The sequence below is a fragment of the Eretmochelys imbricata genome, chromosome 7, assembly GCF_965152235.1.
Source record: "Eretmochelys imbricata isolate rEreImb1 chromosome 7, rEreImb1.hap1, whole genome shotgun sequence".
NCBI classification, from domain to species: domain Eukaryota; kingdom Metazoa; phylum Chordata; order Testudines; family Cheloniidae; genus Eretmochelys; species Eretmochelys imbricata.
The window spans coordinates 9,607,586-9,749,801 of record NC_135578.1 but is presented as its reverse complement, the minus strand read 5'-3'; the positions used below and the strand labels follow the sequence as shown (position 1 = coordinate 9,749,801).

The window sequence follows — 142,216 nt, the reverse complement described above, 5'->3', positions numbered from 1 at the left end:
AGATGTCCTACTGGGGAGTAAATTTTCAGTGTGGAGAACAGGACACAGAGGTCTGCATCTGTCAAACCCTTATTCACATTAGTTGTCCTTTCCTTATTCGTGCAAATAGTTTCATTGATTTCAATGCACATATGTGAAAGGGTAAGGAAGGCTACTCATGACCCTGACACTGCAATGTGATGCATAGAGGAGGACCTTTCACAGTTGGCCTCAGTCAGATTCATCAGGAGCAAAGAGGTCTGTCCATGTGCATCACCTAGCAAGATCAGGGTTTATTTGACTAAGGCTTTGTAGAATTGGACCCATATTTCCTATTACCTTTCAAAGCCAGCTTTTCTTCATATCGGAATCCATAGGGGTAGTGGAGAAATGGCAAGAACAGGACCAGGAGACTCACAACCACAACAATGACTAGATGGGACAGGTCTCCCAACACTTCTTTTGGCTGTTACATGGGTTCACCACATGGAAAAGGTTGAGAACCACTGCAGCAATCGATGATGATCTTTTAAATAGTACAGAAGTGTCTCCTCACCTAATGGTTATGGGGGCATGCTATTTGGTTTCTTGTTTTATAATGCAGATGGATATTTTTGTGCCCTACAGCATGAACTAAGACACCCTGGAAAATGTTCTTCATCCTTATGTTACCTTAATGACCGAAAGGACTAACAGCTCATGTCTTCCCTCATAAAACGGTTAATTGCAAAATACAGCATACTGCATTTTCATGACACAGAGGAACTATTTAGCACATTGAGATCAGACAGCAGAGCAAGTGGGCTAGAATAATTTTCCCCCTGAAATATTCCAGAAATTAGCTTTTCTATTTAGAGATCCATCTTATTCCCACACATACCTGACTTTCACAAGTCAGACAAAATCCATTCATCAGATTCAGACTTAGACAGACAGTGTTCAGACAGGTTAAGCACAGGTACTCAAAGCAATTCTGAGCTGCATTTTTGGTTTACCTCAGAGAAAGGCCTACTCACTCAAGTGGGAGGCATTTGGGCTGCATCATTGGTCCATGCTGTCAGAATCAGCTGTGCTGCCAAAGTGAATGTCAGCTCTGCAATGTGTGAAACCTCAACTCTTTAAGACAAGGAATAAAATATCACCATTTTGTAAATGGGAACATCTCCCTGATACTCTGCCTTTCTTCAGCAACTTTATTTTTAATCCACAAAACACTGACAGATTGGGTGGAGAAGAGAGCCAATCACAACGAGCCACTTGTTCCCCTCCTACAGAAAAGGATAACGTCCACTGCAAACTTTCCGAGAGTCTCCTCATGAAGATTCCTCTGCATCCTCCTCTCCCCCACTCCACCCGAGAGAAAATGGCCTTGCACTTCACAGAAGGCTCATAGGGCACAACATGAATGAGGCTGTAATCACTTTAAAGGCAGAGATTGCCATTCACTGTATGTTTTTACAGGTCCTAGAACAGTGTGGTCTCTCACTGCTGCTGCAATATAAACGTTAAACAATAAAATAAATAATAACGATAATGGAAATCCAGGCTTTGCACTGCAACTAAATTCTGTGACCACAGGCCTGGTGTCTGCTTCTCCATGGCAATCTGAATCCCTCAAGATGTGCAGGAGAGGAACCCAGGACCAGTGTCCTCAACCCAAGAAGATGGCCAGGTATAAAGAGGAGAGCAGGCTGCATTAGCCCCCTTCATTATCCTCCAGCTTCTGAGAGCTCCGGGGCTGATTTTTACCTTTTGACACTATCTCAGGTCAACCAGGATGACCAATGTCTTTGAAACTGTAAATTGGTGGTGTGACTCTGATTAGGATCCTCAGGCACTGCTGTAATATAGATAAATTACTATTAATTATTATTATATCATTCCTGTGTTGTTGTTTTTAAATAAGATTTCTACTGAGAAACTGCACACTCTTTTAGCATACAGCATATAAATTGTACAGCCTAACAAGTACAGGCAAAAAATAACGAACCCCATATTGACCTGGATTTTCTAAATATTGTGTGTGAGTAAGAAACATTGGCATCTGATCTGTGTTCCATGGCCTATATAAAATGAGTTGTGGACCGAGGCCAACTCCTAATGGGCATGTGCCTACATCATAAGCACCATCAATATAACATGCAATCCGAGCAATGATGCCAAGGATTGAGTGTACACAGAGCCCTTCCTGGCCCTTATGGTAGCTCCTCTATGCCCTGGGTCAAGGCATAATGTAAAGAGCAATGCCTGTGGTGCATCAGCTCCCTTAATAAAGGGCTTTCTTCTCCAGAAACATCAGTTGGTGTCTGATATCCACTTTAAAATGAGGGTGGTAATAATTCCGAAATCTAGGGATCAAATTCTGCCTCCCCTCTAAAGTCAATGGGATAGATTGGGGGGAAATGGGGATATAATTTAGGATGTATGCATCAGAATTCATCTCAATCTCAAAATGCTTGAGCATCCATTATTATCCCAATTTTACAGATGGGGAAACTGAGGCACAGATGTCATTGTGATTTGCACAGGCACCAGGCCTGGGAATAGAACCCTTTTCTTTTGACTTCCAGTCCAGTTCACTACCCAGTGGATCATGCTGCCTCCTTATAGGACTGAAAGGAGAAAAAAAAAAAGATGTTCACAGACATTGTAGGGAAGGCATGCCAGAACAGAATGTGGTAAATGACAAAATAATATTGAAAAACTATGCTTCTGTCTTAGACAATCTTGTAACTGAAACATAGTTATGTTCATTCCCAGACAGCATTATACTAAAACGAACATGGCACAAAAGGAAAAAGAATCATATGAGTGCACAAGGAAATGATCATCAGTGTCATTAAACTGTATACACAATGTATATTGCCAGCTTTGCCATGTTTTTCTATGAAATAAAAATAACAGCAAAGAAGAGAGAAGATTTTATGAGATCAACTGTATAAAAAGCATGAATGGCTTCCATTAGCACAGCACAGTTGAGAAAGGGCAAGATTTAAGTCTAATATAAATATGATAAAATTATACAACTGAAGTGACATGTCCTGTTTAGAAAAGACAGAGCACAGAGAAAGGCGTAAGAAGACAGCTGAGAATTTAGTTTTATAGTGTTAAAATATATGTTTCATCTGGCACAGTATTTACAACTCCCTGGCTTAAATGTACTGCTAATGCTTCTATTTTATACTGTATCTGCTGTAGCTATGTAATAAGTGCCCAGCTAAGTTACAGGAACATCCTTTGTTCATCTTTATTCCAGTAAATGGGTATCATCTATCTCCCCAAAGTTTTAGTATTCCTTATCAGTTAATAAAGTAATTATACACACACACACACACTCTAAATATTATAGCTGGCTGGAGAATGACAATTACAGGTTTTGAAATTTGTTTTATTTCTGCACTAGAATGGAAACAAAACCTTTCCAATGTTTTCACAAAATGCACTTGCATCAAAATATCTGTTTTTCAGATTTAAAATGTCAGGTTTTCTCTTCTGGTCTCCCCCTCTCTGGAAGTGACTGGACAGTCCACCCTGAACCTCAGGAACTTTCTTGTCAAAAACTTCGTCAAAATCAACATGCCTCTGCAAAATATTTCACCTTTGCCAAAACACCACATTTCGACAAAAAAAAAAAAATAGTTAAATAAGTTTTGGCCAGTTCTACTAAATATACACACACACAAACACATTTAGATAGATCGATCGATAGGAGTGTTTACATGTGCAAATGTATGTAATATCATATGTAAATCAATTGTTATTATCCAGTAACAAAAATGGCAAGTGATCTTTAATTTTCCAGGAATTCTCTTGGTGGTATAATACCCACCCTTTTCTGCTATACTGGAGGCAAATGTGTAATGCTATATGCTGGAGAAGAATTTGCAAAGCCACGTCTTATTCTGTCGATATGTACTATTCACTAACCCTTGTAGTTTTCAATTTCTTCTCTCACTATCTCTCACTATCTTATTTTATGACCTGCTCAATCATTTCCTAGTTTACATCTAGCTACGGTTTTTAAAACAAGTTTTCTAAATATTTCATTTCGGTAGAGCTTAAAATCAGGGACACGCATCAAGATTAATCTTTTCAAAAATATAATAAACAACAATTAATCCATTTCCAAACCCTCATTTTTAATACAAAATTCAGAGTTTTGTATAGTTTATAACCCATAATACCCATAAAGTCATTATATGAGAGAGAAAACTGGAAATATCCAGTTGGAAAGCAGAAGGTATATTTTTAGCTACATCAAGCCAATTGTATGCAGCTCTGCACACTTGTGTAATTCCAACATCAAAAATAATCCATAATATTCCAGAGGAATAAATCCAATTCTTAGTTATATACATTTTCCTACAAGTCAATCAAAACTCATTCCAAAAATGTCTCAGTCTCTTTGAGAGCTAGAGTTGGAACAAAAGACTGATTCCTTTAAAATGCCTTCAGAGCTTCCAGAGATGTTAAATCTAATTGCCCATAGCATAGCACCGATCCACAAAGGTTTAAGTCATGGAAAATGTATTTTACCTTTATAAAAGTTTTCCTACACAAAGTTTATCATGGCACAGTAAAGTCAAATACAACTTGCTCCTTACATATTCCAGGTGGAAAGAAATTAACCTTTGATGCTTCACCTTGATTGCCTAGTCGGGCCAGAAAAATGTATTTTCTTACTAAAGAGCTAAATATTTTTCCTTTTGAGTAAGAAATGACTGGAGGCCAAGGCACATATAAAAATTATGCACGAGGAAACTGTGGAAATCAGGCAGAGCCAAGATCAGGGTCATTTGATAACCTTAAGAAGCTGCTTTATTATTATTAATTATTGGTATTGCAGTGGTATCTGGAGGCTCCAACTGAGATCAGGGCCCTATTGTGCTAGGCAGCGTACATACACCTAGGAAGAGACTATCCCGGCCCTGAAGAACTTACCATCTAAATAGACAAAGGGTGTATTATTATTCTCAGATTACAGATGAAAGTCTGAGACTAAGGCCTTGTCTACACTATGGGGGTAAATTGACCAAAGTTACGCAACTCCAGCTGTGTTATTCAAGTAGCTGGAGTCGATATAGCTTAGGTTGACTTACTGCGGTGTCTGCACCATGTTGGGTGTCTCTCCCGTTGACTTACCTTATGCTTCTTGTTCCGGTGGAGTCGATCTGCGGTCAATTTAGACCCGCTAAATCAACCCCGGGTGCATCGATCACCGCAGCTTCAATCCCCGATAAGTGTAGACATGCCCAGAGAGATTCAGAACTCCACTCTAAGGTACTTGCCCAAAATCAGAAAGGAATCTGGGATAAGCCAGGAACTGAGCCCCAAGCTGCTGAGTCCCAGCCCAGGGCCTTAATTGCAAGACATGGCAGAATTCCAGATGGACATGTCTATAGAAAGGAGAGAGAAGGAACAGGAGGAGACACAAATCATTTTAAAACATTCTTGCAATCATTCAAAAGGTATCTCGGTTCTAATTCTTTTTGATATATGATAAGTTTTTAGACCTTGCCCCTTGCATTCTGCAGATCTGAGCCATTTGCTTCTTAGGGCAGGGTTAGATACACAGGCGTTATTCAATGTGGACTTCAGTTAAGTCTGGAGTCAAGCCCCAGCAGCTGAGGGTAGGCTAAGAAACAGGGACCCCTCTCATCGTGGTTCTAACACCAAATCCATCTGCAGCCTTAATAAGAGATCGCTACATAGCTGAGAACAATGTTTATGGCTCTCCATGCTCCAGTACACCTCAGATTGATGTTAAGTTTATTTTTTAAGTTGAACTAGATTGCCCTGCGTCTGTATCTTGTGCCCTCCTCACTAATTACCTTGTGAAAAGCCAGGTGATTCAGCCAAAAACTTTAAGACTTAACTTGCATTTGGAAAACAATTAATAGACCAATATGACCTTGGAATTCTTCCCCTCCCACCACACCAAACCTGTTCTAGTTCCATTAAGCATCAAAAGATCATACTCTCCCCCCCTTATGGAACCAGAGAGTTTCCCTCCTATAAAGCAGAGTTTAAAGGCCAGCTGCACTCCTGTGGCTGCTGTTACAATCTGCAGCCTCACTTGCCAGACCCCAGGATCTATATAGGCTCACAAAGACTATAAAACATTTGGTGCAGAGAGGGGGGGAAGGGGAAAGAAATGCCTGAGAGCTCTGCTTTATAGGACATTTTATACTTATTTGCACCCATGCCAAATGATTGGCAACCTCTTTCAAGGGGCACCAGAATGTTACCCTGAATATACCCTGGAAGTCAAAGCCAGCTATCACCTTCTCCGATGTCAGCTCTCTACGAGACAGGACCAAAACAGAGCTGCCCTGTCCCTATGACTTGGTTAATTCTGGGTTACGTGCACACAACTTCGGCAGGTTGAAGCTCAGTTAAAGTTTTAGTCTCTCTGGCAGTCTAAGAAACAGGGACTCCAGGATCCTCATCCTGGCTCCGACGTCAAATCCATCTGCGGCCTAGGACGAGTCACTTAACAGCCCTGCCTCAGTTTCCCTTTCTGGCAAATAGCACTAATACCTACCTTGCAAAACTGTCCTGAGGATTCATTGAAGGAACATTGTCAACTTAATAGACAACCACACTTCTCTCTGAAATATTCATCTCTCCTGTTGTTGCAACCCTAACAGCTACGGGGACTGTGACTTGAAAGCAGCTAGCAGGAATTAAAAATGGCTGGCGTTTTAGTTTGTTTGCTCTGTGCTTTGGGCAGTACTTTGTGAAGAGTCAGCATTCTTGTTTTGATTCTGGTTATTGGCACTTTCTATATCTCGCAGTGGTGTGATGACATTGCCTTTATACACGGCTCTGGAGGGAGCTCGTGTGCAAGCTCTTCCCCAGGCCTAGCATAAGTTGCAGAACAGCTGCTGTTTCTCACTGTGTGTCTAGAACAGAGTCTTTTCCTGGGACCCCTATGCAGAGCCGGAGAACAAGAGAAGCCAGGTAAGAGGAAGCACAGATGATGGCTGGGGGAAAACTCATCTTTGCTCCCCAGACAAGCAGAGGGCTGATGAAAAACTCAGACCAGGGGACCAAGGAGCAATCGTCCTGCCTCTCCAGACCTCTGCACAGTGGTAGGTAACATCAGCAGCCTGGGGCGTGGCCACCAAGGGTGGCCCTGTCTTTACATGCTAAGCTGGCTGGAAGGAGTGAGTTTTAAAGAGATTTAAAGGAGGTGAGTGAGATTGCTTGTGAAGAGGGGTGAGGGAGGCAGTTTTAGGCACTGATGGCAGCATGATAAAAAGGCTGGTGTCATAACTGGGAGAAGAAGACTAGAGGAGTGACATTCACAGCACGTAAGAAAGAGACGGTAACAAGCCGAGATCCAGTCGGAGGCTGAGCTGTGTAGAAAGGTGAGGGCAAGTAGCTTGAATGTGGAAGAAACAAGAGGCTGAAGGTTTGAGTGGTCGCCTTTGCTGTGATCACAGCTATTGCTAAGGGTCTAAAAACAAACGTACCCTGTCCTGACATGAAAAAGGAACATTTTAACTCAGCACCTCTTTGGCCGTCATCCTTCTTTTTTTCACGTGTGTGTGTGTGTGTGTGTGTGTGTGTGTTTTATTTGCAGTTTTCCTCTCTCTGTGGGTTGTTCTTGGCAACACACGTTCAAGCAGTTTGTGCTTTTGTGACAGCCGTACTTTGTATTGCAATGAGACAGGCTGAGTTGCTGATGTTACCGAGAGTTGAGACAAAGAATATTTGAAACAAAAGAAAAATTATTTATATTACAGGAGCACCCACGCTTTGCTAGGTACCATACAGACATCTAGAAAGACATAGGCCCTATCCGGAGGATCTTAAAACATAGAAAGACAAAAAAAAAAGATGATATGGCAGGGAAAGAGATGCAAGATTCAAGTGCAGTGGTCAAGGTGATGATGGGCACATGAGCTGTTAGTTCCATATTTTGGGTTGTTTGGTATTTGTTTGTATTAAAGTTCATTTAATTCTTCCTAAATGCCCTTCACCCTAGTCACTTAGTTCTTTTTTTTGTAGTTTTTTTTTTAAATTTACAGTGTAAACACTCATTTTTTGAAAGTGATGCTAATGAAAGCAGAAAATTAAGAACTCAAAGCTTAATAGTAACTGTGGCTCTGACCATCAGATCTGGGCAAGATCTGCTCAGCACAGGATTGGACAGGGAGGAAAGATGGGCAAAGGTGACTGATTTTAAGAGCAGAAGGAATCATCATGATGGTCTAGTCTGACCTACATTACACAGGCCATAGAATATCACTCAGTGTTTCTTGCATCAAGCCCAAAGACTCGGGATTCAGCTAGAGTATGTCTTTTAGAAAGACATCCAATTCTGATTTAAACACAGCGGGCCAGATCCTCACTGGGGGCAATTGGCACAACGTCACTGAAATCAGTGGAGCTCTGCTGATTTACATCAATTGAGGACTGGCCCCTTGCGCTTACCTAAGTGCTGGGAAAGCTGGGGACTGCTTTGGCTCCAGCCGCAAGTTAGAACAACCTCCGGACTCCTTTAATATATGCCACCTTGTGAAAGCCCCTTTTGCGTAAGGCACTGTGCCGGGGTGAGAGAAGCATTGACCAATAAGTACATCCCCTTGCTCCTACCCAAAAGATAGATTTGATAAGAGTCACAGGGTCCCAGTTCTATAATTTAGGTCTGTGAAGTTTCAAGGCAGGCAGAGTTACCAGTGCAGGTTGAAGAGAGCTTACTTCCCCCAGTCCAAGTTCTGTCTTCCTTCACTCCTTCCCGTGCAACATCTCTCACTTCTTCCTGTGCAACCTCTTTGCTGCTAATGGAGTAGCACAGGCAGAAGTGAGAGCAGAATTTGCCCCAGTAGCGTGATCTGAGATTGTTAGTGGACTGAATTTTGTCAAAATGACTTTGTTCGACCCACTATTTTGAACCTTCCTATGTACAACAGTTAAGACTCAGATTTGTCAAAACAGGATAGGTGCTGCCAGAGGATTAGTAATTCATTTTTTGTCCCTGTACAAAGCCATTTTAAGGAAAGAAACAACATGTCAGAGCTATGCTAACAACTGACTGTACCAACAAGGAGGGATTTGACGTATTTTTCTATGCTGCAGTGACTGTTATAATAAAAGACAGCAGTGCATTAGTGAAAGATTTATGCTAGTATTTCAACAATGGAAAACATGAGGGTGACTATGTTCTCATTCTCCCTGAGATAGGCAGCCAGGGCACGTCATGTAACAATATTGCCAGGAATGAAGTTACAGCTGAAGAAATGCTGATTTGCTCATGCAGTAAGACAGTTCCAGGAAGCAGGACAAACCCTCGCTTTATTTGTGGTCTCAAATGGAGAATTTCATAAGGGAACCGCCCATCCTCGCCTGTCTAGGAAAAACTACTTTCCTGATCCCAGAACATGATGAGAAAAGGTGACGCACCAACCTGCCTAGAGTCACCCACCCTGCCTTGGAGGGCCCAAGTTCTTTCATGGTCCCTTCCTAAATGTAGCGTCCTTGGTGGCATCATAATTGAAGCCATCTGTACCAGGAAGACAAGCTGATTGAATTTACTAATGATACATTCTCTAGAAAACTTTGGTTGCTGAACCCAGCGTTTTGTGCCCACAATTAAATTACAAACAAAAAGGGCATTTGGTAACATTTGACATCGTGATGTCCAAGTAACTGGTTTACAGGAAAATCAGCAATAAAGGCCCACTCTGTCCGAAGCCAAAGGGAGATTTGACTACCGACAGAGATAAGAACAGGACTGGGTCCCTATCAGGGGTATTGGAGCTATGCAAGATTACTATTAATGTTTTCGCAAAAAGAAAAGGAGTACTTGTGGCACCTTAGAGACTAACCAATTTATTTGAGCATGAGCTTTCGTGAGCTACAGCTCACTTCATCAGATGCATACCGTGGAAACTGCAGCAGACTTTATATATACACAGAGAATATGAAACAATACCTCCTCCCACCCCACTGTCCTGCTGGTAATAGCTTATCTAAAGTAATCTTCAGGTTAGGCCATTTCCAGCACAAATCCAGGTTTTCTCACCCTCCACCCCCCCACACAAATTCACTCTCCTGCTGGTGATAGCCCATCCAAAGTGACAACTCTTTACACAATGTGCATGATAATGAAGTTAGGCCATTTCCTGCACAAATCCAGGTTCTCTCACTCCCTCACCCCCCTCCAAAAACCCACCCCCATACACACACAAACTCACTCTCCTGCTGGTAATAGCTCATCCAAACTGACCACTCTCCAAGTTTAAATCCAAGTTAAACCAGAACATCGGGGGGGGGGGTAGGAAAAAACGAATACAGACTAACACGGCTGTTACTCTGAAACCTATTAATGTTTTGATACACATTTGTATTTAAAAACTCACCCACAGTCAGATATAACCAAAATGAGAGAAAATTATGAGAACAGCCATGTCATCCCAAAGCAGAGAAGGGGCTCGCTCCTTTCCCACCCACCATGTACAGATTGCCCAGACTGCATGGAAAAGTGGGGGTAAAGGCACCATCCTCCCCGTTCCTTGGTGCTCCAGAGAGCCTTATCTAGGGCTGGGGACCTATGCACAGGAAGGAAGACGGGTGCATGGTCTCCATTTCTAACAAGCACTTTGAGGCAGGGGCCATGTCTTCCTCAGTATTTGCAGAGCACCTAGCTCAATCAAGATTGTGGTCTCCAGTCACCATATAAAAGATTAAATAATAATAATTCCTCCATGATCCTTCCCAAAAAAACAGTGGGTTGTTTACGAGGGCTATACTGACTGTTCACTTCCACAGGGAGACGCTTGGCACAGGCAGAAACCCCTAATCTCCTTTACAAGGAGGCTTGGGGGGCAGCTGCTGGCAGGGGAAGTCCTGTGAACTGTGAGGTATCTGCAAAGGCAGGCAGCATAGAGTCCCAGGGTCTCCAAGCCACAACTTGGTGCCTTCATGAATCTCCCAAGCTTTCTGCATAAATCTTGGGGCACACGTGTGTTTCAGGTGCAAAGCCCTCTACTCCGTTTCATGTTGAACAGTAGTAGGGCAGGCTCCATGAGTTTCAGTCATCTGCTCACGTTTATGCACGTACAGGAAGGGTCCAGCGAAGAGCAGTTAATGCAGATAAAAATACAAGGGGAGCTAACCAATCCTGGGGGCTGTATGTTGTTGTTGGTGTTGCCATCATATGATATCAAATTTCTGAAAGGCTCATAGCCAACCACACAGCAAAGTGAGTGTGTGTGTGTGTGTGTGTGTGTGTGTTTGTGTACACGCTTAGAGCCCAATCCTCCATGGAGGTCAATGTTCATTTCAGGTGTATCAAAGATGGAGTAGTAGTCTCCCAGGTTGCTCCCAGGGGTGTAATGAATGGGGAAGAGGAAAGAAAAAGGGCAGAGAATTACAAGGTGAGTTAAACCTTGTATCCCTCTTGGAGATAAATCTGAACTCAACCCATTAAGTTCAACAGGACAACTGTTGTGAGTAAGAAAAACAGGGTTTGGCTGCTTATTTGTCTCACTTACTACTGACAGCTCTCTGATCTATAGAAAGGGCATTCTAGCAGTAGGGATGAGTAGAGATAGCTCCTATAAAAAGCCCCTGATAAAAAGAAAAGAGCACATATTTATGAACAAGCCAAGTGCTTCAGTGAACATTTTCCCCCTCTACAGAAGTCTGATCCAAAGCCTATTGACGTCTATGGGTTTTGAATAGGGTCCACATAGAACAGGAGTATATAAACAGTAGGATCTGGCAGTTGTAATCATTTAATGGAACGGACTACATATGTCCATGGACTTAAAAATAAAGCTTTGAGGGGCTAGTTGGTTTTTTTTAAACTTCCCTACTTGCAGGGGGGACCATAAAACCATTCTAGCATGAGTCAGAGAACCAGACTTGGCAAAGTTAAGCCTGCCACTTTAAAAACAGAACACTAATTAAATAAACTAGCAACAGGGAGAATAAAATAGCTTTCCCCCCAGCCCTCCCCCCCCCAGTAACTAATCTAGCCTGAAGTGAATTAAAAAATATTTTACGTGGATCCCATTCATATACAAAATAAAGAAAAAAACATGCTTGCAAAAATTCACTTGGCAAAAGTCTAACTCAAACTGCCCTGGCATAAAAGTGCAGTATTATTTTTTTAAATCCAGTCTAGATAGAAGGAGGATTTAGCTCTAAGTGATTGCATCTCTGAGGAAAGGTCAAATGAATAGACTTTGTAGAGCTGTTCTCTGCAGAGCTCATGCTGATTTGTGGCCACTCTGCTCATCCATTGCAGTGCTGGCAAGTCTCATGATTGTGGTATTTGGTGTTTTTCTAAAGCCTCAGCTCGTGGAGTCATGTTATTACATGAGAATGTTAGCTTTCATATTTTTTTAAAGAATATATATTTCCAGCCCTCAAGGTTGAAGAGAAAAGCTTAAAAATGTAAACCCTAAAGGCTCCAAACCCAGAACTCCAAATTTACTATTATTTAAAATCTCAGGATTTTTAAATTAATCCCAGGATTTCTGGAGGGGCTTGACTCATGATTTGAGAATGCACGGAGTTGGCTGTACTGGTAACAAGCTTATGAAGTGTGTGCCACGTTTCCTTCTAATGGATAGTCAAAAATAGAAGGTAACAGCTTGCTACTACTGTCACCTAATGGAATTGCGCCTTTAGCCTGGGCTTTTGAACTAAAGGTCCTGTGTACAAATGTTAATGTGAGGGTTATTGCAGATCTACCGGCTACATTCCTGCTCCCTCCTACGACATTCCTCTGTGTTTCCAGGGATGAAGTGCCTGTAGAGCAAAACTCTGCAATGCACAGGGGGTGTGAAGGTCCACATCTAGGCTCTACTTGGGTCTGTCCTCCTCTGCACATTTGAGAGCAAGCATCCCAGAAAAATAAGACCAGTTTTGAAGTCACAACAACATGCAAAAATGCTCCCGTTTTCAGCACTTCAAATTGTTTTATGGACATTTGGCAATTTTCTTAGAGATTAGCCACCAATTTGTATCATATCCATTGCTTACAAGCAGCAGAATCCTAAGAAATATTAGGAACAGCGAGACACTACAAAGATTCGTGGGACAAAAGCACCAATAATTTGACAGAAAACAATCTATTTATCAAATACAACTAACTCCCCAGTAAAGCACCCTACACTTCTGGTATTAGTCAGGAGTAGATGTGAAGCTTGATGCAGGGATCACTGGGTGCGGTTTTGCAGCCTGTGTTATGCAGGAGGTCAGACTAGATGAACAAAGTGGTCCGTTCCTATAAAAATATTTCAGCCAAAATTATGCAGAAACTCTGCTCAATTTACCTAAGGGTCATCCCATTAACTTCAATAGGACTCCACTTATGTGAATAAAACAAGCAGGACTTGCTCCAGAATTTCTATCATCCCAGATAAGCGACAATGGATACAAAGCGCACAGCCTGAAGTTATTCATTCCCAAGATTTATTTTTATTGACCGCTATTTACCGAAGTATCTGCAGCTGAACATTTGGGACTGTCTCTATGGCCAGCTTAACCTACACAACGCTTCCCCAAGCATGAACCCAAGAGCAGGCATGATGCGCTCCCCATTTTTACACGCTGCAGCCTGTGCACTGTATGTTATTGTTATGGGAGGACTGTGCACTCCCCATGCATCTAAAGCTTCCAGTAACTTCAGCGGGAGATGCAAGCGTACAGTGAATGCAAGCACAGGGCTAATATGGGGTGGAGCACATTCTGTCCAATATTATAGGGTCTTTATGCACATACATAAATCCCATTAATGCTCATTAGCATTCCAGGCACACATTGTAAGGGAAATAATTGACTGCGGTGCAAGAGAGTTCATAGTGAGTGAGAAATATGTGACTCCTACTTATGAAGTGTGTCTCTATATTCCATGGACTACATTTGGTTTTCAGTTACAGCTGGGCAAGACCATTGGCTCAGTGGCTCATGCAGTCTATATGTCTGGAACTTATATGGCCCCATCAACAAAACATTCTGAGCCCCTCACACACATTGTTGAATTTACTCTCCCAACGCCCTCATGAAGAAGGGCAGTATTATTATACAGAGGGGGACTGAAGCACAGAGAAATCAAGTGACTTACCCAGGAAGGCTGTGGCAAACCCACATCTCCTGATTCCCAGCCCAGTGCCTTAACCATGGGCTCATCCTTCCTACCTCCTGTAACAGAAGGTATCATGTGTTTCTAAATTTCTCATTTAAATTACATTTAATAAGGAGGGTATATGAGATTTTATTTACAGAAGTTTCCTGCTCAAGGTAATAGGAGAAAATAAAAATCTATTGACTGTGGGTAGAGAACAATACACAGATATTGTTTATTGTCACTGTGTAACTACAGATAAAAAATCATTGACTATCACTATTGTTTATGGTTATCATCTGCAGTAGTTAAAGGGACAACTCCTACCTTTTTTCCTCACACACAACTCCCATTGATTTCAGTGGGTAAAATACCATCATAATGTTGTCTCTCTATACAATAATCTTAGTAAATGATAATTTCTTGACAACCATATACCTGAAGAATTCTCACTAAATCACAGAAGCATAGGGCTGGAAGGGATCTCAATAGGTCATCTAGTCCAGTCCCCTGCACTGAGGCAGGACTAAATATTATCTAGACCATCCCTCAAAGGTGTTTGTCTAACTTGTTCTTAAAAACTTCCAAATGACAGAAATTCCACAAACTCATCGGCAGCGAGTAAATCGCCGGCTGGGGGAGGCTAGTCACCAGCCCTGCCCCTTCTGCCTGAGGCCCTGCCCTTTCCACCACCACCCCGGCCAGAGCCCAGAGCGCCCCCCCCAACCCAGTCCCACCCCAGGCTAGTCCCCCAGCCCCAAAGGAGTGCCAGGAGGTCGCACAGCCCCAGAGCGCTGGGAAGGTGGGTGGTGCATGGCCCCAGCCCCCCCCAGCCCTGGAGCTCTGGGAAGGCGGCCCCCAGCCCCAGAGGGCGGGAGAGACACAGCCCCAGCTTTCCCAGCCGGAGCACTGGGGGCTGGAGGACTGGAGCCAGATGCAGGAAGGGGTGGTAAGCAGGGGGCGGGGCCACACCTGGCTGTTTGGGGAGGCGCAGCCTCCTCCAGCCTATGCGACCCGCCACCCGGGCACAAATTTCCTAGGTAATTTGCTCCAGTGCTTAACTACCCTTACAATTGGGAAGTTTTTCCTAGCGTCTAACCTAAATCTCCCTTGCTGCAATTTAAGCCCATTGCTTCTTGTCCTGTCTTCCACGGCTAAGGAGAACAATTTATTACACTCCTCTTTTTAACCACTTTTTACATTCTTGAAGACTATCATGTCCCCACTCAGTCTTCTCCAGATTAAACAAACCCAATTTTTTAAAATCTTTCCTCAGAGGTCATGTTTTCCAGACCTTTAATCATATTTTTTGCTCTTCCCTGGACTTTCTCCAACTTGTCCACGTCTTTCCTGAAGTGTGGTGCCCAGAACGGGACACAATACTCCTGCTGAGGCCTTCTCAGTAAGGCTGCGAGTCTGTCAAAGAGATCACAGAAGTCACGGATACCGTGACTTTCCAGGACCTCCATGACTTCCACAGCTACAGACGCTGCCTCCCGTGACATCCACAGCTGCTGGGGTGGCCCTGGGTCAGCTACTGCTGGACCAGCCTCAGGGCCAGCCGCACCAGCTACTGGTCGGGTGGCCCCGTCTGGCTGGTCCAGGGGGCTGCCAGAGAAGCAGTGGTCTCGAGGGTGGCCCTGGAGCGACGGTCTGAGAGCAGCAGCGGTCCCGGGAGCTGCCCAAGAGGCCGTCAGAGCAGCGGCCCCCGGGAGCCTTTGAGCGGGAGGAGGCTGGGGCAGTCAGCTCCTGCCTCTGGAGCAGGGGCCGGCCGTCAGCCCCGAGGGCCCTCCAGAGCAGTGGCACCCTGGAACGCCCGGAGCAGCTAAGATTTAGTCAGGGATATTTATAGTAAAAGTCATGGGCAGGTCATGGGCCATAAATTTTTGTTTATTGCCCATAACCTATCCGTGACTTTTACTGAAAATACCCATGACTAAATCTTAGCCTTACTTATTAGTGCCGAGCGGAGTGGAATAATTACTTCTCATGTCTTGCTTACTCCTGCTAATATATCCCAAAACAACGTTCACTTTTTTTGCAACAGCATTACATTGTCGATTCATATTTAATTTGTGACCCACTATAATATCCATATCCCTTTTTTTCAGTACTCCTTCTTAGGTAGTTACTTCCCATTTTGTATTTGTACAGTTGATTATTCCATCCTAAGTGTAATACATGGCATTTATCCCTATTGGATTTCATCCTATTTATTTCAGACCTTTTCTCTAGTTTGTCAAGATTGTTTTGAATTCTAATTCTGTCCTCCAAAGTGCTTGCAACCCCTCCCAGCTTAGTATTGTCCATAAATTTTGTCTGTATTCTCTATGCCATTATCCAAATCATTTATGAAATATCTAACAGAACAGACCCAGAACAGATCTCTGTGGGACCTCCACCCAATATGCTTGAGTGTGAACCATTCAAAACTACCCTCTGAGTACAGTTTTCCAACCAGTTGTGCACCCGTCTTATAGTACTATAGGTTCATCTAGGCTATATTTCCCTAGTTTGTTTATGAGAAGGTCATGTGAGACCATATCAAAAGCCTGACTAAAGTTGAGCTATATCACTCTACTGCTTTCTCCCTATCCACAACGGTTGTTACCCTATCAAAGAAGGTTGGTTTGACATGATTTGATTTGACAAATCCATGTGACTTGTTACTATATTAGCTAAATGCTTACAAATTGATTGTTGATTCATTATCTTAATGCACGTTAAGCTGATTGTCCCCCTCCTCTCACCCCCCCCTTCCGGTTGTCCTTATTCCTCTTTTTATAGATAGGTACTATATTTGCCCTTTTCCAGTCCTATAGGATTTCTCCTGCCCTCCACGAGTTTTCAAAGATAATTGCTAGTGGCTCAGAGATTCCCTTCAGACAGATCCTTAAGTATTCCAGGATGTATTTCGGAAGCCCCTGCCAACTTGAAGACATCTAACTTGTCTAATTTCAGAGTAGCAGCCATGTTAGTCTGTATTCGTAAAAAGAAAAGGAGTACTTGTGGCACCTTAGAGACTAACAAATTTATTTGAGCATCCGATGAAGTGAGCTGTAGCTCACGAAAGCTTATGCTCAAATAAATTTGTTAGTCTCTAAGATGCCACAAGTACTCCTTTTCTTTTTGCTAACTTGTCTAAGTAATTCTTAACTTACCCTTTCGCTATTTTAGCCTCACGTCCTGCCCCATTTACATTCTGTTAGTTTTCTGATCACTGCTAACCTTTTTGGGGAAAACTGAAACAAAAAGGGTATTTAACACTTTGGCCATTGCTGCATTTTCTGTTATTGTCTTTCCCTTCTCATTGAGTAACAGGCCTACCATGCCCCCAGTCTTCCTTTTGCTTCTAATGTATTTGTAAAATGTCGTCTTGTTGTTCTTTCTGTCCCTAACTATTTGGGACATTTTGGGCTTTGGCCTTTCTAATTTTGTCCCTACACGCTTGTGTTGCTTTTTTTATATCCATCCCTCATAATTTTAACTAGTTTTCACTTTTTACAAGGCTCTTTTTGGAGTTTCAGGTCACTGAAGATCTCCTGGTGAAGCCAGGGTGGTCTTTTACTGTACTTCCGATCTTTCCTGTGCATTGGGATAGTCTGATCTTGTGCCCTTAATAATGTCTCTTTAAAAACTGCCAGCTCTCCTTAACTTTTTTCCCTTAGACTTGCTTCCCATGGCCTCTTACCTACGGATTCTCTGAATTTGCTAAAGTCTGCCTTCTTGAAGTCCATTTTCTTTCTGCAAAAGTGTATGTCCCCAGTGGAGTAATATTTTTTGAAAGAAATGAACTGTAAATACCTTCCCTCCATCTATATTTCTACACTTGTTAGCTTTTCCTCCCAGCTCTCCTCTGCCTTTCAATATGCTAAAATTGAGCCTGGAGAAGAACAGGACATATGTATTATGAAGAGTTTCTGCCTATAGGCTTAGCATGGGACTTGAGCACATGCATAAACTTAAGCACATGCCTAATTGCTTTGCTGAACTGGGAGTTAATTTTTTTTATTCCACAGAGGGTGTAAAATCTATTCAAATGAATTCTTATAGTTGCCCTGTGAGTCTGTTTTGTACCAACATAACCAATTGCCCATTGTAAGAAGACTGTAACAAACTCACAATACCTCCTATTCCTCATAGTACATGCAAGTAAGAGAAACTTAAGCTGTATTTGAATCAGCATTTCTTTCTGTGCTTACTAGTTGTAACACTCAGACTAATGCCATTGACTGAGCTGTATACACTGACATATAACATGCTTTTCTATATAATTAATGGAACTTTGATTCAGGAATAAAAATAATGCAGCAACAATTCTCTTGGATCTCAGACTCCCATCAGGACCTATAGCCCTGTCTTTCTTTTTCTCTAACATTGGTCATTCTTTTCCAAAGTAATATCCATTTGACTATCAAAACTAAATGGTTTATTTTTCAAATGGTAAATTTTTTCAAAAATGTATTGCTGTACAAAATATGTCCATCCTCATTAGATCCATTTTCTCAATTAAATTCAAGTTTCTGTGTCCAAAAGGCATAAATCTGGGTATTGATTTGGTCATAAAATAATGAAACTCCCAGAAGCCTTCTAAACCCATTTTACTTGGATGAGCATATAGGCTTTTAAAATATCAAGTTATTCCAGTATTTAATACACATAACTGCTTTCAGAGGTCTAAGGCAATAAGGCATATCTCCCCACTCCATTTGAAGTACCACAGCTACAAGCAATGGCCCCCTACTATTTTTAAAGCTTTGGACCATATTTTATTCAGTGTGAGCATGATATTTTTTTAACATGAACTTTATACCCTGGAGCCAAAAATCAATAACCTATCGAATCAAAGGTCTGTAAAGCAACAACAGGCTCCTGGTGTTGTGCACCCATAAAATGCATTTCAGTCTAAATCTACACTTCCAAAATAGTCTAGTTCTGAATTTATTGCCCTGTTCCGACAAGATTACTGGATAATCAATGTGTACTGCCAAAAAACAAACTTTTTTAGGGAAAATATTGTCTTCCCTTCTTATCAAAGCAAAGAACCAAAATCAATCATGCTACGTTTTTTATTCCGGGCCCAATTCTACAGTCCTTATTCACACTGAGTATGACATGACTATGCAAGTAGTCCCATTAATTTCAGTGGGGCTGCTCATACAGGGTGAAATAGATCCTTGTGCAGAGAGCAAGCCCTAGTCCTGTGTACCACTTACATCTCACTTAGGCTCCATTTTTGAAGGTTTAAATTGGATTTATCTGGTAAATGTACATAGGATTTAGCAGTACATAGGTCTCATACTGGCGATTTGCACAGGAGTGAATTTCAACCATTGTAAAGATGGTGGAATCAGACCCAGGATAAATATCACAATTTTACTTGATTTTACTTTGAAATCCCATCTTCATTCCAGTCACAGCTTGACAAAAAATAATCACACACAGTTAAATACAGTATTTTATGAACATTCAGAAATGTTCTTTTCTAGCGTGAAGTGAAATATACATGAAAACCTATTTTGCTAAATCAGCATATATGCTGTGTAAACATTTTTTTCTTCAGTCTACAGAGTTTAACAAACAAACCTGCCTTGAATAGTGCATCATTTACTCTTTTGATAACTGGGAACAGCACTCTAAATTTGGTGCTTTTGCAACGTATTTGATGCTCCAATTTCCTTCAAATAGCTACTATGTGCTATTTCCTCACCTGCCTTTAACAATAGAGGGCTTGATTTACCATTGCTTCACAGTGGTGTAGCTCCAAGAGTTACCCTGATGTAAAACTGGATTAACAGCCCCTCTACTTGTACAGGTAAGTGCAAAAATAGCTTTTGAAGGAACTTGAAGTATCACTATCACGTTTCAGTGGAGTTACACCAACATGGAGTTACAGTGGGGCATTGTAGTGGTGAATTGAGCCCAGAATATTTATATTAAGATTACTAATGAGCATAGAGAAACATAGGGACTTTCATTTATGGGAGAGTCATATCAACTCTTTAAACTATGATCTCAGAACCATCTGGTAGAGAGTATACAGTACATATAGTAAGCCAAATTCTGCAGTCCATTAAACTGACAAATACAAAGTGAGACCAAAGACTTCAACCAAAGCTATGCTTATTTTTGTTTGATGTATCTTTCACCTTTCAATTCCCTCCCATAAATATAGCCAGGGTCTTGTCTTTTTCAGACAGCAGACACATTCCCCCTCTGTACTAACCATCACAGACTCTAGGAGACAGACCACCTTTTCTTGTTTGATCTGTCATGTGTTTCCCAAGAACATAGTTCTTTGAATATGTTGATACCCAAGCACCATCACTATTGTATGTTCATGATCCTGGTCTCCAAACTGAATAGTTTCAGTGACTCTTATTAACTTAAAATAATTCTTCAGACCCAGAGATAATGACAGGATTAACAGCACCTGAAATGTGCTTCTTCCAGAATTAAATCCACCACTGTAGCTTTGCAAGGCAATGCCCATCTTTGAAAGCTTGAACAGCTGCAGAATGGGAATGCAGCCTTTTCTTACTTCTTTTGTGACATCTCTTGTTTTGGCTGGTGCTTTTTTGTTATCAGAGAGATGGTCAACCAAATGTGCCGGAAAGTCCATTTCTAGCAGAGTGGACCAGAGTTTTGCATGACAAACTGTAACATTTGATTTTTGTGCTGCACCACCTGTCCTGTAGTTTCCTTGGTCTCAAATCAGAATCCTGATTATGAATGTTTTAAGCTTGACACTATCATTTATCAAGCGTCTTGTGGTTAAAAGGATGCAAGCGGCACATAACAGAAAAGGAGACACTGATGCAGAAGCATCCACAGAAAGCATTGCTCGAGCTGTCTACAGACTCCAAGATTAAGTGTGAAATTTGACAGGAAGAATATGTATTAAAAATATGTGTTGACAGAATGATTTAACTAATATTTTAAAGGCAAAACATCAACTGCATTTCCATATCATTTATAATCTTGGTGAACAGGGTACTACAGAGCAGGCTATCCCCTTCTGTCATCATCTCCTTAGTCTCTACTTCATTTTACAGCTCAAGTATGCTTTAGTAAAACAAAGCTTGAGCTTTAGGACCAGATTCTCAGCCGGTGTAAATCAACATAGCAGTATTGATGCCACTGGGGCCCAGATATCAATGAAGCTGCGCTGATGTACAACAGCAGAAGCTCTTAACCATAATTGTTATGCAAGTTCCTGTAGATACAGACAAAAGTCGTCTCAGGAAACAAATATCAGTGACACAAACATTGAAAAAAAAAAACCCTCAGCACTCCATCTATGAGAAGAATCTACTATATGGATTCCACTGTGGTGTTTCCATTATCCCATAAGGGTGAAAGTATCTAGGTAAAATGGCTGGCCACCCTTCCTGCTAGAAGAGTCTGTAAGGTGATCATTTTTCAGATGATGCTCAGTTCTCATTTTCTTTTTCCTCCATCTCAGATTCCACAGTCTCTTCACTCTCCCAAAGCCAAGTCTGCAGCTGGTGTAAATTGGCAAAGATTTATTGAAGCCTGTGGAGCGACACTAATTTACACCAGCTGTAGATTTGACCCCCCAGTGTCTGAATGAGGCAAGTATCTCGATGAAAGCAAACTAACTGCAGTTCAACACAGAATCATTGGCACTGAAGCCTGTTGGCAGGATTGCATTCTCACCATCTACTGAAGATGCATGCCCACAGTCTCAGGGTCCCATTGGATCCATTACTGCTCCTCCACTCTCAGATGACACAGTGTCCCTTCATATTTCTGGCCACACGCATTTTCGGTTACAGTACTCTAAGACCATCTTCTTCGGGCTAGCCTTGAAATCCACCTTGAAATTCCAGCTGGAGCACAACACTACTAATCTGAGTTCAAGATTCTGCACCGGCTTCCAGGTACAATTCAAGGTAACTCATGCTCTGGGAAGGAATGATCTGAGAGATCATCTGTGATCTGCTGGGACACTTAAGATTGGCTGAGATGTTGTGTGTCCTGGGGCTGATCTTCCCAGGTTGATGGGAGAGCTTTCACGTTGGAGAGCTCACCCTTTGGAGGTCCAACTAGGCCAAAGAAAAGTAGTAAACAACACGGTCTGGCTCTTTTTTTTTTTTTTTTTTTTTTTTAAAGTTTAGCTTAGCATTTAGTTCACTGGTTTTGTTTATGTGTATGTTTGTTTCTGGTTATGGTCCAAGTCATGTTTTCTTCCTAACAGCTCAGTAGCCTGCCCTTCAGAGTAATCTTGCCACCGGTAGCAGTTTTAGTTTCATTGATGCATCCTGTTGCAAGTGGCTATGTACTGATGTGTTTTACCTTTTGTTACTGAAACACATAATGGTCAGGATTGAAGGCACTATATTGAATACAATAAATAGGCAACTACACCGGGAATAGGTGAGGGATATGAAGATGTGAATCATCTCTGAAAGGTGGTACATCTAAGAATGTCACAGTGTTAGACCATCCCTATTGCTAAGAGTTGAAACATCAGTTGTAGAGATGATTGTAGTAGAAGGTACGTGGAATAATAACCAGAATAGTAGTGGCCACCCCAGTTTAGAGGTGAATGCTAGGAAGGTCTCTAGGTGAAATATATCTGGAGGTTGCTACAGAGCTGAAATTGTTCAATCCATATAAAAATGTCAGCGCTTATTTTTGTGAATGGAATGATACTTGTGCTGCATGCTCAATATTAGCCTTTCATATTAGCAACTTCATAGCAACTCTGTTTCTTAAAATAGGGAGTTACAGTGCAAGCTTTTATCTTATATAATCCTTTAGAAAAGAAAGCTCCGACGCCTTTGGGGGGTTTAAAACATCAAACTTTCAGCCACAGACCTGTCTTATCAAAGGAACTAGCAGCTCTATCTAGGGTTTATGGTCATTAGAGGAATTCCAAATTGCCTGTTTTTATAGACTACCTACATAACAACCTCCTACTGTATTTAAATGTTTGTAATTTTCTACCCCGATGCGATCTTCATATCTAAATGCACACAGAGTATTTTACATTTATCAGTTTAATCCCATAGTTATGTCTTTCTTTAAATGCCTGTTGCTCAACAATGTATTAATAGTGAATTGTTTTTTGGAAAGAAGATATTTAAACGTAGTCAGTTTATGATGATTCCCTATATTTTTTTAGCCAGGAAAGACATCGTTAATGGCACAAAAGGCTATATTTATAAAACCTGTTTACCTATTTAACCTCATATATATCATTATTATGGGAGAACTAAAGCAATTGCATGTCTTCTTTTTACCAATGTTTGATTTTTAGGCAATAAAAAATACCGCTCTCTATTTATTATTGGTAGTTAAACAGTGCTGGCATATAAAAAATGGTAAATGCACTCCCCACCCCCAACCCCATAGAATACTGTAAGTCTTTGAAGTATAATCCACTAACACAAGGAGGTGTGCTGGTATTGGCAAGGTGTTTCTATTAGCTGACAAACGAAGTGAAGAGTTATAACCGGGTTGCAGCAGGTACTAGAGCATCAGAGTCTAACCCTCCCACTGCAGTCCTCTTAATCTTGAGTTACAATTTGGTCTACGGCTGGGACTTACTCAAGAAAAATACTAAAGCCCAAGCTTAACTTTAAGCATGTGAATGCTTCCACTGAATTAAGTTAAGCTTGTTCTTAAGTGCTTTTCTGGATGAAGGCTTTGGTCCCACTGCGTTTGGGGAGCAGGGAAGTACTTAATGTGGGTGCTGGTGACAGACTCTGGTCACAGAAAGAAAGAGAAAGATGAAGGTTGATGGAGAATCATTAGACAATGCAGGATTTTAAAATGACGGACATAGTGTCAAGATGTCTGGCATGGCTCATGCCTGCGAGTGCCAACCTCAGGGCAGACTGTTAAGAAACAGGGCACAACCCCCAAATTGTCTGTGTATTCTATAATTAGATTTCACCAACCAAGTATCAAATGTGAACTCCTCAAGCACTATACCAGCCTTAACATGGAGTCACAGGCAGTCCCCTTGGACAATCTATCTCACCACCTAGGCAAGTTTGCCTTTGTGATAGATGGTCCCTTATACCAAAAATCACAACAATATTCAGGTTATTCCCAGTCCCAAAGAACCAGTCACTTACCCCAGGTCCAATACACCCTGATCTCTCACCAGACAACACTTGTAGTAAATCCTATAATAAATTAACTAAAGGTTTATGAACAAGCAAAAAGAATGAGTTATTTACAAGGTTAAAGGAGGTAAACATACACACACATGAGTTACGGTCTTAGGCTTCCAAAAGTAATAGAAGCTGCTAACGTGCAAGCTCTATGTGTCCTTTAGAGCTAACCCAAGCTAAACAGCCAGGGATGCCTTGTGTATGCTTAGAAGTCTTGTCCTATTTCTGAAGTCCAAGCAGCACAGAGATAATACTTCTTCTTGACATGGATTTTTATTCCCTTCCCCCAGAGCTCAAGCTGATGGGATGAATGTTTGTGCACCTCTCATCTTCATGGGTGTGGGGAGATCAATCAACAAGTATGTTGGCCACTGATGTTCCACATTGGCTTGTCTGGTATCTCTGGGCCTTCTTTTGATGGAGAGGAGTTGACACCTTTTGTGGTCAACTAGCATTTCACACTTGATAATGCTTCTCTCCTGACTGTGGGTGTTTACAGTTTTAGAGCAAACACTTTCATAGTTACAGAGCAAACACTTAAATATTGCCTTATAACTTGGGATACAGATATCATAAGTGAGATTAATGCAGGAAGCAACTCACAAGCATTTCATAAAGTCTAAACCCATTTTTATAAATCTAATACCTATTTTAACCATACTAACAGACAGGTGAGCCAGACTGGTTTCCAGCTCTGCAAATTTGTCAGTGTCCAGTGAGGCCTAGGCATGAGCTGGCACCTGATCTGCCAGCATCACAAATACTATCAGGTAAATAAGAACGGTGGCTCCAAATTGTATGTTTTTTATTTAAGTGTCCCTCTTTGCTTTAATTACCCATTCCCATATACATATGAACAGGAGGGGAAAACAAGTGCATAGCTTTTGAAAGGCCACTGGTCTGTCCATAATCGCCAGGAGACTGGCTGGCCACTCTGATGAGCAGGAGAAAGACATGGGCAGGTCTTCCTAAGTAGCTTAGATCACATAGGTGGGCTGACCCTGGACTTTTTCCACATCCAAAACTCCCATCGATACCAGTGAAAGTTTTGTGCATACAAAGGGTACAGGACAGAGCCCAGAGAAAGCCTTTTGAACCTCAAGCTCCACAGGGACTTCCCTCATTGCTGTCCTTGGCTTCCCCAGTAATGTACCTCCATAAGCAATGCTGCCACTGTCTGTCCCCCTCCTGCTTAGCTCACATCCATTCCCCTCCATTGTATGGGCAAGCTGCAAAGGAGGAGTTAGCGGTGTTCAAAGTGGAAGCTACTTACAATGCAAATACCACACAAGGTTAGGTGGAGCAACCAAATTGCTCCTACAGTATTAGGTGGATCCTGTGGCTACTCCTCTGGTAAAACCTCTTTGCTATGCAGAGCTCAATTCCAATGTAATGGCCATGGGTGACTGCAAGGCCCAGGCACTTTCTCTCTTCACAGCCCTATCTGTGTACAATTAGACTCTTCCTTGTCCCCACTGTGCTGTGCAAAAGGACATGAGTATACATGGCCCTCTCTTTCCCAATGTATTGTCACTTAACAACAGAAAAACTTTAGGAAAGCACAAGCCCTCTTTTATTTACTTAACAAGCATAATTTCCAGAAACTAAATTATATTTGAGCAGTAATGTATACATAGGTCTGTGCAAGGCAGCTCAGCTCCCTGAAAAGTTGATATGTGCTGTCGATTTGCAGTGTATAATTACGAGAGAGGAAACGAAAGGGGGGCAGGCTGTCTCAGCTACCGCACAAGCCAATTTGACTATTGCAAAGCTAATTAAATATGTCTGCTGTGTATAAAATATATCATCTCCAGATCACAGCATACTGCTAAATTCTTCATCTTATTAAAAGCTTACATTAATGCTTTTCCGACATAAATTTTAATATTGGACAGGTACTATTTGAGGAGCCTGACAATAGGAATGACCTAGATTAGGCTGACAGTGCCAAAAGATGTATCACCTAAGGCCGTCTTAAAGAGAAGAAGGATGAGGAATACAGTCTCCATTATTGCTTAGCCCTGATGTGCTGGCATTATCTTCAAAAGCCCGATCTTGCTTTGCCTCCTTCTCTTTCGGTACAGTCGGTGGCTATACCAGGGAGAGGAATGATATTCCATGCTTGCCACATCTTATTCCCTGGATTATAACTCAACTGTAGAGGGATTTAATGGAGCAGTGGATGATGGTTTAAATCTGTTGACATGTCCTCCTGTAGTTTAAAAAATTACAGGAGAAGTTGGATAGTTCCATACTAATACATTTATGCACTGGGTGCAGCATGCTAAGAGAGGCTCAGAAACACAGTAATATGAATTCCATCTCCTTAAGAAAAAAAGAGAGACCTAGAGTCTGATTCTTAGTTATTCTTTCCATGTGCTTGGGTTTGGAATACACTGGGGAACAAAGGTGATTCCAATGTGACTTCAATCTGGCACCATTCCAGATCTTCGTTGTAAATTGGAGCAGCCTTGGGGGTGCTTTAACTTACACACTGCTTCCTGTGGGTCCAGAAAAACAGAGAATAGTGCATTGCATGTAGTCTTCTCCCTATGTGAGGAAGCAGTGCTGGCATAGAAACCTTGTACCAGCTGGAGTATAGGGATCTGCACAAAGTGTATTCTTAGGGGGGCGTTTCCTCACACTTTACATGGCCGGAGTGGTGTAAAGGGGCCTTAGTGTACCTGTACAGAGGTGATCAGAGCTCTCTTCACAATGTCCTTATTCCCAAAGAAACCAGCAAGTAGATTTAGAAAAGTCTTTCACTTTCACACCACTTCTAATGCAGAAAACAGGAAGATTACCAAACAGCAGCGCTATTTCTTACGTGCATTACTGAATATGCAAAATCAATCAATCAATCAATAAATAAATCAATAAATCAATAAAGTGAAAGTAGCTTTAAGGATCCAAAAACAAAAGAGAAATTCCAAACTAATAGAAACTCTTCCATTGACTTTCGCACAACACTTGCATTGACACTGTAAGCTTTCTTGGTATTAGACACTTGATTGACATTGTGATGGCTCATTCAAAGCATAGATGATGTCAGTGCAACTGCATTATGGTCTTCTCTTGACATTGTAACAGCTTCTTACGATTTTTTTTTTTAATTCTTCCCGTTGGCATCCCAAGGGCAATTGTATTGACAGAGTAATGCTCCTGTTACAATGTCAATGTATGAGATCGTTTCCTTTCAGGAGAGGTGATGGAAAAGGGTCTCATCACAAAGCAGCTCCTGGATAAAGAATTCAATATATGGTCAATGGAACCAGGAGATGGCGTTGTAAGGGTCACACATCCTGATATTCAGCCATGTCTGGGAATTCTCTACACCAAGAACAATTTGGGGCCTGATTTTCAGAGGCATTGAACACACCAGATTTAAGTGAAAGCCTGTGGAAGCTACCTCTGGAAATCCAGCACCTGTGAAAATTAGGCCATGTAAGCTCTCTGCTATTGGGATGATAAGGTCAAGAATCTTTTTAGAAGTCACATTTTTCTTTTGTAATTGGTGATGGTCTTTCCACTAAAAGGTCCCAATGTAGAACAGCTTTCATAGACCTCTTTCTTTTCACTTAAAAAGGCTACACAGGAAGCACTCTCGTAGCCAGGTTAATTCCCCTACAGCTGTTGTGTGTGGGGAAAAAAGAAAGGGAGAGTCACACAGATAACATTTTGTCTTCAGAATTTATTGACTAAGAAAGTGAGGAATACAAAAGAAGCCCATTCCAATGATATCCCAGAAAGGAAAATACTCCATTGGCACCCTCTTTTACTGTACCGCTGGGTGACAGCGAGGCAGGGAATGAAAAACCAAGACTTACCTGGGATGAAAGATAAATTATCCAGGCTCCCTGTAGCTCTAAACCGATAAAGTGAAAACAAGTGTCACCGTATGTCACCTAGTGATTGTATCTGGTAAAAAGAAAATTCAACATGAATTCAAAACACAGGAATGAAAAACCCACTGAGTGACAACGGAGGGGACTCTGGGCCCAGATTCAGCTGCTGTAAACAGCTGTAGATGTGCTGAATTCAATGCCCATTTTCACCAGTTAAGGATTTGGACTCAGGTCTTCTGACAATGTCTTTAAAATAATGGTGCAGTCCTAAAACTGAAGTTACGGGCTAGAGTCTCATTTGGGCTAAGTCTCTTTTACAACACTCTGTAAAGTGGATGGAAATTACATTTACACAAACTTCAAGGCCACTTTACAATGACAGAGTGGCACAAAGTGACCTTAGTGTAAATGAGAATGCGGCCTTGTATTTTTAGAAGGAAAAGCATTATTTACCAGGAAAATCGAGGACAAACTGTTCCCCACCAGCTGAAGTGACAAATACAGTTGGGGTACCCAGAAAAATATTTGAAGCTACCCCCAAACTAAAGGGAAAAAACAAAAACAAAGAGTAACAATAAATGATCAACATAATCTGGCTGGCGGACTGGAGCACAGAAATAAAAAATTCTGCCTCTTAAAATAGGAGCTTGAATTATCTAGATATGTACATAGAAACAAGTGACAACAGCTTTGAGATAACACTTCTCCTTTTCTGCATATTTCAATAAAGTCAAAGTTGAGTGGGAAAATATTACTGCCTTGAAAAATAAATATATTACGATATATCAGCTATAAGAGGAATATGCGCCACTGCATAAATATTTAAATACAAATTTACAAAGTGTATATTTTGAAGAAACCCAGGCCAGTAAATTTTGGATTATAAATGTATATTCAGAATTTCATGGGTTTTTTTAAAAAAAAACATGAATTCTGTTTCACTGAACAGAAATGGTAATAATTTGTTTGTGTTGTACTGATATTCATTTTGCATTCTGTACTCCATGCTAACATTTTCCCATTTCCTTTTAACCAGAAAAAAATGGAAAAATTCACCTTAAATATTTCCATTTAAATTCCTTCTATTAAATTATATACTTTTATAAGACCCACACGATGACCGAGATAGATTTCCTCTAAGGAATTTCCACCCTTTGAGAGATTGCCAGCAATTCAATACACATAAAACACAATAAAGTCACTAAAATTTGGTAATGGAAATTCGGAACTGATATACCAGAAATACTTTTTCCCCCTGCACCACTCAGATAGCCTATGGAATGCATTGCCACAATACATCATTGAAACCAGGCACTCAGCAGGTTTTAAAAAAAGAATTCAGCATTTATACATACAGCGAGGGTGACCAGATATCCTGTTTTTAAGGGGACAGTCCTGTTTTTTCTGGTCACCCTATGTAGATTCAGAGTTATAACAGTTACAACAGTAAGGATTAAAAAAAACACTCAAATGTTTTTGAAGGTGATATAACCCTCATGTCTCAGGGTGTGAGCCAGCCTGTAATTAGTGTGAGCTAGGAACAGACTTTTTCTTTGGACTTGTTATTCCCAATTATTATAACTGCCTACTGTAGGGTTTCTTGCCTCTTACTCAGAAGCACGTGGTACTGGCCATGGCTGTTGGACTAGATTGATTACTGGTGATTCCTACGTAAACTGTTAATATCTGAAATCCTAATTCTACATTCCTTAATCAGGCAGAACTGCCATTAGGCCTTGACTCTATAAAGCTTTGCTCATGAGCAAACAGGTTGAAAATATTAAAACAAGACAGTGAATAATAAATAAAAAATTGAAGTCAGCCTGGCAAGTGTCATGAAATTGAAAATGTAAGGTGTGCCAAGAGTGTTATGATTAAGCTTGGGAAGGAAATAGACTCTGGTCTCATAATTTATAAGAAACAAAACTGCTTAAGTGGGGCTAATAATAAAATGGTCAAGGAGAAAAATAAAACTGGTCTGCTATGTGTCGACCCCATCCTGCAAAATGTAAAAGGCACTTTTATTCAGTTTGTCCTTGCGCTTAATGCTAGCCAATAAGTGGTTCAAAGGGGGTGGTTTTTTTCCACTGCATGGAGGAAAGAAATTGAGGAGGCAGATGGGTGGGAGCATGAGATCAGATTTTGGTTTTATGTTCTTAACTGGAAAACTGACTTCCACACCATACAACACTCCACAGGTTTCAGTGGGGTAACAACGAGGTTGCAAAATTTCTTCTTTCCCATTCAGTTACTATGCTTGTTCATTAACATTTTTACGTAAAGTCCAATTTGCTGCCAATCACAGTGTGGGTTACCTTTTTAAATAAATAATGCATAATGTGTAAATAAAGGCCAAGGTAAAAATGCAAAAAATTTTAATGGGGTGTCTTGAAGAAAGGTACCAGTCATGCTTTCTGAATACTTTATTAACCTCATAGCGTTGTGGTTTTTTATTTTTTTTAAAGGCTCATAATGAACTACTAATATACCTCTAATAGTAGAAATAGCAGACTTCAGACGTGCTATTCTGATTACTGTTCTGTCTGAGTTAGAGCGCTTAAGCCCTGTGATAAATGCTTATGTGGGGCTTAAGTGATGCACAGGGTCTTGTGCAGGCCTTCTTCACTAGGTGAATTTCAATCTCTGGGTAAAAATGTGGATCCCAGTTTTTAAGGGTGGAATGTTGATCCTGAGAGAGCCAAATTCTGGTCCTATTGAAGTCAGTGGGATCTTGCCCAGCTTACAGGTAGATACTAATATTGCAGGCTAAGAACAGTAGTAATAGAAGGGTTTCATTTTGTTTTTTTACTAGGTTAATGCTCCGGGAAAGTTCTGCTTTACTCTTTCATCATATTTGGTCATCTTTGATATTTACTTAATTTTTTAAAAGGCTACTCATGGCAAAAGGTGGTCAAGTTATGCGGCTTTTAGAGTAGCAGCCGTGTTAGTCTGTATCCGCAAACAGAAAAGGAGGACTTGTGGCACCTTAGAGACTAACAAATTTATTTGAGCTTAAGCTTTCGTGAGCTACAGCTCACTTCATCGGATGCATGCAGTGGAAAATACAGTGGTGTAAGGTGAGCTATTACTAGCAGGAGAGTGGGGGGCGGGGGCGGGAACCTTTTGTAGTGATAATCAAGGTGGGCCATTTCCAGCAGTTGACAAGAACGTCTGAGGAACAGTAGGGGGGAAATAAACATGGGAAAATAGTTTTACTTTGTGTAATGACCCATCCACTCCCAGTCTTTATTCAAGCCTAAGTTAATGGTGTCCAGTTTGCAAATTAATTCCAATTCAGCAGTCTCTCGTTGGAGTCTGTTTTTGAAGTTTTTTTTGTTGAAGAATTGCCACTTTTAGGTCTGTAAATCGAGTGACCAAAGAGATGGAAGTGTTCTCCGACTGGTTTTTGAAGGTTATAATTTTTGGCGTCTGATTTGTGTCCATTTATTCTTTTACGTAGAGACTGTCCAGTTTGGCCAATGTACATGGCAGAGGGGCATTGCTGGCACATGATGGCATATATCACATTGGTAGATGTGCAGGTGAACGAGCCTCTGATAGTGTGGCTGATGTGATTAGGCCCTATGATGGTGTCCCCAGAATATATATGTGGACACAGTTGGCAACAGGCTTTGTTGCAAGGATAGGTTCCTTGCTTAGTGGTTTTGTTGTGTGGTTGCTGGTGAGTATTTGCTTCAGGTTGGGGGGCTGTCTGTAGGCAAGGACTGGCCTGTCTCCCAAGATTTGTGAGAGTGATGGTCGTCCTTCAGGATAGGTTGTAGATCCTTGATGATGCGTTGGAGAGGTTTTAGTTGGGGGCTTAAGGTGATGGCTAGTGACATTCTGTTATTTTCTTTGTTGGGCCTGTCCTGTAGTAGGTAACTTCTGGGAACTCTTCTGGCTCTGTCAATCTGTTTCTTCACTTCAGCAGGTGGGTACTGTAGTTGTAAGAATGCTTGATAGAGATCTTGTAGGTGTTTGCACCAGCAACCACACACCACACAACAAAAACACTAACCGAGGAACTTATCCTTGCAACAAAGCCCGTTGCCAACTGTGTCCACATATCTATTCAGGGGACACCATCATAGGGCCACTCCCTTTTCTGCCTTCCAGTCCAGAGCCCAGCCTTCCAATATGGAGGGTGATAGATCTCTGCAGCCACACCCACCTCCTTATACTACAGTAGCAACTGCCATATCCAGTACATAACCCTTAAAAAACACCTGAACTACAACCTAATGGAAGAGGTGCAATTGTATATGGGTCTCTGCTAGTGATGAAGCAGATGGATGTGAGTTGCCTGTGTTATTTTTTGTCTCAAGCTAGCAAGAGATAGGGTTTCAACAGGCCTGTTTGGGAGATTTTAATTTCTTTAGGTATAGTGAAAGCATAAAAGCAGAAGAACAATAAGAACGGCCACACTGGGCCAGACCAATGGTCCATCTAGCCCAGTATCCTGTCTTCTGACAGTGGTCAATGCCAGGTGCTTCAGAGGGAATTGTGACAAAGCTCTGTCCTTGTCTCCGTGGGTCCCGCATTTTCTGGCAGATTTCGCTAGTCTCAGAGGCTCACTGTGACACTCCACGTAACCCTTCTCTCTCTAGAGACAAGGGTCACAGTCTACTGAGCCATTTTCATCATAAGCCAGTGAGGGAGCTGAGGAGAAGCTATTCTCCCTTGTACAGTCTCTGTTGTCTCCCAGTCTCAGTGATTAATTGCGGAGGGGGGGCAAATGGGGAAGCCCAGGCCCACCTTCTACTCCGGGCTCCAGTCGAGGGACCCTAGTAGTATCAGCTATGGTAGCTGACCTTTTAGAAACATGACACATACAATTCCCTGGGCTACTTCCCCACAGCAGCCCCCACTTCCTCAAGCTCCACTTCACCCTTACCTCAGGGCCTCCTTCCTTGTGCCTGATATGGTGTGTACTGCTCAGTCTCCCCAACAGCACAACTTCCTCCCATAGCTCCTGACATCCCACCTGACTACCTAGAAGACTTTTAACTAGTTTCAGCCAGCCCCTGATTGGCTTCAGGTGTCTCAATCAACCTAGCATCCTCCCTGCCTTCTGGAAAGTTCTTAATTGGCCCCAGGTGTCTTAATTGACCTGAAGCAGCTGCCATTTAACTTATCCTGGTACCAGGGATTTGTTTAACCTGGAGCTAATATGTCTATCTCCCACTACTTTTCTATAGCCATCTGGCCTTGCTCCATCACAGAATGAACAGATAATCATCAAGTGATCCATCTCCTATCACCCATTCCCAGCTTCTGGCAATGAAAGGCTAGGGACACCCAAAACACAGAGGTGCCTCCCTGACCATCTTGGCTAATACCATTGATGGACCTATCCTCCATGAACTTATCTAATTCCTTCTTGAACCCCACTATAGATTTAGCCTTCACAACATCTCCTGCCAACAAGTTCCACAGGTTGACTGTGCATTGTGTGAAGTACTTCTTTTTGTTTACTTTAAACCTTCTGCCTATTAATTTCACCCTGATTCTTGTGTATGTGAAGGAGTAAATAACACTTCTTTAATTCACTTTCTCCACATCAGTTATGATTTTATAGACCTCTATCATATCTCCGTCTCCTCCAAGCTGCAAAGTCCCAGTTTTTTCACTTTCTCCTCATATGGAAGCTGTTCTGTATCCTTAATAATCTTTGTTGCCTCCAATTCTCATATCTTTTTTGAGATGAGAGTACCAGAAATGCATGCAGTATTCAAGGTAAGGGTGTACCATGGATTTAGTATAGTGGCATTATCATATTTTCTGTCTTATTTTCTATCCCCTTCCTAATGATTCCTAATGTTCTGTTAGTTTTTTGGCTGCTGCTGCATATTGAGTGGGTGTTTTCAGAGAACTATCCACAATGACTCCATGATCTCTTTATTGAGTAGCAACAGCAACTTAGATCTGTTCCATTGTTGTATGCAGTGTTGTTGTAGCTTTGTTGGTCAAGGATATTAGAGACACAATGTGGGTGACATAATAGCTTTTACTGGACGAAGCTTGTCTCTCTCACCAACTGAAGTTGATCCAGTAAAAGATATTACCTCACCCACCTTATCTCTCTAATATAGATCCCATCATTTTGTACAGTATGGGAACTTTGAACTAATTGTGGGAAGAGAGAAATGAGAAGGTAAATTTCATTTACTTTATCTCCCTTTTTACAGTAGCTAAGGTCTAAGGTAAAGGTTTGGTCTCTTTTTGGTCCATAAAATATGGATTGCTATTTTCAAACTACATCAACACCGCTAATAGCCATTCCCATTAGTCAGCCCTATAATAGCATTGTGATGCTATGATATATTGACATGATAAAACAATGTAGCGCAGAGGTTACTGATAGGGCAGCCTTTTTCATTGACAAATAAATGCAGACTTTTAAATGTACTCCTCTTGGCACCTTTCTGCCCGAGTGATAACATAGAAACTTACGGCTAAACTGTGGAGCCTTTACTCATCATAGAGAGCTCTAACTTATGTGAGTAGCCCCACTGAAGTTAATGTTTCTGCTTGCCAGCATGAGGAAGAGCCCTAGGACTCTGTCCAATAAAGGGTTAGTGCTGATTATTTTAGAACACATCAAAACCAGGGCTGTTCCACTGCTCGCAGGGACGGGATGCAGGGAGCCTGCACTGAAGATGCCGACATCTTCTTGTATAGTGCCCACATTGTGGACAGAGACTTCCAGGACAGGGGCAAATGGCAGGGCTGGTGGATCCAATCTCTCTCTCATACACTATGCTACTCAATAAAGAGATCATGGAGTCATTGTGGATAGTTCTCTGAAAACACCCACTCAATATGCAGCAACAGTCAAAAAAACTAACAGAACATTAGGAACCATTAGGAAGGGGATAGAAAATAAGACAGAAAATATGATAATGCCACTATACTAAATCCATGGTACACCCTTCCCTTGAATACTCTATACACTACGTATAGAGACGCTGCTGTGACAGCTGCTACAGCAATACCCACAAAGCAGCTCTCCTTTGCCATTCCCACTGTCCTCATCCACACGGATCACCTTGACTATTCTGTCTACCCAATGGGAAGAGGATTTGGCCCCTTAGAGCCGGTGTCTACTCCGCCTGTTGTGTTATGATTTAAAAACACCGTTGCACTTAGGTACCGAATAAATTATCCGTCTTCCTGATTCAAAACTATTAGTGCAATTCTGTTTCAAATGGCAGCATTCCATCTCCTTAGTCAGCTATCCACAAATTGATCTTTCCATGTTAAAAAAAAAAATACAAGTCCAAACACAAAAGAAAGGTAACGGGCAATTTATTGGGGCATTTTTAAACTTCAAATTGTCTACAATGTCTGTTTGATGGATCTCTCTCCATTCTGTAGTATACTTGCAGTGTGTTCTGTATAAATTGATGTTAAGCAAAGTTCAGACAGCACTGGATCTACAATAGAGCAGATACGCAACCCTCACAGGGGTCAGGGAGTCGTCCTTACAGCTCAGTTAGTAGAATACCTTTCAACAGCATTAAACTAGAAATTACCAGCTAAGGCTCTTCATATAGTTTCCAATTCAGACTAAAATACCCAGCCAGTGCTCTCTGCTCCAACAGCTAAAACACTCATCCATGCTCTGATTACCCCCTCCTGTTATTACTGAGACCTCTTGCTCTCCCAGATACCAGCTACACTGGTCCTTCCAGTCTATCCAAATTCACCCACTAAAATCATGTTCAATGCATGCCATTCAGATCAGTCACTTCCACTCCTTGAATCCCTCCAATGACTCCTTATCTATGGCTTCAAGTTTAAACTTCTTGTCCTCACTTTCAAGGCCCTCCTCAGCTCTGCTTCTGTTCACATTTCTGACCTAGAATCTTATCAAATTCATAGATTCCAAGGCCAGAAGAGATCATTATCATCAGTTTGACCTCCTGTTTAACATAGGCCATAGAACTTCCCCAATATAATTCCTAGAGCAGATCTTTTAGAAAAAACATCTAATCTTGATTTAAAAGTTGTCAGTGATGGAGAATCCACCAGGACACTTAGTAACTCATTCTAATGATTAATTACCCTCGCTGCTAAAAATTTATGATTTATTTCCCATCTGAATTTGTCTAGCTTCAACTTCCAGCCATTGGATCATGTTACACCTATCTCTGCTAGATTGAAGAGCTCATTATTAAATATTTGTTCCCCATGTAGATACTTAAAGACTGTAATCAAGTTACCACTTAACCTTCTCTTTGTTAAGCTAAATAGATTGAGCTCCTTGAGTCTATCACTATAAGGGATGTTTTCTAATCCTTTAATTATTCTTGTGATTACCACCCCATCCTGCTCCTCTCACTCCTAGCTCACTGCCTTTTTTCACACGCCTACCCCAGCCATGGAATAAATATCCACTCCATTCTTGTTTGCTTAACTTTCACCCTCTCTGCACTTATGTTCATCCTAAACAACCACTTCTGTTATGTCCACAAGAAATGAACAAAACACACACACATAGTTTGCCTTATCTCACCATTCGGGGTCAGCAGCTCTTGTTCTTCATCTCTAGGGGTTCTTGTCCAGGTTATCTTCCACGCTGACACCAACCTTCTTCATGTCCTTCTGCCACATCTCAAAACACCTATTTCCAGGTCTTCATGGTCTTTGTCCCATGACTATGAACTTCTGTACTCTCTGGCCAACATATCTCACATCTCATGGTCTCACTTGACCGAGCCATCTCAGTCAATACTCCACTAGCTTTTCCGTAATGGGAGCTCCCTGCATCATGGCTCATATTGTTTCATTGCAGAGACATTCCGCTCTTGTTTTACCCAACATCCATCTGAGCATTCTCATTCTGGCACGGTGAAGTAGTTAGTCAGTCTTCTTTCTTCTTCATTGGCTAGCATTCTGACCCATATGACGTCTGACCTAATTAGGAGCTTATATGCTTTGCTCTTAGTTAAATTGGCATATTCTTATCGTAGAGAATTCCCATCAACTCCCTCCTCTTACACCAAGTGCTGCTCATGTGGTTCCCAAGATCCACATCCCCATTATGGCTCAACACTGAACTGAGGTGTTTAAATTGTTGCACAACTTTTAACTCTAGGCCATCTAGTTTATTGGCTTCTTATTGTTCCTCTCCATGAATCATTAGATGTATTCCATTCATTCTCTGATTCATAAGCCATTTTCTTCCAATGCATCCTTCCATAGTTCTAGGTCTCTTTCCAGTTAGTATTTATCTTCACGGCATGACATGTCATCAGCAGAAAGCATGCCCCATGGAGCCTCTCCCCTAATCTCTGACATCAAGGTGTCCATTACTATCACAAATATGAATGAGCTTAAGACTGCTTCTCACTACTGTTGAAATACCCTTGGTCATATCCTTGATAGTCTGAACATGTTTCTTTGGCAGATTGTGCGACTGCAAGCACCACTTAATAACAGTTCTCCACAAACTCTGTCATAAGCCTTCTCTAAAGCCACAAACACTAAGTGCGATTTCTTGTGTTTCTCCTTATACTTCGCCTACAATATATGGGCTATAAACGCTGCATCCATTGTTGACTCTTCTAGCATAGACCTGAACTGGCTGTCACTTACGCTCCTCCCAAACACTTTTCTCACAATTCTTTCCAGTAATTTTATTGTGTGAATCATTAACTTGATGGGTCGGTAACTACTATATTTTTGCATACCCTCTATACATGTTAAACGCAAAGTTAACTGATAGATTTCCTGGTACATACTGTCTTATGCATTTAACTTATTAGACACAGATCCAGAAATCTCATCTGCTAGCACAGACCCCTGCATCTCTGTAGCACCCCAGGGTAAAATCATATAGAGGTGCAAAGGCTTAGACTAGTGCCTGCAATTCATTGTTACAGCATAGAAAAGGAGGCTGAAAATTTACCTCTCACTGCAGAATTTCTTCTAGACCACAGAAACTGCCTGTATTAGTGGATATGAGAAGCTATGGTCCTTAAAATGTAGCTGTTCAGTCTTCATGCAGTCAAACTCAGCATCCCAGATTTGGATGTGAGAACAGGTCCTTGTGACAGAAAGAGTGCTGTTCAGTGATCATACTTAGAAGATGAAGAAACCTCAGGTTCTATGACAAATAGGGGGCTATGTTAATCATTGTAGCCAGATCTCCCATTTCCCAGTGGGAAGTGGGGTTAGTTGTTTAAGAGGACGACAGAGGTCCTGTGTTGAAGGCTGAGAGATCATATGCTGGAAACTGGAGCTTCTTACCATCCTCAGGATCAGTCTGGCAGACACAGAGCTCCCTTCAGTGGAGAAACCAACCGCAGTAATTTAGCTTGTTGTGGGAAAGTGAACACATGTGCTATGTGCTAAGGCCTTTAGCAGGAAAGTTCACTGTGGATCTCTGCTCTGGAACACAAATCCATGAGCTGTTCCTTTGTCTGTAAGGGCACGAGTCATGAAAAGGAGCCCAAGGCCAAGCCAGAATTAGCCCACCAATCTGCAGATTGAGAGGCATGGGCATAACAGTGCAGAGAGCTAGTGAGCTTCACCACTGACAGAGGCAACACACTAGGAAAATGACTCACCTATATAACAGGCACATGTGAGCACTAAAAATGTCTGAGGTGCCTCTCCTGATGACTGTATACTATATTCAACTATCCAAGGAGTCACTCTAGATTGATGGATGATATGTACATAAGAAAGCAGGTGACACTTGGCAGCTTTAAATTGGATGCTGCAGCACAAGAAGATAGACAGTCCATGGGGAATGTTTGAATGGCTTATGATTACTACCATTTCCTTTTTCCAAGTCCTGACTCGGGAAAGCATCCCTATTCAGGAAGGGCATTTTCACCACATACTTAGGTTTAATCACCTGCTTAACTTTATTTGACTTAACCACTTGATTAAGTGCCTTTCTGAATTGGGATAGGCTTAATCAAACTTTCCTGAATCAGCAACTTACTTCATAGGTTTGGCCATCTCTATGGGCGATGCTGAGTTGTCAAGTACTAATGAACTGTGTTCTAAGTGGATTATTAAATTATTAAATTCATGAATGAGGAAAAAAGAATAGTTAAGAACTTAGTTAAAAACAAGATTTTAGCCTCAGTGATTAGGGAAATGACATGCAAATAAACTCATCCTGCCTGTTTGCCATTCTTTAGAAACTGATCGCAATCCCTAAATTAAACAGGTTTAAAACAGAGCCGTGAACTCAGTTTAATTAGTTTTAAAATATCGACATCACAGTAATAGCTGTCAGATGGAACTTCAGCACTCGATCAAATGTACACCTTCATCAGTGCCCAAAGTGAAGCTTTGCTGTTCACACTCAAAACTTCTTATCTCTTAATGGCCTGGCTGGAAATCAAGCCAATTTGGGATGGCAGATGGACTGACTGACCAACTGGTGTTTTAAGACTCTAATCCACATGTGCTAGACTTCACAGCACTCCTTGGTGAACTCCTCACCTTGTCCTGAAGCTTTCTATATGAGCTATCTTCTTACAAGCACAGGGAAGATGCAGGGAAGAGTTAAAAGTGAATCTCCTGCCTCTTTGAACTGTTTTCTCAGCACTGCGTGTACACAGATACACTTTTGATGTGTTAACTAGAAAATCTGACTGAAAAAGAACAAAGCAGCTGTCACTGAAAGGAAGACACTGACGAAGAACCACACAGCCTTTTATTGAGGAACTGTCAAGATTGATCCTACGGCACTCAGTTTGTCTGTTGTATTTATCAAAGACGTAGATCAGATGAAGGAAATTAAAAAAAATTCCATCCACTGGACATTTATTAATGGTCTCTGATAATGTATTTCATTTAAAACACTCGTGAAGAATATTTTTTATCAGTTATGGAACAGGAATACATACATGTGGGGATTTGTCATAAATCTTTAAAAAAAAAATAATTTGTCATTGTTGAGCAAACCCATTTAATTGCCTGCAAAGTATTAAGTTGCAGACTCAATCAGTTAAAAACTTTTCTGGTTGGAAAAGTTCAAAAATGGTTGCCATTTAAGGAAAAGCATAATGTTCAATAAACATTCGTATTATTTGTACTGAAGTAGAGACTAGTGATCCCAGCCAAGATCAAGGCACCATTGTTATAGGTGCTTTACATATGTATATTATGAAATCATCCTTGCCTGGAAGACTTATAATTTTAAAAGACAAGACAAACAATGGGTGGGATAATGGAAGTATAATTACCCCTTTTTTACAGGGGGTGAGGGGAAATCCAAGAGATTAACTGACTAACCCAAGGTCACACAAGAAGTCTGTGGCAGAGTTTAGAACTAAATCCAGACTTCAGCATCTCAGGCCAGATCCTTAATTACAAAATGATCAAGTAAACAAGCAGCCTGGCCTGACTGTTAACCAAACATGTCATACGACGGTGGGTGATAATGGGTTACATACTTGATATGACAGACCGTAATTGCCTTTAGAAAGACTTCATTTGACAACAGCTACTGTAGTGTGACATCGAAGATCCTGATCTTGCAATGAGCCCCACTGAGAGAACTAAGACCCCAGTTTCCCCAGTAATTAGCATAAAAAACTAACTGTGGTCACTATGTGGTATCTCATATTGACAATTTAGTGATGAAGACTCTATAGTTATGTCTGACACACAGCAAACAATATGAGCCTTTTCCATGTTACACAAACCTTTATTAAAAAAATAAGGCCAATGTTTCTTTAAAAGTAATCATAATACTTTACCTTTCCTCCAAAGATCTGAAAGCACTATGCAAATGTTGATTAAGAATCAAACATCTCCGGGAGGGCAGTTAAAGTTGTACTTACTATATTTTCTGGAGGAGTAACCTTAAGCATAGAAAAGGTAAACAATTTTTTAAAAGAATGTCCTCTTGCATCACACACAGTTGCACACCTACAATTCCTGTGGTTGTCCACACATACTAAAGTTTTGTGCACGCAAGTGGCCAGTTAGCAGCTAACTAGTCATTTTCAGCTGATTATACCCTATTTACACATTCATTAATGCCTGGTGTTACCAAAGGAGCACATGGTTGTGTGCAGAGGTGGGACTCCTTTGGAAACCAATTTGGTGGTGTGGTATGCCAAGTCATACAGTGAGTCAGTGACAAAGCCAGGAATAGAACCGGGGTATTGGCTCCCAGGTCTGTGCTCGAATGACTAGACATCCCATTTTTCTTTTTACTAAGCACCTCATGTATATAAAACACCAGATTGTTGTGGATGGACTATGCACAGCACCTGTCAGGCTTGTACAGCTATAGACATATTGTGCAGCCTTCAAATTCTTGTAGGCATTACTTCTTTAACAAGAAGGAAAGCATTCTTGTGGTGGGCTTTTTTTTTCTCATTATATCTTACAGTATAAACCTCCCAAGAGCAATTGACATCAAATAGAAAATACACAGAAATCCTTCTGCGTTTCCTAGGGCATGCAACTGAACACTGAGTAGCCAAAGAAATACACTACCAAAGAACTGGCACCAGTGGTTTTATGTTGGCAAACAAAATCCTTGCTAATAAGGTACTAGTTATCTGTGGGTCATTCATGTGCCAACTGACTATATTAAACCATTTGGCACTAACCTGCTGATTTTAGAAAAGTGATGCTTTCAGAAGTGGCAATCAGCATGGCAAAGTGAGAGATAAATACTTGGAAAGGAAATAAATATATGCCTGAGTTTATCAGTCACAGGTTAACTGAGGATGGATGCTACTTAAGTTCTAATACCACTCTCAGTGTTCTACAGTTTGAGGACCTACACCACCTTCAAAAGGTCAGCCAATCTCTGATGGATCACTGAAATTTGAAGTATTTATGTGGGGCCATTCTTTTAAGGTGCAAACACAAACTCTCACCATCTAACTTTGGTAACTTAAAGGAAAGTTTTTGTTTCTTCCAACCTAAAGAATGGAGATAATTCATTAAGGGCAAGATCCTGAAGTCCTTATTTAGTTTTTGCTCACTCCTTATTCAGCCAGAACTTCCCCTCAAGTCAATAGATGATTTGTCCGAATTACAAACATTAGCATAAGAACAGCTATACTGGGTCAGACCAAAGGTCCATCTAGCCCAGTATCCTGTCTTTCAAAAGTGACCAATGCCAGGTGCCCCAGAGGGAGTGAACAGAACAGATAATCATCCAGTGATCCATCCCGTGTTTCCCATTCCCAGGATTTGGCTGTAGAGACAGGATTTTGTTGATGTAAGATGATTTCAGTGAAGCTACCCTGAATTACATCCACTGAGGATCCAGCCCATAGATTTTACTTTTTCTGAAAAAAACACTGAAAGCTGTGACAGACATAGCCCAGTATCAAATCCCTGAGCTACAATACACAATAAAGATATGGCTTTAATAATTTTCAGTTATACTTCCTCTGCGAGCATGTTAGTGAATCTCCCCCAAAAGTAAATTATTGAGGCAAGATGATATAAAAATCTTTTGATGAGTGTCACTTTTCCATTTAAAGTTTTAGCAAGATCCTGTTGGATAAGATGCCCTTTTTTTCCGATGGCATATTTTGTTTCTATGCCTCTCTTTCAATCAGCAAGCTGTTTCTACTTTTTTAATATACTTTTCTAACAAAACAGAGCGGCCATTCAAATGGCTCTATTCACAGGAAGTGCTCACATTCAGAAATACTGATCTATATTTTATTTAATTTTAAGAATATTTTTTTTTCATTTTCGGAAGATGAAAGCTCGAGCCAAATAAGAAATGGCAGTCTTTTTTCAAGGCAAGTTTGGAGGAAGACTTACAGTGGGTTGCATTAGGAATCCTTTTCTTTCATGTAAATAAATAGATCATTTACAAGGGCTTTTTAAGTGAGAAAAAGCGTCCAGGACACCAAAACATTTTACCTCAGTTATATGGAAAAATGTAGCAAACTGAAAGGATAAATTCCAGAATATTTCTTTTTATATTGGTACTGATATACTGAAGCCAGATTTGCAAAAATAAAATAACTATGGAATAAAATTAAAAAACAGTTTAATTAGCCAGTCATATCCCCTTTGCTTTAATTTCAGGTATGTAAAATAACTAGTTTCATTTTCCAGCTACTCTGTCTTTCACTTTATTTAAAAACCTGCATTTGTGACTCTGTCCCCTTACTGCTGAAAGTAACATCACAAATTTAACTCTAATCTGAGCCAAATTCTGCCCTTTGAAGCCTTGTGTTCACTAGGGACATTCTGCAAAAAATTCCTCATTCATTCAGTGTTACAGATTGTTAACGCTGTTAAAAGTGCCATGTCAATTAGACCTGCTCTGGTAAGGGTGAGATGACATGATGCTTCAGATCCCAATTAAGGAAAGTGTCCCTGTGATAAATGAAGTGGTGGGATAGCTCCTTTTGATGGACACCCAGCTAGCCAGTTAGCTGCAAAATCCTTCTTGGTAGTTGTTCTCTGCTTGCTTTACACAGGTAAAGAAAAAAAAGTGGGCACCTGACCAAAAGAGCCAATGGGAAGGCTAGAACTTTTTAAAATGGGGAAAGAAACTTTCCCTTTGTTCTCTGGGCTGTAGGGACATAGAGCAGCAATGCTATAAGCAGAATGCTGTGTAAGGTATGAAAAAATATCTTCCTTACCTAGAAGAAATTATTTGGATAGGGAATGTTTAGTTAGATGCTGTCAGGTTTATTTCTTATTTTGGCTTGTGGATCTCTGTGCTAACCCCCGATGCTTTTGTTTGCTTGTAACCTTTAAGCTGAACCCCCAAGAAAGCTATTTTGGGTGCTTAATTTTTGTAATTGTTTCTTTTAAGATCTAGCAAAAATTCTAAGTTCCAGATATATTTTTTTCCTTTTTGTTTTTAATAAAATTTACCTTTTTTTAAGAACAGGATTGGATTTTTGGTGTCCTAAGAGGTTTGTGCATGTTGTTTGATTAGCTGGTAGCCACAGCTAATTTCCTTTGTTTTCTTTCTCAGTTCTTCCCCGAAGTGGGGTGAAAGGGCTTGAGGGTACCCCACAGGGAGGAATTCCCAAGTGTTCCTTCCTGGGTTCAAAGGAGGATTTTTGGATTTGGGTGGTGGCAGCATTTACCAAGCCAAGGTCAGAGAAAAACTGTAACCTTGGGAGTGTAATATAAGTCTGGAGTTGCAAGTATTAATTTTTAAAATTTTTGTGGGCCCCCACTTCCTGCACTTGAGGTGCCAGAGTAAGGATTCAGTCTTGACAGTCCCTGATCAGGACAGCACCTAAGAATGTGCTTAAACATGTGCTTAAGTTCCATTGAAATTAATGGAACTAAATGTCCTGCTGAATGACAGACTTAAGCACATTTTTAAATGATCTGGGCCTAAAACATTAGGAGGTAGCCAGTACCCATGTACTCCAACAACTTGGCAACACTCCCTGCTCAAAACAGTGGCACCTCCTAGACTATGTCATTGTGCGAACACAGAATCTAAGAGATGTCCAAATCACCGTGTCATGAGACGAGCCGACAGTTGCTGGACTCACCACCACCTGGTGAGGTCAGTCACATCCGTCAGGATTGCGCCGAAACATAGAAAACAATCCAAATCACACAGACAGCAGTACAACAGCCAAAGACTTTGATCCTCAGTGCACCAAGAGAACTGCCAAACACTCCTCAGTGAAAAACTGGAAATGACAACACATGTGTCAAAGAAGACTGGGAAGCCCTAAAACAGATCATCCATGAGGTTTGCAAGGAATCCATTAGCATTGCTACCCACCGGCATCAGGATAGGTTTTAACAACAACAACATTGAGATTACAGCTCTTTTGGACCAAAAGAGAAAAGCTTTCTGTGACTGGCAAGACCATCCATCATCCATTCAGAAGCAGAGCTCTTTCCATCAGCTCAAAGCTGAGGTTCAAAAGGAGGATCTGAGAAATCAAAAACAAACGGTGGGAGGACAAAGCAAAAGAAATCCAAACATGCGCTGACAGACATGATATGCAGAGCTTTTTTTGTGAGACAATGACCCTGTATGGACCAAGCTCAAGTGGCCTCACACCTCTGAGATCGAAGATGGTAGTCCCCTTCTTAAAGATAATGAATCCATCAAAGAGCACTGGAAGGAATATGATTGAAAGCTTCTAAATCGAGAATTGACTGACTGATGACACCATCAACTCCATCCCTCAGCACCCAATCTGGGAAACTCTTGCTAACCCACCAACACGTGAGGAGATCTGCAAAGCGATTAAACAAATGAAGAACAATAAAGCACCAGGTCCTGATGGCATACCAGCTGAAGTACTGAAAGTGGATGGAGAAAAACTGACTAGCAAGCTTCACTTGCCGCTCCTCAAAATCTGGCACACTGAAGAAGTCCCTGCTGACTTACGTAATGCTAACATTGTCACCATTTTCCAAAAGGGAGACTGGGCTGACTGTGGCAACTATCAAGGCATTGCTGGGAAGATTCTTGCTAGAATCTTACTGAATCTCCTGGTCCCTCTTGCAAAGGAAGCACTTCCAGAGCCCCAGTGTGGCTTCAGACCATCACGAGACACAACCAACATGATTTTCTCAGCCAGGCAGATCCAGGAAAAATGTCAAGAACACCATTAGGAGCTGTATATGGCCTTTATCTATCTGACCAAAGCCTTCAACTCTGTCAACTGTGAGGCTCTGTTTAAAATCATGTAAAAGTTTAGCTGCCAAAGCAAATTTATCACCACTGTAAGACTCTTTCATGACCAGATGACTGCCTCCATCCTGTGCAGTCACTCAAACTCGGAGGCCTTTGTCATCCAAACAGGTGTAAAACAAGGCTGTGTACTGGCACCCACCCTTTTCTCCATTTTCTTAGCAGCTATGAAAACACTAACCCAAGACCGTCTACCATAGGGCATTGGCATCCAATCTTGGATTGACGGCAACCTCTTCAACCTTTCTTATCTCCATGCCAGAACTAAAGTAATGTTGGCAACAATAACCAAACTCCAGTACACAGTGGATTGTGCTGTGGTGGCACACTCAAAGGAGGATCTACAAACAGGCCTTAATTGCTTCTTTGAAGCTTACAAAAGCCTAGGGCTAACTCTGAACATTGGCAAAACAAAAGTTCTCCACCAGCCAGTCCCCGGTCAATCATCAGACCCAGCAAGGAAGATCTACATCGACAAAGAAGAACTGGAAAATGTAGAATACTTTGCCTATCTTGGCAGTCATCTCTCACAGAGAGCAGACATAGACGTCGAGATTCAGCACAGAATTCGCTGTGCCAGCCTTGCCTTTGGCAGACTGTCTCACCGGGTGTTCAACAATCACATCATCAGAACACACACTAAACTTTTAGTTTATAAACCGGTGTTAACCACAACTCTCCTCAAGGCTGTGAGACTTGGGTGACCTACAGAAAACACCTGGAATGGCCGCACCAGTACTTTCTTCGGAAGATCCTCAACAAAGTGGGAGGATCATCGTATTAATGTCAGTGTCCACACGGAGGCTAACATCTTCAGTGTTGAGGCCCTGATTATCCAGCACCAGCTGAGGTGGAGGGGGCACTGTGCACGCATGCCTGATGTACGCTTACCAAAACAATGGCTGTATGACGCCCAACTCACCAAAGGAGAAAGGAAACAGGGAAGCCAAAAGAAACGCTTTAAAGACACCCTCACGGTAAACATCATGAGATGTGGCATCAACACCACACACTGGGAGACAGGGCCCAGGATAGGGATAACTGGCGAAGACTTGTCAGAGAGGGAACGTCGACTTTTGAGGAAAATTGCAGAAAAAGGCCAGAAAAGAAAGGAAAGACAATGGTGATGCAACAATCACAGCCCAACCCTGTCTTCCAACACCACCTGCATTGTCTGCCAACGAGCGTGTGGCTCAAGGATCGGACTCCTCAGTCACCAAAGGACCCATGAAAATTAAAACCTGTGAAAGAGATCATCCTCAGTCTCGACGGATTGCTGACAACAATTTTTCTGATCCCCATAGCTGCAAAATAGAACCTGTGTTGGCAACAGTGGGAAATTTTAGAAACAAATTCTCTAGTATAGACAAATCTTGATGTTTATGCTCAACACCTCAATGTGAAATTCGTGCAATAATATAATTTCACAGTCAATAATTTGCTCAGCTCTATTCACTAATTAAAGCTCTCGTTCTTTTTTTGCCTTTGAGGGATACTGCTTCTGCCAGTCTTTTGTCTAATTCTTTATAGTTATATTTTTTCTTTGTAGTTAAAAAGTGAAATATATTAGCAGCTCACAGCGAGTGATGTGAATCCATGAAAAGCCCTTAGTTGCCAGCATTCATTAGTGAATGCAGCAAAATATTCATTTATTTCCTGACATTAGCCAAGTGGAGCACTCTCTCATTTTTGGCTCATCTGAAAGTCTTGCTGTGGCTAGTTACAAATAGTTCACAAATACTGAAGTTGCCCAGGTCTTTTGCATATGGTTTACTAAAAGGCATTTTCCTTGGCTCTCTGGAAAAGCTTTATACAAATCTTTTTCCACTTCCTCCCTCCCCCCAGTCTTAGCAAAACTTTTCCCATCATGTTACCTCCACAGATAATCTCTTGTCTTTAGCTAGCAATTTAATTGTGGCAGATATTTGCAACACTTTACCTGAAAGATTGCCACTAAGGTAGTTGGACATCATGGTCCTGATTTCCATCCCTAGGAAAGTGGGGATTTGCATTACACTAATGAGGTGCCACAGAACTGTGTGATGTTCTGCATCCCAAATTTATACATAGAACTTAGTACAAACAACCACAAAACTTGGAGAATAATAGATGCCCATATAATGTGTTAACTCTCTCTATATCAGAATTACTTGATTTCCTCCAGGATTTATGGATTCTAAATATGGAACACAAATGAGTATTCAAGAATAAATAAAACTAGAACGAGGAAGTCCCTAGATGGGGTTCAAAGAAGACTGAAAAGAAAGATCAAGGTCCTGGAAAACCTCTTATGTGAAAAGACATTGATAAAAAATGTATGAAAAAAATATTGGAAACAATGAATGGTCTACAGAAGGTAGATTGAGAACTTCTGCTTTGTGTGTCTCAAAACACAAGACCAAAGGAGCAATCAGTGAAATTAAAATTTGGGTAATTCAGAACCAATGAAGATTAATACTTTTTCACACTTATGTGTAAGCTGTGGAATTTACAACTGCAGGAAGTTGTTGAGGCGAAGAACTTATGAAAATTCAAAAAAGGACTGAATATTTATATAGATCTCGGGAATATCCAGAGGTACCATAAGTAATAACAATACATTTTGGAAGGGATATTCAATAGCGCTGGTTGGGAATTTTTTTACAATAAGTTTTTCCGTCACAAATTGCTGATTCATCAAAACCAAAACTTGTTGTGGAAACTTTTGTCAGGAATATTTCTCAGGTTCAGGATGGAATGGCGTTTCAGAGCAAGACAGACCTACCCTAGAAGAGCCAATAACCCTGTGGTTAGGGCACTTACTTGGGATGTGGAAGACTCAGGTTTAAGCCTCTGCTCCAAATCATACAAATCATTTGCTTATACAGTCAGTCTCAATCTCAAAAACTGTTCCACTTTGTATTTATATTTAGAATAAACAGACTGCTCTCTTCTAGCCCCGGCTTACCAGGAATACTGTCCTCTACTGAACCCAATCAGCTCTGAAAGGACATCTGCAGTTCAGGTTCTCAGTTTCCTTTCAACCTGTTTCCCTCAAATGGTCTTCCCTTGAAGCAGCAGGAGTCTTCAGCCTTTATTTGGCTAAATATATAAATATTTAGGCACTTACAGATTTGAAATATATGTATTTGTTGGAACATTTACCACCTGCTATGTAAAGTTAATCCATGTATTACAGAAAACAACTTCTTTATCATGTTTAGTCTAATGCAAAATTAAACGCAACTCGATGCCTACAGGCGTTTAATGCTTATGAATCAGTATTAGCATAATTATACCTTTAAGGCGCAAAAAGTGGCATAGCGCCAGAGCCTTGCATTAGGGGCAGTGTGCAGAGGTGCAGGCAGCACTGTGCTCCCAAGGAACACAGCCATTAAACCACAGGCAGCAGACTAATGAAGGGGCTGTGAGCTTGTCTTCTTCATAGAGGCTCCTTGCAGAGTGGTTGTCCTCCCTGAGCAGAAGGACTCAGCCCATACAGGTGGGTGGCATGTGGTTCCTTGTGTACCCCTCTCCCTTGGACACACATCCAGGGTCCTGGGCGTGAACTGGCCTTACGTTTGGAGTTCATTATTTGCTCTGCTGGTGCAATGCACTCACAGGGCCTGATTCTTAGCTCCACTAGGGCACCTGTACACCCCTATTAAGGACCCAGAGCAGTGTAAAAGGGACATAGTATAAGTAGGAACCTGGCCTGCAGAGCCTGGGGTGGCCCTCTCCAATGTAGCCTTTCCTACACAAAGAATTGGTACTCTTAACATGGCAGGATGTTCTGCTGTATTTTGTGTCTTGTTTACTTCATGCAGCTTACACTGTGTAACAACCCCTTTGCTCTTGAAAAGAGGGGTTGCTTTGGGAAGCATTTGGGGCCTTCAATATGTACATTGAATCTATGTTCTCCTGGAGTGGTTGGAAACCAAGTACTTGGCAGAATGAGGTACTTGTGTGTTGCTTTTGTAAAGTTTCTCAGGTGGCAGTTTGATCAGGCATTGCACAAGGAGCAGTAGACAGGACCTGAATGAACAGCAATTCTTTGGGACAATACCTCACAGCAGATTAGCCACCGCTTATTGTTCTTACACATCAAATTGGGCTTGATCATTAAATACATGGCGTTTTTTCCCTGTAGGAAGACTTATAAAAAACAAACCAAAAAAGAGTATCCCCTTAAAAATAGCCGAGTTTACCTCAGACATTTTGGAAATGTCTAAACCGCCTGGTGTTATTTTCACTAAATGGATATTGACATTGTTAGTTCATTTACAAAGCCCAGGCACACTTCAGCATTTATGCTACAAACAGTAAATGGAGTTGTACACTGAGGTGACAATTCTTGATGCTGACAATAATATATGACATGACAAGCCTTGACTTAAACAATATAGCCAACACCTGGGGAACAGGTAGAGAAAGTCAGCTTTGATCCGACTGCAAGAATTCAATAACCCTTTTTGTTCTACAGACAAAATCAAATGCTTGAAGAACCTGAACAGAAGTATTCAGGGTTGGTAATAAATTCAAATATTTTGCTACAAGTCTTCTAGGAAAAGAGAAGCATGTATCTAACCTCTAAGGAAAAGAGAAGTAAGACGCTTGAGAAGAGCTGCGCTGCGCTGTGGAATATGGCTTCCCATTTGCACTGACACCTTTAATTATAACTTCTGATGTTTTGACATATAAATAGCTAAAATGTGCTTTTGTATTCTTGTTCGCTCGTAAGGTTGAAATGTCATCAAGTTTCATTGGGATTAAGATGGGGTCCAATTTGCTAAAAAATGCCTCATGCATAAGAAAGTTCTGTGCACTCTTTCACATGGGAGTCTCTCTGTCCAATTCATCATGTATTCATCTTTCACTTGGAAAGAATCTTGACACACTGCTCAGGTGAATTACTGAAATGCAGGGAGAGTAACATCAAAATATTCTGGATGCCAGGGCCCACGTGGATGTATTCGTACAAATATTGCTAAAGTAAAAGTGAAGATATTTGATCATATATTTTACTTTTTTGTCCCTTCTGGCTAGTCAGAAACCATGCAAAATCTGTCTGTTGGGGGGGGTTCTTTTAGAAAAGTCAGACCCTGATGTGATGGGTTGGATCACAGAAACCCTCTTGGGGCTGCCAACTGATGTGCCAAGACTACTTCTGCCCCTGCTTTCCCTGCCGGCTTGGGACTCCAGCACCCTGTCTTGCTGAGCCAGACACACCAGTCTGCTCCAACACAGACCCAGGGTCTGAACCACGTGACCCAAAGCTGCAGACTTAACTGAAAGCAACTTAAGAAGTGTTCCTGTCTTTAACACTCAGATACCCAACTCCCAATGGGGTCCAAACCCAAAATAAATCAGTTTTACCTTGTATAACGCTTATACAGTGTAAACTCAAATTGTTTACCCTCTATAACACTGACAGAGAGATATGCACAGCTACTCCCCCCCTCCCTCCAGGTATTGATACATCCTCTGGGTTAATTAATAAGTAAAAACTGATTTTATTAAATACGGAAAGTAGGATTTAAGTGGTTCCAAGCAGTAACAGACAGAACAAAGTGAATTACCAAGCAAAATAAAATAGAACATGCAAGTCTATGTCTAAGAAAACTGAATACAAATAAAAACCTCACCCCTAAGGAATTCCAGTTAGCTTCCTTTTACAGACTAGTCTCCTTCTAGTCTGGGTCCAGCAATCACTTACACCCCCTGTAGTTACTGTCCTTTGTTCCAGTTTCTTTCAGGTATCTTTGCGGATGGAGAGGCTCTCTCTTTAGCCAGCTGAAGACAAAATGGAGGGGTCTCCCAGGCGTTTAAATAGACTTTCTCTTGTGGGTGGATACCCCTCCCTCACCCTGTTTAGAAGTCCAGCTACAAGATGGAGTTTTGGAGTCACATGGGCAAGTCACATGTCTATGCATGACTCACAACTTACAGGTAGCAGCCATGGTTTACATGCTACCTTGAATGTCCTCATGCAGACTTCTTATGTGGATTGGAGCCTTCCAAGATCCATTGTGAGTAAAGTGCTTCTCGATTGGGCACTTAACTTGCAAATTCCTTTCTAAAGAAGCTGACCAAATGCTACTAACTATTTCAAAATCAAGCAAGTACACAGCCAATATTCATAACTTTAAATACAAAAATGATATATACATACAAATAGGATTAATAGATTCAGTAGATCATAACCTTTACAGAGACATGGCATATGTAGCATAAAACATATTCCGGTTATATCATATATACATTCATAAGCATATTTCCATAAATCCTTATGTGGGGCACCATCACACCTGAAACTTCTGAAAGAGCCTTTGCAAAATTATTATTTTTTATTTAATTTAATCTAATTTAAAATAAATTTAATTTAAAAATTTGCAAAAACTTCTCAGTTCATGAATCTTTGAAGTGAATTTGAGTTCAGTTTAAATGAAATTTGGACACACGTATGGATTTTCTTTGACACCATCTAAATTTCAGGTCCACCTGTTTTCAGTACAATATCAGGTGAAGTGCAGGTGATTTTACTTTGAGATTTCAGAAGCTCTGGGAGAGCAAACTCACATGCATTGAAGCCAAACAAAATGTTCATATGGAAACCTATGAAGCAAAGCAACAGTTTTACCATGGGTATTTTGAGTAATTCCATGATGTGAAAGAGCATCTCTTGTTGTCCTAAAACTGAGGCTCAGAGGGGTACGGAGCATGTGCCATGGAAATAAGTCATCTCAAACATAACACCGTAATTTAATGTGGCCATCTGAAAAGGCCGGTTCAACAGGCCCAGAAAGCATGCAGCTAGCCACAAGAAAAAGTCCAGGGCTCTGAACCCCCACCCCCAGAGCACCAGCTTGGGAAAGAGGATGCCCATCCAAGCAAATCTCTCTGACACTTTGTGACCCAAACAGTAGAGCAAACAAAAGTAGACTGATATCACGTGAAAAATAAATGTCAATGCTTCCGTTCTCCCAGTGTCTCACCAACAGTGGCATGGCTCAGCCAAGCCAGAAGTGCTGCTCCTCAGGCATCCATCCAGCAAGGGGAGTAGGGTGACTCCGCTGTTTTGCTGGAGAGGGGGAGAAAGGGCAATGGAGAGGGAAAGAGAAGGAAGATGACAAAAATAAAGAAGGAAGGCAGGGAAGGAGAGGAAGAGGTTTCTTGCCACCAATCCCTCCCCTCCATCCAACAGCAACTCCTACTTAGGCTTTGCCCCAGCAGGAAATCTATAGCCAAAACTAAAACAATCCCCCAACCAAGGTTTAATAAAACTGACTGTGTCAGAAAGCCAAAGCTGCCCTAGGGTAAAATTAGTGTCTTCATTTGGGCAATATCGCCCCCAGCTTTTGGGCAATATATCACAATCCCAGTCTGTATTTTTACCTTGAAGCCATATTTTTCTACTGCTGTCCTCTCCAAAATATACTGTTCCCTCCCATTGTGAGCATTAGGGGTGGATAAAGTTTGTAGAGTTTGAGATTTTGCAAGCCTCAAGCTCTTTTTGGAGTTAAAATTGTTAGGAACACTCATTTGACTTCATAAAATTCCTGTAGGTCCATTAATGATCATGCACTTAAATATGTACTTTTCAGGAAGTCCTATACATTAGCTAGCATCCATCATAGTTATGTGGACTACTGTCAACAGTGTATGCACTTATCACACAAATGAAGGTACCAATAATCTGAACCTAGTGTACTTATGTAAACAATATATGTTTCTTAATAACTACGATAAGAACTAAATCCTGGACCCACTGAAATCAATGGGAGTTTTGCTCTGAATTTCAAGTGGACAAGGCATTGGCCCTTAATCTATGTCTTTTGTTTCTGTATATAATAGTTGTGTTTTGGGATACAGTTTGTATAAAAACAAGTTTCTCATTTTGCTACCTCTCCTTTTCTAGATCTCTATGTAGTTCAAGATCCTTTTGGGGACCCTTACAGATATATGAATCATGTATTAATTTGGGCAGTTCACCTGTGGCACAAATAAAGAGTTTACATTAGGCTGACAGCTCTTATCTTGCTTAGGACGTACAGTTGCCTGGTTCCACATGTTTGCATGCGTTAGGATAATATCATAGAATCATAGAATCATAGAATATCAGGGTTGGAAGGGACCCCAGAAGGTCATCTAGTCCAACCCCCTGCTCGAAGCAGGACCAATTCCCAGTTAAATCATCCCAGCCAGGGCTTTGTCAAGCCTGACCTTAAAAACCTCTAAGGAAGGAGATTCTACCACCTCCCTAGGTAACGCATTCCAGTGTTTCACCACCCTCCTAGTGAAAAAGTTTTTCCTAATATCCAATCTAAACCTCCCCCACTGCAACTTGAGACCATTACTCCTCGTTCTGTCATCTGCTACCATTGAGAACAGTCTAGAGCCATCCTCTTTGGAACCCCCTTTCAGGTAGTTGAAAGCAGCTATCAAATCCCCCCTCATTCTTCTCTTCTGCAGACTAAATCATCCCAACTCGCTCAGCCTCTCCTCATAAGTCATGTGTTCTAGACCCCTAATCATTTTTGTTGCCCTTCGCTGGACTCTCTCCAATTTATCCACATCCTTCTTGTAGTGTGGGGCCCAAAACTGGACACAGTACTCCAGATGAGGCCTCACCAATGTCGAATAGAGGGGAATGATCACGTCCCTCGATCTGCTCGCTATGCCCCTACTTATACATCCCAAAATGCCATTGGCCTTCTTGGCAACAAGGGCACACTGTTGACTCATATCCAGCTTCTCATCCACTGTCACCCCTAGGTCCTTTTCCGCAGAACTGCTGCCTAGCCATTCGGCCCCTAGTCTGTAGCGGTGCATTGGATTCTTCCGTCCTAAGTGCAGGACCCTGCATTTATCCTTATTGAACCTCATCAGATTTCTTTTGGCCCAATCCTCCAATTTGTCTAGGTCCTTCTGTATCCTATCCCTCCCCTCCAGCGTATCTACCACTCCTCCCAGTTTAGTATCATCCGCAAATTTGCTGAGAGTGCAATCTACACCATCTTCCAGATCATTTATAAAGGTATTGAACAAAACCGGCCCCAGGACCAACCCCTGGGGCACTCCACTTGACACCGGCTGCCAACTAGACATGGTGCCATTGATCACTACCCGTTGAGCCCGACAATCTAGCCAGCTTTCTACCCACCTTATAGTGCATTCATCCAGCCCACACTTCCTTAACTTGCTGACAAGAATACTGTGGGAGACCGTGTCAAAAGCTTTGCAAAAGCTATCCTGCAGAGTACATTCTGTTTTCAAAGAGCATTCTGCAGAATACGGGCATCCAGTTACACATGTTCACATCCTATTTATATAACATTCAACTAGGAATATTTACAACTTTACTTTGGGGCTCTTCTCTAGAACAAGGCAACGCATTCCAAATAGAGCTGTGCAAACAGGTTCTTTGGTTTGCTGGCAGGTCCGAAGAATCAGGAAAATTTCATATGGTGTCAATCCAAACCAATTTTTTTTTAAATTTTTGTTTAACAAAAGATTGTCAGGTTTAAAAAAAAAAACCCATTCATTCCCACCACCACCACCAAAAAACCTTACAAACCCCCCAACCCAACCAAACAAAATGTTTCATTTTGATTTTGAGCATCTTTCTTTAACTTTTTAATATAAAAAAAATCAAATTGAAAGACATTTTGAAAAAAAAACTATTTGTCTTAATAAGTCAAAATGTTTCATTTCAAAAAGGTCAAAAAGGACCATTTCAACTTTCGTGATTTTTTTTCTACATGAACAATTCTGCAAAACAGATCTGATTTTCTAGAAAGTTTCAGTGTCACTGAATAGTCATTTTTTGCTGTAAAAGGTTCAGCTGAAAAATTTTGCCCACCTCTAATTATAAACCCAATCTGAAAAGAGGAACCTGTAAGGTACGTTTACACGGCAATTGGGCGCGTGCCTCCCAGCACACATAGACAGACTCATGCAAGCTGCACTCAAGCTAGCATGCGGAGAATAGCAGTGTGGACTTGTGGCATGACTGGCAGCTCAGGCTAGCCCCCAGAGCTCAGATCCAAGGGGCCAGGTGGGTTTGGAGTTGGGTGGCTAGCCCGACAAGCCTCCCCACCGCTATTTTTAGTGTGCTAGCTCAAGTCGCACTAGCTTGAATCTATCTATCTGGTCTGGGAAAAACATTCCCAGCTGCAATGGAGACATAACCTTATAGGTTTCCATTTTCTTGGGTGTAAGATTTGTGCCCAAGTATTCCCTATGTTTTTGTTCCTAAAGGACAGAGTGTGTCAGATCCCAGAAGTTTCTGTAAGGAAGGAAGGAAGCCACTGTTCATTTGTAAATGCAAGGGATAACTGATCCCATTTCTCAGAAACTTTGATAAGAGGTCTGCCATTACAACACACACCTATCTAATTTATCGGACATGCTGACGACCAAGATATAAAGGATGTCTAGATATACAGGAAGACTGCAATTTTTACACTGGAAATATTTGGGAGATAGATAGATAGATAGATAGATAGATAGATAGATAGATAGATAGATAGATAGATAGATAGATAGAGACAAAGTTTCTTCTCTGCTTTGATGGGTCCTGTGCTTATTGGCGGATTTTCTCGCCTCAGAGGTTCATGGCAGCCCTCAGTTTGGCCACTTTCGTGGCTCAAACCTGCCATTCACTCAGTTAGCCTCGTCACTGGCCAGCAGGGGGAAAAGAAGAAGAACAATCTTCACAGTCTCTGCTGATCCACCTAGTGGATTGGGGAACAGGCCAGAGACCTTCCCTTCTGGTGGAATCCACAGTCCAGTTCAACTCCTCTGGTATCAAGTAGGGAGTTGGGGGGATGGAGGGAACCCGGGCCCGACCTCTACTCCGGGTTCCAGCCCAGGGCCCTGTGGATTGCAGCTGTCTACAGTGGCTCCTGTAACAGCTGCTTTACAACTACAACTCCCTGGGCTACTTCCCCATGGCCTCCTCCCAACCCCTTCTTTATTCTCACCACAGGACCTTCCTCCTGATGTCTGATAATGCTTGTACTTCTCAGTCTTCCAGTAGTACTCCTCCTCACTCTCAGTTTCTTGCGCCTCTTGCTCCCAACTCCTCGCACGCACACCACAAACTGAAGTGAGCTCCATTTTTAAACCCAGGTGCCCTGATTAGCCTGCCTGAATTGATTCTAGCAGCTTCTTGATTGGCTGCAGGTGTTCTAATCAGTCTGTCTGCCTTAATTGTTTCCAGAAAGTCCCTGATTGATATGGAACCTTCCCTGTTACCTTACCCAAGGGAAAGGGACCTAGTTAACCTGGGGCTAATATATCTGCCTTCTATCACTCTCCTGTAGCCATCTGGCCCGACCCTGTCACAATATATAAATAAATAAAAATAAAACATTCAACTAGGTTTATATATATAAACCCAAATATTTCCAGCATAAAAATTGCATTGTCTGTCTATATATCTAGACAGTATACACACACACACAGTATACAGTGTGTCCATATACTAACATCTGCAGAAATATCTGCACAACCTCTTTCCTTCTTGTAACTCCATTAAGTTGTTCAATGACTCTATGGAAAGCTCCTTTTAGTTCCTACCTTCTGCTGAAGCAATGTGATCAATATGCTATTGAGAAAATAAGTCAGCTTCAATAACTGCATTTAAATATTTATCTGCTTGTATCAACATCTCATCTGTTATTGAAACAATTCAAAACTTCAGAGATTAACCATTCATTAACTAGGGATAAAAATTCAGTCAGAATCCATCATCCCTCTCTCCAGTTCTCCTCTTTTTATGGCTGTTGCCCTAGAAACAACTGTCAAATGGAACCTTTCAACATTTTTCATCAAAAACGTTTTTAAGAAGAAAAAAGCTTTTGTGAACAAATATTTTTGCAAACAAAAAGCATTTCGGCAGAAATTTCCAATTTTTTATCAAGAAAATTCTCCAGAAAAAAGTACTAAGACATACAATAGCCACCAATATGCAATCAAGAAACAAAAAAGATTGTAGGATGTTCAGTCTAATCCAAAGAAAAGTTTCTGGGTTTGACAACTGTTTTCAGCAACAAATTTCAATTTCCAATTTAAAAAAAAAAAGAATTCTTGCCAAAATGAACATTTTTCACAGAAATTTTAGTTTAAATGTTTGAACGGAAAAATACCAACCAGCTCTAATTTGGACTTTTAAAATGCTTAACACATGCCTGAACTGAATGACCATCTGATCATATTCCTGCAGCTAACTAGGATACTGACTGTTTGCAAATCCCATTTCTTGAATCATTTAAACGAATTTGGACCCAGTCCTGCGCACATTTATGCACAAGTTTAATGTTAAGCATGTGAGTAATCCCACTGAAGTACTCAAGCAACCAGCAGAGAGAGGAAGGCCGTCCAGGAGCATTATGGGGGTCAGGAAGGGAACTAGAAGGATGATGAAAATGGTGACAGCTGGGTGTCAGGTTGGTGGCAGTGCATAGGTGAATGGGCAAAGGGATTTGCTGGAAAGCTTTAGAGATAAGCAAGAAATCACCCGGTTAGGAGATATTTGCACTTAAAAAGTTTATACCCACAGGCACAAACACACCCCATTTACTTCTTGTAACAGAATCAGGTTCCTGACTGAATTCTTACCTGCGTTCCCAGGGGGAAAGTTTCTGAAAGAGAAAAGAAGGAAAATTAGCAAATGGTAACATCAGAAAGAATGACCTGCATTCAGACTGAACATCTCAAATGAAATCCACTGTTGTGCCAATATCAGGGTCTTGTGTTAAAGCTTTTACCTTCCAGACTTGGGGAAATGTGTGGAGTCTGTAGGCGTAATTAGGGCCTGGGGCTCATTTTAAAATTCCACTATGCTCAGCTATCCTGCTTGTGCCGTAGAGTAGCTTTGGATCTCCTCCAGTCACATGGCTATAAGCTTGGTGGTGATTAGTTTTACCCAGTGTCTGAAGATAAACAGGAAATTTAAGGCAGTCCCACACCTAAGTCAGCCATTACAAAGCACTCAGCCCGGTCGGGACAGCCGTGGTGCAGCACTGGGGCTCCAGACATAACTCACCCCCTCTAACAGACAAGTCAGCAGGCAAATGCTAAAGTAAGTGTAGGTACCATTTCTGAGTGATGGGATTGTGACATCAGAGTTTGATGAGTGACATGGTGGAAGGGGAAACTACCCAGGCAAATCATGCTAGTGTCTCGAGAGATTTATAATGAAATGGAGTAGTACCTGTCATATTGCGATTTACCAAAAGTATTTTTATAGTCAGGATTTTAATTGCAGTCCTTAATCATTAGAACAGTTCCAAATATTTAGTCTCTCTTACACATTAATGTATCATTTATGCCACAATATATATGTAAGGGCATGTCTGCATTTCTTTTGGAGCTAGAAATAGCCTGTTGGGTCAAAATCCAATTTTTTGTGTGTTTTATTAAAGTGGGAAAATACTGATTTAGAGTTTTAATAGCTCCTCAAAATGCTATTATAATCTGTCAAGCAAACAATACGTACTCTCAGAATTAATGAGCCTTCCTAGAGACACAGCCTACATATGGAGCCAGAACACTATGGGGCCGAAGAAAAGGCACAGCTATAGCACCTCAGACAGCATTTGCAGATGTAGGGCTGGATTGTGCCCTTAAGGCACATCCCCTCTGGTATGTGGGTACAGTGATGCACCACTTCAAAAGCTGGCATACTGTCTCCAAGGTGTCTGAGGGCATGTGTCTTACACCCGGGCACACGGAGTTGCAGTAGCCCTCTCCCTGGAAAAGGTCAACTCTTCTGGCTAATACTCAGGAATGGTGGAACACGAGATTTGCGCTTGCCTATGCACTAGCCCCAAGTGAGCTCTTTCCCACTCCAGCCCCAGGTTTTAAACCCACTTATTAGGCAGGAACCAGCAGTGAGAAACAGGTTGGCCAGGAGCATGACCATAGGGGTCAGGAAGGGCACTAGAAGGAAGATGGAACTGGTGACAGCAGGGGATCAGGCTGGCGGCAGTGGATGAGTGAGGAGAGGGGAAATTGGCTTATTAACTGAAGGTGAGGATGGAAGGCTTAAGGATGTTGGAGGAGGAGATTTGGTTTGTTGGAGGGAGGGAGGGAGATGGAGAGAAGCAGGAGATGGGGCTGGGCTGAGGGAATGAAAATTAAAGCTGACCGAAAAATAGTGGAAATTGTTCGTTAAAAATGTCATTGTGATTTCCACATTTGGAAAACTGTTGACCATCTCTGTTGAACCTCATTATGGTTCCCTGTGGAAGGGTATATACCCTCTTTCTGCGCTCAAGGGAGTTAAAACTCAGCACCAGAAAGAACGTATGATTGGATACTTATTTACTGTGTAAACTAGCCAAGATTAAAAGCTCCCCCATAATGTAGGGCAGTGGTGGTTTGGCAGCCTGCTCCCCCACAGCTTCTCCCTTTAATTTCCTAGCTCAGTAAAGGCCACATATGTAGAGCCAGCCTGTCTTTATGGGCATGGAAGGGTGGCTGGAGTGGTACTTCAGAGCATCAGGAGGCCCTTCCTTCCAAGAAGTGAGAGTTCACTGCAGCACCCCTAGCCTCTATCAGGCTGAAAACTGACTGCCTGGGCCGGGTCCCATGCGTTGATGTGGTAACATACTGCACTGGCCACCAGACTGTCCCCAATGGGGAGACTCCATTCTGCTCTTGGGGAGAACCGCACTGGCACCAGTCACTGTAGGTGTTTTGCTGGTGGTAGACTCAGGCAGAACAGCTCAGGGAAGGTGGGGGCCGTCTAAATGTGGGATAAGCAGATGACCGAATCTTTTTCCTTCTTTCGGTCCCTTCACTGGTGCGGAAGGTGGAAGGACCCTTTCAGACTGCCTAGCCCTGCAGGAAGGCACAGGACAGAGGTTGTGGGTGTTCTCCACACAGGAGAATAATGGTAGTTGAACGGTTCCGTATACCATCTCCTCTCCTACTCCGCACATGACATTGAAATGGTCCCCATTGCTTAAGTAAAGTGCTGAAACAGAAAGGTAAATACATCAGTGTGAAACATTGTACTGACCTGCAATCCCTTGACTTTACACACACACACACACACCATCATTTCAGACACCCATCTCTCAGGTATCCTAAAGCTGTTGAAAATTATTCACAGACTGCAAGGCAACAGTATACTCAGAAATCAGACTTGTACGAGGTCACCCGTGATACCTATAGCATTCTACGGTGTCACTAACACATTCTTTAAACATGACCAATGATGGATGGGTGAGCTGAGGTGACATAATCCCTCTTTACTTAGACGCTGGCATAAAACCCAGTCCCACTTTCATGTCAAGTTCAAGTCTAAATTGTATCATATACATTGAAGAGATTGTATTTTTTTAAAATCTAATATTATGCTTCTGAATACAGAATTTACCTAAGTAAATAATTATTTTTAAACCCAAGATTTAGGCAGCTTTCGTATTCTACATTATGCTAATGTTTGACAATTACTAAGTGTGGGTATCAGGCACTTTTTTTTTTAAGTTTAATTTAAAGCAATTTGACATGGAAAGGTTATTACTTTAGTTGCCAATAAAAGCTGTACTTTTAACATAAGTGTACACCAAGCCCTAGGGTATGTGACTATTATCTTTTCTGCAATTATGTGGTGTTCTACATGAATGTTAAAAAAAAACCCTTCCAAATATCAAAAGTACTAACTTAGATACAATATAAAAGTTGAATAGATAAATGGGAAACCCGGTTAGTACAGACACAACATAGGTTGAGGTTTCCTCCTAGAGGTAATATTAGGAACAACGCCATCTGGCTTTGAGTGAATATATTAATTCAGACTCTATATTAACACCACAAACACTGGGGGAGCAGAATATTGGTTTATTTTATAACCATTCTAACTTGAGGTGTAGATGTTTCCATTTTGCAAGCTCACCAGCATTTACAATAAGGGCATCCTCTTTCAAAAACTCACCTATCTTATGTGCCTTCTGTACTAAAATAAAGGGGGGGGGAGGAAGAATCATTTATCATCCATCTTGAGCTTTGTTTTTTTTTCCCCCTTCCAAAAGAAAATGTGCGCTTGCCACTAACTCCAGGGCTATATTAATAGACTTCAAAGCCAGAAAGTGGCACGGAGCATTTGATCCCACTTCCTGGGTAACGCAGGTCATAGAACTTCACCCACTAATTTTGATTGAAGTGACTTGCTCAACACCACACAGCAAATGCATGAGAAAGCAAGGGATAGAACCAGGTACTCCTGGATCAAGGGCCAGTTGCCTCAAGCACAATACTGCCCTCTCTCTTTAAGGAACGGACCACGTTGAGGGTACCCCAGCAGTACACCTCCCCATTAAGAGTTTCTTGGGCCATTGTGCCTCTCTCTAGGAACACAGGGGAAAGGGTGACTGCTACACCAATCTTTAACTTTTTAAGTGGTACAACAGGGCACAGGCATGGCAGCCCTATTCTCATACAGTCCCTGAATAGAAACTGATCTTCTCCCTTATTAAGTTACTCCTCAGACCACGAGAAAGGATTTTCCACAAATAGCTTGCCACCAGGTCAGACAAACTTAAGAAATCAGTCAAGGCCAGAACGCAGCCTAATGCAGGCCTGCTAGGTGACCAGGTTACATTTAAAAGTGACCCACGCAGAAGTGTTTGGACAACCACACTCTGGGGCAAGACACATTCCAGAAACGTTTCCATCCACGGTGCCAATGCTCAGGGGCACTGGAAAAAGGGGGGCCAGGGCCTCGCACTTTTTACCGGCCGTAAGGGTGAGCGATGCGGGGAGGGGGCGGAGAGGAGGGAGCAGGGGGACGAGTCTTAGGGGGAAGAGGCAGCACAGGAGCGGGGCTTCGAGGGAAGAAGTGGAACAGGGTAGGGGGCTTGGGGAGAACGGGCAGGGCCTTGCGGGGGGTGATGTAGTGTGTGCGGGGAGGGGTAGTATTCCTGCCTACGTTTCCACAAGATTCATTTTTCTGGACAAGTTGAGAATTCCATGCTGAGCCGGTGCTAGGCATAAGCAGACTAAGTAATTGCTTAGAGCCCCGAAAAACTCAAGCCCCACCTCCCCCATTTGCTTTTTATTACGTGTTGGGCGGGGGGGGCAAAATATTTTTGCTTAAGGCCCCCAATGGGCTAGCATAGCCTCTGATTTCATGCAAATCTAAACCAATGGGAATTCATCCACCTCCACTGTTAAGGCAAATACTCTGCCACTTTCACCATCCACTTATTACCGAACCAATCCTCTATAGTGGAAAAAATCCCAGTGAGAGGATATTTCCCTAATTACCTCTGGATAGGGATTGTTCTGGGGGAACCATTACTGTCCCACTCAATGGCAAACCTCTGAGCTGGGCTGGGTAGCATTAGTATCCCTTTCAAAAGGCACAGGAATAGACCACTGTCCTCTGGGAACAAATTGGAGACCCTGGGGAAACACCTTCAGGAAGAATTCTACTTAAAAGGCCCAGTTAGTCACCTAAAGACCCAGATGAGCTAAAATTCCCATATTTGTTGCAGACAATAAAAACCCTAGAGAGGTCTTACACCATGGGTACAACTACCTAGCCTTAAAACTGGTGCTGATCATAATGTAAGCTAGGTCCTCTGAAATGAGAGACCCCAGTCTCCACAGCTCCTGAGGACAAAGTGGGAGAGAGGACATTTCTTTAGCAGGAATGAGCTGGGGATAACCTGAGGCCAGCAAGCTATACTGATTGGAGTCTATAAAGCTGAGTCGTAGACTGCTGGCCAATCAAACAGGAACGCCTTTCATTGATCCTATAGAGCTGGTGGCAGCCTTTCAGGACTAACAACTAGCTGATAAAGGTAGACACACACCTCACTGGGATGTCTAGAATGAGTCTATGGGGAAGTTACACAAGTGGGCCTTCCTAGGTCCTACAAGGCTCAAAATCCAGACTTCCAAAACAAATTCAGATAAATGCTAGACATGCACAAGTCCATAGGTCCAGATCTAATGCAGCCGAGGGTGCTGAGGGAATTGGCTGATGTGATTGCAGAGCCATTAGCCATTATCTTTGAAAACTTGTGGAGATTGGGGGTGGTCCTGGATGATTAGAAAAAGACAAAATATAGTGCCCATCTTTAACAAAGGGAAGGAGGAGAACCCAGGGAACTACAGACCGATCAGCCTCACCTCAGTCCCTGGAAAAATCATAGAGCAGGTCCTCAAGGAAACCATTTTGAAACACTTGGAGGAGAGGAAGGTGATCAGGAACAGTCAACATGGATTCACCAAGGGCAAGTCATACCTGACCAACCTGATTGCCTTCTATGATGAGATAAACTGGCTCTGTGGCTATGGGGACAGCAGTGGATGTGATATATCTTGACTTGACTTTTGATACAGTCTCCCACAGTATTCTGGCCAGCAAGTTAAAGAAGTATGGATTGGATGAATGGACTATACGGTGGATAGAAAGCTGGCTAGAGTGTCAGGCTCAACGGGTAATGATCAATGGCTCGATGTCTAGTTGGCAGCCAGTATCAAGCAGAGTACCCCAGGGGTCAGTCCTGGAGCTGGTTTCATTCAACATCTTTATTAATAATAATCTGGATGATGGGATGGATTGCACCCTCAGCAAGTTCGCAGATGACACTAAGCTGGGGGGAGAGGTAGATATGCTGAAGGGTAGGGATAGGGTCCAGAGTGACCTGGACAAATTGGAGGATTTGGCCAAAAGAAATCTGATGAGGTTCAACAAGGACAAATGCAGAGTCCTGCACTTAAGAGAAGAATCCCATGCACTGCTATAGGCTGGGGACCAACTGGCTAAGCAGCTGTTCTTCAGAAAAGGACCTGGGGATTACAGGGGACGAGAAGCTGGATAGAGTCAGCAGTGTGCCCTTGTTACCAAGAAGGCCAATGGCATATTGGGCTGTATTAGTAGGAGCATTGGCAGCAGATCAAGGGAAGTGATTATTCCCCTCTATTTGGCACTGATGAGGCTACGCCTGGAGAATTGCATCCAGTTTTGGTCCCCCGCCCACTACAGAAAGGCTGTGGACAAATTGGAGAGAGACCAGTGGAGGGCAACGAAAATGATCAGGGGGCTGGGGCACATGACTTATGAGGAGAGGCTGAGGGAACTGGGCTTGTTTAGTCTGCAGAAGAGAAGAGTGAGGGGGGATTTGATAGCAGCCTTGAACTACCAGGAGGGGGGTTCCAAAGAGGATGGAGCTAGGCTGTTCTCAGTGGTGGCAGACGACAGAACAAGGAGTAATGGTCTCAAGTTGCCACGGAGGAGGTCTAGTTTGGATATCAGGAAACACTATTTCACTAGGAGGGTGGTGAAGCACTGGATTGGGTTACCTAGGGAGATGGTGGAATCTCCATCCTTAGAGGTTTTTAAGGTCAGGCTTGATAAAGCCCTGTCTGGGATGATTTAGTTGGGGTTGATCCTGCTTTGAGCAAGGGATTGGACTAGATGGCCTCCTGAGGTCTCTTCCAACCCTAATCTTCTATGATTCTAAATGCCCTACCTCTCTCCTCCTTGCCCTTCCCCACACATTCAAAAGGAGAACATGAAAGGTAGTAGACTGGAGGAAGACAGGCTCTGGATCCAAATAGCTGGAGCTCATTAATTAAGGGAGAATTTGAATTTTGAAAAATGCAGCCTCTCATTTTGGTTGTCTGGGATTTTGTTTTGTTTTTAAAGTGACTGTGTAGCTTGCGAAATTCCCAGAGTATCCATCTTGCTCTGAAGCCTCCGCTCCCCAGAACAGATAATGCCCAGGCAGCTGAAATTCAAGCTTCCCGTAATAACTTACCAACATGCTTCCATGTTAGCCTGGAGGGACCATCTCTAGACGTGAAAGGTTAGTTCAGTCTTCACGGCTTACTTGGTCCTTGGTCTGTCTGCTGAGATTGAAAGCAAGGAGTTCAATTACAATGCCAGTGGTGACTGCGGTTTGTGCTTCAGATTAGCTGAAGTTTGCTATTTTACCCTTTCGGTAGGAGCTGCAACAAGCTGTTCACCAAAGGTCCAACCCAGGATATACAAGCCCCTCTAGGATCACTTGGAATCACTCCTGATGAGTTCACCAATGTGTGCACCTTGGGATGAAAAGCCAGCCGGAGAGATGAGAGAATCGCACGAAACCCTCCAGAAAATGACACGGAATGAGGCAAGTGTGGGAGCTAATAGAAAGGCAAGAGTTTGTGAGCCCAGAAAAAGAATAAAATGTTTAAGTCCTTAATTGTTTTGCTTGACAATTTCTCCCAGAATTAAGCTTTCCAGAAGCTTATGAGTTTGCCAAGCATTGTCAATAAAGTAGATCATGCACACGAGGCAAGTTTTCCAAGCCAACAAGCTCTAGTCTTAACATCAACACTCTCCGGTAAAATGAATCTACATGAAACATGAAATATTTATTAAGTATCAATGGTCTCACAGAAACCTTAATGAAGACAGGTATCTTCTTACACTTTATCCAGTATGACAATACGTGGGCGAAACACATAGCTAACAACATGATGGTGAATGTCAAGTCTGAAACAATTATAGCAATTCACCACAATAATGGGTAGCCAGCGTGTGGACATGTAGTACTAATAAAAGTAATGACATCCATCCGCAATTATTTATGTTACAGTAACATATGGCTGCCAAATGAAAAACAAATGGCAAGGATTTGCAAGTGAGTTCTTGCAAATAAATTTTCTTTAATCACAGAGGCTCAGCTTAAAAGTCCTCAGATGGGAGACAATATAAATGCAGAATACTGTCATTATTATTGTGCCATACTTTACTGTCTCTAAACAATGAGCCTGATTCTATTGCCCATACGGGTTTTTCCACTGATGTAACTGCATTAATCATTGGAATTATTACGGATTCACGTCAGAGAACTTGCAGTTCTCAGGAATTTTACAAAAACAAAAACAAAAAAAGTTTCAGTAAAACTTTGGCTCACCTTTGCCTGACAAAGGGAAAAAAAGAGCCCAAGAATGCATATGCTTAATTTAGGCATATGAATGTCCCCATTCACTTCAATGGACTTTGAATCAGAGCCATTGTATTTGCAAAACATAATTCTCTGTTAAATACATAATTTTCTGGCAGAGGAGTGCATGTGTGTGTGTATATATAAAAATACTGTGAAAAATACACCAGTAAATATAAAATGGCAACATTCAGGATCAAATGCAATCAATTTATTTTGTGAGGTCACATTTAATATTCAAGAGGGAGGCGGCGGGAAGTTAAACAATTCACAGATATCACTGATACAACATGAATAAAAAACACCCCCAAAAAAGCATGCAGCACAGACCAACTAATGTTTGCTTTAAAAAAAAAATGTTCCCCTGGTTAAACTAAATACCAGCTGAGGCCTTAGCTATTGTAAACTTACCTACATTCTTTTAAGTACTAACTTCACAAAGATTGAAAGCAGAATGTAAAGTCTCAAAAAATTCGTGAAAATAAAGGATTACATACATTTTTCCTACAAAATTATTTCTAGACTAGATGAGTAGACAAGTCTTCAAACAACATTTTAAACAAGGAAGCACTGGTTTAACTACCTTATCTGTTTTCTGAAGTGTTTTATGCACACACTTTTGAAAAGATATATTTTTATTTTATTTTATTTACATGTAAAGAACTCAGAATTCTCTGGGTGCATCTTCGCTTGTAGAATATGGTGAGAATCAGGATTCTTTCCTGTCTACTTCCCACTCTTGTGCTCATGCATTAGAAGTGCTACAACGAAGAAAGCTGCTCCGTTCTTTTCTACCACAAGCTTTGACCACCCTCTATGGCCAAATTGTGGCCTGTCATGTAATCTGAAGCTTCAGATGCCAGGTATACTACAGCCGCCTGCAGGTCTGTCACTTGAGCCAGCTTCCCAGCAGGAATATCTGTTAGCCAGCGCTGTACCAGAGGCTTCAGATCTTCAGAATGGATGAGCGGCGTGTCTACAATTCCCCTAAAAATCACACACACACACACAGTTACATTTTTCATACGTAGCACTTATAACAATAAAACAAGTAGTGACGGGAATACAAAATGCCACTTCGAAAAGAAAACCATGAAATAATAAAGTAAGATCCCAGCTTTCATAGGTGCTGGAACTCGTGGTGACGGTCGTCCTGCTGCTGCACCTCCTGGCTTGAAGTTGTTTCCATCATATACAGGGTTTACACTCTGGTTCAATATCCCCACCGTACAAATTGGTCCAGCACCCCTGGACAACGTTAGACATCATGTAGCTCTGCTAAGGAGTTAAAACACAAACTTCAATCATGGTTGTCCCTTCCTGTCTTTCACGGTTGATAAATCGACTTAGCGGTTTCCTCTTAAAGAGAGCACTCATCGTTTGTATCGTTGGCTAACATAGGTGCCCCGTTATCTTCGGTTACTTACCAGAATACCCAATTTACATTTTCCTATAGAAAACAAACATAACGTAGAAACAAAATGAGCACAACCAGTCTGTCTCTGCATTTTGGAAATGTGTTCCATTTACCAATTTCTTTTTTCATCAATGCACAGCCTAATGTTACACAACATGTTTGCATACAGTTCAGAAACTGAAAACAGTCCAAGTTTCCATATGCCAAAATACTGAAAACAAAATCCAGCAGCACCTTTCGCAGCACTAAATTCACTTTAAGATGAAAAGGGGGCAGGGAAAGGAAAAAGTTAAGCAAAATATGCCAAGTATAACCCCCCATTGAATAAATAGCATGACCAGTTACAAAACGTGTACTAAGCTGGATTGTTTCACATTAATGAGCCAACTACAGAACGCATTAAAACTCTGCTAAGTTCATTTCCCTCACATGCCCTAAAAATGAGTGGAAACTGTAGAATGCACATTACAGTACTAATATTTGGCTGGCTTTGATGACTTTAACTGGAACTGATTTGTCATACTCCTCCTTAACAACATATTTGTATTTTGTGAAATGTGTCATTTTTTCAGTCCCTGAACAAATATATTTACATAACTGTATCTAACGAGGAATTACATTTAACTTCTCAGAAACGACAATAACTAAAACCTGAACTGCCAATTCCACTTCATTAGTGTGGTAGAAATGCATTCCAAATGTTAATAAAAATTCCAACATGCTGATAAATTAGCGCTTCTAAGGAGCATGTGACACCTTGGTTAACATATTCAACCTCAATTATATTTCTCTTCGGCACCCTGTTATCTGGAACCTTTGCTGGCAATCAGAGGTGCTGTTTTTCAGTGGCCAATTTTCTAGATAATGTAGCTTATCAACACTGTGGGTAAACTTGCCAATGAAATCAGGCTGCACTGAACCACACACGCTAATTGCATCTCTTTTTTATGCATATTTACAGACTGTCACTTCAAAGAAATCAGTGGCCCATTGAGGCACCCAGTTAGCTGGAAGAATTGCCTCTTGCAAATGAAAATTAGCAAACAAGCTAGTGATAAATATGAAATGAACAAAGTATAAAAATACCGTTTTGTTCTGAAACTTCATCATCCCAATTTATCCTTCCAAGGAAATAGGTCTGAGAAACACACTGGATTCTGGATATGCGATTTACCTTTTGTTTTAAATGAAGCCTGAAATCTTTGATTTACCACATTACTAGGTGGAAGGAATTCAGAATAACCCCAACATTTCCATTTTTAGTAATGGGACACACTTTAAATACCAGCTTTATATTTGCTTTTAATTATCAATAAAAACCATAACTATTCAGAAATGCTGAGCAAGGACAAATTGATTGAGCTCTCACATAGTAATACAAAAACAGAACAAATTCCAGTATAACGTGTAGACAGTCCACTTATTTCTCCTAAGCACAGTCTCCCTCCCACCTGTTTAGCACTGGTTTTCTGGAGAGAAAACCGGAGTTTTAGTTGCAGAAGTGAAAGCTATGGTCCTAATCCTCCTCTAACTTGATATACACCTATGTAAAACTGGTGTCTATCCACTGAATTCAATTGGGTTACTCTTGATTTACACCAAGCACTATATCTGTTGGCAAACATTCGCAGGATCTGGTTCTAGGTTTCCATGCCTCTATAGTGTTTTGATACCCTAATTAGCGAATGCTGGCATTTTTAAATGAGGGTTTTGTTTTACTAAGAAGAGGACCCAGATTAAGAAAAATAATATATGTATATTCATCAACCAACTTCAAACAGATAACATGGAGACTAAATATAGTCAGAACAAACTATAAATCATTGAACCAGTGCCTTCAGCTGCCCTTCCTTTAATTTTGTTTCAAGAGTAAGAAGTCTGATGAAAAAAAAATATCACAGGCAATTTTTATCGAGAGAAAAAGATGTAGCACACAACTTAAAGTTGCAAACACACATACTGATACTATAAATATTAAGCATGTCATTGATCGTACACATCTTCTGGGAAAGGCTTGGTGCCAAGTTGGGCAATTTAATGTTGTAGAACCCTTTTAGGCAGATTTCAGTTGGCTTCTAACCAGTTCCAGCAAAGACAAGTGCCAATGCATTAATTCCCTACCTCATCTAGTATGCCGTGCTGGGCCTATCAGTACTTTCTGTTGCATGTCAATGTTTTATCAAACTGCTGGTTCCTTAAGGTTAGACATGAACATCAGTATTCCATTGTTGATGCATAGAGCAATTTGAGACATTAAAAAACAAAAACAAAATGCAATTGCCTAAAGCATCTCCACAATGAGAGAGAGTGGGGAAAAAAAAGTCACTTAACTGGATTTGTGTGTGTTCAATCCCCATATGAGCGGGGTGGGGGGGGAGAAGAGGGGGGAACTTCCCTTTCGGTGTAACTTGATTTCTTTCATATGAGTTATTAATTTGAATGAGTTAAGTACACTCCACTTAATCAGAAAATGTTTAATCAGGAGATACACTTAATTGGAACCTCTCTCAAGGAATTACGTTTAAATCCAAAGATACTTAACAGCAATGACTGCTGCTTAATGGGGACAGTAATGCTGCTTAATTGGGAAGCCTTTGGGTGATATAGTGGTGCTTAGCTCTTTCCTGTGCTACAATCTCACACTACTTTTGTGTGTGTACTCCCCTAGCAATGGTTTGCACACCCTCCATAATTGGGGCACATGTGGAAATTTTTATTTGCTTCACCACCTCCTGAACTCCTTTCAGACCAACTCTAGATACTGGGCATCTTATAGCTGCCTCTAGTCTAGACAGTAGCTCAGCCCCTCTTTCATTGCACATGGTGCCTCCTTCCTACTCCATATACCTATCCAATAACATGACAGGCTCTGAAGTGCCCTGGACTGCAGATGAAGCAGGAGATCATAAGCTTGAGAATCTTAATATCCTGGAACCAGGGGTGATGGCGCTTGCATGGGATCCAGGTTAAGGAGCTTGAGGCACCTTGTAATCTCTCTCCACAGAGCAAGGAGCTGACACATTCTGCTGGTGAAGCAGAGCTTATTAGTCAAGGAGGCTAAATAGCAATGCATAGAGATGGTGTTAGTTGCATGTGGAACCTGTGTTGTTTGGCAACTCAGGCCAGTTAGCTTCTACTGACGTTGCTGACAAGGTCTTCAGGGGAAAGACAAGAGAGAGTGTTATATGAGCAAGCCAGTGAGAGCACTGATTAGCACAGCTGATTAGCCCAGGCTTACAGGCCTGGCCTACTCTGTTGCTATGCAAATTAGAAGTTCTGCAGGATATGGGCTTCAAATCAAACTTCAGGGGACACATCTGACCCCCAGATGACTGAGAATTTTGGTTCACTAGGGTTCAGATAACCCAGGTTTGACCATAGTTGCTGTTCAAGGAACTTAGAATTCAAGCTCCAGCTCAAATTGCCCTATCCAAATAGAGCACCAGTCTGAAGTTCTCCCTCTTTAAAAACAAACTGGAATGAAATGTTTTGGGGGGAGGGGTATGAATGCAATTCAAAATTTGCAAAATCAAGCACGCAATCAGGACACCCTGAAAAAGCAAAGGTTCTTTTATAATGTCTACTCAGCCACGTTGCATATTTGTAGTATTTTCTATCACTTGTTAAATAGAAAATGTCATATGTTATTGATTGTTGTATTAATGCATGTGCTAACATTGTCAAGGCAGCTTGATTAAGTGGGGGGCACTGTCACAGATAGAATTTACCCCTACTGTCCCTCAGGGTTTCAAGTGCAAGAGGGCAGCTGTAAGTTGTTACCTGGACTCTATATAAGCCCCAGTGGTTGCTGCCCAACTGAATAATTGCATCCATTTCTCATTCTGGTCTTGCCCTCTCACCTGCCAGTTTCGTCCAGTTTTGAGGATGTGCTGTTCTCCCATAGATCCTCAAATGAGGAGATGCAACCATTTAATGCTGCTTCAACTCTCCTCTAGTTGGGCTTCCTACCACCAGGAGACTGGGCAGAAATTAAAAGTGGCCCAAGACAGGGTGAATCTAGCCCAGCATACAATGTGACCAATTAGGAGGCATATGAGACACAAGGCATTACTAAAAGTTTCTCTTGAAATATTTTGCAATTTTCCAACTATGGAATGGTCCAATTTTCATCACCTTCATGTAGCATCAATGCCAGTTCTTTGCACTAAAATAAGGAATAAATTTTAAGGATATGATTCATTTAACTTTACATAATTAGCAATTTAGCTGCAAAATCAATCAACACACAATATTTTATTCTCATGGGACATTAACACTTATCTTTCCAGTTCAGCAGCTATTAGGTATTGCATGTTGTGTCTACTGTTCTTGATGAAGATGGGTTAATTTAATGTGGGATTTTATTTTTTTCCCCCTCACTTTGATAGTATCTGGGACAGATCTACTGGTGATCATAGGAATTTTGTCACTGATTTCAGTGGTATCAGGATGAGGCCCTATGTTAATAATATCACGTGAGAGCAAAATATAATATATTCATAAGATTCTGGCATGCAATGTCCAGGGCTGATAGGTTTTTAACACTGCCAATTGGATAGCGCAATGGCTATTTGTGATCTGGGTTGGATCCAAAGAAAATTTGCCTTGTGAATCTACAAGCTAGGAATGAACTTCTCTCTCACTCACTCTCCAACTCCCCCCATCCTCAGTATCCCTCCCAAAAAGAAAGAGGCTGTACTGGTGAACTATATAAAATGTGAGGCAGGGATACCTGGTCAGCAAGAGAATTCAGAAATTCAATAAATTATGCAAAAATCCCTGCCATAACATTGTATGCACGGATACATTTTATGCACGGCTCCGATGCTATGTTTGATATGCTCATTTACAAAAATAAATTGATGAAAGCTGACAAGAAAGGAAAAGAAAAAAAAGAGTGAATGTTGTCATGTTGAAAGAACGCTCGAGGTCAGATGTGACGATGTGGAGATATAAGGACACTGATATAGCCAGGATCCAACAAAGCACTTCAGCATGTCCCCGATTCCAGAAGAAGGATGGACTCAGGTTTGTGCTTGCAAGCTTTCCTGAACTGGGACCCAAGTGCTCCACTATAATCATCAGGCAGTTCCATTGACTTCAGCAGGAGTACGCGCCTGCTTAAAATAAAGCCTGTGCTTAAGTGCTTTGCTGAACTGAGGCCTCTGTGCACATTTCTGGGGTTCCATGGGGTCCTTTTATTGAAATAGTTGCATGTTATAATAAAGTCTATATGCCAGGTTCACTTGAGCATTCAGGTAGATCTGTAAAACCGGGCCAGACCCTCACTCTTCCACCCAGCAAAGCGTTCAGCATCATAAGTGGGCCTATTGCCCCAGAGAGGAACCGGGCCTGAAATTGTGAGGTGCTGAGCACTTAAAAATGAGTGCAATGGGAGCAGAAGATGCCCAGCACCTTGCAAAATCAGATTGTGAGCTAGGACTGGAAGATTTGACTCACGGGGATTGTGTGAATATATCTGTGGACACGCCAGAACCTCTCTTTAATGTACAGAATGAGACTGAAATATGTATTCCACGTTTCCATGTCGGCAGAGAAATGAATTTGAATATCCAGTCATTGAAAAGAACATAAGTGCATTTGAGTTCAACATGCAGTGTTTTAAGTACATGCGAGTGCCAGCATGTATGTATCAAGAGCTCCTCACCTGGGTACATTGTTAATAATAAGCCAAGAAAATCACGGACAATATACGCCTGATCCGAACCCCATTGAACGTAATGGAAAAACTCCTGTTGATTTGAGTGGGCTTCCAGTCAGACCATATGTGATTATCAAATATTCATAACTAGTATGTCTAAACCAGGGTTCCTCCGGTATAGCAAAAGCTCTTTTCCTCACTGAGCATTGGCAGCCTTCAATGAACAAAAGTCTCCCTTATTACAATGGGATTCCCACATAGAGAGAGTTTGCAGGTGTGGGACCAAAAAGTCTAGGATGAGTAAGAATTATTAAAATTAAACTCAGTTTTGGTTAATGATAGAAAAAGAAAATCCTCTGAACGGATTTTTCCCTTCCAAGCATCAAAATACCTTTTCTCCATTTTCAGACAACTCACAGCTAACATGAAGTTTTACTATACTCTCTGCAAAAATGTTTTATATGTATATATATATTCATTCCTGCAAAATTTCCTGCAAAAAAAGTTACCGGTTGAGCTGAAATTTCTCCTGCTTGTTAAATAAGTGTATTTAACAAGCAGCAGAAATTTCAGCCCAACGGGTAATTTTTTGCAGGAAGTTTTAAACACCTGAAAGCTTATAACTTAAGTGCCTCTTTAACCACGGTTATTCTGAATGTGACACTAATATTCCGGCTATATTAATAAAGGGTACCGATATATTTCTCAGCCAGAAAGTATATTGAAACATGACCAAGATTTTCTGATTCCGGTGGGCCCCAGGAGCTCCAACCTGTATATAAAAATTAATTCATTGCAGCTAAAAGCCTCTCTGCTTCCTACCTCTATTGTTAACACTAGCTCTGCCTTGCCAGTTCTTGCTACAGCTTTGCTAACTTCATTCAGTCCTCCTGGCCCTGGAAGCTGGTGTAGAGTCACTAGAGCTAGACACTGGATCAGCAACGTTGAGCTGTTGGTACTGGTGTGAGTAAATCCTAGTTCAGAAATAGGATGTTATTTAAGTAATCTGTGGATTGCAATGAGCTAAGAATGGAATCACATTTATTATTAGTAGTAATAAATAAATAAATAATAATAATAAACAGAGCCAGCATACAGAAGTAAATCAAAGAATTTATAGAATCAAAATAAAGATATTTTCAATTGAACTCTGTGATATTTTTCTCCACTTTATGGATTAAAATATTTAACTTGTTTTTCTTAATTTCATGTACATCATATTTTCATTATTACATATACCAGTTAGTTAAACTTCTGGGTTAAAATTCTGCACTTCTTACTCTGATTGACTTCAGTGGTCTATGGAATTTGACCGCTCCCAATTAATGTAATCCACTTGAGTTTTTGCTCAGTATTAACTTGCACTGAAAATTGTATAATAAAGAGTGTGTGTGAGAGAGAGAAAGAGAAAAAGTGTGTGAGGGAAAAAAAAAACTTTGCTTCGTGTTATTAAAAGAACAAAAACAAATAAACAACATAACCCAAAACCCCCTACATCTTTAAGATTTCAAAAATTAGGTAAAATGTAACTTGTAATGAATAGTTTTTGAAAAAATTACACCTAAAAATCCTGTAATTGCCAGAGCTGAATGGTGTCTCAATTACAGCACTACAATACAGCTTTTAAAGTGTCTGTATATTTGTCTGAAGTAAAAGAAAAAAAGAAAAAAAAAAAAAAGGAGAAGCATTGTCTATTAAGTGCCAAAAGCCTTTTCTTAAACCACAGAAGGCTTGGACAGAACTAAGGAAATTTTTTATCTGGAAGAGAAATGCGAAAAATTATCCTTCATGTTATTGGAAAACCTATTATCAAATGCTAAAACCTTTTCTCAAATCCCTCAATATACACAGCCATGGAGAACACTTTGGTTATAGTGATTAAACCTTTGTTAAGCAGAAGGCAAAATAAAAAGGGATGCAATCCACCTGCTAATTAGCAACTTTGTTTTCCTAGATTTTCTTAATTTGAGCAGTGAACACTTCTTATAACATTTCATTTTTTCTGTACTTTATAAAATGAGACTACATTGTACTTACGGGGAAATGCAGTTGACTCTTACTCCCCTGTCAATCCATTCAGTTCCTAATGTCTGTGTTAATTTTACGACCCCAGCTTTTGAGGCGTTGTATGCTAACTGCTTCTGCGGGTGAGGCACTAGAATAATTCAGAAATATGAAATATTGATTCTTCACATATTAATATGCACAGGGAAGCTAAAAATCACAACATGCACAGATGAACTAGCTGCCCTTTCCCCTGATGTTTGGCAGGTAACATGAAGGAATTCTAATATAGCAAATCCCTACATCTATATTTTTCCTAATATAATATATTCCATCTAATATTTTTGCATTAACAGCTGGAGGATTGAAGAGAAAATGAAGAAACAACAGCAATAAAACAGACTGCAGATTTTAGAACTACAAAAAATAGATATTACAACGATATACTCAAAATATTTGGCTGTATCCCACAAATAGAAACATATGCACAAACACACGTTCAATTTTTATAATACACACATACAAGTAACTGCCTGAAACAAGTTATTCTGCTTAATTTATAACCTCTCTCTATTATCTCATCAGGTGTTTGTGGGGCTGTGAACACGTGTGCCCAAAATTCAGATGATCTACCACTTTCAAAATCTGAAGCCTTTGAAAATGTTTCACAGATGTCACATGTCAGTCATAAAGGAAAATGATCGGCTTGTTAATTACAATGTTCAAGCTTGCTTCTGCTGGATGTTCTGTTAGTTCTACCCCGTCGCTGAGCTCTTCCAGTGTTCCAAGGAAAAACTACTTTAGAGTAGAACCTCAGCTGGTGTAAATTGTCATAATGCCACCAAAATCAGTAGAAGTCAATTCTGCTCTCGCAATTTACACCCGCTAAGGATCGGCTCCTCAAGTATTTTTAGCTACCTGGCTTCCATTCTGACCTATTTAAACAAAGTTGTTAAAAAAGCAGTGAAATCTAAACATGTGCAGTTTAATATTAAATATTACTGAGCTGTAATTCTTTTTTTACTGAGGGAAATCAATACTAAATACCATTAATGAGGTAAAAAAAAAACACAGTGTCTGGTATTAAAGTGTTTTAAAAGGCAGGTGCACTACTGAATTTTTGTAAGGTATATCAGCATATCAAATTGGTTTTAGTTTCATGTGACTACTGGCAAGCACCATATAATACAGGTAGGAAAATTCAGTAAATAAACAAGGGTTTGAAAATGAGCATTAAAACAGCTTAGCTAGCAATTTTATGTCACCCTTATAAGTACCAGATGGTATTCACCCAACAGTTCTGAAGGAACTCAGATAAGAAACTGCAGAACTACTAAATGGTTTGCAACCTATCACTTAAATCAGCCTCTGTACCAGATGACTAGAGAAAAGCTAATGTAATGCCAATTTTTGAAAATTTTACCAATTTTTACCACTCAAGAAACAGCTCTTTAAAAAAAGAGCTTTCTTAAAAAAGGCTCCAGAGGTGATTCTGGCAATTACAGGCCAGTAAGCCTAACTTCAGTACCAGGAAAACTTATTGAAACAACAGTAAAGAACAGAATCATCAGACGACAGATGAACACAATATGGTGGAGAACAGTCAACATGGCTTCTGTAAAGGAAAATCATGCCTCACCAATCTATTAGAATTCTTTGAGGGTGCCAACTAGTATGTGGACAAGGGTGAGCCAAAGGATATACTGTACTTGGACTTTCCGAAAGCTTTTGACAAGGTCCCTCACCAAAGGCTCGTAAGCGAAGTAAACAGTCATGGGATAAGAGGGAAAGTCCTCTCATGGATCAGTAACTGATTAAAAGATAGGAAATAAAGAGCAGGAATAAACGGTAAGTTTTCACAGTGAAGAGAGACCCCAAGGGATCTGTACTGGGATCAGTGCTGTTCAACATGTTCATAAATAATCTGGAAAAAGGGGTAAACAATGAGGTGGCAAGATTTGCGGATGATACAAAATTACTCAAGATAACTAAGTCCAAAGCAGACTGCAAAGGGATCTCACAAAACTGGGGGATGAAAAATGGCAGGTGAAATCCACTGTTTATAAATACAAAGTAATGCACACTGGAAAACAATCTCAACTTTACATACAAAATGATGGGGTCTAAATTAGCTGTCACCACTCAAGAAAGAGATCTTGGAGTCATTGTAGATAGTTCTCTCACAACATCTTCTCAATGTGCTGCAGGATTAAAAAAAAAGCTAACAGAATGTTAGGAACCATTAGGAAAGGGTGAGATAATAAAAATCTCAATGTCATAGAATTATAGAATATCAGGGTTGGAAGGGACCTCAGGAGGTCATTTAGTCCAACCCCCTGCTCAAAGCAGGACCAATCCCCAACTAAATCATCCCAGCCAGGGCTCTGTCAAGCCTGACCTTAAAAATATCTAAGGAAGGAGTATACTGTATAAATCCATGGCACGCCTACACCTTGAATACTGTATACAGTTCTGGTTGCTCCATCTCAAAAAAAAAGATATATTGGAATTGGAAAAAATATAAAGAAGGTCAACAAAAATTATTAGGGATGTGGAACAGTTTCCATAGAAGGAGAGATTAAGAAGACTAGGACTGTTCATCGTAGAAAAGAAATGACTAAGTATGTGATAAAGGTCTATAAAATAATGAACAGTGTGGAGAAAGTGAATAAGGAAGTGTTATTTACCCCTTCACATAACACAAGAACCAGGGGTCACCCAGTGAAATTAATAGGCAGCAGATTTAAAACAAACACAAGGAAGTGCTTCTTCACACAAAACACAGTCAACCTGTGGACATTGTTGCCAGGAGGATGCTGTGAAGGCCAAAAGTATGACTGGCATAAAAAAAAATTAGATAAGTTCATGGAGGATAGGTCCATCAATTTTTATCAGCCAAAATGGTCAGGGATGCAATCCCATGCTCTGGGTGTTCCTAAACCTCTGAATGCCAGAAGCTGGGACTTGACAACAGGGGATGGATCACTCCATAATTTCAGTGTCCTGTTCATTCTCTCTGACACCTCTGGCGTTGGCCACTGTCAGAAGACAGGATACTGGGCTAGATGGACCATTGGGCTGACCCAGAATGGCTGTTTTTATGTTCTCACTTCTCCTATACTCCAGAACTTGCATTTATCCTCTAAACCCACTGTTTATAAATGTTGCAACTTAAATTATAGGAAAAGGCCGGTAAATAAAGAACAATATTGTTGGATTATGCAAAAACACTGAAATGACATAGGCTCCAGTTCTTCAAACACTTTAGCACATTTAAATGTATGCATGTGAGTAGGCCCATTGACTTTAATGTGGCTTCTCGTGTACTTAGATTTGAGAACTTGTGTGTGTGTAGGATTGGGAGAGAGCAGGACATAGCTAATAGTTCCTCCTCTTTATGTATGCATTACAGATTTGAAAGGTCCTTCATTTGTCAGATAATGCATTGTGTAGTTTGAAACCCAAGTCCATTCCATATATTATTTTTTTTTCCAAAACAAAATAATTAGGATTTTATTAGAGGAAATATTTCTCCTTTCTCTCTCTCTTTTTTTATTTGGGGTGTGTGTGTGTCTATATCACATCACAGATGCAGCACTCCATGTGGGCCGTTGAAGTGGAGTGGAATATAATTCCTTGATTAATTGCTGTACACCAGCTCCAAGTTATGTACAAATTTAGTAGTTAACCTTGTCACCTCACAAAAGCAGTCATTGCTAAACTTTCCCAGTTTGTCTGTTTGTAACAAACAACTTGGAGTTTCCTAAGAGAATAAGGGCTTTTGCATCTTCCCCCGTCAAGGCATTGCAGTTTTCAGTGTGCACAAACTAAAACAGAGATTTGCTGTAAGATGTTGGAATCTGCCTGCTGATTTTGGGACAGAAGCTCATTAGATATTTTCTAGAGTTCCTTCTTCTAAATGCGTCTCTCTTTACAGAAAGGGTTAAGGAAGGCAGTTTAGAAGATGAAATATACACCTCCTGAAACACTTGGCCTCTCTTAATTGAAAGCACTCAAGAGCGAGCCAAAGTGGATGGCTTTCACAGCGGTACTGTTTTTGCACTGAAGTACATAGTACCAAATCCTGTTCTCCTTACTTCCGCTGTCATCTTCGGCTGGACTGCTCATGTGTACAAAGACAGAATTTAGCACACACATACACAATCAAAAATTGACTAGAGCATCTTCATAAATGTAAAGATTTATCTTCACCCCAGTGGAGAACACTTTAGAAAAGGTCACTTCTCTTACGGCTCTGTAGGAGTGGGGCTGGGAGAAGGGGGCTAATTTCCCTACTGGTTCACATATTCCCTACTGTTTTGCATACATGGAGTGGGGGAAATGTAAGTAAAAATATACCAACATTGGCTGAGTTATATTTTTAATATCTAATACAATGTGATTGCTTCTTTACTCAGTGATTCGGGGGTTCTACCCTGCCCTTGATACAGGCATGTAACATTAGTGGGGGGTTTATACACTTACATGTTAGAGGATAAACCCTCTTACCACCAAAGATAGTCACTGCAAAAAATAGGGATCTTAGCTACACCTGGATAACTCAGAGTAACTCCATCTGCTCTCTGTTACACTGGCATATATCTGGAATACCTCTGGTGAAGCCACTGGAGATACTCAAAATTTATACAGGCAAAACTGAATGCAGAATCTCAGCTTGATTATATTATTTATTAAACTATTTTAGGGAAATATATCTGGGAAACCACAATCAAAATTCTATCCAATAGGATTAACTCCCCTGAGTTTCTCCTCTGCTCATTTTGTTGTATCTACCAAAGAGAACTCAACCTACGAAAAATTATCCAGTATTTCTAGAAACATTCCATACTATGCCAGTTGGCCAACATACTTAAATAACCGAACAACATATTTATTTAACATTCAGCAGATGGACACGATATGAACATCGTGATTTTCAGTTATACTTTTAGAACTATTTGGCGGGGGGAAGGGGTTAATGCCAAGATTCAAACAGGTTCATGAAGTAAACACGTTCCATCTCATCTTAATGACTGGTCTCACTAGGCCCACTTGGATTAACATTCTTTGACATTTAAGTGTACCCCTGCTGCCTTTCCCAAGATATTTTCACTTTAAAAATACTCTTTTATATTTCAATAAAGATTTCTAATTGTGATTAACATACTTCAGGGCCAGATTGTCAACTGCTGTAAATGGACATACTGCCATTGACCCAACCAAGCTGCGCTGACTTACGTCAACTGAGAATCTGACCCTCAGTTTGCAGTTTCAGTAAGATAATTGTAATTGAAATATTCTCTCTGGAAATATCACTCATTTATTTAAATAAGAGACAGCACTTTTGAACAACAAAAATGAGAGAGAGAGAGTGGTATTTTAACACTCAGAAGAGCAAATCCTCAGCTGGTGTAAAGCCAAGGATTTACCTCACAGCTGTTGCCTAACATTCTATAGTGTCTATATCTATTATTAAGCCTTGTATTGTTGTTGCTATTATTCTAATATAAATTGTGGTTGCACCTCAGCACCACAGGCATGTACTAGGACCCCATTGTGCTAGGCACTGTATAAAACACATAACACAAGTTTAAAGCTTTGAAGTTCCGTTTTTATTTTTGCTTGTGCGATTTGCAATTCTCCATACTTGGGGAAAGGGACTACTCTTATGTTTAACCATAAATAAAACAACTGGTAATGACACTTGTAAAAAGATTAACAACAACTTTATAAATGCATTTTTGAAGAAATATTTAAAGTTACTATGTAATAAACCGAACAGAATGTCATAGAATGTCAGACTGGGTACAGTAAAAAATAAATGTTATTCCCAAGGAAAATAAAAGGACTGAATATTTATATAACATTCAGCAGATGGAGATGATATTAATATAGGGGTTTTCTGTTGTACTTTTATAGCTACTAGATTTTCTTGTCTAACTTAGTAACCCAAGGCACCATTTGATTTTTGGATTTGGACAATACTGCAACAGATGTCCAGACCAATAAAATAAATTCCTAAAGGGCTATGCTTAATTTGTGTAATTGATCAATTTTTGTTACATGGGCTTCAGTTCACCAGCATGTAACTGCTTCCCAGATTAGCTCAGCAGTTGGGATTTCGTTCCATATGTTCCAACAATAGTTTATTGGCTCTTTGATGACACTGCTGATACAGCAGTGTTAGTGGAGACACCTGTTGGCGACATAATGAAATAGAACAACTGGTATTGCAGTTAAGGGAAGAGTGAAAAGCTTTTGGATAGACTGTAAACACTAGTAAGGCACAGTTTTCGGAAATGTTATACATTGTGCTCAGATTAAGGGAGTTACACCAACACGTTTCTTCCATAATTAATGTGTCAGACTCAAGGAGGGTAACTCCACCTCTTCTATAAAAAAGTAATATGTGCTCTAAAACATGGAGGACAGATAAATGTTGAAAAATGAGATCATAAAAATTTTGTAGTACATTTTCCCCTAATACAATATGTCAGTGATTTACTCCTTCCCAATACAGGTTTAATTGATTCAAATAGCATTGGTAGTAATTAAAATATAGATTCTAAAGCACAACTGTTAGATATCATCACTCACCTATTAAACTTGCCATAGATGCTGTGTTAATTATCTTCCCATATCCTTGCTTCAGCATAATGCGGCCTGCAGCCTATGACAGAAATTAAAGGAAAGACCAGTGACCCCTTTTGTGATTGTGCTAATAATTACATGATAATAAATTAGTCTTCACTTTTCAGAAGAGTTTATGGATTTTTTTTAAAAGTGCACAGTGTAAAAATTTGATATAAAATGGCTGATGCAGAAAAATTTCTATTGTCATTTTAATTCAGCTACTGTGTTGCCAAAATTTTCAAAAGGTGAATAGTAATATTGGATGCCTCTAGTATTGGGAACTCCAACTGATATCCCACAAAAGGGTCTATTTTCAGGAAGTTTTGAGCACCCGGCCTCTGAAAATCAGGTCTCTTTTTAAGGTGTCTCACCAATAGTTACTAGTTACTTTTGATAATCTTGGCCTAAATGTATACCTGATTCACAGTGTCACAGAATTGAATTTTTATTTATTTTTTTTTATAATTTCAACAGATAATACCAAAGGTTATTTTTAATCATTTTTAATTTTTTTTATCTATTTAAATTTTTCACAGTTGAAAAAAATGCTTAAAACCAATAATGGTGTGCAATTTTTATTTAGTTAAATTTTCACAGATGTGGGAAATTATGGGGGGGAGTCAGACAATTATTTAATGACAACAGACATGGAAATACAAAAAGTCAAAGCTTGATAACCTTTAAAACACAAATTGTCAACATCACATGTCAAAATACAAAAAGTAAATGTCCTTAAACTCTAAATAAGTTCTCAGGCAGCATTCTTCTTAATTTGCCTATCTGTAAATTTCAGTTGTTATGGATGGAAATATTTTTTCATCAGTTTGCATTTGTTTGCTGAAATCGACATTTACTGACAAAAATCTAATGTGGCCAAGCCTACGGATACATAGCCAAACTATTATTATTACTCGCCAATATACGTTCGATTTTATGATGATAATTAGCAACAAGAATATTATTAAACCTCTGGGTAAGTCAAATGCTCAGAAAACAGCTACAGGAAAATAGTACAGATCCTCATACTTACTTGGCAGCACAAAAACAAGCCTCGTAAATTAACGTTAAAAGTTTTGTCCCATTCTTCTAGTGAAGTGTCTTCACTTGCAGAATTCATGTTAATTCCAGCATTGTTACAGGCAATATGAACTGTGCCCCACCTAGCTACGATCGCATCCAGAATCCTTTGCACATCTTCAGGTTTGCTTACATCTGCTGCCAATGCAATGCTTTTTATCCCTAGATTAAAATGAGATTGATAAAACAAATATCGGCATTCACAGAAAACAAGCTATCCTTTCTTGTGTAACTAGTTACTAATTCTTAAAACAAACAACAACAAAACCAGTTTAATCACCACTCCACAGATGACAGCAAATTATGTGCTATTAATGGAAGCATGATGCATTGGGAAATGAATCTTTTTAAAAGTTTTTAAGTTTAACTTTGGTAGACTGCACTTACTGTAGTCTAATACACAATCAACTTATTTAAAATCAGAGTTCTGACTCTCCAGTTGAATGAATCTTTGAATACTACACCATCTTCTGTTCAAAAGTTTAACTGCAGCTTATCAACTAAAGTGATGGTCATTCCAACAATTCTCTGAGTGCTATGGATCATAAAGTGCATCACTTTCAGATGACAGTTATTAGCTCATAAACAAGACAAAACAGAGGAATATTTTATCTGTTGGGCTACAGATGTTTTTACAGTGAACCCCAGATGCCACAGAAATCAAATAAATTTGTCAGCCAAACTGATTCTAAACATCAGGTTTTTAGAGTTTGGAGTGTGCATGTTCTTTAATGTGTAATAGTGTATGCAAAAGCCATCCAGAACTATAGCTGTGATTTAAACATGAAAATCTAAATATTCAAAATTATGGCGCTCATAGTAACTAATTCGGTGCCATCGCAGCTACACATTAAAGCACAAAAGTTAATATAATTAGTAAATAGCTGTAAAAGTACCCTATGGATGTGAAATGTGACTGTTAAATTTGCTTGTACATCAATAACTTTGCATATCTTGCCTTTTGCACATGTACAATCTCAATCAAAAATTATTCCAATGCAGATTTTGCATTTCATGTTTTATTACTGCATATGCTAGAAAGTTGATTTTTAAAAAAAATGTGAAACCTTATTTTTTCTAAGGCTCCAATCCAACGGAGCACTTGAAGTCAAACTACAGACGTGCTTAATATTAAGCATGTGCCCAAGTGTTCTGCTTGACTGGGAATTAATTCACAGGAGGGTAGACAGCCATTATAGTTATAGCATAGATCAGTATTCTATGAGGAAGAAACAATGGATAGGGAAGAAATTATATATTATAAACAGGATCATAATAGATCTGCTCTCATGTGGTTTATTAATAAAAACAGGAAATAGTCAATAACTAAAAAATGAGCCATATAATATGTCAAAAAGGAAAATGTCTAGTCTTTTCCCAAGAAGAAATGTCATAATATGTCTTCTGAAGCATTATAGGAAAGCCCACAGGGTCTTTTGGGGGTGGAGCAGTGCAGGGGGCGAAAAGCTGCACCCTCCTATATATATATATATGCGCATGGCAATCCCACACTAGGAGTCTGAATGCCTATGCCCCAGAGCAAGGCATGGACTGGGAGGAAGATCAGCATTCTGCCACCAAACTCACCTGTGGGCCTGATCCAGTAAGCACACGCAGAGCTTGCCAGATCAGATCAGGCCACCAGGGACGAATTTACACACAAGAACATAAGAATGGCCATACTGGGTCAGACCAAAGGTCCATCTAGCCCAGTATCCTGTCTTCCGACAGTGGCCAATGCCAGGTTCCCCAGAGGGAATGAACAGAACAGGTAGTCATCAAGTGATCCATCCCGTCACCCACTCCCAGCTTCTGGCAAACAGAGCCTAGGGATACAATATATATTCTTTTATACAGCGTATGTGATAAATACACTGAAAATAATCAAAATTATCTAACATTTCCATCTACTCCTAAACTGTCTTCTAAGCGTGTAAATAATTGGTGTTTCTATAATCTTTTCATTGTTTTTATTAACTTCATAGGCTAACATGGGTATAAGTGTGTAACAAATTTTGGCTTCTTCTTCCCCTCTAATGAATACATCACATATAAAGAGGAGCAGGTAAAAAAAAATATAGAAAAGTGAGAATTTAAAAACAGCATTGGCTTCTCAGAATGTTGTTGTCATTTTGACTTTTTTCAACATGTTGGATAATGGGAAAACGTTGATGTGCTATAATGCTTGCCAAAGCCCCCATAAAACTGATGAAACTTTGCATTGACATTGACAGGTTTTATGACAAATTTTGCTGAAAACTCAAAAATCCAAAAATGCTGACCAGCTCCATCTGTATATCTGCTTTTGCTTCTATGCTAACAGACTTGGTCCATTAGTTGACGAAGTAAAGTCTTATGCTTTTAGGTCCAGAAATCTGCCTTTCAGTCCATGCATATGACTCAACAACCAGGCTATTCATTCTTCATACACCTTGGTGCCGATGTGCTGTGGTGCCAAAAATATCTCCATCGAGGAGTAGCTGGTGCCCTACACCACTCAGGATTGTCCATTGACCTGTGTTGGTTTGTCTCAAACCTTAATATATATGTAGCAAAATGTAAACATATTCCTGTGTTATCACTAGTCCTGCAATCCGATCTGTGGAGATGGACCTCTGTGCCTGCATGGAGTCTGACTGACTGCAGTGGAAATCCAGCCACATCAATAAGATTGCAGAATCGGGGCCTTATCTTGTATTCATAGGTAGAAAGAAGGGTTTTTTTCCAGAGCTCACCCTATTTTACCCTACACAGAATTTCATCAAGATCATTTTCACCACTTCTTTTTTGCAACATTTCAGCATCCCAACTCCCACCAGCGGTGATACATTGCTAGAGTTCTTTTCCCCCGCTGCATAAAATAAAAGTGTTTCACAACAAAATGAATAATATTTTTGCTGCAATGTAGTGATTGTGGAGAATATATAATAATAATTACTGTACCTTATCAAAGTCACACTTAAATCAGGAAATTAAATGGCTAACATACGGGTCTGATCTTCCATTGATGCACCCGTGTAACTCCCATTAAAGTTAACAGGACTTGTGCACATGCATCAGTGAGAGAATAGTCCCCCTATAGGATCCAAGCATCACATCAAACAATTAAGAAATTCTATTTTCCCCAGGTATGTATCCCCAGCTGCCGTTAATGCTAATGGCAGTGATAGGTGAGCATCTAGCGAAGGACTGAAATGTGGTTTCTCATTAAAAATAGCTTACCAAATTTAGCCAGTACTAATCAAATCCATTAAATTGCTCTAGTGCCTGAAAGGGCAAAGAAACTGGACTTTTCCCTCTTAAAATAAGATACTAAAAAGAAAATTAAACAGTTAGAAATATAGTCTTAAAGTGGGAGCCCAGTTCTGAGCCTATAAATCCAAGACAATTCAGAGTTAAAGCTAAAACCGTCTATTTAAGTCCAGATGCAGATGTTTGTTGAGATGAGCAATTTCAGGCCCCTAAGCAGTCCCCATTGATTCTGGTCATTCAACACACATGAAGGCAGTGGGACTTCTCCGATGCACAAAGTTAGTCATGGGAGTGTTTGCAGGATTGGGGGCCTTAAATTGTATGTTATGAGTCAGTTTATTGCAGAATTCTCTCAAAGCCCTAGATATGGCATGTATAATGTCAACAGACTCCAGTCGTCGGTGGGCAGGGTCTAACCTGCGACCACTGGAGCTAAATGCATGAGCCTCTCCTGCATGAGCTAAAAGCCACATGGCTATTAGCCAAGGCTGTAGCAGACTCATCAATCTCTAGCTGGGTTAGATGCCACTAGAGGAGGACAGAGTGCCACACGAAGCAGACATGGGTTACACATGCACTGAACTTGGAACAGTTTTTTCTGCAACAGTGGATTAACTTTGCAGAGTTTATGGAAACAGCTTTCAGGTTAAAACAGCCAAAGAAAGAGCTGCAAAGGAGTGAAGCACTTGATTTAGTTCTCTATGGCAGTGACTGTCTTGTTATGTGTGTGTACAATGCCTAGCACAAGCCAAAGATTGGGATTGCCACGTTTCTATGTCTGAAACTCGTTCTGGGGTGATGGCACCATTAATGAAGGCAGCAAAATGTTCCTTGATCCAGAATACACAAACTGCACAAATGTAAAGAACTCTTAGGAGTAGAACCCACACTGAAAGACTCTGAAAAGATCAATCAGGTGATAATTCAGGGCAGTGTTTCTCAACCTTTCAAGTTGGTGACCCTTTAATTTGAAATCAAAAACTGCCATGACTCCCTTACACTTACTATAAAAATAAAAGTGAAACATGTATTTGTAATAAACCTGTATAATTTACACGAGAACAGAGCTGGTCAGAACATTGTCAATTAAATGTATTTTCATCTAAATATTGTTTCATCAAAGCCAAAAACGTTTCATGGAGACGTATTGATTTTCATAGGATCATAGAATATCAGGGTTGGAAGGGACTTCAGGAGGTCATCTAGTCCAACCCCCAATTTTGAAGAAGTTTTCAGTGGAAAGGTTACTGGGGTCCAGGATGGACTCTTGGGTCACTTCTGAGAGAGAGAGATTGAAAACCTGACCATTTCAATCCAAAAATGGACATTTGGACACAATTCAGTTTGACAAAAACTTTTTAAAAAACTTGTTTCCGATCTGCAATGGAATGAAAACAATGTCAAAATTTCCAAGTTGTTGCAAAACAGAATTGTCATCCTCCAGCCAGTTCTGTTTGAAAAGTTGATGGTGAATTCTTTACCTTAAAGGGCAAGGATGTGCGGGGAGTGAGAGATGGAGGTTTTTTTCTTTGCTTTAGATAGTAATAAAAAAGGTCACGCCTTACTACCACTCTGATTGCTTTCTGTGAACCCCCTAGGAGACACAAACCCTTGGCTGAGAAACACTGGGCATCAGTTGAGGAAAGAATGAAAAACTCCTCTGCTGAAACTGTCCTACAGAAAATTTAAACTAGGTTTCCAAAAGGAGTTTTCCGACAGTCAAAGTGTATCATCTCCAAGAAAGTCTCTTGTTTCCCTCAAATAACCCATTCCCTTCAGAATACCCTGCTCGATACATATAATCTAACCGTGAAAGCATGTCCAAAAGGCTAGTTAACATTCAAGGGGTAGCTATGGTGTTCCAAGATCCTATACCTTTGGCACACAAGAGCATGAAGCTTTTTCAGGAAGGAAGAACTGGATATCTCAAGGAATTTGTTCTGATCTATAACAATGACCTAGAACTGAACAGCTCTGGATCCCATTACAAAGTCAAAGATCCAATGGCCAGACCCAGTAGTCAAAGCCTTACCATTAGGCTGGTGTTCAATGACCTAGGTAAAATGAGTATCTCATCACTTAGTACTGTTTCTACTGCATAAACCAGCACCTTTTTAAACAGTCTTACCAGAGAGACCAAGGATTGTATAAGCATGGAGTCTAAAACACTCCTCTCTCTGATGGAGATTTGCCCTCAGGAAATGGACTGAGGCACTAAGGCAGGACAGTGGAAGGAGTTTTATGGCCACTGCTTGCACTCTAGCTGTTCTGCAGAAGAACCAAATTTGTGTTGCAATGCTGCAAATGTACTTTTCACAACCAATTTTCATTTTAGAAAATTTCTACTTCAGCTAATACACCACAGAAAAACTGACCTAGGTCCTCCCTGCAGTAGCATACAGTCTATTACAATATCCGTTTACACAAATATTAGAATACAGGCCCAGATGGCAGTATCCCACTTTCCTGAATGAAGCTACATCTTTGATGATATTGAAGAATCCGATGTAGCGGAAGGCTTGGATGTACTTTCACAAGAGGAATTATAAAATGAGTGATACTTCATCTCTTTTCTCATTAAAACTCTATTTCCAATTGTCTATGTTTCCTTTATGAATATAGTTTAGCTTTATCATATTTGCAAACGTCTTTGGAGAGGAATTGAATTTTAGGTCCTATTTTAGTAATAAAAAACACAAAATGTAAGTGGTTTGTAGAAGATTTCACCTATTGTTTGGGATTTTACTTGTGATGTATGTAAGTACTGTGTACCTATATCTGACCTCTATGCTTTTCACTGATGCATGTTTTGAGGAACTATGGCCAATGTTTCCAAAAGTGACAATTGACGATTTTGGGTGGCTCTAAAAAGATCAGCACCCAAAAATTAACAGGCCAGATTTTCAGAATGTGCTGGCTACCCTGGCCACTGAAAATCAGGACCTTTCAATGGGTCCCAAATTGGACACCTAAAATCAGGCAGTCCTGAAAATCTTGTTTTTCAGTATGTTTATGTCTGGCATATCCCTCAAAGTTACATGTAACTAGCTGACCCCCTTAAAAAATCTCAGGCATGCTCAGCATTGCTTCTCTTCAGCCCTTTCCCTAGCTCCTCTCCTTGCTTTCTGCCCTGTGAACAAATTATTCCTCAATGACGGCTACTCTATGATGCAGCAAGTGGAAGTCAAGTCACACAGACAATGCCTGCAGCCTTTTCACAGGCAAAACCCTCATTGAGGCTAATGGGTTCTGAACAATGACTGAAGCCTTTGGCCCACGATTATTAGATATACAGGAGACAGATTCATGCCATAAAAAATATTACCCTATGCACTCATGACGTGTTTGTGGCCGTACGATTGGTTTTGTGTGTGGAAGGAGAAGCTGTAGTTGGGATATGTATTAATGGGCGCATGGGCTGTGTCTGGCTGTTCTTTATTAGCAAGTCTTAAGTGCCTTAGCTGCCACATGATATAACATATGGAACAACTCTTTTTCTGGCTGATTGATGTATATTATATAGCACTTATTAATAAAAGATTGCTATTCTCTGTGCCCGTCAGTCATGGTTCATTGTATGCTGTTTTTCCTTCAGGTACCCTGGATAAAGAGTTTTATACACAGTAATTTGCTTTCCTGGTTGTGCTTACTCTGTGAGGTAACACAAGCAGGCAATGTGACATTGGTTATTGCTTGCTGACGCAGTGCTAAGATGCTGCGTGAGGCAATCACGCTCGGCAACTGTGGCATGTGTGCACTATTTGGAAATTCTTTGCTTTGCTATTTGACTTCTTCTGCATCAAAACTCGATGCAAGATATTCTCCAACAAGCCACCAGCTACGCAAGTTTAAAATAACAAAGCACACAGACATTACAGGGATGAGCACTGTAGAAGTGCATGTATGAGGGCAATCAGAGAATTAGTACACTGCTTACCTTTCAGGCTGAGCTCTTCTGCTACCACTTCTGCCTTTGCAAGTACCAGATCAACAATGGCTACCTTAGCACCTGCTTCCCCCAATGCATGAGCAAAGGCTCTTCCTATCCCCTGGCCTCCACCTGTTACATAGGCCACTTTGCCATCCAAACGCAGGCGATCAAGGATGTGACATCTGTTATAGCCCCAAAAGACATCATCTTTCACCAGTTCTTTCTGTAGCAAAACACCACAATGCACTGAGGGTCAAAATTCAGTTATGTTAAACCCATTAGCCCCCCCCTCCCCTCCCCTCCCCCCCCCCCCACAAATTATAGAATCATAGAAAATTAGGGTTGGAAGAGACCTTAGGAGGTCATCTAGTCCAACCCCCTGCTCAAGGCAGGACCAACCCCAACTAAATCATCCCAGCCAGGGCTTTGTCAAGCCGGGCCTTAAAAACCTCTAAGGATGAAGATTCCACCACCTCCCTAGGTAACCCATTCCAGTGCTTCACCACCCTCCTAGTGAAATAGTTTTTTTCCTAATAGCCAACCTAAACGTCCCCCACTGCAACTTGAGACCATTACTCCTTGTTCTGTCATCTGCTACCACTGAGAACAGCCTAGCTCCATCGTCTTTGGAACCCCCCTTCAGTTGAAGGCTGCTATCAAATTCCCCCCTCACTCTTCTCTTCTGCAGACTAAATAAGCCCAGTTCCCTCAGCCTCTCCTCATAAGTCATGTGCCCCAGCCCCCTAATCATTTTCGTTGCCCTCCGCTGGTCTCTCCAATTTGTCCACATCCTTTCTGTAGTGGGGGGCCACAAAACTGGACACAATGTCCAGATGTGTCCTCACCAGTGCCGAATAGAAGGGAAGAATCACTTCCCTCGATCTGCTGGCAATGATCCTACTAATGCAGCCCAATATGCAGTCAGCCTTCTTGGCCACAAGGGCACACTTCTCACGTGTGTTAGGGTGTGGGGTAGAATGTGTCGGGAGCTGTTCCTTCTTGCCCCATTACTTTGGTGCAAAAGGTAGGATTGAAATCACGCTACCCAGGTCAGTGAAGTCCAAATGCCAGCAGAGCTATCAGCTCCAGAGGGGGTATGGAGGGGCAAGGCAATGGGGTAGAATGGCTCTGCTGCTGAAAATTTCACTGGATGCTGTAGTCACATAAGTGTAGCATAGCGCACTTCACAGTGAATTCTCTTGCATGCCCAGGGGTCATTGTGAATGTCAAAGGCATAACACCTCCAAAGGCACAATGTACCTTCAACCCCTCCACTATAGGTATGTCTATGGCTGGCCTGTGCAAGCTGACTTGGGCTCTTGGGGCTCAGGCTGGGGAGCTGTTTAACTGCAGTGTAGACATTCAGGCTCGGGATGGACCTGCAGGACCTGCAAGGTGGGAGGCTTTAATCCAGCTAACAGTGGGGAAGGGAAACTAGGTGCATATTGCATAAAGTAGACGTAAAGGGGTAAGGTAGGAGGGGGGAAATGGCAGGGTTACTGTAATCAATGATATAAAGAAAACAGCTGGCTGCCCCACGGCACATTATAATTTATGACATGCCTCACTCCAATACTGGTTTCTTTTACGATTCTTACTCTTTAGGCAATTACTGGGGAAAGTGATGCATGCAGGATACATTCTTCAAACGAGATTGTCTCTTTAATGCATAAAGTGAAAACAAAGGGTGACATCCTGCCCCAGTGAAATCAATGTGAATTTTTCCACTGACTTCAGCGAGGCCAGGATTTCACCCATACTGCTTATGGAGAGAAAATACAGACCTTTGATTTAATCACCCTATCTGCGTGCGCACGGCTCCTTCGGATGACACTCATTCCGCCTTGCACAGGTAAAATAACCTGGAAAAACACGAGTGTCCAAATCAACACTGAACCATTTCGACTTCAGGGCACACCACATTGGGCCTGAGCCAAAGCCCATTGAACTATGCGGCAAAGTCTCCAAGGACTTCACTGGGTTTGGGCTAGGCCCATGCTGGGTATTATGGTGGTTCTCTCTTTGCATGCTGCTCCCTGCACATGAAAGTCCCTTCCTATCCCAATATGACAGTCCTCCATCTTACCTCATATTCCCATTCAAGACTCACTACTACTTTCACAAATGCTAGATCAATAAAAATGCCATTTTGTCTTCCAGTTTTATAAACAAGACACAGCGTCTGGGACTTCCAGTGCATCTGATTTTGATTGTCGAATGAGATTTTATGTTCTTTGGGACTTGTACCAAGATTACTCTTGGAGCTTAATAATAATAATAATGAGTGAATATTCTCTGGACAATCTTACCTACTACTGTTTGTGTTCTTCTGTATATAAATTAAATTTTATGCTCCACCGCTATGATTTGCAGGCCTGAACTAGTGACCTGGTGCCATTGTCTAGATGGCAACCATACCTTAGTGAAAATGACACAGCATCTTGTAGACCCAACACCACTGGCCAAACACAAGAAAATAAGATGGGCAGGCTAGGTACCAGGGTGACTTAGTGGTTAAGAGTAGGTGTCAGGGCCTGGACAGTTAAAGCATCAAATACCTCCTTCTGCAATTGAAGGCAACTATTTCTGATAACACAATAGAGCATGACGATGCACAGTATGAACCATTTGGATCTAGTAAATCAGACCTAGTGTTCCACTGGGTGAATAATATAACGAACTTTTTGGTTCTCTTGCATACCCTGCTGGAACTGAGCAAAGTACGTTTTATAGCGTGGCCACTACTGTAGGGAATAGACAGTAAGAGTGAGACAGCCTACTTCCAGGACTCTTAAAACACAATATTGCTGAAGCAATTTCATAGATGCTTACAATACCAATATAACCCTTAACTAATTGTACAGCACTAACCTGCTCAACACGAGGATCTGAATTAATTACATTATTTAATTTTCTGACAGCTAATACATTTTCATCAGATATGTTCTCCAGGTAGACTTGTCCTTTCATGAGAGTATTCTCCACACAGATCACTCCATCCATTCTCAGCAAGTGGTTATCCATGACAAAGTTGTAGTCGTTAATGGCATTTCTTTGAGCAGCATCAATAAAAACTATATCAAAATGTTCGCCCACAGCCACTAACTCCTGGAGAAAAATAAATGATGTCAAAGGAAAAAAGTACTGTTTCCATGCAGGTGGAGGGTCTTGGAACCAACCTCCATATGAAACACATGAAAAACGCCTAACGGAAAACACTATTTTAAAGTAATTATCCTAATCAAAGGTCATTTGTGCTGGAAAGCAACTTTTTGATTTACAGAGAGCAAGGTAGAACTGGTTGAGATGTTTCTGTGTACAGGTTGCCTTGGCTATCTACATACTACTGTATCTATCCACACAGATAAGTCAAGCCCTTTAAATTCCTCCTACCAGTGCCAGTGCCCACATCTGTGTGAGCAACTGAACCCACAGTGTTTTAATACCTCATAAAGCACCACATTCCCAGCTGTTGATGGATGCTTGTGGTACAAGTCAGAGGAAATACAAATCAAGATCTCTTGCATTGGCTCAGACACACATCTGTACCTCTTCACTGTGGGGTGTGCCTGCATTTATATTCAATACGTTTTAAGAAGCTGCATGTAGCAGGCAATATATGATGGAATTTTCACACATGCTCAGAGTTGACTTAACTCTATTGACGTCAACGGGAGTTTTACTATGGACTTCAATGGCAGCAAAGTTAGGCCAATGCTGAATGTAGCAATACACAACAAAGAAAATGTTTTTGACAAGAATTAAAAAAACCTCATGAAACAAAGGCTCAAAGATAGTGAGGGAGTCTACCACAACACATCCAAGCGCCCAAGTCTACAATTCCTGATTAACATCTGAACAATGCCATTCTCCTGGGTGTGACCCTTGCTCTCTCTTTCTATAATATAGTCATACTTATGCACCCACTATCTATGTTTTGGTAAATGAACAGGTTAGGACAGAGATGGACAAACTCTGGCCCACAGGCCACATCCGGCATGCGAGACCAACCTGCCCTGCCCTTGAGCTCCTGGCCAGGGAGGCTAGCTGCCGGCCCCTCCCCCGCAGCCACACCACCACATGAGCAGTGGGGCTACAAGCTCCTGCTGCTCTGAGCGGCATGGTAAGGGGGTGGTGGCGGCGTGTGGCGGTGAAAAAATTGGTAGGGAGTCCCAGGGGGCAGTCAGGGGACAGGGAGTAGTTGGATGGGGAAGAGGTTCTGGGGTTGTCAGGGGTTGGGGAACAGGGGGGGTTGGATAGGGCATGGGAGTCCCGGTGAGGGGCAGTCAGGGGACAAGGAGCAGGGGGGTTGGATGGGTCAGGGGTTCTGAGGAGGCAGGAAGTGGGAGGGGGCGGATAGGGGGCAGGGGCCAGGATGTTTGGGGAGGCACCGCCTTCCCTACCTGGCCCTCCATACAGTTTTGCACCCTGATATGGCCCTCGAGCCAAAAAGTTTGCCCACCCCGGGTTAAGAGATTGCTGCTGGGACACCACGTCTTTTGTTAGCAAACTTGGCTTATGTCACTGGCTTGGTGGCTTATGAGATTAGCAGACTCTCTCTAGTCTAGCTCCTGGTGAGTTTGTGGACCTCTCACAGAAATGTCCACCATTAGTGGAACTAATTGGCACCCTTATTGGCATTGTAGCAAATGGGACAAGAAACTGAATGAATTCCTGAAGAATGAATCACCCTGTAGAGACGATATATCCAGAACAGCACTGAGGGCCACGGGTGGGGAAGTTCAGAGAGCTCGCACTGCCGCAGCCTGTTGGATGGATAAACATAAGCCTTCATACTCCAGGGCTGTCAATGCAGCACTTTTCACCAACTCTAAGGACTAGATCACGGCATTCCCACAGGCCCAGAGTAAGGGGATATGTGCATTGTGCTGTCCCAGAAGTAAACCAGGGACCAAATTATGACAGAGTCACAATTCAGTCCCTAATGCCTCCTTTGCATGAGCTCAGCTGCAAGGACCGAGGCACGGTAAAGGGGTAGCAGAGTGAAAGCTTCACCCACTCCTGCTTGTGCCTGCCCAGTCGCTGCCCACCTATATGGGAAAGGCTGTAATGGCTGTCAGGAGCTCCTCTCCCTTGCTCGTTATGGCACATGACAAAGGTAGCCCACATAGGTGAGTTAGGGGGCATCTCACACCCCATTAATCTTCTGCACAGTTTGTCCCAGGGGTCATGATTTAACCCTCTATGCACATTAAAATATAGTTAGGGAAGTTCCTTTTTTCCTGTGCCAGTGATTATTTTGTACGTGTTTATCATGCACATTCTTATTTGACTCCTCTCTACACTAAGCAGATCTAACCTTTTCAATCTGTCTCCATATGGAAGTATCTCTGGACCACTTCTATTTCTACCCTATCTTTTTTGAGATGTGTTGACCAGAGCTGAACTCTATATGCAAGGTGAGGGCACACAACTGATTTATACAACAGCACTATAGTACCTTTAACATTATTTTCTATCCTTTTCTTCAGACATCCTACCATTTTATTTTGCTCACCACTGTACACTGAGCCAATGTTTGCACTGAGCTCTCCACAAGTCCCCTGGCTTTTTTCCTGAGTATATTCAGTTATTTCTAGAAAGCAACAATGTGCGAGAGTAGTTAAAATTATTTGTTCTCATGTGCATCACCCTGCACATGTGAACAATAGATTTCATCTGCCATCATGTTGCTCAGGTACCTAACTCTGGTAGGTCCCCCTGGACTTAGGCACAATCTTCTCTACTCTTGACTAACCTAAATAATTTTGAGTCATCTGCAAAATGTTGCTACCTCACAGTTTACTCTTGTTTCCAGACTATTAATGCACGGTCACCTCACTGTTCAACTTTATCCCACATTGCACACTGACCATTTATTCCTAGCTCTTTGATTCTTTCTCCTAGCCAGATTCTGATCCAGGACATATCTCTCACCCACGACTCTCAGTTTCTTTTCTAGCATCTCTAATGGTTTTTTGGAATGGGGTAGTAGCCATGCTGCCATGGAGCCTAGAGAAAGTTCAAAGGCGCAGTGTAATGGCCCTTGCCTCTAGTAGCTCCCTGAGAGCTACACAGGTCTTGGGAAATTTCTGGATGTAGGAAGGAACCCTCTCTCACCTCCAAGGGTGAGCAAATCCCACTGCTTCCCACCAGAAGAACTGGGAGGAATTGCAGAGGGTTCAATAATCTGAATAACATGACACACAACTTTTGTTGCTCTGGGTTACAGCAGAGACACCTATTCATGTAGAATGTAAGAGATTCAAATCCTCAGGACCAGATGGCACACATCTAAAAGTGAAGAAGAAATTTAAGAATGAAGCAGCTGAATTGCTACCCAAAATATGCAATCTCATTAAAATAAGCGATGGTTCTAGAGGATACTGATGCTGATTATGATGTCTAATGGTGTTGACTGGTGACCAGGTGGGCGGCCTTATAGATTACCTGTGTGTGGTGACTGATGCCCTCTCTGCCCAGAAAGCTGCTCTGGGACATTCAGAATTCAATCTGGGGCCATTTTCTCTCCAGCTGCATGTGTTTCAAAAATGCAACATTTCACCCATCTACCTAGAGCAGATTTAAATTCTTTTAAGCCTTGGTGTTTAGAGTAAAAGGAGACTAATGACATTTCCCTGGATTGATTGTTTCTACCCCAGTAAATCTTAACAGCACTTCTTATCTCCAGCTTTTTCTCTGTCATGTTAAGACTTTGGGCAAAATGAGGAAGAGCGATATCCTGTGATGTATGAAAGGAAGAGTTAACCTTAGTAACAAATGACTTTGGAGTATGAAGTATCATCTTATCCTCCTGGAATAAGTAGTAAGGTTCATGTCTTCTAACAGAGGTTTCAGAAACTCTTCTAAAAAGGTGATTTGGACCATCAAGCATGTATTTATGGTGAGAAAATAAGGGAAATTAGATAACTCCAGTGCAGATGGATGAGTTATGAAAGCTCAACGCACAGTGGTCCGGTCAGAGGTCCGGAAGATAAGCCTGATTGTTAGTATGGATAGACATACTGCTGTAAGGCACTTAGATAGCACTGGGAGGTCTACCAGAGACATGCATGAGCCTATATTTATGACACTGTTTACTGCTGAGATATAAGATATCAGATGTAATTGCAGGAGATCTTAAGACCAAATCTAGGCTATTTTGTAATAAATCCAGCAGATCTAGGTCATCTGGTTTCCTGGAGCTGATCTTGTTATCTCAACACTAGTAAGAGACTTTGTCTACACTCCTACGTAGGCCAAAGTGGTGGAAGGTCTGTGGGAGGCTAGGAAGGTCACTATTATTTTGGGAAAGTATCTCAACTTGTTTAGGCTTGTTACTCACTAGCCAAGCAGTCAGGTTCAGGTAATCTGGGTAAGGAAGGAGGAGCAATTCTTGGAATAAGAGCTTGCTGGGAGGATGGACTGGAGGTCTCTTGAAAATTCTACTAGGTCTGAGAAGCATAGCCAGTTTGGGTTGACAAGAATAACTGTTTCCTCCTTTTTGATTTTTCAAATTACCCTTCTTGATACAGGAGGAAGACATGCAGAAGCGGATTTGGCCCTTACTGAGCCAGAGCATCTGTTCCCAATGATTTCTGGTCTGCTTCCCTAGTGAAGAAAAAGCTTTTTTGGCACGTTTTTGACTGAAATAGGTCTATCTGGGGATTGCCTAGCGCCCTGGATATCAACAAGATTTCCTCATGATTCAGACACCAGTCTGAGCTCGTTACCCACTGACAATTTACCTGCTTTTGTGATCCCTTTTATGTGGAATGACATGCTGGAATAGCTTAGGTCATTTAGGTCACCAGCTTAGGGACAGGTACAGGTATTCTTTCTCATGTCTTTAGTCCAGAGGAATCCATGAAATTCCTTCATGCTCAGCCTTCCTTATGGTGTAATCTCTGTGCATGAGATCAGAAGACACAAGAGCTGGCAATTAAGATACATGGACAACACTCACTTTTGTGTCACCTCGACTCTGTGCCTGGATTTCAGTGGTCACTTTTTGCCTGGGGAGACTGTGGTCCTGCTGGTCTCTGATGAAGCTTTGGAGAGGAGAGAGGATGTAGAGGCCTCAACAAGCCACCCGGTCTCTCACCCCCTTCCACTGGCAGAGTGAGGTCCTATGAGCAGGGAGCAGTTTTGGCTAAGATCCCCTGAAAGGCACCACTTAGCCATTGCCTTGCTCTATTTGGGCAGGATTTAAACAGAGAGAAGGAGCTTAGTGTGAGCCCTGTTTGGGGAGCAATGCACAAAAAATATTGGTACTGTAAGGGAGAGGATGGGATCGGAGGGGGGAATTCTTTTTGCTGCTATCCCCAGAAGTACCTTTAAAATATGGGATTGCAACAGGTCGAGGGGGAGCGCTAGACCACTGCTCTGATTGAACTGCCAGAGACAGAGCAGCTGGCCCATGGGCAGAAGGGTTGTGGTCCAACCGAGGACCCCTTGGGCGTCTGACCTATCTTTACTATTTGCAGGAAGAGAGGTGCAGCCCAAGTATCTTGGACTGGCTGAGAGGCTGAGATCCAGAAGGAAATCATTTGTCTGCAAAACAGTCTGCTGAAACCCACTTGGGAACAATTTCTATGCAATCCCCACACCTTCGCTACAGAAGCATCAAAACAAATTGTCTTAATCCAGGGTTAGCTTGGCTGCCTGCATTTATTGTTTTTTCTTACTGTAAATAACTATTTCTTTTTAAAAAATCACAGAACCATTTGGTATATTAAAAGTACGCCAGAAGGCAACATTTTAAAGAGCATAAAACTATTGCTAGTTACGGCAAAAAAAAAAAAAAAAAACTAGAGACAAGACATTCTGAATGAGCAAATGAATGAATCTTCCTCCAAATCTTATTTAAAACCTGATGTAGTGTTGATTGGAACCACCGCTCACACCAGGTACCTCCAGATTCACTCAGCAGAATGACTGTCCAGTTTCTTTGATATGGATCGTACAGTCAGTATATTCTAATAAAGATAAACTCCAAACTCATTACCTTTGATACACCTTGTTCTTGACCTAAATGTAATAGTAATTTTTCCTGAGGGTACATAATATACATGAAAAAGTTCAACTTCCTTTTAAAACACCATTAGAATATTTTACTGGATGTGGACATACACTCTGGTTACTCCTAAATGCTATTCTATTGAGTACAGTTTATATTCACTGGCAAAGCTAAATCTCAGGGGAAGCTAGAGAGGGAATGCAATTTCTAGTAATAACAGCTCACAACAGTGAATACTATCCACTTATCCCCACAATTTCCAGCTATTTTGGACTCCTTTCTGAATTAACCTTTCATATCAAAAGGAGCAATTCTGCACACTAGAGACTCCGACACAATTTCATGCATAATTTATTCACTCAGTTCAACATTAAACGCAGAGTCCTTGACTTTGTCAAGGTGGATTCTGCTGGCAGACTTCACAAGCAGCAAAACAGGAGAAATGAGATCTGCAACTCAACCTATTCACCTATTCTTGCTGGTAAAGGGGGGCTGGAGGTAGAAAAAACCCTACATGGTTGCACAATGCCCTGAAGTCAGCGCAATCTTCTGCAAGCATGTTAATTCTTTCATGTTGTATTTTAGACTTTGAAATGGACATAACAAAAACAACAAACCTGAATCATTTCCCCTGCACTTTGCATTCACGTTGGGCCCGATCCTGCATTCTTTGTTCAACAAAAACTCCCCCACAAGTCAATGGGAGTTTTGTATGCAGGATTGGGCTCATTTGGTACAACCCTTGCATGTGTGTGAAGGCATGTTATTTAGACAGAATACTACACATTGGAGTATTTTTTTGAAAGGGCTTAGTTTGGAAAGGATTCTGGGGTGTCAGTGTGAGCACCAGAAGTCTGAACACAGAAAAGGGAAGCTTCCATGCTTATTTCAAAAGAGTTTAAATTCTGTATTTTTGGTCATTCATCTGTACCAAATTCGGGACACAAGAGGTTATGTTTTCATGCTAGCAAGTGCATGCTAGGCTGCCACTGCCCTTTGCTGCCTATTTTCACTTGCACCTAAAGCAGGTTTGAATCAAATATTCAAATGTGAAAAGGCTATTGCATTATTATTATTAAACAGTATGCTTCTTCCATGGATGGATTTGTATATGCCAGCTACCTGCAGCAGGTAGGTTTTTACACACCTGGTGAATCCCTTAAGAAGTGGTAGCTACATTTCTAGGAAAGATTTTACTGCATTGCACATAAAGAACTGCAAGTGAGGAGAAGTTGCCCAAATGCATTAACAAACAGGCAGTTTTTCACCATAAGCAGCATATCTATCTCAGGCCCCTATCCAGCAAAGCCCTTAAGCATGTGCTTAACTCTAAGCATATGAGTACACCCATTAACTTCAACGGGAGTACTATGCTAATCTAAATACCGTACAACCTGGTAGTGTTCTGAGGCATGGATGGAATACACAGTGCTCAGAGAATATGCCAGGCAGTCCTATTAAAGATAACTTTGGCATGCATGATGTATCTTCCCAGTGTTGGTGGCATGCAGCATTCACAGAGTTGATTTCTACCTGCAGTGCTAAACAAAACAAAGCCATGCAATAGGATGTGCAGAACGGGTAATCTTTGACAAAGGGACTAAGAAACTTGCTGTGATTATATGTTTAAGTCACTAGAGGGAGAGGCTTTGGGAAGCCTGCATGGGGGGTATATATGTATCCTCTGTGCTCTGCTGCTACACTTCATGGAAGCTCCATGAATGGGGTGAATTAGGAAAGCTATGGAAGCATGTCCAGTAGATATGATCTATATGGATCAAATTTCCTGTGGGCACAATTCCTGTGGAAGCTGTTGCAGACTACAGGCCACAGTAACACTCAAGGGGAGTTTTTGTTGCCACTCTATGACTTGGGGGTCAGGACGATTCTGTCTCCCATGATCCCTGTGGAGCACCATGAAGAAAAGGAATTTATTGGGGCTCTGCCATGGAAGAGAGCATTTGGGCTGAGCTTTCATCTCTTCATAAGTTTAAGACCAGAAGGGGCCATTACATCATCTAGTGTCTGACCTCCCACATATCAAGACATTACATTTCACCCAGAGAACCCTATGCTGAGCCCAATGACTTGTTAAACTAAAGCATTTTAGCTCTCAGGAGACTAACCTATTGTACGCCACCAGCAGAGGACAGGAGAGAGACTTAGGCACCGATGTCACCAGAAGGGAACTGATTAGGTGGCATATGTCCTGATGATCCTACCAGACAACCCGTGCTCCATTCTCCAGAGGGAAACAGAGAACTCCCAGTGTTGTCAGCCCATCTGACCCACAGGAAAATTTCTGGTGGTCAGTTAGACCCTAAGCACATGAGCATGACACATCAATCAGGCACCTAAGATAGGGGATTCTCCATACCACCTCAGAGCACCAGTCCACCACAACAAGCTCTAGCTCTAAGGTTAGAAGGAAGAAGCTAACACACATGTCCCATTGAGCACCTGTGCAAGACACACAGATATCTGACCACTTCAATAGAATACCATAACTAAAAACATCTTTTGGCTCTAAGAAATCAACTTGAGCTGCAGACAGACATTTTCAGCTCTCGTTTTTACACGTTTACCTAAGAATATCACTGGGATTTTCACAGCTGCCTAATGGGGGCTAGAAGCACAGCTCATCAATTTCAAAGGGAATTGTGCACCTAAACCCATCCCCTGCTCTTTATAAAATGTAATATCTTTTCTATGAAAAAATAGGTTATTGTCATTACTGCTGTACCTTAAACAGGTTTTTTTTTTCCATGTACGTAAGAACATAAGAATGTCCATACTGGGTCAGACCAATGGCCCATCTAGCCCAGTATCCTGTCTTCCAACAGTGGCTAATGCCGGGTGCTTCAGAGGAAATTAACAGAACAGGTCAATTATCATATGATCCATCTTCTGTCATCCAGTCAGAGGCTTTGGGACACCAGAGCATGGTGCTGCATTCCTGACCATTTTGGCTAATAGCCATTGATTGACCTATCCCCCCCATGATCTTATCTAATTCTTTTTTTAATCCAGTATTGTTTTGGCCTTCACAACATCTCCTGGCAATGAGTTCCACAGGTTGTAGTTAATCTAACAAAATTCCAATCTCCTAAAACAGTGATCCTGCTCCTGTTGAAGCCAATGACAAATTGCCCATTGACTTCAATGGTGCAGGGTCAGGCGCTAATACCGTAATTCTTCAATCTTTCCATAAGAAGGAATCCACAGCCAGGAGGCAATAAGCACCTCCAACCAAATACCGAACACCTTCAACTCCCACTAGCTTAAATGGGAGTTCAAGGCACTGAGCCTCTTGCAGCATTGTGCTTGGAATGTTCTTTTGGTGGTTGCTGATAAGAAGCAACAGGAAGATATAAAATCAATTGCAGCATTATGTTTCAAGTATTTAATTTTCATGTCTTGGCTCCCATTCTGGTCCCTTCTTTAATCTCTACACAGCAGGTACCCTGCCTGCCTCTAGACATTTTAATTCAGTCACAGTAAGTCAGTTGCACAGAATGAGCACTAGAGAGCAACAGCAATTCAATTAATTTCACGCTCACTGCAGGGAGCAAGGATTTTAAACACCACTTGTTGCAGGTGATCTGTATCATTTCATGTTCAGGATGCATGCCAAAGGTCTATTTCTTTCCTATCCAAATGCATAGGTCACAAAAGCCAGAAGTCAAAAAGCTCCTGGCCATTCAATTTTAGAAATGAATACAGTCCCTGCTAATGCAAATAATGTTACAGCTGAGCCCACACTTTAAACTGACATCATTTTCAGTCTCAGATTCATTGGCATTAGTACTAGAAATGTCCCTTGCTTAATGATGCCTACCATGGGTGATCAGCAGAAATAGAACCCTCAACCTTCAGAATCAAATGTTTGGGTAGCTAACACTTCAGACAAGGAGTGCCTCCATTAGCAGGTATCAGTGGTAGGCTTTACTTTTCTATGGGACCAGCCTATGGACCAGACAAACCAAATCTGACTACCATGCTACATAATGCTTTGGAAGTATTTTGTCCTGATTCTCTGATTGCATCATCAGTAGGAATATATCTAGAGAGTATCATCAAAGAGAAGACCTCTACCATTTCAGCGGCAGAACTTGGTCCATCTTTTGTAAATCGTACCAGATGGCTAGTCTCTGTGGGGTCAGTCACAGAGGGCCACATGTATACTTTGCCCATGTGTTGCTTTGGGAATCATAGGATCTGATCCAAAGTCCACTGAAGTCAGTGGAAAAGCTTCAATTGACTTTGATGGGTGTGATCCAAAGTCCACTGAATTTAGAGATGAATCGTTCTCCTGATTAAAAAGTTTCAACTCTTCTAGATCGGGAACAGAAACAATACCATGTGATTTAGCAGTCCAGTCACACACCAGGAATAACAAATAGCCCCAACTAAATAGTTGAAATGAACAGTTCATGAAAAATCCACGCACTGAACTTTTTTTTTTTTTGCATATTTGCAAATGGCAAAGAAATCAGGATAAATCAGCAACCTCAGAACAGGAAATAGGACTACATTTATTTGCAAGCAATACCATCACCAGCTCTAAAAATGAATGTCCCCTTCCTTAAGATTGCAACCACTTTGGGCAGGGAAATGTCTTTTTGTTCTGGGTTTGTACAGAACCTAGCACAGTGGGGCTCCTAGATGCGACGGTAATACAAATAATGAATAACGAACAGTAAGTGAGTTTACCTCCAGAGTGGCTGCTGTGGGTCCCACTTTCACACTTATCTGTTTGACATGAGATGAGTAATCAGACACTTCCTGGCTTTTCACTCCAAGATATGGCTCTGTTGCACATGCAGTTATTCTTCCATCGACTGGCAATGCCTCCGCCATAGCAAGGATAACGCAACCTTTAAGCCTGCCAATTAATAAAATCCTCTTGGCTCCAACCATATGAACAAACAGCCTGAGAACTTGGCCTATTTAAAGAACATAACAAACTGTTAAAAATAACCATATTAAAGACAATACACTGTACATTGTTCACAATGAAAATTCAATCTAACTTCTAAGTGATCTTTTTTTTTTATCACATCTTAAAACACTTCAGAATAGGGGGTTTAACAACAGAATCTGACAGCATCTCATCTAAAATGCTGCTAACGACAACAGAATAAAGGTCCTGGTTTTAAGTGTAGAATCTTTATTATCAATGCTGGTATTGTTTAAGTGCTTGTTAAATAGTGCTTGAAATATTGCATATTTTAACATCCCCCCAGAAGAAAATGGCTTTAAGATGTCTTCTGTATTCTTTCTGGGACCAGGTTAAAAAAAAAATCACATTACCTTGCATTTGCTCTTGGAGTCATTATCCCCAGACAGCACCATCATTTAAGAAATTTATCATCAGCGCTGTCCTTTGAACAATGTATTAGTGTAATACATTACAAGAGTGCTTCACTGCAATGATGTATCACGGAAAAGATGGCAACATCTGGGAAGAACGAGTCCAGGAATAGATTTAGTGCAATAGCTTTGCACGTGAACACAACCCCAAGTGTCGTTAGTTTGGAAAGGACCAATACTTGCCCCACTGCAAGCACACTTAAACAACCTCTGCCAACCTGCCATTTAAAAAAAAAATTGCCCTTCACCCCATTAATCCCATCTCTTTATTGTTTGTGAAAGAGGCAGAGCAGGTTTGCAAATTGGATTTTCAAGAAAAATGAAGAATTCAACCTGAGAAAAACCTCTCATTTAAATCCTTTTTGTCCCAAACACTTTCACGTTGTCCGCCTGCATCCATCAAACCCTCTCTCTGGATGCATGGGATATAGTGGGACGAGCATCATGGTCTTACTGGTATCTGGCATTCAAAGTCCGTAGCATTTAATTGTGACTCGGACCGATGGACTTGCCTTTTAGATAGCCAGAGGCACATTCTTTATGAGGCTTAACTTTTGGTTCAACTCCTGCGACGTTCAGCTGACAGCCTTCAAGTGAGGCTATTCTAAAAAGGAAAAAAATCAGCTGAATGTTATTGTCTTGTACAACATCTACAAATTCCCCCACATACACCATGGCACAAGACACGGCATGCCCACAAATAGTGGAATGATATGCAAGAATATTGGGGTCCAGAAGAACCACTGGTACCCTGAGCAACAAGGGTCCCCGGAGGGCTCTGAAGCAGGCAAGCAGCATCACAAGAAGAATAGACTGCTCTGCTGTGGTATGTTCCGGAGGCTCCTATGCTCCACAAGTCACAGAATTCATTCAGAGTCAATCCAGCTCTAGGACAGCAGTAACTCCCAGGGCATTGGTAGGTTGTGGTCATGGTTTATATAAAACAGAACCGCTGTAAAGGAAAGGAGGTCCCTCGTTGAGAGCTGATGTGTGGCAACTCCCCAGCTGTTCTTGATATATTATCTCTGTGACCTCCACTGAGCACTCTTTTTCTGGGCTGGCAACTCCAAAACAGAGCTACTGCCTTCAGCAGGCTCAATTTCTTGGAGATGGAGCTCATTTAACCTCCTCTCTGTAGCCCGGGAAGAACTCACTGGACATCAGGAGACTCCATGATGATAATCTTGGGAGCCACCAGGCATTATTCCACAGAGCCCAGCTAGCGTACAGTGTATGCCAATCAGACAGGGTTAAATAAGGGTATGTCTACACGGCAATTAAACACCATGGCCTGGGTCAGATGATTTGGGCTCATGGGGCTCAGGCTACGGGGCTGTAAAACTGCTAGGTAGAGATTCAGGCTTGGGCTGGCGTCTGAGCTCTGGGACCCTGGGAGTAGGGAGGCTCTGCTTTGGAAAGAAGACAGCATGGGATATTGAAGCAGGCCAGAGCCACCAGGCAGGTGAGATTCCCCCATCTGAAGAGAATAGCCACCACAGCTGTCAATCCCAGGAGGCTCGTGACGCTTCTGCAGGCCAGAATTTTACGCCACGGAAGCTATTTTTACTCCCGCCCCCCCCGCCAACCTTCAGTAAAATGAGAAAGAATTCATAACCCATATCAGACACACTCAGATAATCCAAGCCTTGAAGAGCTGAACATTTCCTATAACCTCTTTTATGCCCCTCACAAATGCTTTAACAACTTTAATAAGATAATGTATAGCTATTATCATACAGCTAGCGCAAGTCAAACAACTATCAGCTATTATTTCAGCAACAGAACTAATGCTCAGCATTCCCGTAATCCGCAGACTGGAACAGTTTACACATTGTCAATTTCAGAAAGAATTGGCTTTTCCCACAGATCAGAATTTACGCTGATAGATGGGAACTGTTTAGCAGACCCTTCACACCCGGGTAATATGCCGCAGCAAAAAGAGGAATAATGAGGGTATCAACTGGACTTCTGAATTAATGATACCTAAAATTAGCTTAATTAATTAGTTTAGTTACTAAAATAATTTAGTTAGCAGCATAATTAATATTTGTAAAGCACTTTTGAGATAAAAGCTGTACTGCATACAAAGGCTATTATGATTGGGCTGAAACCTCAGGCCCCTAATGTGTTTTATAGAGAAAGTTCAGCTGTGTTTACTCGTAACTAGAAGAAGCAAATAGAGAACAGCGTTTTAAAAAAAACCAACGGCTGCATTCGAGCAGGATCTCCAATGTTGCAGACTGTTAAAAACACAGCTTGTTCTTATTAGTGGTTAAATCCTGACATTCTTTCTGAGGCCTCGATCCTGCAATGAGCCCCACATAGGGGTGCGGGGGGAAGATCCCTGTGCCTGGACAGAGCCCCAGTGAAGTTCATGTGAAGGTCAAGGCAGAACTTGGGCCTTAGCTATTAACCAATTGTTTTGCCAAGTCCTTACTCAGACAAACTCCCTGGTTTTATGGGAACAGAGAAGAATCAAGCCCCTTCTTTCTTGGCTCTCCTAAAACCAGTCCAAAAAAAATCATTGCACTGTGGGTTTTAAATGAGTTCTAAACAAGAAGAAAACTGTTAAACGGTATGCATATGGTGAATCTATCAATGGGAGCGGTGGATTCTCCATCTCTTGAAGTCTTCAGATCAAGACTGGATGCTTTTCTGAAAGATATGCTTTAGTCAAACACAAATCCTAGGGCTCAATATGGGTAACTGGATCATATTCTATGGCTTGTGTTATACACAAGGTCTATTCCATTCAGGTTGTTAGAATGTTCAACATCACAGTATCTGAGCATCAACCACTAGTGCATTAAGGAACATGACTAACATCTGTCTTATGTTTTTTCTCTCATCCTCTCCTCAGTGGGAGAAGTGTGTGCAGTGGAGTGTTTTGATTTGCATTTTTTAATGATTATATTTTAAATATATAATGTATAACAGATATGTAGCAATGTGTGTGTGTTTGAACGCACACCCCCCCACATAGGTACATTGCTTTGCGTTTGGGTTAGAGAAGGCAAGGTAAAAGAAATGTGCCTTGCACTTTACAGTGGAAGGAGGGGAGGTTGTCGTTCCTGCAGGAGCTCATTCCACAGTCTTGGGGCAGCCCTGAGGGATTATGGTCCCTTAGGCCCTTAAAATCTATGGCTTTAGGGATCAGACCATGAGAAAAATGCACAAGGTAACAAATAAATCTCATTACTTCTTTGCAGTTGACATTGCGTCCAGGTAAGGGTCCAGTCCAACAGCAATATCCAGAGCTTTCTGTAAATAATGCTTTAGCTGTTCAGGAACACGAGAGTCACCATGTGCTATTTCTCTGGCTTTCTTAAGGTTCTCAGCAATAAGCCCCATTGGTGTTTCTGAAAAAGAAAACAAAAAAGGAAGTACTTTTCAAATTGAATATGGCAGTACCCCGTACAACGATTTTGTAACTGCTCCAGGTTTAATGGTTGTCCAGTGGAAAATAAAAGCTTTTCTGTTTTTAAAACCTGAAAACAGAATTTTGTTTTTTGACAAAATGAAAACAAAACAAAACAATTGCATCAAAAATCCAAATTAAGTAAAAAAAATCCAGACATTTTAATTGAAAATACATAGAATTTTTCAAGTTGTTCTTGTAGCCATCAAGACCTTCTGCTCCAAAACATGCAAGCCCCTCTCACCTGACTTGAAGGAGAATCTCCATTAACTGTAGAAACAGCCACTATAGGGCATTTGATGTGCACATAACCCACTGGTGAATGTGTGTTACGGGATCCTTTCTGTGCCTGATTTACAGGGTCAGAGTCTGTTATAGCCGCAGCAAGGAAGCCTCAGCTTTTCAGTTAATGCTTCTAGCTCCAGCAATCCTGGTTCAATCCCTGTGTGTCTGCCAAGATGGAGTAGTCTGTCTCACGAGCACACACACACACTGACATTCTGTTTGGTACAGGGCAGTGGTATGCACGCACACAGTATTACACGTTCCACCAGTCAGACAAAGTTTGTCTTAAAGCACCTGGGTGTTTAAAATGAACATGCTGGCTCTGGTCATTAGCGATGGTCAGGAATTTTTGACAAAACAGTTTTTTTGGAAAGGAGAGACTGACTCTGCAGCTTGGTGCTCCGGGCACTCTCGTGGGAAGTGGGAGAACCAGATTCAAGTCCCTGCTCCAAATTAGGAAGATTGGGGACTTGGACCTGGGTGTCCCCTCCACCTTCCACATGACAGCCTTAAGCACGGGGCTGTTGGCTTCTCTGGGGTCTCCCTTTCTCTGCGTTGGATTCTGTGACAATTTTTGAAAGGTCTTTGGTTTGTCTCACTGACGAACGGGAAAAACTTCTGAAATCTCAAACATTTTCACAGGTTGGGAAAACCCTTTCTTGCCCAGCTCCTGCTGTCATTGAACTATACTATATTCAGCTACAGGTACAGAAATCAGCTCCTTCTGCTTCAAGAACACTTGAGCTAAAGCAACTGCGCTATTAAGCAGCGAAGTATTAGGACTTCTATCCGCCGCAGTAAGTCATTAGCAGGGACCGAACATGGAGGCTCTGATTTCCAAAGACTCTGAAGCCTCTCTACGTGATCAAGGAGTGTGGCTGCACTCCACCTGGGAGCGAGGGGGGGCGGCGGGGCCCTTGAGAGTCCGAGCCGCGATGTCGACACAGCTATGCGTAGTGCACTGGCGTGAGCCCTGTTAAGACAACTCTGTGGGCCTGGGCTGGGAGGCTTGCCCTCAGATGCAGCGTAGTGGTGCCCAAGGAGACGAAGAGCCACTCCCAGATCCTTTTCATGAACCAGCCATAGGTGGCGACTCTGTGGGTGCTCTGGAGCTGTAGTGCCCACGGGGAAAAAATAGCGGGTGCTCAGCACCCACCAGCAATAGCTGTTCGGCCACTCGGGGAGGAGCTTGGGGGAGGGTGGAGACCAGCAAGTGGGGACCTCAGGGAGGGGGCAGAATGGGGACAGGAAGAGGCGGCGTGAAGGCAGGGCCTTAGGGGAAGGGTCTTGGGGAGGAGCACCCCTAGGGAAAAGGAGAAGTTGGTGCCTACGGAACCAGCCACTATCTGATGTGATGCTTGCAGTGACATTTCTTCAGGTAGAGAGAAGTGGCCTCTCACACACACACACACACACAGCCAATCCTGCACAGATCACAGAGCGTTTCCAATAGCAGCTCTCTCAAGGTGCCTAGTTGCAAAGTCTTAGCACGGGACGTTCGTGCTTTTTTGCACAGATTCTCACTTACAGCTTTTAGCACCACACAGTGAAAAATCAAATGACAGGGGATATGGGGGGGGGGGCATGGCAATACCCTATAACAGCAGCATTACAATCCAGTATAACAATAGATTCACTTGAGCAGAATTCTTCCAATCTCCATTTGTCAAAACGCATGTTATGCTGTGAAGAGATCTGATGACAGCAATTTCAGGGCAGGACAAATCAAGCCGTTTTTAACACAAGGGGGGTGGAGTTGTTTTCTGAAGGGCAACGTTTTATTCTCTCTGTGATAGAAAAGCTGCTAAAGAGCATCACAGCAGCAAGAAGGACCAAAGGGCCATGGCCTTGGCTCCCGGCTCCCACAGGCCTGATCAGCAGCACAACCTGCAGGGAGTCTGGACCCAATGGCCACACCCACCCACCCACCGTACTCTTGAGGGGGGACAGGGAGTGGCTTCCTCAGCAGCAAAGAGTGCTGGGAGGTCTGTAATGGAACTGCAACTATATGGTTCCACCTGCTGACTTACCGTGCCTGAGCCAAGGATGAGGGCAAGGTGCAACAGCTGGCCAGCTGGTCACAGAATGACCTGGCAGCAGGGTTCCATCTCCCCCGATTAGGGTGACCAGAGGGCAAGTGTTAAAAATCATCACAGGGTGTGGGGGGTAATAGGTGTCTATTTAAGAAAAAGCCCCCAAAATCGGGACTGGCCCTATAAAATCGGGACATCTGGTCACCCTACTCCTGGTGACTGAAGAGCGTTCATACGAACAGCTCAAAGGCAAGCCCCCGTGCACAAACCTCGCTTCCCATCAGGTGCACCGGGCGGGCAGAGCAGGTTGGGCCATGGGGGAGCCCATTTTTCCAGGCCTCCCTCCAATTGGCCAGAACCCCTGGGCACAGGCCTCTTTGGCCCACTTGCTAATTTGCCACTGCCAAGGCTGATCTGTTCCAGTACCCTGCTTCTGTAGCTGTCACAGTAGGTAGATGTGGATAATCTGACCCCACATTAGATTTCATCCTGATTTCTAATAGTCAGAGACTGGCTTAAGCCCTGAAGCATGAGGCTTAATATCCCTTGCAAAAATGTTTATCATTAATTATGATAACTCTGCATATCCACAGAAATGTCTAATCCCTTTTTGAATCTTACTAAATTCTCAGCCCCAACAACTTCCGGTAGGAATGAGTTCCCTCATCCAATTACATGTTTGGTGACAGTCTATTTCCTCATATTAGTTTTGAATTTGCCACCTTTTTAATGTAATGGAATTAAATTATGTTCTTGTATTGCAAGAGAAGGAGAAAAGAAGCTCCGATCTATCTTTTACAGAGCATTTATTATTCATTCTGAACAGGCAAAGGTTTTATTGATAATGCAGGGAAAGAAAAGGATTTGCCTCCAGTCTATGAGTTTTAAAATCAGTGAGTGACATTAGTTTGAGTAACAGATGCAGATTCAGTTAATTCTCCAGAACATTTGCTTGCTAATCAAAACAGATTTTGTAACTCAGCCCCACCTTTATTATAACACCAACCTCAGGTGCCAGGAATTATGAAAGGAAGAGAAACAGTGAGAGCTACGTGCCAACATCAAGTATATACACATTACACAATCACCCCAGGAAGCGCTGCACTTATTAATGATACCCTGGCCCAAGAGCAGAGGTCAGAATTGCTTTAGTTTATGCAAGCCCCAGACAAGTCCGATCAGGACACAATTCACGGCTAGCGCCCTATCAAATGCTACATACTACTGTGAACTTTTTAAATTCTATTTCTACTCTGCATAATCTAGGTACGTGATAAGAAATCATTTGAGCAGCTGCTCCTCTCCTTTGCTGCTTTGGGGAAGGACCTGTCATTTTTTTGGTTGCTTGTTTGTATAGCACAAAGCACAATGAGACTATTTGGCTATATTTTCTTTTTTCTTCCCTAAGTTTCTCTTGAAGATCCCTCACACCTTCTCCTTTCGACACCTGTCCTCCTTCTCTTCACCCCATTCTCCTCTTTCTACCTTTCTGCATCCTCCCCAGCTAATCTAGCATCATAACTTCAATGTGTCGGGGGGCGGGGGAAAAAAAAGGACTCACCAGGAGTTGGATAACACTCCCAGATCCAAAGCCGAAAAGGAGCCACAACCAAAGGGCAGGCTGGAGCTACTTATAGGTTCTATAGCACCAGCAGTTCTTAAAATAGAACCACAACTGTTCAGCATCAACCACCATGCCCCAGTTGCAGGCCGAGAACCCCATCTTCCTCCACCCCCCGTAGAAAGGATGCTGACTCAGAGGGAGGTTATAACTTCTGGATAGAGCCGAGCTAATTTGGGACAGACTTGGATTCAGATAAGCATTCAGGAAACTCAGAAGTCAAAAAAAAGAGAAGGGAGCAGAGCATGAGGGACTCACTGTATAACCTTGTGTCATATACACAGAGCCACATTCTTTGCGGTATAAACTGGTGTAATTCCATTGACTCCAACAAAGCTGTGCAATGGAGAATTTGGATACATTCAGAATTCAAATATACCTGACGTTTGGGCAGATGATAAGAGGGTGGAAAAATAAAAGGTGAAAGACCCAAGCTGACCTTCTGCCCCAACACTCACCTCCAGTGAAGAGTCAATGACTATACTATAGGGGGTCTAAATTAGCTGTTACCACTCAAGAGAGAGATCTTGGAGTCATTGGGGATAGTTCTCTGAAAACATCCACTCAGTGTGCAGAGGCAGACAAAAAGGCTAAGAGATTGAGAAAGGGATAGATAATAAGACATATTGCCTCTATGTAAATCCGTGGTACACCCACATCTTGAATACGGCATGCAGATGTGGTCGCCCCATCTCAAAAAAGATATATTGGACTTGGAAAAGGTTCAGAAAAGTGCAACAAAAATGATTAGTGGTATGGAATGGCTGCCGTATGAGGAGAGATTAATAAGACTGGGATTTTTCAGTTTGGGAAAGAGACGATTAAGGGGGGATATGATAGAGGTCTATAAATCATGACTGGTGTGGAGAAAGTAGACAAGGAAGTGTTATTTACTCCTTCTCATAACACAAGAACTAGGGGCCACCAAATGAAATTAATAGGCATCAGGTTTAAAACAAACAAAAGGAAGTATTTTTTTCACACAACGCACAGTCAACCTGTGGAACTCCTTGTCAGAGAATGTTGTGAAGGCCAAGACAATAACAGGGTTCAAAAATAACTAAATAAATTCATGGAGGATAGGTCCATCTATGGCTATTAGTCAGGATGCGCATGGATGGTGTCCCTAGCTTCTGTTTGCCAGAAGCTGGGAATGGGTGACAGGGGATGGATCACTTGATGATTACCTGTTCTGTTCATTCCCTCTGGGGCACCTGGCATTGGCCACTGTCGGAAGACAGGATACTGGGCTAGATTGACCTTTGGTCTGACCCAGTATGGTCTTCTTATGTACTTACAAGTGAAGGCTTGATCCAGCAAAAACAGAAGAATGTGAGTAAGATTACATCTTTGCAAGATCAGACCTGTACACAATCCCCTGGAAGGCTTGAGTTATAGGCTCAGATGGACCTTGTGCACTATATGAAATAAAATAGGAATCCAAGGGTATTATCTAACTCCTGGTGAAACAGTTTTATTGTTACACAATGAAGTTGGATTGAAGGAGAAGGAGAGTTGGAAGAGGTGAAGAGTTTGCAGGCAAGTGAACAGAGGACAGGGTGTTCTGGGAAGTGCTAAGTGTAACAGTCAGTGGGGAGATCTTGTCTTCAAGAGAAACAGGAAAATATTGTCAAATAAATGCCTATTAGGGATAATCTGGCACATCAGGCATCGGAATTTGCTTTAAGCTAGTTATGTTCTTAAGTCTTTGCAAGGTGAGGATCTACAGCTGGGAAAAGGTAGGAGAAAGAGGAGTGGATGGGGGGGCCTGAAAAGAGAAAAGCAACTTAATTAATTACACACAGTCACTTAGGGAATTGTTATTATTTGTGAGTAATTATGTTCAATAACTTTTTTATTTCCTGTGCATCATTTAAATTAGGGAATTTTAGCACAACACTCTAATTTAAAGGGCAGTGCATTGTTTAATACATGATTTATAGAGAGAAGACCATCATCATTTGTTTATGGTGGCCTGCAGCATGCACTACAAACTTCCCAGACAAAGAAGGGTTCCTGAAGGAGCACAGAGTCTCAGAACAGTCAGATGATAGGGGAAATTGGACAGACAAATCGGGATTTACACACACACACACACACACACACACACACACACACACACACACACACACACAGAGTCAGCTAGATTAACTATAGTCAGCATGGAAGAAGTGGGAGCTGATATGTGAGATGGATAAGGATGAACTCAGAGAGGTTGTACCATACATAGGGACCTATGGTGAGGAAGGCAAAGAGATAACTGTGCACCAAGCTAACAGATGCCAGGTGTAGTTTGGGTTTTGCAAAGACAAAGCCAGGGATGACACAGGGCCCCATTTTTTCGGAACTCCAGAGGTACGAGGGGAGCTGAGCTTGGGTACGGCGGTGGCTGATTTACATGTATGGTTCCATTTTTGGGGCCATCTCTATTTTACATGTCCCACACTCTTATTCATAGAATCATAGAATCATAGAATATCAGGGTTGGAAGGGACCCCAGAAGGTCATCTAGTCCAACCCCCTGCTCGAAACAGGACCAATTCCCAGTTAAATCATCCCAGCCAGGGCTTTGTCAAGCCTGACCTTAAAAACCTCTAAGGAAGGAGATTCTACCACCTCCCTAGGTAACGCATTCCAGTGTTTCACCACCCTCATAGTGAAAAAGTTTTTCCTAATATCCAATCTAAACCTCCCCCACTGCAACTTGAGGCCATTACTCCTCGTTCTGTCATCTGCTACCATTGAGAACAGTCTAGAGCCATCCTCTTTGGAACCCCCTTTCAGGTAGTTGAAAGCAGCTATCAAATCCTCCCTCATTCTTCTCTTCTGCAGACTAAACAATCCCAGCTCCCTCAGCCTCTCCTCATAAGTCATGTGTTCTAGACCCCTAATAATTTTTGTTGCCATAGAATATCAGGGTTGGAAGAGACCTCAGGAGGTCATCTAGTCCAACCCCCTGCTCAAAGCAGGACCAATCCCCAATTTTTGGCCCAGATCCCTAAATGGCCCCCTCAAGGATTGAACTCACAACCCTGGGTTTAGCAGGCCAATGCTCAAACCACTGAGCTATCCCTCCCCCATATTCCCTCCGTATAGTAAATAGGGCCATTTTATAACCACAATCAGGGCCAGATTATCCAAATGGCTCCAACCCCTCCCCCACCCACCCCAAGCCCCAGCATTTAGTCACCAAAGTAAGGTCTGGATTTGCAGAATGGCTCAGCACATTCAGGGCTGAATCCATTTGAAAATCTGGCCCTAAATGCTACAATGGGATAAGCTGAGTGCTTAACAATCTAACTCAGACACTTCAGGGTGGTTTTGGCAGTCAGCCTCGATGATGCATCTCAGGCATTGGCAACGTCTCACTGCAACATTTACCAGGTGCTATTTCATCAATGTACACCCACCGAGACAATTTCCCAAGACCCTCTGTTCACATAAACCACAAGAGCAAAACTCAAGTGCTTTCTTTGCATCAGCCAAAGTCTAAGAACAGAATAATAGATGTAAAGGAGAAGCTGGATTCTACTGAGACTTTCTGATCCAAATTTTGCCATTGGCAGCCATAATATATTAAAAGTCCACAGTACCAAAGGGACCATTTGGTCTTCAAATGACTGATCCTATGCTTTCAACAGAACTCAACAGCCAGAGGGAATGAGAGGTGTCTTGACAAAGGATCTGATCCAAACCTCTTTGAACGCAATGAAAAGACTCGCATTGACTTCAGTGAACTTTGGATCAGAGTGTGTTACATGCGCAGTCCCTGTGTACTTCAGGTGGGTCAAAACTCTGAGGACCCTGGCTCTGAAACTTTTCCAGATATGAGGTATTCAGTATGAGGCAACAGGTTACCGAGGAAAAGCAAGAGGAAACACAAGTTGACAATAGCTTCTCTCTTACCTGTTACCTTCCTTGCAGTGTTACTGAATAGCTGAGAACTCATCTGCCTATGATAGGCATGTCCTGAAGTCAGGATAGCAAGGCTAGTAATATAAAGAAAATCATTTTCATAGATGAAAATGGAAGGTCATATGTAGTGTTTTATTTTGAGAACCTGATCCAAAGCGCTGAGAAATCAATGGGAGTTTATTGAGCACAGTGGACTTTGAATCAAGCCAGGATAGCTCAAAACGAATGATTTTTTAAAAAATTGAATTTTCATTTTAATTAGATTTTATTTAAATATATTTTTCTTTAAAAAAAACTATTTGAAAATTATGTCAATCGATATTAAGGCTTAGATTTACTATAATAATCTACTAAAATCTTTTAAATTTAAATAAAATAATAATATTCAATCAATAGGTTTGCTTCCGAAGCTTTAAAGATATTCAAACCCTGAACTGGTGGAAGTAACTGACTTGGCACCAGAAACCAGACCTTGTTGTAGTGCTCAACCAGCTTCTGACAGAAGTAGCCTTTTCTGCTGGCGCAGATAGAATATTTCCTTTGTTTCAGTTTATTCAATCACTTCGGTTCCTAATTCAAAGTTGAGAAACCAATGAGGAGCTGAAAAAACTGGAAAGCTTATTTTGCTCTCCCAATCTATGAATAAAAACCAGGTGTGAAAGGTTGAGATCTGCTAGTTCTAAAACCTGGAAAGAGTGGTGACCAGAAATAATCAGTTCAATTTATAACTACCGTTCATACTTCCTTGGTTTAATGCGGCTTAATGAATCAGTTTTAAATACAAAACAAGTTTTAATAAAGTTATTTCCACCTTCCTTGTGTGTCACTAACTAATAATTAGATAAGAAATGCACCATTCACCATTTTCTAACATAAAAAAATGTAAAATTTAAGAACCTTAGTAAGGTAGGTTGCTTCAATAAATGTGAATCGATATAGTGTATACTCCTGGTTGGTAAAAAGAAAACTTGGAAACTATAAACTACAACCCAAACTCAAGTGGTATAATTATGCAATAAATGTTAATTCAAATAAATAAAAAAATAAAACATTTTGAAATATATCCTAGCTCAGGGCAGTAAAGAAGAGGATTTGCTAGTTGAAGACAACAACTAGCTAAGAAAGACATGTTTCCATAATACTGGAGAATGCACCTAAAAAAAATAAGAGCGGGGACATCGCCAGCTGGTGTCAATAGTCAGAAACCGACAGCGATTTCAATACAGCTATGACAATTGACACCAGCAAAGCTTCTTCCCGAAAGCACGTGCGCTTTTGAGAATAAAGATGATCCAGACTAGGAAACTAAGAACAGTTTATACCAAGTGCTATATGAAAGGGAGAGAATCCACTGCTCTTTTAACTATGTTGTCAGTAGTATTCTCCTAAATCTTCGATAGCACTTCCTTGTATGGCAAGGTCAGCTGGAGGATATGATTTACTGTCTGCCAAACATGTGCCTTTTATTTCCCCATGAGGGAAAAAAGTAGATTGTGTCCTTGTTTTAATTGAACCTAGAATGACTCACAGAGGAGGAACCCCCAAGGGATCTGCTGAGGACAGTTTGCATTGCTAAGAGTTCTAGGATATTCCCAGAACAATAAGAAACCCACAGATTCAACTGGCATCCTAGTTCCTCCTGCTCTGCTTGCCACTCCAGACAAAAGACAACCACCTGTCCCCAATAAAATGTGCATTCCCAGCACCAATGCCTTCCCTCCCCAAACTGAAAAGGGGGAACCGATTGCCCTTGCATGGAACCCTGAACTCTGCAGAAAGGGCAGCCTGAGGAGAGGTTTACCTGTGGGGTGGTGCATGATGCTCCAATTCAGCCAGATTCCGGGGGATGCTGCTGTCTGTGTGGCTGTGCAGTGCTCAGCTTGGCAGTGTGCATCCCTCTCCACGTGAGGGGCAGGGCTGCCATGGGGGACACGTGGGCATAGGCAGCAGAGCCTGTGGTTGCTACTGGTTATGGAATGATCGCCCCTGGCTTGGGCTGGGCTTCTTAGCCCCAGCTGCACCAGGCAGCTCCCAGGCTACTCCCTCCCCCAGGCATTTCCAATAAATGCAATAGGGCTGGGGAGAGCTAACTGCATCACACAGACAGCAGTGGAGTTTTGGCATCTATTTGTTTTATGTAAGTTGTTTGCTGGCCACAGGGTGCGATTCATAGCTGGGGTTTTGGAAGTTCTGGGGCTAGGGGAGAAAATCAGCAGTTACACAAGCTTAGGGCTGCACAGTAGAAAAGACTAGAGATACGCTCCAACCAAAGGCCCAGAAACAACTTGTGAGGGGGCATGCGGGGGCACATGTCCCCCCAGGTTTCTGCCAGGGTTTATGTGCCCTGCTACATACCACCAGAACCTTTAAATTGTGCCCTGCCTCCCCTCCCACCACTGTCAACAGTTACGTGTCGCCTCTGCCCAGAGCCCCAAAGTCAGGAGGAATTTGAAATCCCCATAGCCCACGGTACATTTCCTAAGGGGTCTCTAGCTTTACAATAAAGTGACCCAAAAGAGCCTATAGTTTTCTTACACAATGCCTGCTGAAACACCACTGCCTGATGCTGGTGATATTGCCAGGTTTCGGCCTGTGTGGAATTGCCCTGTTTTGGAGAAAGGGAATTGAGGAGCTGGCAGGTCAGCTCTGATGGGCTAGTGGAATATTCAGACTTTCCAGACCCATTGATTGGATTGACCACATCAGCCCCCTCTTTGAATCCCTCCACCAATGACCCCGCTTCTCTACCACATCAAACATAGGCTGCTGATCTTTCCTTTCAAGGCCCTTCACAGTCAATCCTCACCAGACCTGTCATCTTTCATTTGTTATCAGGCTGTCGCTGCTCACCTCCAATCACCTGGGATGCCGGCCTCCCTTTGCCCACCTGTTAAATTTCCAAACAGGACCTTCGTTCCTTCTCCCATTCCTCTCTACACCCTTGGGAGGGGATCCCTGTAAAAATCCATATATCCACCTCATTATCCATAATCCCTCTTGAGAACTTTCCTTTTCCCAGATACCTGCAAAAGACTGGACAACACATAGGCTGCTGGTGCATTGAGAACAGCCTATCATGCTGAACAGTACTGTCTCATTGTTTACTTGTACTCCTGTCTGTCTGCATCCATCTGTTGCCTTTTGTCTTATTCTTAGATTTTAAGCACCTTGGAGCTGTGGCAGCTTTTTTGTTCTGTTTGTACAGCACCTAGCACCATAGGGTCCTGGTCCAGGACAGGCGCTCCTAGGTGCTACTGTAGTACAAATTATCCCTTCCCAGAAGGAGAAAGTGAGGCGCAGAGCGGTTTCAGTGATTGGCGCAAGGCTACCCAGTGAGTCAGTGTCAGAGCTGAATTTAGAACAAACCTCTCTAACCATTAGAATCTACGGATAGCCATGTAATATCCACTGCCCCTAAAGGCTTCTGTTCTGCTGGCACAGGCTGGTACAGTAGGTAATGTACTAGGTCAACCAATGCAAGGTCCTGGTGGTAGATGGTCATTATAACTAGCCCAACATTTGAGAGCTAGCTTGCCAACATTTGAAGTGAAACAGGAGACATAACAGCAGAACAAAATCATAAAAGGAAAAGCAAATAAAATAACTGACGTCAATTTCTCACTGCTATTAATCAAAACAAACAGACAAGACTAAATAGATCAGCCCCTTTAAATACCTAAGATTATCCCCATATGTCACTTAGTAAACTATGAGCCGAATTAGATCTTATAGCCCCTATAGAAACTGATGCAATCTGCATATGGATTGGGAGTTAAAAGTTTTAAGTATTTTTAGTATTGTTAGGAACAGAGTAATGCTCTAACCATTCCACAAATCATCTCTCCACAGGTTTGCTGGGTGACCTTGGGCAAGTCATTTCTCCCCATACTTCAGTTTCACCATCTGTAAAATAGGGATACATCTATTAACTTCCTTTGCAAAACACTTTGAGATCTACTGATCAAAATTGTTACGAGAGCCAGGTCTTCTTCTTGTTGTTAATAATAATTAATAATACTCTCCTTGAAGTCAAACTTACTTTAAAAGATTTTATCCTAGGAAAATTCTGATTCTATTTTAATAGCCTTTTCCAGGCAAGTTTGCTGGTCTAAATTTCAGAAATGGTTTTCAATTTCATTTAGCCCTTCACTGATCTGTAAATGCTAAATAATTCTTGTTTTATGGCTACTTAAGAACTAGTGGTTTTATAGTCTGTGATTTTAGGCATGTTTTTAATTTTCTTCATCTGTTTTTCAAGTTGCTATGCAACTCCCCTATCTTATACAATACCATTATTTTTCCCTCCAAAATAAAATCTCTTAGTAACACAGATAGCGTGTTCTGTTTTGCTAATTATTTGTCATGTCCCCCACTGATTTTGTTCATCTCCTTAAGCGGTTTAATCCCTCATCAGTCTACTTTTACTCTGTCTAGGCTGTTCTAATGTTGCCTGTGTCCATGCTATCTAAATGATTTTGTTTCCACCTGCAATTTGATTTGAAACATGGCTTTAGTTTAAAAGAGCTGGCTGAGGAGCTCGCTGGATCATTAATGTTAATTTTCAATAAGTCTTGGAGCACTGGGGAAGTTCCAGAAGACTGGAAGAAAGCTAATGTTGTGCCATTTTATAAAAAGGGTAAATGGGACGACCAGGATAATTATAGGCCCGTCAGCTTGACGTTGATCCTGAGCAAGATAATGGAGCAGCTGATACGGGATTTGATTAATAAAGAAGTAAAGGAGGGTAATGTAATTAATGCCAATCGACATGGGTTTATGGAAAGTACATCCTGTCAGAGTAACCTGTTTTTTTTTTTAATTATTATTTTACAAGTTTGGTTGATAAAGTTAATAGTACTGACATAATATACTTACACTTCCTGTAAGGCATTTGACTTAGTACAGCATGACATTTTGATTAAAAAGCTGGAACAATATAAAATTAACATGGCATACTTTAAAGCATTAAAAACTGGCTAACTGATAGGTCTCAAAATGTAACTGTAAACAGGGAATCATCATCCATTTGGGTCCCGGAGGGCCTTGGCCTTAAACACCTTTAGCAATGATCTGGAAGAACACACAAAATCATCACTGATAAAATTCACAGCTGACATGAACAATTGGGGGAGTGATAAATAATGAAGAGGACAGGTCACTGATACAGAGTCATTTGGATCACTTGGTAAACTGGGCATAAACAATGTGTGTGTTTTAAATGGCTAAATGGAAATGTATACAACCAGGAACAAAGAATGTAGGCCATACTTACTGGATGGGGAAGCAGGGTCTCTGAGAAAAATTTGGGAGTTGTGGTGGATAAGCAGCTGCTCCCAGTGTGACACTGTGACAAAAGAGCTAATGCAAACCCGGGATGTATAAACAGGGGAATCTCAAGTAGGAGTAGAGGTTGTTTTACCTTTGTATTGGAACTGGTGCGACCACTGCTGGGATATTGTGCAAAGTTCTGGCGTCTACAGTTCAAGAAGGGTGTTGACAAACTGAAGAAGGTTCAGAGAAGAGGCAAGAGAATAATTAAGGAATAGAAAACCGGCCTTACAAGGATAGACTCAAGGAGCTCAATCCATTTAGCTAACAAAGAGAAAGTTAAGGGGTGACTTGATCACTGTCTATAAGTACCTACGGGGGGTACAAATATTTAATAATGGGCTCTTCAGTCTAGCAGAGAAAATCATAACACAATCCCATGACTGGAAGCTGAAGCAGGACAAATTAAGACTGGAAATAAGATGTAAATTTTTACAGTCAGAGTAATTAATTGGAACAATTTACCAAGGGTAGTGGTGCTTCTAGTCTGTTTGCCAGAAGCTGGGAATGGGCTACAGGGGATGGATCACCTGATGATTACCTGTTCTGTTCATTCCCTCTGGGGCACCTGGCACTGGCCACTGTCGGAAGACAGGATACTGGGCTAGATGGACCTTTGGTCTGACCCAGTAGGGCCATTCTTATGTGGATTCTCCATCACAGACAATTTTTAAATCAAGATGGGAATTTTCTAAAAGATCTGCTCTAGGAATTCTTTTGGAGAAGGTCTATGGCTTATGTTATACAGACTAGATGATCACAATGATCCCTTCTGGCCTTAGAATCTATGACCCTAGGGTGGTGGTGATCAAAGCACATAATTGGCAATAGGAAGGGAGACAGATGGTTTTCTCTGGGGATGGTCCAAGACTGTGGAATTAACTTCCCCCCAGAACAAAGGACCATCAGAAACCTTGCCACTTCCTTCTCCAAGTGCAATGTGCATTTTTACCTTGTCTTCTCTGATATAAACACATGGCAACAGGAAATTCATATTAAAACCAAAAAACAACAAACAACAACATCCATCCCATCCCCCCCCCCCCCCAACACACACACACAACCAAACCAAGACATTCAGCTGCACATACTTCTCCCTCTGGGGAGAGGATGGGAGAACAAACAGGACAGATGTGTAGTCATGTTGCTTAATGCACTACTGGAAGGTGTTCAGATTTATAGAATCATAGAATATTAGGGTTGTAAGAGATCTCAGAAGGTCATCTAGTCTAATCCCCTGCTCAAAGAAGGACCAACACCAGCTAAACCATTCCAGCCGGGCTTTAGAAACCTCTAAGGTTGGAGATTCCACCACATCCCTAGGTAATCCATTCCAGTGCTTCACCACCCTCCTAGTGAAATAGATTCTATGGTGATGAGCATGATACAAGACCCTATGAAGAATAGAAAAGAAAAAAGTCCTCAAATATATTGCAAATTCTGACATTATAATTTGCTCTTTAAAGCATGCTCCTTGTCACCTTTTATGTCCTGTTATGAAGTCTAGTTCAAACATTACTACTCATCATTGGAAATCTGATTAAGGACAGGTTTAATAAGTAGAACATGACATTGCTCTTTCTACCCCCATCTCCATCGAAAGCCATGTAGTTATAGTGGGCTGCTCCAGAACAGCAGAGAGGGCCACTCGACCGGCTCCCTGAAGCCACCAGAGGCTAGGAGGAGAGAGCAGGCTGACTAGTCAGCCCTGAACTGGAGATCCAATTTGAGTGAGTGGCGAAGGGGGGAGGCGGAAGAGAGGAGATTCTCTTTTAAGGAAGGTACAATATAGTCACCCCTTTTTTAAAACTTGTTCAGCAGGGCAACCTCCTCCTTTCCTTATTTGTTCATGTCACATCATACCGTTGGATCACAACATCACATCGCAACAGTAAAAAGTTCAATGCAAGGAACTACGCAGAAGAAGCCATTTGCAGCGCACAATAACTTTATTGAACCTGCAGATTATAAACAATACAATATACCTCGTATTTACACGCCAATGGATGGCGCTCTTTATATTCAACAGCTGTCTACATGTATTCAGGTGCTGCTTTTGTTATACAGCATGCTCGTCACAGCACCTAGGCAAAGGCTGAACCAAAACCCTGGCTCTGAATGCCACAAGCTAGATGTGAACCCAAATCCTATGGTTTAAGGCCACCACTCGTTTTGATGTAATGTCACCATAAAAACAATGCTTCACAGCATCCATGGAAAATTGGGATTGGCCCTGATCATATCTTGGATGATCTCACAATAATCACACAATGGGCAACTGTGATTTGTTAGCATTAAAGGGTATTATTTTGATTGTCCCCTTGTGTTTCCAGTGGAACACAGGAATGAGAACTCCTGGGGGCCTATATAGCCTGCACAAATCTCCTCACCGCTGCTGCTTGTGTTCCCTCTTTGGCTCTTGCACACAGAGTGGGGCTAGTAATTAGATAAATCAGAGGTCCTGCCCAACAAAGGAATTCTTAAAACGGTATTGATATTTCATATAAAGTATTTGTCTTTCATAACACCCATTTCACTGCAGGGCATCGTGTGAGAAGCTAATTTTATAGATTTGTATTGTATTTCCAAAGGATTATAAAACTAACCAATTATACAATGCTATCTTGGGTCCTACATGTGTCTCTGGATGAGTTGTACACCTCTGACTCGTGTCCTCAGATTAGATAATACTAGTTTTATAATTTCCTCCCCCACCCACCCACACATTACCAACAGGTGAGGAGTAGACAGGACCTCCTCTTCCAAAATATGGTCAAACTGGAGCCTTTAAAAGTGACTGGAAGGCACTCACTTAGGTGAGATCTCTCAAGCTAGAGATTTCATCTGCTGGAAAGATGCCGGTGTCTGAAGAGATCTTAGCCAAAAAGGCCACAAAAGTCATGCCTGAGAATCCCAAACAGACTGATTTTCAGCTGGTGCGGATCAAGAGCACTTGGTGTCGGATCAAGAAGGGGGAAGCCATATGCAACTCCGAAGATAAGATAACCACCTCACAGGCTAAAATGTAAGTATAAAAGCTTGTGCTAAGAATACTTGATAAAAATCTGATGACGAGCTTGCCATCAATCTGGCTTGGGTTAGTCGTGTTATATCACCTTTCAGGTGGGGGAAATTGAGAGATTTGTTAGGCTTGTGCAACTGAAAAATGTTATCTAATGTCACTGCGGTGAGTGGGACTGAAACCCACCAAGAGGAGACATTCCAAGTAGAGGCTCAAACGTGTTTCTCAACCCATCTTTCTGTGTGCCAGCAGTGCCGCACAAATCAGGTGTTCATCATACACCTTGGCATAAATGGAGTGAGTTGAAGGGGAGATAATTATCCCCCTCTCTGATTTTTTCACACTTTTGTGTATGTAGCAGATAAAGCTTGGAAGCTTTCTTAAAATGTCTGAGGAGTAATTAGAGGAACATGGGGATTTTCGCAGTTTGGGGTCAGTCAGTGCATATTCATAATCATTGTGGATAAAATGGGGTGTGTAGCAGATGTTTACAGAGTCGGGTAATGAAATACATAGCTTGGAAAAACAAATGCAAAGGTACTAAAAACCACTGACATGATCAAAAAGCAGAATGCAGCTGTCACAAAATTTAGGGGAAGTTCTCCACCTGTGGCAAGGTTAGAAAAGGAGGTCACGGATGGGTGAATGTTTTCCCTTCAGGCCAAACACAGCTCTCTGCAGGAATGTCTCCCTCCTTAATTAACCTTGGATTGCAGGAGGATCCCCTTTCAGCAGAATACAGAGCCTCATTTTGCTATTAAATATGAATGGAATACTCACAAATGTGGGGCTTTGTTTTTTGAACATCAGAAGTTTTCCAATATTTGCAGTGTCTTTATTCTATCATCACTGTGTCTGATCCTTCTCCCAATGAATTTGATAGGAGTTTTGCCGTTGGCTTCAGCAGGAACAGGTAAATAAGGTGCCACTTCCGCAGCAGACACTGCGTAGGCAGATCTGGATTGAATTCAGTGGGGCTCTATCCAGGCATAGAGGTCTGCTTGTGCAGAGCTCATTCCAGGATGGGGTCCTTAGTCAATAACGTAATTAATTGACTTAAGGCCCAGTCCGCAAAGAATTGCTCATGTAAAATATCCGTTAGCAAATGGCAGGTTTGGGCTCTATTTCGTAGGCATTCTGCAATTCAGACCAGGCTGTCTCCTCACCTGACCATCTCCCATGTGGCTAAAGTTACCTCTGACATCTAAAACAGATTCCTGTACTGTAATTAACATTCAAAACCAAACCCTCTCTTTAGTGGCCAAAGTTTCAAAAATAAATGCACACAGTAATAATCTCCTCTGAAATGTATTTATTTGATTGAGCTTATTTTATATTCATGTAACTTTTTTACTGTATTAGCTTAAACAAAGACAGAATAACAACTTCTGAAAAGCATAAACATCATGAGTACAATTTTCAAAAGTCTCTAAGTCACTTGGGGCCAATTTTTACTGGCATTTACATCCCTAAAGAGGCAGATAGGTGCCTAGTAGGAAAAGCAGGTAGGTACCTAACATCCATTGATTTCAGTGGAAGTTAGGCACTTACGGCCCAGATGGCCAAAGGTATTTAGGTGCCAACCTCCCATTGACTGCTGTGGGAGGCAGGTGCCTAAATACATATGATAATCTGGGTTTAGGTGGTTTTGGATACATCTACACAGCAAAAAATAACCCTGCAGGAGCGAGTCTCAGAGCTCAGGTCAGTTGACTCAGGGGCTCAGAGACCTACCTCCCCCCACGTACACACCACATTTTAGAGCCTGGGCTCTAACCTTAGCCCCACCGTTTACATGGCTATTTTTTAGCCCCCGTAGCATGAGACCAAGTCAGTTGACCTGGGCTCTGAGAATTGATGTTGCGGGGTTTTTTTGCTGTGTAGACGTACCCTTTGAAAATCCACCAGGCATCTGTGTACTTCCTTAGGCCTCTGAATAATACAAGTAACTGATCTTTCTCTTTGGGTGCCAAATAAAAAAGCCCTAGGGGGGGAAATGTGGTTAGTTTCAAACCAAACCTGAATTTTGGGGGTTTTTCTTGATGAAATCGCAAAATGGAGGGGGTTGAGGGGGAAGAGAGAAAGAAACTGTTTCGGATAAAAACAACACCTGAAATGAAACTAAATATAAAAACCAAAAATAATTTTTGTCAGATTTTCATTTCGTTCCATTTCCAGGGTTTTTTCCAACCCAAAATGAAATTTTTAAAAAAGGCATAGAGCTAAGTTTCTAAACCTATGAAACGAAAAAAGTCAAATCATTTCATTTTGAAATGGTCAAAACTATTTTGGCTTTTTTGAAAATGAAAATGTCCTTTTTCTACCTGAGATGGGTCCCTGAAGTTGACCTGAATTCACAGATAGTTTCAGTACTTCTCACCCCCCGCCCCTCCCAGCCAAGGCATTTTTTGGTGAATTTACTATTTGCTGAAACAATTTTACCAGGCTCTACTAAGCCCCTTTTGGAAATCTTTCCCCACCCATAATCCAATTTAATAGGCTCTGTTGCATTTTTAGGGCTAACTTCTGTTCTCACTGAAACCAAAGGGGAAAAAATGAAAATTGGACCTAAATAAACAAGGGGAAAAATATGAAGTGGTAGATGTGACTGAATTATTTTAAATGAAAACATGTCAGTGTAAAATGTCTCTGAACTATTCTAAATTTTTCAGCAATTTTTTTTGCCAAAAATACGACATTTTTTCATCAAAATGGAACAAAAAATTAGGTTTCAATTCAAATCATTTGTGTTTCTCTTTTTCCCTCCTTCCTTGCCCCTTTTTATGTCTATAAAAGTACAACAAAAGAGAGGAAAGGGGAAAGCAAAAAAAGTGAAAATAAAAAAAATAAGATTATAATTTAATCAAAAAATTGTTTCATCTTGGCATAATATCAAAAAGTTGTGGGAAGAACATTGTAAAACATGAAAAAAAATCATTTCTTTAGAAATATGTTGTGGAAAATACAATTTTTCCAAGCCTAGTTAAAGGCTTGATTAAGCCAAAAAAGCTTTGACCTCTGTCCTGAAAAATCACCAGGTATAGGCTATGGCAGGCTGACCTCTACTGGAAAAGCTCTGCTATTTCATCCCAGAAAGGCAAGTTCTGTCTCAAAAGGGAAACAAGAAGCTCCACAGTAGATCTGAACTATTACAGAATACGGGCCTGGGATTAGGGCCAGGGTATGGGTTGCCAAAGTAAGAAAGCTATTTCAACTGCAGAACTGCTTAAAAATAGAAGGACTTAGCTGGATTAAAGCCAGAGCGGTCAGTTTTGGAGTTACCACAAGCTCTGAGAAAGCGCAGCACAACTATGTGTTGCCGCTAAGAGGATCCCTTCGCAAACATTAGAAACAAGGCCCTGTGTAGATCACGATTTCATGGACTGCACTGAAATCACGGAATTAGCCCAATATCATGATTCTTCCAACAGTGAGGAGGCGGAAGTGGGCATGCCTACCTCTGATGCCCGTTCATAGAATCAGAGAATATCAGGGTTGGAAGGGACCTCAGGAGGTCATCTAGTCCAACCCCCTGCTCAAAGCAGGACCAATCCCCAATTTTTGCCCCAGATCCCTGAATGGCCCCCTCAAGGATTGAACTCACAACACTGGATTTAGCAGGCCAATGCTCAAACCTCATGGTATTTAGCTAATTCAGCTGCTTGCAGCGGGTGGGCAGGCAAGGGGAAGGGCTGTGATGGGTCTCACCATGACACTGGCCATCTGGCTCAGCTCCAGCCCAGGCCACTCTGCTGCTCCGGTCTGGTGGGCTAGTGGGGAGAAAGGGTCAGGGCTGACAACGAGTAGCACTTAGGAGCCATGGCCTGCCCCACAACAGTCCCTGGAAGGCCCAGGGAAGATACAGCAGCAGCGGAAACCAGGATCCACTGCTTGGAGTGAGAGAGGGTGGGGGGCAGGGTGAAGGAGCCCCTGTCCCAGTTGGGGGATGGATTCCAGTCTCACCCCAATCTCCCCACCAAGGCAGGGCCCCTCCAATACTCATGCTCTAAGTGACAGGTCCTGGTCTCAGTTCCTTCAGCGTCTCCTGTGGCCTATTGGGGGCTACTGTATGGTGGGCTTAGGATGACCAGGTATACGGTTTTCGACTGGAACACCTGGTTGAAAAGGGACCCTGACAGCTCCGGTCAGCACCACCTCTGTGGCCTTGCCCCCCCCGTTACTCCTGTCTGGGTCCCCCACTCCCGGAGACACAGCCCTGCTCCCAGGCTCTGGGGGGGTGGGGGCGGATGGGGTAAGGGGGCTGGCTTTCACACCGCCACTACTAAAAATGTTCCAGCACCACTGGGTGCCAGGAGAGGCAGGCAGCCTGCCTTAACGCCCCTGCTGAGGCGCTGACCAGGAGCCGCCCGAGGTAAGCCCACGCCCTAACCCCCTGTCCCAGCCCTGAGATCCCCACAGCCAGAGCCCCCTCCCACACCCTGAACCCCTCGTCCCCAGCCCCACCCCAAGAGCCAGCACTCCCAGCCCAGAGCGCTCACCCGCTCCCATACCCCAACCCCCTGCCTCAACCCTTAGCCCCCTCCAGCACTCCGAATCCCTCAACCTCACCCCCCAGCCTGGAGAACCCTCCGGCACCCAAACCCCTCATCCCCAGCCCCACCCCAGAGTCCTCAACCCCAGCAGGAGCCCTCACCCCCTCCCACACCCCAAGTCCCTGCCCCAGCCCAGAGTTCCCTCCCGCACCCTGAACCCTTCATTCCTGACCCCACCCCAGAGCCCTCACCCCCTCTTGCACCCCAACCCCTTCCCCAGACCAGTGATAGTGAGCCAGTAGTGAGCGGGGGGCAGGGCCTTGGGGAAGGGCTAGGGTGTTACGTTTTTTGCAACTAGAAAGTTGGCAACCCTAGGTGGGCTAGAGCTCCTAATCACCACGCATTGCCTCTGCTGCCCCACTTTCCCGCCAGCTCGCTAGACAGCTTTGCTAGGTCCCTCTGAAGAAACTCCTCACAATCTTCCCTAGTCTTGACCAGCATAAATAATTGTGTCATCTGTAAGTTTTGGCTCAGGACTTCTCACTCCCTGCCCTTCCAAGTTCATTAAAAAGAAATGTATATGAAACATCTGTCTTAATACAGAACCTCAGGTAATTCATGGTTAAAACGTTGCCATGTTGGAAATTGGTCTCTCTTTCATAGCCACATGTAAGGAACTTAGTCAAAGGTTTTCCTGAAAATTTAAATAAATTAGAGCACTCATCTCCACTATCTTATAGACAAATTAGTGAATTTGAGAGGAGCAATTTGCCTTTACAGAAGCCATACTAATTAGTCTTTGTTATATCATTATCCACCTACCTGTTTCCTCATTTCATTTTTAATGATCCCCTCAGCCATTTTTCCTGGTGCTGAAGCAAGGCGGACTACTCTACAATTCCCAGAATCACCCCTATTGCCTATTTTAAAGATCAGTACAATATTTGAAACCCTACTCTTTTCTGGTGTAGTAGTAAACTTTAATGAGAGATTGCATATTTCAATTGGTAAGCTAGCTGCTTCATTTTTAAATTCTTTTTTTACATAGAAGGTACCTAGCTTAATTGATCTCACACCATGTTTTGTGATCCCTGACAGAGGCAAAAGTGTTTCAGACCTTGGAATTTCCTGGACAGTTGAAGCTCCCATCTCTTTCTGCTACAAAGTGGTAGAAACATGCAATCTTCTGGATCCTGCCAACAGTACACTCCTTTTTGGGCACATCATAGATTCTCAGCAATTAGAGATAGCCATTGACAGAGAAAGAGAACAGAGGCGTTTTATTGTAATGGATCAGATTGTCGATGAATATTATGGCTCAAAAGTGAGAAAGTACTTTGAAGCCAATAATGTTCATTATAAAATCCTTTCCCTGCCCACCACAGAAGAAACCAAATCCATGGATCTGGTCCTAAGCATCTTGCAAGAAGTTCACAACTTCGGCATCGACAGGCGTAAAGAGCCCATTATAGCAATTGGAGGAGGGGTTTGCCTTGATATCGTAGGCATTGCAGCATCACTCTATAGAAGACGCACCCCTTATATTCGTGTCCCAACGACCCTCTTAGCTTACGTTGATGCCAGTGTGGGAGCAAAGAATGGTGTAAATTTCCTTCAGTGCAAGAACAAGCTTGGAGGCTACACTCCTCCTGTAGCTACTTTTCTGGACAGATCCTTCATCCAAACTATTCCCCGTCGACACATCTCCAACGGTCTTGGTGAAATTTTGAAGGTACCATTTTGTACTCTTGCACCAAGATGTACTTTTGCTATATTAATTATTAATAAAAAGTTAGATCTGTGTGTGAGCCTAGAGCTTTGTGTAAGATGTTTTAAACACCCAAAGGGTGGGCTTTTCAAAGCCACCAAAAGAAGTTGGACAACCAAATCTCATTATTTATTAATCATGGTCACCCACATATTTTATAGTAGTTTGGCTTCTAAGAATCTAAAAGTGTGCCTAGCCCAGCCTCTTGGGACCTGTGGGGGGGGGGGGGGAGAGAGACAGGCTGGGACGACTCACCAGCACAGCGCCTCCTGCTGGTTGTCTAGGGAATTAGCTCTTCCCAGCCCTGGAGTACCCTGTGCCAGCTGATGTCTTGCCTACCGCTGGGCCCCGTGTCTCTCCCGGACCCTGGTGCCCTTCACCCAGGGGTTCTGCCCACCGCAGCAACCCACAATCTGGGTCTCCCCATTCAGGAGAATCCCCAACCCTCTATCCCCACCTCACCTCAGTGGCTACTGTCAGTCACCATCTAGCCCCCACTCACCGGGGCTGACTGCAGTCTGTAAAGGCCACTCATCATTGGCAGAGGGGGAGGGGGGTTGGACCTGTTGCCTCTGCCTATCTAGGGGTTGCCCCTTGGAAGCCCCAGTACCCTTTTGTAGGCCTTTGACAAGGCCTGCAGCCTGGGGTTTTACTAGGCTGGAGCTCCCCAGCTCCCTCTGCCCTTCACACAGTACTGCTCCACTCAGCTTCCCAGGCAGCCAGGTCCTTCTCTCTCAGGGGCTAGAGAGAGACTGTCTCAGCTTCTGGCCCACTGCCCTCTTATGAGGGCCAGCTGGGCCCTGATGGCACTGGCTACAGCTGTAGCTGCTTTCCCAATTAGCCCAGCTCTCCTCACTGCAGCCCTCTCCAGGGCTGCTCTATCCCCTTCCAGCAGGAGCAGGGTTACCATCCTGCTACAGGACCGCTGATAATTTTTCAAGATACACATAATATATAAAGAAAAGGAGGACTTGTGGCACCTTAGAGACTAACCAATAAATTGGTTAGTCTCTAAGGTGCCACAAGTCCTCCTTTTCTTTTTGCGAATGCAGACTAACACGGCTGCTACTCTGAAACATAACATATAGCAAAGCCAGATGTCAACTGTAGAGAAAACAGATGGAAGAAAACTCTTTCATATCGGACCTGATCCAAAACTTATTCAAATCTATGGGAGTCTATTTACCTCTATTCACTTTGGATCACCGTCCACTAAGAGTAAAGATAAACTTTAGTTTTTTCAGAATGGAGGAAAAACAGGGAAGTTAGTTACATTTTTAGCCAAAGACGTGTTCTACAAGACCATTTATACATGCCTCAAATGTTCAAAATATATGTTGAGTTTGGTTGACCAATGGTATTCTCAATCTTTCTGGGCCAAATTCTGCTCTCATTGTAAATCTACAGTTATGCCCTTAAATTTACATATGCAAACAGCTTTGAGATCTATCGATGTAATGTAGTGCAAAGTAGGATTATTGTGTCAATTTAAGAAGTATTTAAATGTATTAAAAATGCATCCATCCCAAATACATACATACAATATTAGTAAAACCTATGCAATTTGAACCGCTGCCCACAAAACTAAAAACCCTTCCAAAACCCCCAGCCCACTATATCACCCACACTCGCATTCACTCAATTCTCTCTAAAAACAATCCTGGGGGGAAAGCCTGGATTATCCTGGTGAGGTCCAGCATCTCGTTAAAAGGGCCTTAACCTGCTTGCCAGATAGATGGAAAAGCCCTTTGCAAACTACCTGTACCTGGACAGCCAGAAGCAACCAGTAATCCAACATTTATTGGCATGCATGCACTAGGATAATATAGTACTAGTTGTATGTATTTCAATATGTACTTTTCCTACAGTGTATTACTTGCTGATATAAAAATTCACCTTTTAAAGTACTTCTTTCCATTCTTTATTCAAGATGGCGCTCATGAAACACAAAGGGCTCTTTGATCTACTGAAGAGCCATGGAAAATACATGCTGGATACAAAGTTCCAGTCTCACAACGGCTTGGTCAATCATGGTGATGCTGCTCTAAAAACAACCAGGCTTGCCATAGAAACAATGCTGGAAGAGCTTGCACCCAATCTCTGGGAGGATGACCTGGACAGATTGGTTGATTTTGGTCACCTTATAAGCCCAGAACTGGAAATGGTCAGTCACGAATTTTAGTTTGCAATGTCGTATTAAAAAAAACCAACAAGTTTTTAATCATAGTAAAAATGTTCTTGAAAGGTTTTGTTTTGTATTATACTTGTGAGGCAGCATATACCTGGGAGTCAGGAGACCTGGGATCTAGTCCAAGCTCTACCTGATGTAGAACAGTGGGCAAGTCATGTCCCTTCTGTGTGCCTCAGTTTCCCCTCCCAACTTTGTCTATGTTATCTGTTTTGATTTGTTAGAAATTTTGAGCCAGTGACTGTCTTATTTGTACAGAGGCACAAAGGAGCGCGCGCATCTAGGCAGTAGCATAACATAAATAGCAGCAACAATCTCAGTTATAACAATACAAATATTGCAGGGTTTTAAGATTCCAAACACTACTGCTATGATAAACTGCTGTTCAGAAGTGGGGCATGGGGACGAACAGACTCAGTCCCTGTGAAAAGGTTCAAGTGAGGTGTTTGCTGCGAAGGAACTTTCCTTCCTTCTCATTCAAAGTTCAGCCCTTGCCTTCAATCGGAGCAAAATCAAGCTCTCTGTGGGAGATTTTTATGTACCATTAATTATGTGGAAAATATTTTCTCCACTCCCCAGAAATAGAAAGGATGCTGAGAGTCAGCAGATCTCTAGTTCTACGACTGAGAGCCACATACTAATTTTCATCTACAAAGTCAGACGCATTAAGAAAACCCGGACTAGTTACTGTAAGGGGGGAGAAAGCTAATTTTACTTTCATTTCAGAAAGTTTTACCATCCCTGATGCATGGAGAAGCAGTAAACATCGACATGGCATTTATGACTTACGTGGCCTATGAAAGGGGGCTTTTAACTCTGGAGGAAAAAGCTGACATTATTCAGTGCATGAAGGGTTTGGAGCTCCCGGTGTGGCACGATGACTGCAACTTGCACCTAATAAAGAAGGCCTTGGTGGAAAGGTTGAAACACTGCGGAGGCCAGATGAGAATGCCTCTCCCAACTGGACTTGGGATGGCAGGTACTGCAACATAGCTTCAAAAGGGACAGACATTAACCAAGGGAAAGGGGGAATATTCACACCCATTCACATACACAAGAGCAACTCATAGGCACACCCGCTAATATGGCCAGATTTTTAAAGATGTTTGGATGTAGATGGCTGCTTAGTGCGATTTTCAAAAGTGCCCAGGAACCTAACTCTCATTGTGGCGAGGCACTTTTGGAAATCCCACTAGGCACTCATCTATGTCTTTAGGGGCCGTATCACCTTTTCAAATCTGGCCCTGAGAGCATGATCAAATAGCTGTTGAATTCAGTGGGAGTTTTTCCATTGACTTCAAGGGGATTTGGATCAGGTTATTACAGTAAAGTCTTTGGGGATATTAATTACTTTTCTCTTGGAACTTTGTCAACTTTTTGGTTTTTACTTGTCCTGGCAACATTCAAAGAAGAAAAAAAAAAAACCCTCGTTACACCACCACTAAGGAATACAATATAACATGCCAGCATGCCTGCCCTGCAGTTTGCAGTTATATATGTAGGGCTTTAATTGACCCTTTAACATCTTACTAGACCTGGACAGAGAGAGGGAATTCAGCTCCTGCATCTGACCACCAGAACTTAAAGACTGAGCTCTAATAAATTGCCTTAAGGTTCACCAATTTACTTTGCAAACATATTATAAACCATACTGGGTATTATTTCAGGACAATCCAAATACAGTGCTATATTTGTTTTTTAAAAAAATAGTAACAGTAAACATTCTTTTGTCATGCTTGAAAACATTTTGAAATAATTCTTGGAAGCTGGTATATGATGCGATTAAAATACGTTGAACTAAATAGCCTACACCTCAGTGATACTAATGTCTGCCCAGAGTGACGATACACATGTAAATAGAAATAAAATTCAGACTAAAAAGCAGCACATAGCACCAGCTTGTGATACATCAGTCTACAGCTAGTCTGTAATAATTCCACCTGGTTGAATCTCTATGGGCTAAATTCACAAAGGAGATTTAGGCACCATTTCTACTCTGGGGGCAGCATGTTGGGTATGTCTAGCTAAACCCCACAGGAAGGCTGCATCCACACTGAAGTGTGTCAGTGAAAAGTTTGGATAGAGGGGAAGCAGCGGGGAAAGGCTCTGGCAGCTCCCTGCAGCAAGGAAAGACTCCGGTGGAGTCTTTCCCTGCTGCCATCCCACTGCCAGAGCCTTTCCTTGCTGCAGGGAAAGACTCTGGCAGAGGGGCGGCAGTGGGATGCTACTCTGCTAAAAACAGCAGTGTAGACAAGGGAGGGGGATGGGAGTGACTTAGGACACCTGGCTGAGACTGGAGGGAGGCACTTATCTTCAGCCATGGGCTGTCCGCTGGAGTAGGTGCCTGTGTCAGGTCAGCCCTTTCTCACAAAAAGCCACAGGGAAAGAGCCCCTCACCCCGACCCCACTATAGCCAATAACCCAGGTACTCTCAGGAAATTGGGAGAGCCAGGTTCATGTCTCTGCCCCAATGGCTGTAGCTATTTATACAAAGTATAACAGCTTCTAAAGAAGAGATGGAGAGAGAGAGGCCTACCCCCAAAATATCCAATTGCGAGGTGGTTAGGGCACTCACCTGGCATGGGGGAAACCTAGGTTCAAGATCCTGCTCCAAATCAGGCACAATAGGGGTTCATGTATGGATCTTCCCCAATCCCAGGGGGCTACTGTCTATTCTGGGATAGATCAACACAGGCAGCCTGCAACATTCCCACCCCGTTGGCTCCCCAGCTGGCTCTCGTAAGGATTAGGCATGCTCAGAGCACATTCGCAGGATCAGAGCCCACTGGGGAGTTAGGCAGAGGAACGCCTTCTATGATAATACCACAGGGGTTAGGCATGAATGAGGACTCAGAGCAGCTCCTTAGCTGTGGGGGCTGCATCAGGATTTTGGCAGCTTTGTGCTGTGCATGCCTACCAGCGGAAACTCAGGTAACCAGAAAGATTGAGGCGCCAGTTAGGCAGCCACTAAACAGTGATTTTGTGAATGGCAGTGGTGCCTAAATCATAGGCTATCAGGGTTGGAAGGGACCTCAGGAGGTCACCTAGTCCAATCCCCTGCTCAAAGCAGGACCAATCCCCAATTTTTGCCCCAGATCCCTAAATGGCCCCCTCAAGAATTGAACTCATAACCCTGGGATTAGCAGGCCAATGCTCAAACCACCGAGCTATCCCTCCCCAGGACTCTAGCTTTAGGTGACTAAGTCCCTTTGTGAATCTAGCCCTGTGAATAAGTCTTGTAAAGCTGCTCAGGGAGTGTTTACCTCACTTTCTGTGAATTAATTTGACATCCAGAGAAGCTTCTTCTACTAACTAAAAATCTTATTTTGCAGAAATATTCAATGATATCAGCGAGGACACCCTGGAAAGAGCGTACCAACTGTGGGCCAGCGAATGTAAGACAGCAATAGAAGAGGACTTTCTGATTCACTGAAAGCTGTAGGATCAGATAGAAGCAACACTGCCCCTTGGATGGCATCCTGCAAAGCTGTAATGTAGTGATATGGGCTGGATTTCAAATAGAACAATTTCAGATGGCCTTATGAAATCAGCACAAAAGTTTGGGTTTGGGTTTTTTTAGGCAGCTGATCTGTTATGCCTATTACATTTGTACAATTTGTAATAGAAGCTCATAGGGGCCACATTTTGATCATATAGCTCCCAGCGCCTGGATAGCGCTAATGAAATAATTAACATCAGTCCCTGGAATTATCTCGGGCACGTAGCATAGTATATTCTGAGCACAACGCTGCTCCCATTGAAGTCAATGGCAGATCTTCCCTTCCTTTTCCTTCATTCCATACGCTAGTACAGATTGTGGGGTGTTCTGAAATAGAGCTTGCAGAGGGATGACTCTCCACTGTCTACCAATGGATCTGGAGTCAATAGACGTGTTTCCCGAGTTAAGACTGCAGTATTAGATCTATAAGAGATATAAAAGGAGTTGGGGTTGATGTAGCAAATAAATACATTTCCTATTTATAACCGTCTTTATAGTGTAACATTGCACTAGTTACTTTTCAAAAAAGAAAAAAACTTTTCTATTGTAGTGTAAATGTCTTATCAGAAAACAATATGCTATGTAAAATAGCTAAAGAAAAGTAAAAGGCCTATGATACATTATGCAGCACTGAGAATTTTTAAGTTACTTTCCATGTTAATTGTTTGAGGCAAAAATACATATTGGCTTTTACTCTAACCATGTACAGAACCATACATTTTGAACACACTAACCATTATATAGTGTCAGATTACAAAAGCTCTTCATTTCAATGAGTAGCAGACGACAGTCTAGTCTAAGTAGCTGTGGAAGTCCTAGGATTTGGGACTTTTGAAACTACACTGAACAAAAGGCTAGAAAGTGTATAATAGAGAGCAACCCTGAACTGGCAGCAGTCTGTCCTCACAAAATGATCCATCATCACTTCTTACTTCTACGACTCTGATTAATTACATTTACCTTAGCTCGCTAGAAGGATGTACTGACTGTTATATATCAATAAAACATACTTGGTCAAATTCCGCTGTGCTGTAGATAGTGATGTAAGTTACACATTGGGTTTAGGTTGGACAAAAAAATGGGTGTTGGTGCTTTACCTGTGTAAGCTGTACAAGTTCAGGTTGTGCCTTGGGTGTGCCAAATAAGTGTAATTTATGTCACTTCCATATTGTGGAGAGACAAGTCTAGGTGGTACATGCAGAAGCAGCTCCCACTGAAATCAAGGGGAGCTATTTTATGCCTACTTACCCCAGGGTGGCTCATTCGAGCTCATAAAATGTTCACATTTGAGGCAACTATGATCACTACCTCCTTTGCAGTACCTTCTTCCCCTGCCTAGTCTTACTTCAGCTTTTGCTTTCCTGCTCCTTGGTTTTTGTTTGTGGGAGGGATGGGGAGAGGTCTGGTCCAGCAGAGTTCCCTCATACCCTTGACACTTGAAGCATCGATACCTAAAACACTCAAAGAGAACACTGCCCCCTACTGAAAGTCCAGCCCACCAGGTTCTCCCCTGGCTTCTGACCGGAGGCTGCTCTGGGAAGAAGCAATCCTCTAACCACGGGAAGGTGCTTCTCACAAAGGATGCCAGCATTAACAAGAAAAACCAATTATCCAGTTATTGCCTGGGCTTTTTATTTCATGACACTATTTCCCCCCTACTATGTTTGATATTCACATCCATGTCACCTCTGCTGATCCTGCACGTAACAGAGAAACCAAGTCAACAAGGTCCCCCTTGGTATAGCAGTTTGTGTTTCACTTGAATGAGGTAGGAACCCAAAAGTGTTGCCTGGCCTCTCCATGTCTTAATTTATTTGTATCATAGTAGCACCTAGGAGCCCCAGGTAAAGAACAGGACCACTTTGCGTGAGGCACTGTACAAACACTGAACAAAGAGGGCTTAAGGAGTCATTGCTCCTGCATTCTTACAGTCTCTCTATCCTATGCTATTGTTGCACCCTGGTCAAGGCACAGAAGACACTGGAGAACATTGGTACTCAGAGCTGCCTCTCTTTACTTAATAACTATGTTAACTGAGCAATCAGCAGGTCCCCATGAGGTCTAGGACACACCAGAACTGAGGATAGTCAGGAAGTTAGTCTATCTGGGGCCCCCAGTTAAGATTGAACAGGGGAAATCTACGGCTGCCTCTTTTTGACCCGAGCAGCTATTAAAATCTCAGGGCCCTAGGGGGATTCCAGGTGGAAATAGAAATTGATGCAGTCTGGTATTCTCTGGGATGCAATTCAGTTGATATACAGGGAATGTACAAAGTCCTGCTTCTCTGAACACAGGAGGAACCAAGAACAAAATAAATTTTTTTTTTTTTTTTAGTTTACAGCCGCAAGCTGTTTTAGCCAATAGAGCCCAAAGCTCTCTCTCTAGCTTACCCAGGGTTACACTGTGCTCACAGGCTACTGCCTGGCTTTCTTGCTTTTGCCTGGCTTTCTTGCTTTTTGCCTCCCCCACCCCCTTGTCTGGTCTCAGTTTGTGTGTTCTCTCACATGCCTGGTCTCACTACGCAGTGGACCCCACCCCCATGTCCACATGGTGCTAGCTTCTGGGCAGACTCTATTTGGCCTTGTTTTAGGTGTGGACTCTTAGCTGTCTCTTACCACTATGTTAAATGAAGAGTATGTACATACAAACGGTTTGAATGAGGATTTAACTTTCACCCCTTAACAAGCATTCACTCATCTCATAACACTACCAATGGTATTAGTTTTTCCTCTGAGACATTTAGAAAAGCAGGGGGATGTTCCCTGTAACCACTAAAGGGCCCAAATGATCCAGAATGTCCCCATTATTGGGAACGTTCAGAGAGGGAAACGTGGTGTTTACTGTGCTCTGGGAGCAGCCCCTCCTGTCAAACTAGCAGGGCTGAATTTTTGCAGAGGATCCGACCTTCCCAGGGACCTGCCATGTCAAGGACTTTCAACCTGTCCCTATAATGGAGAGTTCATCCTGCCTCTCCATGGGACACTGTGTACATGGAACTAAGGCATGTGCAGCTCCAGCCCATTCTGTGGTCAGAGAAAGCCTTTCCACAGGCAGTGTGGATGAAGGCGGCGGCTGACCCTTTCCATACATGTTGCTGCAGTCCTCCCCTGCCTGCTTGTGACCTAGCAGCAAGTCCGCTGTCTGCATTCCTTCAGGCTGCTAATTCATTTGGATAGCACAAAGCTGCTCATAAACCACACACAGTGCACAAAATAAAAGATACTTTACCAATCAAATCTCTCTCTGGTTCCTCAATAGGAACCAGCGCAACAGTTGAGAATCACATCCAAATGGCAACCTTTTCCCACAGGAAAGGAGTTCTCTATACCTCTAATTAGACAAATATTGTGAGAGACAGCGCAGTGAACACTGATTAAACATAATTCTTATGCTAGATCACAAAAAAATGTATGTCAATTACATTAACACAGGAACTAATGGTGTAGCAATGAATCTTCAAACTTCAAGTTGCAGAATAAATAGATGTCTATGCTCAAATGCCCACATTCATAATGGGTGAGAGGCAGATAAGGACTTTGTCCTGCCAACTTCCATTTAAGCTAGAGGAAAAAAAATACCACTGACTTTGCTGGGAGTTTGGACTGAGCCCCTAAATACTAACACATCCAGGGGCAGAGTCAAGGTTGTTTGTATGTTGAACACTGAGAACATTTCTGTTTCATGGTCTCTGTGTCCGCACTGAGTACTAAAGATGGCATCCAAAACCTGTAAAATATTTTTCCTGGAATATGTGACTGACACAGAATACATTAGAAAATACTTGTTTGGTTAGACTGTGGAACTCATTGCCACAGGATGTCATAGAATCTTGCTAAATGATTGGCTTCAAAGAGGGATTGGACATCAGCTATTATACTGAGCTTTTGGGATTACCATCATAATTCACTTATGAGTAATGTGAACCTCCTAAACTCATGTTGATAAAAACCATCTCTGGCCATCACAAATTCATATCTATATACCATTAAATGTATTGCTGAGCTTTAAAGTATGCAACGTGTTTCATGCGGTCTGGTAAAGAAACTACTGTAAAACCTGCACTGGTTGGTGAGCCGGGAGACGTTACATGGCAGATGCAAAATGAGTAAATACGTAAGGGTTAAACCTGAAAGGGGAGATTTTCAGAGGCATAAAGGACATCTAAGGACCCAACTCCTATTGAAAGCTAAATGGGAGGTGGATACTTAATTGTGCTTCATATCTCAGAAATTAAACTACAAAAAAAAATTTTTTAAAGAATGCCAGAAACACAGGTAAGAAAAGCCTGCCTACAACTTCTGGTCCAGTGCTCACTGAAGTCAGTGGAAAGACTCCCACAGACTTCAATAGGCTTTGGATCAGGCCCCCAAATGTATGACATTTTAAGACACACTGACACCACATCAACTCCATTGGTGCGGTCACCTGTAGTGATCCCCCAGACATTGCTTGCACTCCCTTTACACCTCTGTCTTTATGAAATAATGTGTATCACAACACATCAAAGTAGCTAGAGTACAATTAAGATTAGAAGGTGAACATGTGATTATTATTTTCCCCCTTTCTGTCTACCTCAGTGACAGAATGCGATCAACCTCTGCCATGCTTTGTTGCTTAGTAGCAGACATTTTTAATTATATACTAAAATATGCTAAAGAACATGGAACTACTATGTGACTAATACACATATATCAAGAAAGGCACATGACAGCAACTCAATTGCTTTAGTGTCTGCCAGACTTGTCATCAAGAAAATCAAGGAAAGAAGGTGGAAAGTATTATTAATAAAACAACTACTTTACAATACTCTTCATTGTTTGCAATGAGGTTTTTTTTTTTTTTTTTTTTTTTTTTTTTACAATCTACCACCAATTTAATTCTTTTCCATTTAATAAGCTTTGATTTAATTCCTGCTTCTCAAATGGAGCTATTATCACTAGACCTAAAATCTCAGCTCACTTCCTGATTACCTTCAATGAAATATTAGGCCAAAGAGAAAATGTAATGATGTGTAAGCTCCATCAAGGTGTTAATCAGCTGTAAATTCTGCACATATTTGCACTAGATTATTTCTGTAACCAGTGAGATTGTTTTGAAATGTATATGTGTTGGAGTTAAACAATTACTCCTTTTCCAACGGTCTGATCCACAAACAACCACTGCACCAGAGGAAATTCTTCTCAAATGAGGACAAAAAATTCTGGGCTCTAATTCTCATTTACATCAAGGTCCCTTTACAGAATTTGGGCAGCATAAGGTGGCCTTAAAGTGGGTGTTGTTACATCCAGTGTTAGCGGTATCTTGGGGTAAATGAGAATCAGGCCAGATTTCTTTAACAGTGGCAGGTGCTAGAAGATATTTGTTTAAGCCGAGAGTAAAATATCAGCCAAATTCAACAGAATTTTAATAGGGAACATGTCAACTATCCCATGTATTGTGTAACAGACTGCTAAACGTTTGTTTGGTGTCTGTCTTAAGATGCTGCTGTGGATGTAAATTACATGCTACATTCAGACAACACTACTTACAAATTAGGGTATTAAATCACGACTCACATTAGAGCAACATGAATTTACTCGGTCTTCATTGGAATAGAACTGATCATATGGAACTAATGTAATGTTGTGTGTGGATGTCACA

The 142,216-nt window shown here is 41.8% G+C and overlaps 2 protein-coding genes across 2 annotated transcripts; one reads left to right on the top strand and one right to left on the bottom strand.

Annotated features, from left to right (window-relative positions):
* Positions 1-67,429: 67,429 nt before the first annotated feature.
* LOC144267447 (uncharacterized) lies at positions 67,430-116,312 on the bottom strand. Its single transcript, XM_077821428.1, has 11 exons — positions 116,270-116,312; positions 108,206-108,365; positions 105,519-105,610; positions 104,347-104,579; positions 93,486-93,722; positions 92,399-92,476; positions 90,621-90,837; positions 83,385-83,593; positions 82,319-82,391; positions 75,755-75,872; positions 67,430-67,625 (listed from the first exon to the last, which is right to left on the bottom strand). The coding sequence occupies exons 1-11, from the start codon at positions 116,310-116,312 to the stop codon at positions 67,430-67,432; spliced, it is 1,656 nt and encodes a 551-aa protein (XP_077677554.1).
* An 8,149-nt stretch (positions 116,313-124,461) lies between these two features.
* Positions 124,462-136,510, top strand: LOC144267446 (2-epi-5-epi-valiolone synthase-like). Its single transcript, XM_077821427.1, has 5 exons — positions 124,462-124,631; positions 130,220-130,853; positions 132,820-133,053; positions 133,804-134,056; positions 136,410-136,510. Exons 1-5 carry the CDS (start codon positions 124,462-124,464, stop codon positions 136,508-136,510), a joined length of 1,392 nt encoding a protein of 463 aa, XP_077677553.1.
* Positions 136,511-142,216: the final 5,706 nt, after the last annotated feature.

Excerpts from the sequence above, each read along its gene's own strand:
- LOC144267447 (XM_077821428.1), bottom strand. The coding sequence starts at position 116,312 with ATGAGTTCTCAGCTATTCAGTAACACTGCAAGGAAGGTAACAG. Across the intron at positions 108,366-116,269 it reads CACTGCAAGGAAGGTAACAG|AAACACCAATGGGGCTTATT; the intron begins GTAAGAGAGAAG and ends TTTCTTTTTCAG. Across the intron at positions 93,723-104,346 it reads CCACAGCAGCCACTCTGGAG|GAGTTAGTGGCTGTGGGCGA; the intron begins GTAAACTCACTT and ends ATTTTTCTCCAG.
- LOC144267446 (XM_077821427.1), top strand. The coding sequence starts at position 124,462 with ATGCCGGTGTCTGAAGAGATCTTAGCCAAAAAGGCCACAAAAGTCATG. Across the intron at positions 130,854-132,819 it reads GTCTTGGTGAAATTTTGAAG|ATGGCGCTCATGAAACACAA; the intron begins GTACCATTTTGT and ends TCTTTATTCAAG. Across the intron at positions 133,054-133,803 it reads TAAGCCCAGAACTGGAAATG|AAAGTTTTACCATCCCTGAT; the intron begins GTCAGTCACGAA and ends CTTTCATTTCAG.